Source organism: Archocentrus centrarchus, chromosome 3, assembly GCF_007364275.1.
Source record: "Archocentrus centrarchus isolate MPI-CPG fArcCen1 chromosome 3, fArcCen1, whole genome shotgun sequence".
NCBI classification, from domain to species: Eukaryota; Metazoa; Chordata; class Actinopteri; order Cichliformes; family Cichlidae; genus Archocentrus; species Archocentrus centrarchus.
The window spans coordinates 24025452-24169630 of NC_044348.1; the positions used below are offsets into that span (position 1 = coordinate 24025452).

At 40.1% G+C, this 144179-nt stretch overlaps 7 protein-coding genes and 1 pseudogene across 9 annotated transcripts in view; 5 read left to right on the top strand and 3 right to left on the bottom strand.

The window, feature by feature from the left end:
• The first annotated feature begins 39444 nt into the window (after positions 1-39444).
• On the top strand, positions 39445-52394 carry styx (serine/threonine/tyrosine interacting protein). The gene is made up of 8 exons (XM_030757842.1): positions 39445-39652; positions 40004-40036; positions 50339-50392; positions 50491-50588; positions 50696-50756; positions 50840-50876; positions 50954-50993; positions 52340-52394. Exons 1-8 carry the CDS (start codon positions 39581-39583, stop codon positions 52383-52385), a joined length of 441 nt encoding a protein of 146 aa, XP_030613702.1. The 5' UTR covers positions 39445-39580; the 3' UTR covers positions 52386-52394.
• A 307-nt stretch (positions 52395-52701) lies between these two features.
• On the top strand, positions 52702-54177 carry LOC115800471 (serine/threonine/tyrosine-interacting protein B-like). The gene is made up of 3 exons (XM_030757855.1): positions 52702-52772; positions 53136-53229; positions 53568-54177. Exons 1-3 carry the CDS (start codon positions 52713-52715, stop codon positions 53639-53641), a joined length of 228 nt encoding a protein of 75 aa, XP_030613715.1. The 5' UTR covers positions 52702-52712; the 3' UTR covers positions 53642-54177.
• A 1964-nt stretch (positions 54178-56141) lies between these two features.
• On the bottom strand, positions 56142-59521 carry gnpnat1 (glucosamine-phosphate N-acetyltransferase 1). Its single transcript, XM_030724185.1, has 6 exons — positions 59352-59521; positions 58260-58423; positions 58060-58122; positions 57671-57798; positions 57390-57451; positions 56142-57200 (listed from the first exon to the last, which is right to left on the bottom strand). Exons 2-6 carry the CDS (start codon positions 58411-58413, stop codon positions 57053-57055), a joined length of 555 nt encoding a protein of 184 aa, XP_030580045.1. The 5' UTR covers positions 58414-58423; positions 59352-59521; the 3' UTR covers positions 56142-57052.
• A 2744-nt stretch (positions 59522-62265) lies between these two features.
• On the bottom strand, positions 62266-72075 carry LOC115775228 (E3 ubiquitin-protein ligase AMFR). Of its 2 annotated transcripts, XM_030722803.1 has the most exons (14): positions 71921-72075; positions 71132-71440; positions 70955-71047; positions 70665-70829; positions 68266-68418; positions 67406-67446; positions 66706-66838; positions 66457-66590; positions 66230-66340; positions 65396-65592; positions 65195-65298; positions 64749-64883; positions 64396-64586; positions 62266-63565 (listed from the first exon to the last, which is right to left on the bottom strand). In XM_030722803.1, the coding sequence occupies exons 2-14, from the start codon at positions 71384-71386 to the stop codon at positions 63409-63411; spliced, it is 1869 nt and encodes a 622-aa protein (XP_030578663.1). In that variant the 5' UTR covers positions 71387-71440; positions 71921-72075; the 3' UTR covers positions 62266-63408. The 2 variants fall into 2 exon arrangements, with proteins under 2 accessions (XP_030578663.1, XP_030578670.1); XM_030722810.1 differs by lacking the exon at positions 70955-71047.
• LOC115778229 (leukotriene B4 receptor 1-like) lies at positions 71422-78990 on the top strand (annotated as a pseudogene).
• Positions 78991-80315: 1325 nt separating this feature from the next.
• Positions 80316-81587, top strand: LOC115778113 (leukotriene B4 receptor 1). Its single transcript, XM_030726150.1, has one exon. It carries the CDS (start codon positions 80338-80340, stop codon positions 81421-81423), a length of 1086 nt encoding a protein of 361 aa, XP_030582010.1. The 5' UTR covers positions 80316-80337; the 3' UTR covers positions 81424-81587.
• Positions 81588-84791: 3204 nt separating this feature from the next.
• On the top strand, positions 84792-109549 carry esrp2 (epithelial splicing regulatory protein 2). 2 transcript variants are annotated; one of them, XM_030726407.1, is made up of 17 exons: positions 84794-84970; positions 85137-85289; positions 85778-85906; positions 95564-95677; positions 96189-96303; positions 96486-96581; positions 97570-97624; positions 98217-98327; positions 98912-99044; positions 99314-99356; positions 101473-101774; positions 102345-102578; positions 102878-103076; positions 105316-105520; positions 105677-105869; positions 106977-107077; positions 108571-108708. In XM_030726407.1, the coding sequence occupies exons 2-16, from the start codon at positions 85158-85160 to the stop codon at positions 107061-107063; spliced, it is 2148 nt and encodes a 715-aa protein (XP_030582267.1). In that variant the 5' UTR covers positions 84794-84970; positions 85137-85157; the 3' UTR covers positions 107064-107077; positions 108571-108708. The 2 variants fall into 2 exon arrangements, with proteins under 2 accessions (XP_030582266.1, XP_030582267.1); XM_030726406.1 differs by lacking the exon at positions 106977-107077 and having other exon boundaries at positions 84792-84970; positions 108571-109549.
• A 4371-nt stretch (positions 109550-113920) lies between these two features.
• nfatc3a (nuclear factor of activated T cells 3a) overlaps positions 113921-144179 on the bottom strand; it is a 62115-nt gene continuing 31856 nt past the window's right edge. Inside the window, exons 4-10 of the mRNA XM_030721505.1 lie at positions 135801-136000; positions 135141-135313; positions 134561-134701; positions 130458-130513; positions 130208-130334; positions 126484-127560; positions 113921-116738 (exon numbers count right to left, since the gene is read on the bottom strand). Of these exons, the coding sequence (XP_030577365.1) occupies positions 116689-116738; positions 126484-127560; positions 130208-130334; positions 130458-130513; positions 134561-134701; positions 135141-135313; positions 135801-136000 (1824 nt within the window). The 3' untranslated portion in view covers positions 113921-116688. The remainder of the gene's footprint in view (positions 116739-126483; positions 127561-130207; positions 130335-130457; positions 130514-134560; positions 134702-135140; positions 135314-135800; positions 136001-144179) is intronic.

Below are 144179 nucleotides of genomic sequence, written 5' to 3' on the forward strand. Positions count from 1 at the left end.
ATAGCACCCTCAGAACAAATGTTGATAGTTTATCACTATCACTTGTCTTTGTGTGCACAAGTGATATTTGAAGCAGTGCAATACTTGGGGAAAATTAGTCAAATTTAAACTATTAAGACAACAACGTAGGAAGGCTATCCTTATTTTGATCCAAAAACTACAACAGCATGCTCAAAAGTACAGTTAGGGTAATAACTTGTTGGACAAAGACACATATTTTGGAGTTTTGCCTCTGTACACCATCGCAGTGAAATTTAAATCAAACAATCAATATGTGATTGAAGTTCGGACTTAATTCAGTTTTAATTCAGGAGGATTTACAATTAAGAGTGTAGGAATTACAGATCTTTTTATAAACAGTCTCCCATTTTCAGAGTCTCAAAATTAATTAGACAGTTGACTGACAATCAGTTCCATGGCTCTCTTGTTATTTCATGACAAATGAAGTAGTCATAATATCTTGAAGTTGAATGTGAGTGTTGAAATTGTATTTTATAGCTTTTTATTGTATTTTTAAGTATGAGGCCCAAAGAGATGTCAGTACAAGTGAGGGAGTGCATTGTTAGGCTGATTAAAACAAAATAAACATATCAGAGATACAGTAAAAACTTAAGATGTGGCCAAATCAACAATCATTGCATTGTTAAAAAAAAATAATAATAATAATTCACTGACCAGCTCAGCAACACTGAAAGGCTGAAAGACCACAGAAGACAACTGAAGTGCACAATGACCGAATTATTTAATCTAGTTAAGAAAAACAACTTCACAAGTTCTAACCAAGTTGAGAACACTCTTAAGGGTGTAGACATATCATTGTCAAGGTTTTCAATCAAGAGATACTTTCATGAATGTAAATACAGAGGGTTTACAACAAGGTGCAAACCACCGGTTGCACTCAAGAACAAGAAGGCCAGATTAGACTTTGCCAGAAAATGTGTAAAAGAGCCTGCATAGTTCTGAATTTAAAAAAACAAACAAACATACATTTGAAACCAAGACTAACTTGTAGCAGAATGATGGGAAGAGAAACGTATGGAGAAGGAGAGAAACAGCTCATGATGCAGAGCTTACCACACTATTTGTGAAACATGATGGAGGCGATGTTATGGCATGGGTATGTATGCCCACCAGTGGAACCAGGTGACTGGTGTTTATTGATTATGCGACTACTGATAAAAGTAGCAGGATGAATTCTGAACTGTGCAGGGCTATACTCTCTGCTCAGATTCAGCAAATACTACAAAACTGATCGGACAGCACTTCACTGGAAATGGAGAATGACCCAAAGCATACTGGGCTTTGGGTCTTCTCTGCTCTGCCATATAAAAAAAAAAAAAAGGGTTTTCTAGATAAATTAAATATTGGCAATCCTCTAAACTATTGTCAGTGCTAATGTGGGACCACGTGAATACATCAAGAAATTAGTAGATCAACTGGTTTCTTGATTAATATGGAAGAATAGCATGATAAAAATATAATTATACTTACTCAAACAGTGTCTTCAGGAGTAACCAGATATGAGTAGCAGTGTCAGTAACGCTCATTAACTTTCTCTCACTAAGAATGCAACTTTTAGCATGTGTACAGTATGTGTACCCTTTGTGTCTGCTGTTTTCAATAGTGAGCAGTAAATAGATTGTTGCCTTTAGCTGTTTCTGCTTTCCGTCTTTCTTCTGTTTGTGCTTTTTTTCTATCTACCAGTCCAGACAGAACAGTGGTTATTACTGCTAAAAAAAAAAAAAAAAAATCCATTTGCAATAATTGCAACTGCCAAAAGCCAGTTGACCTACAAATCTCTCAAAAGCTGCCTGTAAAAGGCACAGACAAAGGCTGTTTATATGAGATAGCAGTTCTCTCAAAGAAATTGGGGGTCCTAGTTTAATCTTTCTGTGGCCTACCTTTTATTTTGATATAATCTCTGAGAAATATGGTTTTGACAACAACATTTACAGTATATCACACAGAAAGCTTTTAAATAAGGACTGCAGCACTGAAAAGAGACAATATTGCTTATTTATTGTAGAAATTCTGTTTCAGAGCTGCAGGGTGGTTCGACAGACTATAATAACTTCCCATGGAAACCCAGTAAGTCTATTAGACTACTGCTCCTATTTAAAAACATCCACACAGGCAGTTTTTGGCAGTAATTCCGTACCATCCAAGCTGATCTATTAAGATGTATTACACCCACTAGAGACCTATGGGGGATGGAGAGGTCAGATAAAAGTGAAGGCCTCACCTCAAGCTGATGCCCGACATCCAAATCAGCATTTCAAAATCACTCAGCAAGATTAAAAAGGCAGGGAATGGAGGGGATGAGTGGGATAGAGAGGCAGGGAGCTGTAGGATAAGAGAAGCAATCTAGGTGCTCCTGCTTAACTGTTGGCACGATTAGATACATCTTGTTCCATTATGCATTTTCTATTTTCTGCTGCATTTTCTCCAAGGAGATTTGAAACATTTCTAATAGCTTTTCAAATGACTTGCTGTCTATATCACTTACTGTAAGGCCACTCATAGTCACCAAGACTGATGTGCATACAGAGGAAAGTATTCTCTGTCTCCCTCTATTTGTGTTTTGATTTTTTTTTCCCATCACAGTTTTTTTCTGTCCTTTTTAATTTATATCATTCTTTTCAACTTCCACTTAATTGGCATTCTTACTACATGGTTAGCTGTTTTTATATTGCCAAGTTATGTAATTACTGCAGATTTAAAATAAACACAACACCAAGTAAAAGAGGAAGGAGTGAACATGCATAAATCTGCAAACCCACTGACACACGATGAAGAGCAGCTCTCTGTGACGCTCTACCTGACACGTTATCACACTCTGCTGTTCTGAAGACACTGCAAACTGTTACAGGATGAGTGATAGAGAAAAAGACTGATGGTAAGGTATTGGAGTCCAAGTTAGATAGTATCTCACTGTTGTGAAAGATTTTATCAATCACTCATATTGCTTATTTATAATGTGTTTTTGTAGGCGTTATAAACCCAGGCATAACATGGGTTAAATTTTTTAATCAAAACACTGTAAAGTAGAAATTGATTTATTATATCAGATAGCAATTTTAAAATATTTAAGGGGAAAGCAACACTATTATGAGTAACTATGGCAGGCAGAAAACATGTTTTGAAGAAACAGTAACACATCTGGATTCAACAGAGTACCACAGTAAAAGTGCATCTCTGTGCAACCCTGAGAAATGCACAGGGTGGATAAACAAACTCAGCCAGCTTTTTAAAACACACACACACAAGCACACACACACATCAAGCCAAACAAGGAAGTATAGTACTATGTGCATCTGAGTAAATTCCCTAATGAATAACAGTTAAAATGTGGAGGATATACATAATGCTAGCTGGGCATAGAAGGCTATAATAGGTACTTTCAGACTGCAGGAACTTTTCATTGTTGTAGTAACCACGAGAGATAGAAGTCCCTTTTTTCTGTAAGAGCACTGCAGCACAAGAGAGCTCTCACCTGACTCCAGTGCCTCTCAGTTCTAGGTAAGCTTTTAGCATCTTTCGGGTGGATGCTTTGATTTCATGGCCACAGCATGGAATTTCAATTTTCCTGTCATGGTTTGCCCTCACCGCCACCAACGTAATAATTGCAGCATGAAAATAAATTTCTTTATCATATTTGTTATTTTTAATTTAGATCCAGGATTTGATTTTATATAATGTTTAGCTTTATTTTATTTTAACACTAACTACCATTTAGCTTTTCATGGAAGTTTTGGCACCTGCTCCAATGTTGTTGTGTTAAACTTTTTTTTAATCTTGGTTATTTCTTCATGTTCCCCTCAATGTTTTCCTGCATGTTCCACCGTCTGTCTCATCCGTCTGTTAGTGCCTGCTCCCCCCTCTCTCTCTTGTTTAGAGTGAGTTTTCTTGTCTTTGTTTTTTTAGTAACTGCCTTTTGGTTATTTCCTGTTTCCTCTTGTGTCTTGTTTCAATTTTTACTTCTTGTCTATCTGATTGTCTCACTTGTACTGATTACGTGCACCTGTCCCCTTCTTTTTCTAACCATCAGTCAGCCCTCCGCGTATATACTGTGTAGTCCTGTTTTCCCTTTGTTTTTTGTCAAGATCTTTCTTTCTGTGCTCCAGAGTTTCTCTAAGTTTAACTTTATGCTTCTTGTGCCAGTTTGGATTTTGTGTTTCTTTTGAACTCAGTTCATCTTTTGATATTTTTGCCAACAGCCAGTAAATATTTACTTTGTGTTATTTTGTCTGCTAGTGTCCTGTGTTTGGTTCCCTTCTACACCCCAAGGTGACAGAAGCATTTTCAGACCTGTAACTAACACAAAGCAAGTTACAACACAGTGTTGCAGCTAAGTTAATCATACTGTATAAGGATAATGTAATAATTATAACAACTGTTTTTGTTATGATTGACACACAGTATCTTGTCAGTATTTTGATTTGCAAATCTTGAATCTAGGAGCATGGACTAGTAGGGACCAGTGGATAAATTCTGTCCATCCATGATACACATGCAGGGGCACATACATGTGTAGATACATCCAGACTGATGGACATATCCATACATATATATACATCAATCTGTCATATAAGGAAAGAGATTTATAAATAAATCAATACATATCATTCCATTTGTGTATAGATCTCTCATGATGTTTTGTTAGTTTGAGGATGGATGGATATATGGATATAGACCAATCACAGATCTATGCAAAGTATCCACTGGTCATATATTCCTAGAGCTGTGTTAATTAATTGCATTTAAACAACTCATCTATGGAGTAATGTTGTGATTTCTCTACTTTCGGTGTAATGGTACGAAAACCAGTTGGTCCTAGAAACAAATTTTAAGTGTATTGTTATGGCTGAAAAGTAATTTTTAAAAAATCTAGCTGATTTTTATTTTTGCAAAAAAAAAACTACATCAGATCGTGGCCTGCTCTCCACATGTTCATATACAGATGCCTAAAAATATGAAAATGCTACCAATCAAACACACACACACACACACACACACACACAAACGCAGCAATATGCTAGACGGGAGGTAACATAACACATCCCAGTTTCTCCCTACAGTGATGGATGAGTCCAGGCATCCCAAAGCGAGTCGAGGCGTTCCACAACATTGACAGAGAGAGACAGAGATGGGCATTCTCTGTGTGAGAGAGAGCGAGAGTGACTGCAAGAGAAGGAGAATGATTTTTGTGCATACATGTGAATACGAGAAAGACAGTGGGCATTCTCATGAATGTGTGTGTGCGCACGCATGAGTGCGTGCGCATGTGGGTGTTGATGGTTGTTGCTGAGCGAAGTAGAGCAGAGGGTGACAGTGATAGAGAGGTTCAAGGGAGGGGAGAGGGAGATGACTGGAGAAAGAGAAGAGCGGTGAGGAGGACAAGTTACTGCCATCTGTGGTTGATGACTTGAGGAAAAAAGGGAGAGAAGAGAGAGACATCATCAGACAACAGGGAGGGGAAAAGTGAGAGAGGGGTCATGGCTGAAAGAGAGGGAGATTCCATTACTAGAGAGAAGAAGTTGGTTGTCTTCGTATCCTTGAGGAACGCTTCAGAGCGTAAGTGAAGTCACAAGCTCACAGCCTGAAAAATGTGTGTCCTGCTTGAAATAAGTTGGATTTCAAAGAGAGAGTATGATCCAGACATGGACAATATGTCGAGACTGTGCAGAAAGGCTATTTTGATCAGCAAATGTCACTTTCGCCATCACATCCATCTAAGCCACTGATGCTCATCTGGCCTAAAAGCACATTTTAGATTTACACTTTTCACCAAAGTCTAACTAAAAAATATTATTTTGTTGCAGCAACAGTATCCTTCTGAGATTGTTCAGGTGGGTAGCATGTCTCACAGTTGTGACTGTGACCAAGGAATGATTATGTAATTATTAAATTATAATGCAAAATAATCAGGTGTCAGACAAGCAATGCAAATTATAATATAAGATGCAATCAAGAGGAAGAAGTGATTTCCTGCCGTTACTGAAAGGAGAAGACAGACTAATAGTCAGCTGGGCGTCCGTGCTTTAGATCATCTCCTAGATTTCTAACAAGAACATTGATATTGGAGAGTTTTGCAAAGCGAATATCTTTGTTGTGATAATTTAATGCCACTCTAGTTCTGCTATCTTTAAAGTTATTTATTCCCGCAGTGCAGGGCTAAGCTTTTCATCCCATCACTGAAGGCTGAGAGTGTTTGTTGTTTTGACTAAAGCACAGAGAAGGACTGATACAGGAATGAAAAGGTTGATGCTATCCTATCTACTCACCACAAGGTAGGATGCTGAATAGAGCACGGAGGCAAAGTGCATCGTGGGTGACAGGTACTTTAGCAGGAAAGTGACAGGAAATATGAAAGGCAAAACAAGCCTTGTTTTCATCTTGGAGCACAATAAGGCAGCAGCAGTTTTTGTGAAATGATGGGTAAAAACATAAAGTGGTTTGGATGCTTTTTTTATATCTTTATAAATTACCAGTCGCTTTCAGATTAATCGCATGCAGCTAACATCTCACTGTGCATCAAAAAGTCACGGCTAAAAAAAACTGATTCAAATCCACTTTCAATCCAAATCAAAGGTTTACATAATGAGGTTAAATATTCACTCTCTGTAGGAAAACAATGACTTGCACTGTTGCAAAGGGATTCTGATGCCAATCATTTGTCTGATGCCTAAACCAGTAGTGGGCAGCATTTTGTCCACAGCCTAAACTGAAGGTATGAGGAAAAGATTTAAATGATTAAATCCATTGGATGAAGAGAGAAAAAAGATGTTAGCATGATCTATAACTCGTGTAAGAAAAAAAACGTATAAAAGCGTTCCACTTCATCTTTAGCTCAAAATTGCTACAGGATTATATATGTTCACAACAACAGTGTATTCATTTGTAAACCAACCAGAACGTTTATCCAGTATCATAAAGAGCCTTGAACATATGGGAGCATTATGCTGCTTTTCCACAGGACTTCTAGGAACAGGTATTCCTTGAATGAATAGCAGCCCTAATGTGTAATATCTGGGTTTAGGATACACACACATTTACATATTATCACTTTTGGCAATTTTACAGGTCTGTGCAAAAGTCTTCTTCATATTTTGCTAGGGAAATTGGAAATAGGTGTAGCAGTTTATTAAAGCTCATACAAATATACATGGAAATACAGTATATAAGGTAAAGTTTGTACAGTTCTTATGAGGTTGAAAGTCAATATTTGGTATGACCACCTTTATTCTTCAACTCAGCCTGAATTCTCTGAGGCAAGCTTTCTTGTAATTTCTTTAAGTAGTCTTCAGGAATATTTCTCTGGGTTTCCTGAAGGACATTCCAAAGATCTTCTTTGGAAATTGGCTGCCTTTTGTTCTGTTCTCTGTCAAGATGATCCCACACTGCTTCAACTGTTTTGAATTCTGGGCTTTGGAGAGACCAGTCCGTAACTGATAGTGTTCCACTGTGTGTTTTTCCATCCAGGTATGCCTTTACTGTGCTGGCAGTATGCTTGGGATCAGAAATTACCATTTTTCATTGCCGATCAGATGCTTTCCAGATGGTATCATGGATCAATATCTGATGGTACTTTTCTGTGTTCATAAGTTCATCAAGTTTGACAAGATCTCCAACACCACTGACTGAAATGCAGCCCCAAACCATGACAGAGCCTCCACTGTGTTTTACAGATGACTGTAGATACTTCCTGTTGTAACTATCTCTTGGCTTCCTCCCTAAATATTGATGACAGTTTGAACCAAAAATTTCAAAATCAGATTCATTCCTTCTTAAGCCCTGTTGCCACTGATTTTCAGTCCAGTTATTGTGTAATTTAGTATACGTTAGCCTTTTCTCCCTGTTCCCTTCCTTACAAATGGCTTCTTGACAGACCATTTCAGATGAGGGTTTGGCAAACAACAGAGGGATCAACTGAAGGGTCAGATACACGTTTCAGGTCTCTTTTCTGGCCTTTTTCCTGTTTCTCAAAGATATGACTTTAAGATATTGTTCATCTGCTGTAGAGTTTTTTACACTGATAAAAATATCCTGCCCTATCTACATAATAAAATTAAGGCAACTATTTGCATCATTTATTTATGTTGATCAAGCAAGACTGTTCTGTGTTTAAAGTACTTACTTATTTCTTTACATGAAATATAAAATCCAAGTAAAGTGAACTTAATTTTGTCAAGTAGATTAAGCAAAACTAAATTTTGTATAAATTACTTAATTTTGTTAAATGTATTTAATGATTTTTCTTAAGCAGAATTAACTTGATTTTTGCAGGTACATGTAAAGCAAAACTATTTGGTAAATGGACTAGTTCTTATATTGCGCTTTTCTACTCTGTCTGAGCACTTATACAACACGTTTACATTTACCAATTCACACAAGCACTTCCATGACATTCACACTCCAATGCTTGCGTCGGAGAGCAACTTGGGGTTCAGTATCTTGCCCAAGGATACTTTGGCATGCAGCCCAGAGCAGCCAGGAATCGAACCACTGACCTTCCGATCAGTAGGTGACCTGCTCTACCTCCTGAGCTACAGCTAATTTCATTTGTAGTCATATATATTTTTTTAGATATCTAAAATTATTTCTGAAAGTGAAATTTATTGAATTTATAACAGATTGAGCACAAATACATATTCTATTCACTATTTCACTATTCCTAACAAAATGAGAGTTTTTATTTTAAAGAAGCATTTCATATTGAACATGTATTCAATCTTATCTGAATTGCATGCCTGATAATGACAAAAACTTCATAACCAAAGGAGTGATATTGGAGGGAAAAAAAAGCATTTCTCATGTCAGAAATTATCACTTTTTTGAGCCACTTGTTTTATTTTGAATATGCAAATATCATGTGAACAAATACCAAAAAAACAGAAATTTTGTCTCCCCTAGAAGTCAGACCAATTGACAATGATGTGTAGTATGAAAGCAAAAAGAGGGGTAACAAACAAAAGGAGGAAAGGCTTACAAGCCATCAGGATCTTTTTTCCGTATCAGATTAGAAACACATACTAAAGCAAATCAAAACAGCACATATAAAAAAAGATGCTTTTTCCCCAAACTTTCTCCTATCAAAGGAGAATGAATCATTTGAATCTTCTAGAAACATCTGACGAGTAAAACAGGCAACAGAGTAAAGAACTGTCGACTCATGTGTTCAGTTCTGCTCCCTGGCTTCAACAGGAGTTCCATGAATCAAGTAGCTAGCTCAAGCTATTATACAAAATACAAGCTAAATAAAAGCACTGAGATTAAAGTGGCTTCCACGGATAGAACAGAGGAAACATAAAATACAACCAACCAGGCTCAAAAACAACTGTGAGCAGAAACAAGGTCTGTGGCAGTTTATTTCAAACATTTAATAATTCTATTAAACACTGTACATGGAGCAATGATTGTTTAAAAAAAAGAAAAAAAAATTTTTGTGTGTGTGAGTGTGTGTGTGTGTGTGAAGTACATACACAATTTAAGTCAATTTTGCATTGGCAGAGAAAATGTATTTATGAAAGGCATATCAATTGCATTTCAATATTAACCTACATTCCTCAGGGTTTACAACTTAAGAAGACATCCATGTAGATGTCATGATAGAAACGATCAAGTCTCTGTCTCATTGAGAGGATAAGCTCCTCATCCCCTTCAAGTCCATGCAGCAACTTGCAAATCCCTGGTAGTGGACATGTTTTTCCCTGCTGGCCATGATGTGAGGATCTGGAAGAGGACCTGCAAAGTGAGACACGTCAATTTCAACATAGACTTCATTATGTCATGTGACCTTTCATACTATGACAGTCACACTAATCACCTCCCTGTACATGTTTGTAATGCAAAATAACTCTTTTAATAGTTAGTTTAAGCTGCTGAAAATTTTACTATTAAAATTTTATCATAAATTGGCAAAGATAATATACAAGGCATATATGGAAAGCAATACCTACTCTACTCTTATGTTTATATATTTTATATATATATAAAATGTTGCAACCATGTGGCAACCCTGGTCTATACTATAAGGACCTAATCAAGATCAGAGCCTAAAGACGTTCTATTTGCAAAGCAGAAAGGTCACGTAATGTTAGCTAGCTAACAAATTGACTAATGCTATCCTAGCATATTAATTAATAGGTAGAAAAAGACAAAAATACGTACCTCCATGACGTTCAATGAAGAATTTGTAGCCTTTGTCCAGTTTTGAACGTGTTTTCTGCATGTCATAGTATATCCTAAAACCGTATTTGTGGCAAATGTATTAGACTGTGTAAACTCCATCCACAGGAAGTAAAGATCCCCAGCATCGAGGCCAAACGGAAGTTGTGTAACGTCATGTGAAAAGGGTCTATATCAAATGAACAACGCAGATGAAACGCAATAAAGATAACAAGATTATTTTTTGTTGTGTGGATGAACTTAAAAAGATTGGCTCCTATTATTTGAACAATTTATTTTCTGAAAAAACTTATAGTGTCTTGTATCTTGAACAAATGTTTTTGACCTCATTACTATGTATATTTGTGTAAAGATACTAACTTGATTTTTTATTGTTGATTTCACAGATTCAGTTATGTTAGATTTACTTCACCGCAGAATCATTTTATCAGTGTAGGCCTGACACTTTTGTCCTCCACTTGTCCAGTTTCCTCATATTTTTTAAGGACATACTGCACACATGCTGAGATATGGGCTGTGTTCTGCCAATACTTCTTTGGGAATCACCTTGTTGATGTCAAACCTGTCAAACTGTTTGATTTTGGCATTTTTCTTAGATTTAACTAAAGAAATGGGAACAAATTCCATGCTTTATGACAGGCTGCTAGTAACAAAGTGCCTGAAGATACAATTTAAAATTGCTTTTTTGCCAAGTTGTCTGTTATGTGTAGACAGAACACTGGTTCATCCCTTGAGTTAGGTACCTTTTTTATGCTTGAATGATTCACAGATCAGTGTTAAGTGGCTTAAAAAAACAGTCCTCTGAAAATGGTCAGCAATAAGGACTGGACTGAAAATGAGTAAAAAAAAAAAGAAAAAGCCACCTGTGTCCAAATAAAAATTTTGAAAGGGTTTCAGAAAGCCTGGAAAACTATTGTTCATGACCACCTGGAAATTAAAAAAAACTTGCAAGAAATTCTGGCTCCTTGGAAGCAAAATAAAAAGAAATGAGGAATGGCTCAAGATTTTTGCACAGTATTGTATGTCATAATGCAACAGTCAATCTCATAGTGTACATTTTAAAGATCAGATCTCAATGCAGCCAATACCTCAAAGACGGGTGTACAATCTTTGAAAATGCATCAAAAAAATGTTGCAATACTCAGTAAAGAAAGACTAACATAGCAAATTGTTGCATTGGAATACACTGCGTAGGTGTAGCAAATAAACTGGTAATATAGTATAAATCATATTGCTGAACCAAATGTGGTCTCTGATTTAGTCCACTTAAGCCTTTGTCATCAGCAGGAAAAAAAAATCCCCTCCCTTGATGTCGAAGCTTCAATGTAATACAAAATAATGAACACACAGCATCCTCGGCTTGCCTCCATCTCTCATAGTTGAGCAATTAACAATGCATTACATGTGTTAGGGTTTTATTTATGACTAACGAGCAGTTAACAAATCATAATTTCCTCCATGACTGAGTGTAATGTCAGGTCTCAGTGGAAATTCAGCTGAGTTACAGCAACTTGACAGCTGTATTTCATAACGACCCGGCCACGCAAGGCTCAGTAGCGCTGATTTAAAGTCCCTGTCTGTGCCAGCCAGCGCACACACCAAAGAGCTGTATCACTTATCACACCGGTATCCATCTCCCACAACAAAACAAGCTGCAGAATAAGCACAATACGAGTTAAGTGGTGCTAAAGTTAAAGAGATGTTGATTTGTTGCCTTGCTGGCAGTTTGTGTCAGGGAGGTAATAATGAATGAAAACAGCAAGAATGAGAAGGTTAGGGGAGAGAGAGGACAAACAGAGAGACACAGGGAATAAAGTTTTATGAAAAGTACAGTGAACCACAAAGGCAAAATAGTAAAGAAAAAGTAAAGAGCAGAAAGACACACAGCCAAAAGAGAAGAGGCAAGCAGAGAATGCAAATGAGAGGGGAGAATATCACGGAAATGATTGCCTCTATTACAATTATCATTAGCATGTGTTGTTGGCAGTAAGTCTTCTCATTATGGTGGATCCTATCATCAGGCTAATTGTGGAGGATGCCGTGTTTCAGCATGCAGGGGTTTCTCTCCGGTATGAGGGGGAAGGTTACTACAAGAAATTCTCATGATGAGCTTAACTAAATGGCTGATTCTCTTTGCTTGCAGTTACATGTTTCAAATGGAGCTGAATACATCCGGTCATTTACGACTCATCTCCTGTGGCCTCATTTATAAAATAGAGCTATAATTAATTTTCCTTTTGAGTATGTCTGAAAGGGGATCCATTATTTTCTGTCATAAATCACTGATGTCAGTTTGAGTGTTTATCCTTATATGGTAATCTCAGACGCACATCTTTGCCTGTGAGCACATCAGCCCCACCCACCTGCTGTTCAAACCTTCTGTTTGGGGCAGCCAATCGGGAGAAACTTTCCTTAAAGGAACTAAAGAAACAAATAAGGTTGTTGAACTGAATGGGTGCACCAAACATCTAGTGTAAGATAAAAGAGATATATATTTTTTAGCTGGATTATCCTATTCTTGTCATGTAACTCGTTGTGTGTGAGCCCAATGCATGACTCAAAAACAGGACAGGACTTGACTTTTCATCAGCATTTTTTGCTGGAAAACTCTAAACAGAACTGGACTGAGCCAGCGAACAAAATACAAACTCACTTAGAACAGGACTCGGACAGAAGGGGCCACACAGCAGGAGGAAAACAACAAGGATGCAACAGAGAACATAGGAAAATGTAGACATATATACACAGGGAATGATGAGGGACAATATGAGAGAGCTGGAGAGAACAGGTGGACAGAACACTAATGAAACACGGGAAGTGAAGGTCAACACGACACACCAGGAACAGGAAGCTAGGAAAATGAAACAGGAAGTGAAAACTAAACGGGGAAGGAACAGACATGACTAAAATACAGAGGACTTGACATGAGGGAGGCAGGCACACTGAGGGAGAAATAAACAGGTACTGGAAACACGGGATGCAGGGAAACGAGGAGAGCAAAGGAAACAGAATACTGACAATAACTATAACTATAAACAGGACTCAAACCCATAGGAAAAAAATTAATGATAACAAAACTTAAAAACAACACACAAAACACTGGGCACAAGACCCAGGACATGACAATTCTAAGATACAATACTTGAGTCAAAGAATAAAAAATCTGCAATGCAGCACTGATTCCTATGTTATTTGCCTAAGAATTAGCCCCTGCCACTTGCAACTCATTTTGCCAGATCGGGTCATATTTGTGCTGACTTACAGTGTATTCTGAATCACTTTGGAGCAGTTCTCACAGCAGGAATGTCATTCTCACCACTCTTAATGCAGTTCTCAAAACAGTTAAGGCATTTTTCATATCACAGACTCACTTGTGCAAAAGACACTACAACAATCAAAGCCTTTTTCATATATGCCACAACATGAAAAGTCAGTCAATCACTTCAACTCTGAGATGAATGAATAAAAACCTTTCACCACCATTTTAAAACTTAGACATTAAATTTTTTTTTTTTTTTAAACTTTCATCAAAACCTTACTGACTTTGGAAAGAGTACTGTGGGCCTAATGCAGAGTAAAATGTGTTCAGATGCAAAAATGAAATGTGAAGGGTTCATTTGAAACTTTACAAAATTGCTGAAATAGAGAAAAGCAAAATGATGCTCATGAAACTATACACAAAAATATTTACAATCTGAGAACATAGCATCAACTACAGTATAGTCTAGTAAAGTTATCCTACATGCATTCGGCAGCCACTTTATTAGGTATGCCTGTTCAGCTGCTCATTAATGCAAATATCTAATCACCAAGTAATAGGTCAGCAGTTCAAAGATTTTGCCATGTAGACATGGACAAAACAGCCTGCTGCTGTTCAACCTAAGCATCAGTAAGAAAGGTGAGTGAAAGTGGCATGTTTATTGGTCTGAGTGTTTCAGAAACTGTTGAGCTACTGGGATTTTCCCACACAACCATCTTTAGGGTTTACAGAGAATGGTTTGAGAAAATATCCAGTCAGCATCAGTTTTCTGGGTGAAAATGTCTTATGGATATCAGAGAGAGTGACCAGACTACTTCAAGCTGATAAGAAGGTAACAGTAACTATTCAACCACTCTTACAAACAAGGGCTGCAGAAGCACAACACATTGGACCTTGAAGCAGATGGCCTACAGTAACAGAAGACCACACTCTGGGCCACTCCTATTAGCTAAAAACAAGAAACTGAGGATTCATTTCACATAGACTCACCAAAATTGGACAATAGAAGATTGAAAAAACATGGTATGCCACAGATACCAGATCTCAGTCCAGTAGAGCATCCTTGGTATGCAGTTGAAAGGGAAATTTTATATAGTGGAGCAATACTGGAAGAGCATATGGGAGAAGGATGTAGCACATAACAATCATGCTCAGTGGCCAGTGGATCTAAGAGCAGATCACAGCAACTTCCCTGAACAGGATACAGTAACTGTCACAGTGGCAGACATCCAGGAAAGAGTCTCAAAAATGAAGAACTGGACCCTGAAATGATTCATACCTACTGGCTATTGGTTTGTTTAACCCCTTAACTGGCAAGGGCCCGGTGGTGTGATTTGATGGCCGTTTGTAGTCCCCTTTATATGGCAGGCTAGACCCTCCCATTTTATTGACACGTCATTCGGCCAATCATGTAATGGCTGCACCAAATCACTGACAAAGCTACGTGACGCCCCTGAGTATATTGGCTCTGGGAAACCCATTCTTAACATGATTGGCCGAATGAGGTGTCAGTCAAAATGGGCGGGTCTAGCCTGCCATATAAATGCACTTCATTCGGCCCGCGGACCAGACCAGCGATTAATCGGCTATGGAATGGGTTGTTCAGAGCCAATAATGACCAGAAGGCGTTATGTTTTTTGTCAGGTGATTTTTTTGCTGCCAGTTAAGGGGTTAAATGAATGAACACCTGCTAATCACATGGAGTGTCAGAATCCTCAAAGCACAGGTCGAGGAGGAGGAGTAGCAGCAATCTTCCACTCTAGCTTATTAATTGACCATAGATCCAGATAAAGTTTTAATTCATTTGAAAGCCTGACTCTTAGCCTGAAACACCCTAACTGGAAAACTCAAAAACCAGTTTTATTTGTTATAATCTGTCATCCACCGGGGTCCTTACTCAGTTTTTATCTGATTTAGTGCTCAGTTCAGATAAATAATAGTGATGATTTTTAACATCCATGTAGATGTTGAAAATGACTACTGCTTAGCAATATATACAACATGGTTGCACTATGTTTTGCGCACAGTTGCCTTATGATAGTAGTGATACTATAGCATTGATGTCGGTAGATTATGAAGGGGTTTCTATTATGAAATGGGGCTGTAATGTTATCCTGACCTCTATATTTATTTTCATTAATCACGGGAAGATATCCCCATCAGTGATGGGTCTTGTTAAGTAATGGTTTAATTACTGCCACCTTAAAGGCCTGTGGAGCATAGCCCATTAACAGAGATAGATTAATCATATTTAAGATCAAAGCATTAATTAATGGTAGGACTTTTTGAGCAGTCTTGTAGGAATGGCATCTAATCACATTGATGGATGTAACAACTGAAGTTAACTTAGAACGGCCAATCAGAGAGAAAGAATCTAAATAAACATCCACAAAATTGAAAGTAGTCATACACAGTGATATGTTTGTGAGATGGTTATGAATAATTTTTCTCTAATGGTTAAAATTTTATTTGTGAAGAAATTCATGAAGTCATTACTTGTTAAGGATAAAGGAATACTCAGATCAACAGATCTCTGACTCCTTGTCAGCCTGGCTACAGTGCTGATAAGAATAATAAGATTTCCTAGCTTTACGGAGAGAAACTATTTTTTCAGGCTAAATGACGATCTTTGAAATTAATGAGACACCATATCGTCTCCAGCTTATGGGTTATCTGCTTTAAGGTGCACGTTTGTGAGTTAAACCAGGGAGTCAAACATGTCTGATTTGAGGCTACTGACTAGATACCTCATCTCTGGAAAGTAGAGTTTTGGAAGCTGCTCTGCACTGTGGTGACACATGGCATTGAAGAAGCTAATAGTGGAGGAGTTATATCCTTAAACTTAGTTGCAGCACTTTCAGAAAGACATCTACTGTAATGAAATTTATTCCCCACTGCTGTAAATTTCAATGTTATTAAGAAATGATCAGACAAAAAGAGGGTTTTCAGGGAATGCTGTTAAATGCTCAGTTTCTATGCTATATGTCAGAACAAGAAATCATTCAGATATAATTAAGAAAAGCAGTGCTGAAGCTATCATTTTTCAGCATCTACATGGATGATAAAATCACCCACTAAATTTTTTAATCTGAATTAAGTACTAAATGAGATCCAAAAAAAAATAAAAATCCAAGAAATCAGATAGAATTCTGAATAAGGACCAGGTGGACTACAGATAACAACAAATAAAAATGTTTTGTCCATTTAGGAAGTTTTTAATTAGGGTGTTTGAGGCTAAGAGTCAGACTTTCAAATGATTTAAAACTCTGTCTAGGTCTATGGTTGATTAATAATATAGAGTAGAAGATTGCTGCTACTCCTCCTCCTGTGGTTGTGGTTTAAGAATTCTGACAGATAGTATAACTTGGGGTGCTGATTCATTTAAACTAACATATTCATGCTGCTGTAACCAGGTTTCTGTAAAGCAGAATAAATCGATCAAAGTCATTTAGACACTTAAATGTAGGTTCTAGGGTCCACTTGCTGTAGTATGCAAGAGCTGCTTGGAAACTTACTAATTTAAACATTCTTGTTTAAGGCCTGAAAGTTCAGAAAGTAATTTGCCAAGCACAGTCTCCCCAAGGGAATAGCAGTAAAAAATTTCCAGTAGAATACAGAAGTAACTCACCACTGAGGGAGTTCTATATTTTACATCCTGATGATTCTTAGCTCTTTAGCCTCTGGCTTTGGCTGAAAGTTGTTCTTGTTCATTAATATTAATTGGACAAATGTTGACCAAAGGAGTAACACAAATTCTTAAAAGTAGTGCTACTTTCTGAACTTAAATCACTGCAGATTAGTACTGTTGCCACTCTATATGCTAAATATATGGTTTTATTTAATTACTCATGCTGGAGCACGCTATTTTTTTAACATGTAGACTGGAGATATGGAGAAATCCTGACTGTCCAAAGGCAAAATGTGCCTACCAGCACTAAACCTCACTGTCATGCTCTCCATTCTCTCCATTTTTCCCTCCCCTGTTTCCCTGCACTCTCTCTCTCTCTCCTCTCTCTCCTCTCTCCTCTCTCTCTCTCTCTCTCTCTCTCTCCACCCCCCCCCCCTCTCTCTCTCTTTCTCTCTCCTCTCATATGTTATTGTGTGCCTGATTGTGGACTTGAAGAGAGGTGTCCCAGAACCTGAACAGATCTCCACCAGCTGCAGCCACTTCAACAATCAAGTTTCCTTCAAATGCAATACTTTGCCACCTCCTCGTAGCTGTAGTTTAGCCTCGACTCTAGCAGTTTGTGATCAACTTTATTGTTCTGTCTTTATCCTGCTCAGTTTATGTTTTCCTATGCCTGTAGTCACTTTCTCATCTGCTGTGCCTCTTTAGCTCCCAGTATCTGTCTCTGCTTGGCTTCACTCTGCATTCCCCTCAAGCCACAGCCTCAAACTATAGTTAACTGCCAGGTTATACTTTCCATATCAAGCTTCCAACCACAGCAGCCAGGCCTCAACCCCAGGTTCCCAGCTTCCAGCTCAAGGTCATATTGCCTGTGTTATCCTGTTATCCTGTTGGGGTAGCTGTGGCTCATGAGGTAGAGCAGGTCAAATATTAAGGTTGGTGGTTCAATCCCAGGTCACTCCAGTCTGCATGCCATAGTATCCTTGGGCAAGATACTGGGCCCAGAGTTGCTCCAGATGTGCTCATGGGAGTGTGAATGTGTGCACATCTTACAGTAGATAGCACTTTGATGAATAAGTACAGTAAAAAGTGCTTCTGTGAATGAATGAATGAATGAATGAGTGAATGAATGAATGAAGACATGTTGTATAAAGTGCTTTGAGTGCTCAAGTAGAGTAAAAAACACTTTTTAAGAACCAGACTGTTTAACAGCCTGGCTCTTCTTCAGCCATTTCACTCATCCACTTGATACTCCAGCTTTCTTCTCTGTTTTTAAACTGCCTGTTACCGGTCCTACAGTACTTGCTCTTTCTGTCTGTGCAACTAAAGAAAGAACGGGATTATTTTATCCAGTAGTTAACTGTATCATTTCCTGGGTAACTGTGAAAATGCCACTTGGCCAAAGAACCAAATTTAAACATTTTTATTTTGACATATTTTTTTGTATGGTTTCTTTTTTTGTTTGTTTGCTAACACCAGAAAATAATTGCTTTCCACTGACTGTCTGCATTTTTTCTCTATTTTTTACCCCCCCTTTTTCTTGTCTCTTTCATGCTCTTGCCTGCGACAAAGAAATCCACCCGTGCACATCAACTTAAAAGGTGTCTCAATGCTTAAAAATGCATCTGTAGGAGAGAAGACTGACAAGAGAGAAGGACTGATGGAAAAACTATGTGCGAGGAGGAATAAGTGCATTGTTTATAGCAGCCATAAAATGAGGCATGACACACAGCTGGAATGAGATCAGCAACTGTTCCATTTGAAAAATGTGCAATAGCCATATATTTTAGCCACATCTTACTATTTAGTAAATTAATTTAAACTGTCACTCTTAAAAAAATTGATTATTGACATTAGTTTGATATATTTAGTGTGTCCCAATTTTTAAAAAAAAGAAAAAAGTTCATGCAGCTGTGTGGGCTGCCAGAGCACAGTACTGTACCTCAATATGTGAGAGTGAAATACAACTTCAGTAAATATTATGTGCATCTTAAACAGCAAACAGCAACTATGTTTAAAAACACACCACAGAAAAGACAACCATGTAGAGCATGCACAAAATAATATTGCTTTCAAGAGACCAGTTGAAACCTTTTTTTTCCCTCCAGTGGGCATGAGTTTCAGAGAATTGGTCCTGATATGTAGTACTTTATAGCTTTGAGGTATTTTCAGCTGAAACTTGAGAGACAAATTGTAGAAACATGTGAGACCCTCATTGGCTTAATATAATATTGGACTTCATATTTTGAAAACTGAATGCATAATTTCACTTGCTCAACTTAACGTATTGAGTTTTTCAATTTTTTCATTCAAACCTCAGTGACAGCAGTTCCAGAAACGAGTTCAAGCTTTACAAAGAGTTCATCCACAAATTACAAGTGCATCAATGTGTAGACACATTAAATGAGATGCTAAGCTTTCTCGTTGGTGTCTTTTTTTTTTTTTTTTTTTTTAAGATCCTTCACCAGCATATCAGTTTTCTCTGACTCTCAAAAATCCCATCTGGTACAATCCCTCAATCAAGCTAATGGCGCCTTTAATTTTAGTTCAAGAAATAAATGTCAGAATCTTAAAGTTAACTGGGAAGGACTAAAATTAATGATAAATAAGAATAAAAACCTAAATACCAAACAAACCAAAGACCTCCTAACAATAAACAAGAATTTGAACTCCAGAAACCCTGTCTCCAAACAAAAACAGCATGAAGAAACACTAAAAGTATAATGTGTACTTTAAAAAAAAAAACACAAGGATCTGGATCCGTGGATAAGCTGAGTTAGCTTTTCAGACCTGATTAAAAAAAATTATATTTAGAAATGTACGAGCTTCCATTTCTTGGCAATGTCAGCAATTAACCTTGAAACTGACAATAAATATTTTATTCTTGTCTTTACCACAAAGACAGCACTTTCCCTGATTGATGATCAGTCTTTTTACATTAATGATAATAATTTATCTGCAAACAATTATGCCAGTGCCAGTAAAACCTCAGTGCTGTGACTCCTCAGTAATAACTGAGTGTGACTGAGAGGTATATTTCAGCAATTTGATAAACTCATAACTTTTCTCTACTTTTCTGTTGGGGTTAATTTCCTTTGGGTGTTTCCTCCCAACTGACTTGTCGAGTTTCCATTAGATCTCAAATTATTTGTCAGTGACCTCTCTACAAGGATAGGTTTTAGCCCCCAGAGATCCTCAAGAGGGTATCACTGGTAGATGGAAAAAATGGTCATTCTCCAAGACTATCACAGTGTCAGCTGTTTATAATATTCTATTACTGAATAACTCATAAGTATAATTTCAAATGTTAACATGCCTTTGACACAGAAATTAAAATAACCAAGTGTCATATCCACAGAAATGTGGGAACTTGTAGTAGTTATAAAGATATACAGAACACAAACCTACATACCTACAGAAGTGGAAGTGGGCAACCAATACTCCAAAACCCCCACCTCTCCAGGAGAAACAGTCCCGTAGCCACGCTGATGAGAAAAATGCGAAATACCAGATTGTGTAATCTGTGACACATCTATTAATACACACACGCATTCAGATACAGCACACAAACACACCTGTAGACACAAATAGGGATGCAAAATGTAATGACACAGATGCTTTGTGTGATGTGAATGTGCACCAGTAAATGCACACAGATGCACATTTGCCACAAAAATCACTTACCTGGAAGGAAGGTTGAAATCAGATAAAGCTCGTGTTTGCCAAAGGCTGGGGTCTCAGTAATTAGCTGTGTTACATGCTTGAAACACGCACATAATAAACTGTGTGTGTTTTTTTGTCTTTTTTTTTTCTGTTTTGAGCATGTTTGATGTGTTTCTGCTGCACGTAGGTGCTTATCCTGTATGTGTGTGTGGTCCAAAGTCCCCCTGTACATTTAAGACCCTTCATCAGTCTCAAACTAATTTTCAAGTGTGTAAAATGTGTGCTTCCTCATTGTGTGTATGAACATGTACGTGCACATGCCTAGTTGAGGATTATTAAAGTCTTCATTGATGTTAGTGACTATAAATTTGGGCCCCAGGGTAGTGCAGATGCGACCAAGATATGTCCTCATATAACAACACTGGACTAATGAAAGCCAGGAAGTAATTGTGGGACTGAAGCCCTGACTCACCCACCCCGCCACCCATTTCTCATTTTCTTCTCCAATCTAACTGCAATCAAACTCAATCTCAGGTGGCAGTAGACCGGTGGGCGCTTGTATATATGGCACCCATGTAATTAAGTTTTCAGGTTCCCTGACTTTATTGTGCTGCTTGGAAAGCGCAATGCCAGCAGTAGTAATTAAAGCTGAGCCCTCTTCTATGAATGTGTTTTACTTCCTGATTTAATTACCTTTATTAATCAGATAAAAATGGAGAATAAAATCTTGAAGAGAGTGGATCTGGGTGTACTTTACCTGTTTGTTTTGATGCTATTGCATTGTGATTTTGTAGCAAACAATCAGACGTAATAATGGTAAACTATGAAATAACCTATGAAGGTGCTGGGATAGCTATACATCACAGCAAGAATACAGACAATTTGCTAAAGTTGCCGTTGTTAGAAGGGTGGTGCTGGTGTTGTTGTGAGGAATTTCTCAGTGGCTTTTTACCATCAATTACTTTTATTCCCTTTAAGGAAAAACGTAACAACAACAAACAAGTCAACAATACCTGCAAAAGAACAGATAAGCCATAATGGTGGACTGTGTTTGAACAGGCTCAGAGACTGGAAGGAGACTTGCGGCTTTAAATATGTTCTTTCTCGTCATGAGGCGAACGGGACCACACAGCTCACATCCAAGTAAGTCTTTTAGGGTTTAGACCTCTGTGTGTCATCTTTTCATGCCTGTCCAACTACCAGCCAATTTCAGAGAGTACAGGGAACAGCGAAGCAAGTGAGAGACAAGAAAGAAAAGGCAGAGCCAACACAAGTCTGACCCTCACACTCCACTTGTCAGTCAAACATCTGGAGTGAACGCTTGGAGGAAGCAGCCTGTCAAATCCTGTTAATTATTCCCTACATCTCTACTTCTCCTTCCCTTCTGACAGGCTGACAGTTGCCCAGACCATGAAAAAAATGTCTTGAAAAATAATAAGGAGCATGTAGTCTATTAATATTAAAGTCATACTTAAATAAACTCTTTCATCCTGTCAGTCAATTTACTGTGCTATAAACTCCCCTAGTATGTTTAATGTTGTGTATATTTAATGATGTGATGCCAAGAAAAGGCAAAGGACAAAATACTTTTCTGATTCTTAAGAATGTTTGGAGAGGATTGAGGATATTTAAGATCAGTGTGAAAACTATACTCCTCTATGGTTCTGAAAGAAACAATACTATACTCCTCTATGGTACCATAGAGGACACTCTGCAAGCTACAGGTATTCATCAAGAAGCTGCCCGCTCAAAATCCTCAGAAGAACTGTGAACAAAAGCAAATCAGTAACCAATAGAAGATTTTTTAATGCTCTATTAAGCCATATTTTATGTTAAATTCAATCATTTCCTATATTATATTATAATATATTAATTAATATATTAAATTATATTAATTATAATTACCACTGATAATACCAGCACAGCACTTTTAACATTCTTAGTCCACTGTGTGGCCTCTCACTGACTAAAATTGTGTTTTGAGTTTATAATTCCTTCCAAAATATCTGGGTGAAGAAAATAAGAGGCAGATGAACAAAACTGAACTTTTAGAAAAGAAAGACAGGATTTCTGTGCAGATAGACAACCAAAGAAGGGCTAAAAAGCCAGACAGAAACACAAACTGCGTACAACAGTGACATAACTACTGTGTCATCACCCACTGGTTTTGGACTCCATATTTTGAAACCTCAAGGTTAGCATTTCAGCCACCACCATGTCAGTTTTGAAGCCAGAATTGATCATATTTGTACAATTTTGTACAAATATTTGAACCTCAGCAGCAGTTGTTTCCAGAACTGTATGGGTGCAACGCACATATACAAATATCTGTATCATATGTTGGCACGCTCAAAAAGGCTCCAACAACACAGTGGAGAGGTCCAGTTCAGTGGAAGTGAGCCCCCGGAGACACCAATCTGCTACACATGCCACTTTAGGACACCCATCAATGAAAGAGTCCCTCTTACTCCACAGTTCAGATCAGAACCTTTGTTTATGCCTGACTCACCCCTGTGAGGCCATTGGGAAAACATAAGTAGTTTATCCCATTTCAGCCACCAAACACTCTTTGATCAAGTCCCCATAAGAGAATCACGTACTACTTTTTGCAATTTTTGTGAGAAATCACAATATAACTTTGTTGCTTTTATTTTGAAGGCAATTGTTTGTTTGTTTAAATTTACATACGTACATGTGTGAAAGCAAATACACTTTCACTGTAAATGCATTGGAACCAGTCTTTATTAGACATAGGTGTTTGCTAGCTCCGAAAGACGTCCATCCACCCATCCATCCATCCATCTTGTTCCAAAACAGATTATTGTCATTAAGATTACACTTTGAATTGTTATTACAATAATAGATAAATAAATAGAATAAATAGATTGCAAAGCTGCAAAAGCAACAAGGACTTTTTACCAAGTTCAGTTACTCATTTTTGTATGTGGGATACAAAGAGGTTGAGATCACAAAGGACCTGGCAGCAATGTGCTCAGTGAAAGAGATGACAGGGAATAATTGTTCAACTGCATGCTTAGATAGGCTGGGACTGAAATGGGACAAAATGGGAATGTTTATAAAATAGTAATAAAATGATCGTATTTCACATTTTAGTTGCCTAATTGCAACATCTACTCTTAGCAGTAGCAGTTTTTGAACAGATAAAATTAAAATTGAACAAAACTGTGTTCACCTTATTGGTACAGCCCAGTTTCTCATGTGGCCCCTTAAGAAAATTAATTGCCCACCCTTGAGCTAGGTCAACAGCTTACAAAAGAAAATCCCACCTCCACCCCAACCCAGGTTGTGAAGGGGTAAAGAAACTATAGAGGCCCAAACCTTGTTTAATGCTGTAACGCTGGGCATTTTACCATGTGATTTATTTGCTTTTAGAGCCATCTTCAAGTGGACACTGCAGTTTTTAGCACTTCAGCATTGGCTTCATTTTTCAGCCCCAGAGGTTACCGCTTGGACAGAATAGGATAATTCTATGCTCCCAACTCTGCCTATGCTTTCAACACTGCCAACACATAATTTGTGAAACATAGTTTTAACTAATGACATTACCACAAATAATGGGGCCAATTAAATTCATAGTTCAATATTTCGGGAAGTATGCTGATTCACTTTTTTGCCAAGAGTTATATACCCATACCACTGTCAGATGATGTGAAACTGGAACCCAGAGGCTTGCTTAGCATAGCACAGAAACAATAAACAAAGAGCATATCTGTGTCCAAATCATCTTACTAGAACCTCTAAAACTCATCACTTAGCACACCATATTTCATTATATTAATTGTATTGTGTATTTTTCTTGGTTATTAAGAATTTTGTGGGGGTGTGTGTTTTGATTGCAAAATACAGACAAGCATTTAAAACAAAAGGGCTGTGTTCCATTTAGCTGTGCTGTGGTCTAATTACCAACTAGCAACAAACAATTAGCAACTAGCATCAGAGGCAGGTAGGCCTGGATGCTTCTTAATTCCACAACAACCAGGGAACATAAACAATCTGATGAAAACACGTGTAAATCTGCACTCTATACACAGAGAAGCCAATTAGTAAATGAGGAGCAGCTGTGCAGGCGAGTGGCTGATAACAAGGGCAGTCGACACAGTGAGTTCTCAGTCCCGTCACCATTTTTTCACGAATGAGGACATTTAGTGAACACACACACTCAGAAATGTTCGACTTTCCCTTATCCACTGGATCTCTGTGTGAATCGCCAGCTTTAATTATTGATAAGGAGTCGCACGTGGCTTTTCCTTACCATCAGTGCTCAGGATTAAGATGTACACTGAAATGATGAAACACTCTTTAGACACACTAAAGCCTCGATACAAATATAATTCACATTACAGGTTTGCATATGAACAATTATTACCGTTTAACTTAAATAGTGATTATAAAATATGCAATTACAATCTGCTGCTGTAACAGAGCTGTGTTTGAAGTAAAAAATAATAATAGTAATAAAAATTAGATGAGATCAACTGACGAATGGCCTTATTTTAAAGTGAACCGTAGTGACCACTTCATAAATGTATGACCTACAAATGTCCAATATCAAAACCTTTGGGGGTGAAAAAGGAGGCAGAAAGAAAGAAGAAAAAGAAGGCAGCCAAATTTCTTCAGCCTGCAGGTCTCTTGTCATCATGTCACCCAAAGGGACTAGAAGGATGTGTGACAGTCTAAGAGGCTAGCTGCTACCCGAGAGAGCTGAGATGCACTCAACATCGAATACATCATGTAAGACAAATGCGTGAACGTGAAATGCACACCAGCCTGAATAATATTAGTTTGCTTATTTCCGTATATTCGTACTTGCTTTTGGTGCATATGTAAGAAAATGTGCACATGTAAGTGTGTGTTTGTACATGTGTGTCTGTTTGCAAATTACATTTGTAGATATAACTATAGGCCACAATAAAAGTAAAAAAAAAAAAATCCCATGTTGAATCTGTAAAGACACCAGAATCAGGGCAAACCAGCATGAACTGATGGCTTATTAATGCACAGGGACCTGGTACCCAACACATTCAGATTGTGCATTTAGCTTTTTGCCCCATTACGGGCGATATTAAGCCGAAGAGTGCAGGGCCCATTTCCAAAGAGTCAGCCTGTAATGAGAGATCAGAGGCGAGGTTTTATCATAGGCAATAAAACATGAGAACTGCGTGTCTGTTAATAAGACCCCGAGAGGATTGGAGGGGGGGGGGGGGGGGGGGGGGGGGGGGTGAAAGGCGTGGGATCCTAGGATCAAAGAAGTGTCTGCCTGGTGAGGAGAGGAGAGAGAGAGGAGAGGAGAGGAGAGGAGAGGAGAGAATGGGTCAGAATTTGTACAGAATCATAAAAAGAATGGACAAAAAAATGGGATTAATTGTAGCTCGAACCAAAAGAAAACCAAAAAAGTGATGATAGATTGTAAAAAATAATGTTCTTTTTCCACTCATTCTTACATTTATGTGTTTTATTCTGTCAGCTTTTCTGTTAAAGCAGCCATGCTCTTTGTTCAGATTAATAGGAGTGCTGCTTCTGTTAGATGATTGCCAGTTCTTTGTTATTCCTACAACGTCCACTGACATGTCTTTTTCATACTGATGTTTCTCCTCCAGAAATGTAGCTTTAGCTGCAATTACAACAATTAAAAATAATGAGTTGATGTGATTTTTCAACACTGCCTTTACACCTTGGACTTGGATCTGGATTGATTATATTTACACTTGAACATAATACTGATTTAGTTTTCTTTATTTTTAATGCTATACTATGTTGCAAATGTACCTCTTTGAATCAAGTGGGTTGTAATATGTGTTACAACAGCATGTAAGCACTATATTGAGCTGTAGTTTTCCTTATGACAACCTATTTTATCTCATATGTTGTTGGTAATAGTAAATGGAAATGCCTTCTATTTTATAAGGTGATACTAAGTTTAGTATGGTATATCCTAAATAGTCACTATAGCTTCAAAAAAATCTGTATCAAATATTGCACGAACACATAAATTGCCAAAAAGGTGCAGTGCCACTTTAGTGAGTGGAGGCCCTGCATACAGTCCTTTTTTATAAGTCTTGAGGGAGGTCAGAAATGAAAACATGACTTTGGAGCAGCTGCACTTGATGTGACAGGAGCCTTCCCAATTTATTTTGATTGGCCTTGCTTTATGCAAGCCTCGGGTAGATTTCCCATGGGCAACTATGTGTTCTCACTAAGACTAGGAAATTCAAAATGTCTATGCCTACAAGCTGAAACTACAAATGAAAGCAAAAGTATCATCCAAACAGACGTGTCTATTAGTTTAAGCCAAGACATGTTTTGAAAGGCTAACAGTGTTGTGTTTGTATTAAATACTGATAGCAAGAACGTTACATCATCTTTACATTTTAATATTTACTGTGTCAATACTGACTGTGTACATGTACTTGGAAAATGGAAAATAATCTCCATGGCAACCATATTTATGCATCTACCCAGAGTGTCAATTAATGCTTTTCTCACCAGCTGATTGATTTTAGCACTTGTTTTAAAATGGAGGGCAATTAGCCTGGTGAGAACTTAATTAAAGATCTTTAAAAATTATTCAGCAGAAGCTAATTCCAAGTGTAAGATGGGCTAATCAGTCTGACTGGATTTATAATTGACTTCAGCCCACATGGTATACATTGTGCGGAGGTGTGGACCTCAGTTTGATCCTCATTTGCAGCTTCACTGCCACCCTGCTGTCTTTATCAAGCATCCCAGTTCTTCTTGCACAGAATCCACATAAAAAAGAACAAACCATCTGATCAGTGTGAACTCTGCATAGATGCAGATGTATAATTAACTGCCAGTAAAACTGTGGTTTCCCTAAAACTGCCAGATCACTTTCAAGAAAAATACACTGTGACAGTTTATGATTTCTCAGCAGTGTCTCTGATCAAATACCCGACTGCAGATATATATAAGCAATTAATGTTGAACATTCAAAGAGCATATGGTTCTGTGCTGTTTTTAGATAGACTGTTTAGTCTTGATTTCCTTAGAGCAAGCATGCTGAATGAAACAAATCTTTGAGAGGCAACCTACAGGAATGTCCATAGTGGCCCTGTGATTAGAGAAACCATCCTATTGCCAGAATGTGGCTTCATTGCTAATGCCTAGCCCTTTTTACAGAACTGGGCCTCAGATACACAGGATTTCTTCCACCCACCGTGACCATGAATCACACAAACAAATCTAAGTACAGAGAATCAGCTTGCTTTCTTATAAGCTTAGACTCACATTAAAAAAAAAAATGAATAAGAAGAATTAAAACTTTAGTGGGGTCATTAGTCTCTGCAGTAACACTTAATTGTGTTGCTGCATGGGCATTGTACGGCCCTTGTGGGCCACATCCGGCCCTTTGGTTCTCCCAGGCCGGCCTGTGTGAGATCAATGGAAAATTGGGATTTGAAATTACCAAGAAACTGGCAGCAATGTGCTCAATGAAGCGGGCATATATTACAACCCATGGCTGTCCAAATCTGACATGGAAAAATGTCGGACTTCTGAAGCGGATGCGAGATAAAGTGACTGAAATGAACCCAGAACTGAAATTGGAATTTTTGCATTGTATTATACACCAGAAGGTCTTGTGTAAGTCAGTGCTAAAAAATTAACCATGTTGTTGATGTTGCAGCTAAAATATTTAACTTCATCAGGGCAAGAGCACTGAATCACAGACAGTTTGTTGCCCTTCTTGGAGGAGCATGAGATGAACATAATGATATGACATAGGATACAACACAGCTGTCAGGCGGCTCAGCCAGGCTAAAGTGCTCAAAAGAACATGGGACCTGAGAGCAGAAATTCAAGAGTTTTGTAAGAAGAAAGGCGAGGGCATTCCAGAGCTCTTAGCTGCAGAATGGGAGGAAAATCTTATTTTTTTTTTTTTGGTTGTTGGTGATGTGACTGCACCAACGAATGAAATAAACACAAAACTGCAAGCCAAGGGCCTATTTACACATGAAATGTACAGCCTGGTGAAGGCTTTCGTGAGAAAGTTGCAGTTTTTTTCAAGCCAGCTGACGAGCAACATTTGTATTCACATCCCAACAGTGAAGATGTTGGTTCTCTTTGGATCTACCTTCGTATGTGATGAAGATTCTCAGTGATGAAGTTCAGAAAATACAGATACAGATCCGCTTTCATTACCAATCACCTGTCCGCTGTCCTTAACATTTCCACCTCATACATTAAACCTGACTTTAATGCACTTGTTCAAACCCAAAGAGACGAGAATTCTCTCACTGAACAAGAAAAAAATAACTGAAAAACTGTAGATGAAGTAATTAAACTACAAGCAAAATAGCATCATCACTTTGTGTAAAGTTAAAAGTCTTTGAAAATTTTCAAAAACACGCATATTATGTTCACAATTGTTTTTATGAATGTTGATTAAACAGTGATAAGATGTTGGTATTTTTTTACTATGCCTGTTTCACATTTCCATTGCTCGATTGTGACATCTACTTCTGCCTAGTAGCAGTTTATAAATTAATATGGAGCAGAACTGAGTTCAGCTCAATGGTGTGGCTCTCCCAGTTTCTCAACTGCCCACCCCCGTGTCAGATAGAAGTCAGAATCCATGTCATTGGTCTGAATAAAGAACCATGGTTTCTTCAGTAGATAATGTGTTTTATTTCCCCAAGCTGTTTCAGTTGGGGAGATCCTGTAAATAAGAGTCTGTAGATTGATGAGACAAACATCCTTGACTGTCTGCATTTTTTTTTTTCAATTTTTTGCTATAGGCCATACAGCCATCCATTCTGGGCGGGTCAAGGTGATACAAAGAAGTCCATAGCCTTCACTCTGAATGTTTAATATATTGAATAGATTGAATATATTATTCCATTTTAGAGATCTGTAGTCCTGATTTTCCCCTCCAGTTAAGTAAATATAGTTGAGAGAACTGGCAGACTCTTTTAGGACTAAAGTTATTGAATTAAAATGTTTCCTTTTGGAATATTACACATATAAAACAAGGTTGAAGTTTAACCGTGTCCTTCTGCTGATATTTACACTTGCACTGACACACACAAAAGCATACATGCATGACGCATTAACATTTTCATTAACAATAAATGTGGTCACTTTACTTAAATCACCTCCCTCATTTCCTTATTTAGTACCTTAATTTAGTATTTAACTTTAAAAAGCTTTGAATCAGCTAATTTAAAGTCTTTTTTTATGATTTGCTTTTCTACATGGACTTTCCTTCAGAGGGAATTTGAAATTCATAAACAGGGCTGACTCGTCTGCCCACATCAGTCTGGAAGGCATATTCTGTGCTGTTTTCACTTCCTATCCTGCATGTCCTTAATGAAGCAGGATTGATAGCATGCCAGCGGAAAGAGAGCTCACCTCATCAGCGACCAGCCAGGGGAGGGACGCCCTCCAATAAATAGTGCAGTAAACACACAATTAAGGGCCCACATATCACTGCTCCGTTATTACATCCTACCAATTAAGCGTCAGGGGCAACCTCCTCATTTGTATCGCTTTAAGCCTGTAATCAGTAATTTAGTAATGATGTGCTGAGTCTCAGCTGTAGGCTCAATAACCAGTCAGAGGTTGAAAGTGGGTGGTGGTGGTGATGGTGGAACATTTGTCTGTTTAAAGTGCAGCAACATTAAGGTGAAGAGTTTAGGCTGTTGTGGATTAGGTCTTCCCTCTGGCTTTTTTAAGACAAAATGAAAGTTTCTATATGCTAAAATGTATGAAATGCAATCACTTCTGTCTAAATTATCCACAGCCTCATTATTAATTCTGAACAGCCATGGGGTATTAATACATTTAACTGATGCGCTGCTATATAGGCCAGCAAAAGCACACTCACTTTAATATTGATCACGTTTCGCGCTACGGGCCTGTTTTTTAATCAAGCCGAGCTCCAGGGTTGAACGCAGTGTCAAAATAAAAGGTGGACTGGAGGGGATGAGCATGTATTCATAATCTGCTTTTTAAGCAACATGGCTGGCACAAAAGACATGTTGCCTTTTCACAACAAGCAGTTCCCATCAACGGATTTGAGCAAGCCCAGCATCAGCTGCTGTCTGTGCACAGTAGCTTTTAAATGTTTATGTTTGTCTGCCATCTAGTGCAGGAGATTGGCAAGTGGGTGGCTGAGATGTGTGAGATTTGAGGAAAACGCTTGAAGGTGGAAACATCTTTAGGAATAAACTTGGCTCTATATGTCAAAGTGTGATATGCTCAATAATCCCTCAATTTGTCATTATCTGAGGTGTGTATATGTGTGTTCTGTTCAGTTTTTGCCTGTTAGTCACTGTTTCACCTTATGTTCCTCCTAGTTTACCTAGCTCGTGCAAACATTCATAAATACTGAAGAAACATTCTCCAGTCTGTTATCAGAATAAACTAACTCAGCTGATAAGCTTTGTTTGTGGAGCCTTGATATAAAACAATGCAATCTGATAGCTATTACAGAAGTTCCTCAGCAAACCTTTTAAGTGATCTCTTGTAACATGAGAAAATACTGGATATGTGCTCTTGTGGGTGGGTAAAATTGCAAAAAGCTAAAGCATAATGTTACAGTCCTTGACAGATTTGAAAATCATTCAGATAGTGTTGATGATTTGCACAGTCTCCTGGTCTCAGTCCTGCTTAATGCCACAAGAACATCCAAAAGAACACCCACCCATACACCCTCAGTAGTTACACTGATAAATGCATGAGAAGATTTAACACTGACGCAACAGTTTCCCAAGTAGTTTCTTTTTACCAGTGCTGATGGCATTTAATAATCAAAAGTGTAGAAGCTTTCGTAGGCAGCAGGGGGGTTTTATTATTCTCTAGGGATTAGAATTTTTCTCCCAGAGAAATATTATCACCCATGAATATGAGTTATGAAAGATAATGCCACTCTGTACAGACCCCTGTGGGTGCGCTGTGCAAAGTTAGATATTTAGGTTGCCTTCTGTGCGCTCACCACATTGCTGTAATGTTTCCTCTGCCTGTGCTGGTTCTATTTATCATGTACCGCAGATGCAGTATTGCAGTCAAAGTATTAGTGATGGTTAAAGCATGATTCAGTAGGTCTGCCTTTGTAGATATGGTGTATTCCTGTTTGTATTACAGGAAAAAGGCTATCAGTTGTCCTGCAGTAAGCTGCCAACCAGTCCAAGGTAAACTCTGCCTCTCACCGTATGACAGCTGGATAAGGTCCAGCTTCCCTGCAACCCTGAATTGGATAAGCAGTTAAGAAAATGGATGGACGGATGGACGGATTTTATCAGCTTCCCAAAATCTAATATAAAGAAACTTATTTTACACTCCTTAGTAATATTGGAATAGTTCTGTATTAGTTGTTATTCTATGTAATCCTCTAAGTCAAAGTCATAAATTACTGGGAAAAAAGTTCTAGGGGGCAAATGTCTTTTGTTTTATTAAAAAATCCAAGGTTGAAATTATTATTGCTGGTCCTCGATCATAGTCTGATCTCCACACAGTAATAATTCAAATATCACAAGTCTCTCTGCCAAATTTGATAAGTCTGGATGCAGCCGCCTTTAATGCAGCTGTCTTTGAAACAAAACAAAAACGATTACAATGTGTTGAATTTGTGGCTTGAATTAACTATAACTGGTGCTCATCCATATAATTTTGTATACATTCACCACTACATTCTAGAAAAAGGTTTTATTGCTGTTACACAGATTGGGTTGTGCTGCTCGGCTGTAGTCTCATTGTCTCACTCTCAGCTTTCCTTTGACTCTGTCTACTGTCTCATCTATATGTTAATGCAGGACTTTTAAAAAGAGAGTAAACAGAAAGACACAGCCAAGTAATATTTTGCTGCTGTATTATTTAAAGTTCCTTTAAGTTTGTTTTTTTTTAAGTTAAGTAAAAAAATGTATTTTGATTATTAGAAGGTGGCACCTCTGTGATATTATGTTGGCTTTTCTATCAGTTTGTGTGTTTGCAGAAATTATGAAAAAACTACAAGACTGATTATCATAAATTTTGATGCACATACAGCCCATTTTAGGACATCCAGATATCTATCACAGATTTCCATAACATAGAGGAATGGACTGTATTTTATAAAGAGGTATATGAGCTATAGGACCCATTTTTTCAGTGCACAGTATTACTGCTAGAATTTGAAAAAAAAAAAAGTTATAAAAACATAGTTTAAGTGGCTAACTTTGCCATCCATTCTGTTGCTGACAGTGCTCATGGGAATACAAACACAGTGACTGTCATCAGGTTCATGGATGAATAAACTGACGAGAATGAAACCTCTGTACATCAGTAAAGAGGCAGAATGACAGCTCCAGCTAACAATTAACTGAGCAAATGTAGACCTCAGAGTAATAGAGGAATATAGATAAATCCATGAATAATATAACAGAGTCATCTGCCCTTAATAACATTTTAAAATCAAAAGTATTTTATCCCAGTGATGGTGTCAGTGTTAATTGGATTGATGGATGGTGTCTGATATTTCAGGTAATTGAATAACCATATTTCAATTTGCCCACAGATTTTATATATATATATATATATATATATATATATATATATATATATATATATATATATTATATATATACATCAGCCTCTCTTGTCATTTTATTCTACTACTTAATTTAACCTCATATGTCACTACAAAATACTCTTCCACAAGAAAAAAAAAAAAATCCCAGCCTCAGAGGAGGCATAGAAAACCATTAGAGCAGCCGTGTGGGGGGGATCGCTATAGAAATGACCCTTCAGATGTGCATGTGTGGGTTTTAGATACACAGCGTTACAAATGGATGTAATTTTCAAATCATTCTATTCTTATCTGGTTGCTCCTTTAGCAGCCATCATTGCAGGTAAAATGATGTAGCCCTCTGAAGTGCAGGAGCCTGTCAAAAGTGGGATGTTTTGCTGTCATGAATGTCAATCTCTTTGAGGCAACGGCACTGGGTGATGTCTGTGTTAAAGGCTGGAGTGGTTGCAGTTTGTTGAAAAACGTATTTATATATATATATATATATATATATATATATATATATATATATATATATATATATGCAATTAACTGAAATGAAGGAGAACTTGAACTTTTAATTAATTTGTGTTACATTTGTTACTTGTTATTTTTGTGAGTGTGTTGCTTAACATTACTAGATGCCCTTCTAACTGCTGAGGATGCTCTTTGGCATAGACTGCTTTTCAGACAAATTTATTTCATAATTTCCTGTTCTCTAGAACCAAGGCATAGATGATAGAGAGGGAAGAGGGGAAAAATATTAAAAGACCAGAAGACAGGACAGAGATTTGAGGAAGGAGGCTGGAAGGAAGAAGGAAAGAAAACATTAATTGAATGTTGTGGGTTGATATTGTGGTTTGATCTGAGTTTTCTAGCTCTGATTATGCACCAATTAATTCAGACTCATTTGCAGCTACAGCATTGTCTTAAAATATAAACATTTTTAAGTAACATTAAATCTAAAATATGTATGATAGCTGAGATAGGTTCAAACAGTCATCAAGGAAGTTTGGGTTATTCCAGACTGTTTTTAGTGGCACGTTCTTCCATGCCCCATCTCTGAACACACCTTTCCCTCATCCTCTCCTGCTTCAGAGTCATACTTTTGAATGGCAGACCAGCACATGCAGTGTCTAAGGTCAAACTTTTATCTTTTTATATATAAATATAAGCTGTCAAATCAGTGTAGTCTGCTGCAGTGATCACATAATTCCCTTTGCTGGGATGAAGTACAGTAGGAGCTACTTTTGGTGCAGACCCTATTAAAAATAAGGGTTTTGTTTATATTATTAAAAATGATCTGATAAGAAATTTGTGTGATTCTTTGAAGTTTCTCACATCCTTTCACCTTTTTACTTTGGAGTCGTACTTTTAAATGACTCACAAACACATGCGCTGGCTAATGTCAGCTGATCCACCCACCCATCCACCCACAGTTCTTGAGTGTTCTTATAGTCACACATCCAATAAAATGTTCTGATGATGAAAAGCAATATCCAGCTTCTTAACCATTAATGAATTTACTTCAACATGGAATCATTTCAGACAAAATTTACAGCACATTTATTGTTTTCTTTTTCTTTATGCAAATATAGGGATTCTCAGCTGTCATAGGTTTGGGTGCAACTTTTAATCTAAGCCAACAGAATGACATTGGAATCTCTTTAAGATCCCAATGTCATTCTGTTGTATTAAAAAACAAGCTAATTTTTAATATATTTGTTGTTTGTTGAATTCTCTCTCATTGGCTTGCAACTTATGTTAGCATCATTAGGATCTGCAATGACATACAGATGGCTGCTAATGGTCTCCACTGAAATGACTGTGGTGATTTATTCCAGATGACTATGACCTGAAAGGGAGTTTTAAAAGTCATAAGACAGGACATATTGTGGTCTTAATATTGCCCCATAACTCTGGGGAGGGGGCAGAGGTAATACTTAGTCAGCTGACTGTATATAGCAATAAACTTTTGCTAGCTTTTACCAGTGTGGATGTAAAACTGTGCTCTTTTAATTGTGTATTATAAATAATGACTTCCAATACAAATACAAATACATACAGTCCTCTCACTGAATTTATGTGCAGCCCAGTGGGTGAGACGCGTTGGTTTAGAAAGCAAAATATACTGTATAGCAAGTACTGTGTTTGCACAACACAAGTAATTTATTTATACTCTTTTTGGAGCAGCTGTTCTTGGACAATACAGCAGATTTTTGTGTGTGAAATATTTGGGCATAATTTTTGCACGTCCCCTTTGCAACAGTGTGGTCTCACACGTGACTAGAAGTGCCAGCACAATCTTCTGAACTTCATGTTTAAGCTTAACTTTGACTTACACTCACCAGCCACTTCATTAGGTACACCTGTTGAACTACTAGTTAGCACAATATCTAATCACCCAATTATATGGCAGTAAATCAAAGCACTTACACATATAGACATGATCAAGATGACCCGCTGAAGTTCACACCAAGGTGATTTAAGTGACTGTGAATGTGGTGCCAGACAGGCTGACCTTGTTGATGTCAGAGGATAATGGTTGGACTGTGGTTGGAAAAGTATCTCTGAACACACATCACATTGAACCTTGAAGCAGATGAGTTACAGCAGTAGAAGTAACTGGAAACTGAGACTCTAATTCACACAGGCTCACCCAAATTGGACAAAGGTAGATTAGAAAAACATTGCCTAGCCTGATGAATCTTGATTTCTGCTGTGACATTCAGATGGTAGGGTCAGAATTCCTGTCTCATAAGATGGTTTAATAGTGTGGGGGATATTTTCCTGGCAAAATTTGGGCCCCTTAGTACCAACTGAGTATCATTTAAACACCACAACCTACCTGAGTAGTGTTGCTGACCATTCATTTATGATCACAGTATACCCATCTTTTGATGACTTCTTCCAGCAGGATAATGCACCACGTCACAAAGCTTAGATCATCTCAAACTGGTTTCTTGAACATGACAGTGAGTTCCTCACACTCAAATGGCCTTGACAGTCACCAGATCTCATTCCAGTTAAGCATCTTTGGGATGTGGTGGAATGGGAAAACAGTTAATTGACCTTGTTGAATCAGTGCAATGAAGAATTAAGGTAGTTATGAATGCAAAAGGGATCCAACTCTGTACTAGCAAGGTGTAGTTAATGAAGTGGTCAGTGAGTGTATGTCTGATTCAAGAGGACCAGTGAGATGAATCTGTCTACACACCATAAAAGAATTAAGGTTAGAATCATGACCTTTTCAGTTTATAATCATGGGTTGATTCACTATGACTCAAAAAATGCATATGGTTTATAATGTCATTAATTAATCATTAATACAAAAAGGACCCATTAAATTTGTTCACGAAATCAATTAAGTGACTTCCGACTGATTACCTTTAAATACTCGCTGAGAACTTTAAAGAACAGCGTTTCACTTGTAAATTTAATTTAATTTAATTTGATTTAATTAAACTAAAATTAAATTTATCAAAGCAGAACACATCAAAGACCACCAGGAATTAAGATATTCTATTTTAAAAACATCAGTTCAATAACCATACTTTTGTACTCCTTTTGTAATGTGCAACAGTTTCTTCATTATGTTAAACACTGGCAGTGTAGTTCATTTGCCATAGATTAGAAACGAGTACATCAGAGGAACAGCTCCGGATGAGTGAAGACAAAGTTAGCGAGGCAAGGCTGAGATGGTCTGAACATGTGCACAGGAGGGACTGTGGACATATTGGAAAAAGGTTCCTGCCAGGGAGGACGAAAAGAGGAAGACCACAGAGAAGATTTGTGGATGTAGTGAAGTAGGACGTCCAGAGGGTTGGTGTGACAGAGGAGGATGCTAGGGATAGGGTGGAGGCAGATGATCCGCTATGGCAAAGAACAATATTGCACATATACTGACCTATTATCACAAAACACTCCGTATTGTAAATCATCTGAGGCTAAATATAGTCCCCATTAAATGCGCAACTATAATTATTAACATTTTAAAAAACAGAAAGAATTATACCACTATCCTCATTCTGTGAGGTAGATTTCATGTTAAAGGAAATTATTCATTTCTCTCTCGCACTCCTGCTCTGTTTCCACCCACTGCATGTCTTGCCACAACATTTCGGCAGAAGGAATCTGGCAAGGCGGCTAATTTCTGATTTGACCTGGAACAACCAAATATCAAAGCGCCCCTGTCACCAGGATGCCTGCACCACAGGGAAACCATCACACAGGGAGATACTGGTGCTAGCTGTTTATTTTTATTAAATGCTGATAAAGATGTGTTGAGCAGAAGCTGAGAGAAGATGATGCACGTGCATGGAAAATGTTTTAGCTGGAAGTGCATGTAACAGATATTCTTCAAAGAAATCTTCTTCAAGGTGAATGTTGTGACTGTGAAGGAGCAGCAGTGGTGGGGGGTGCCCTTGCACCTGATAAGAAATAACTTTTGGTGACACCTTCCATGCTGACCAGCGGTGCTGCAAAGCTAGGATGCATTATTCAGGCACACAAACATATGCACTTATAGAAAACACACACACACACACACGCACACACACAAGCCTTTGTTGACTGGTGAGATCTCATCTCCCTCTGATCTGTGAAGAAAGTGTTGTCCCCACCCACGGACCAGACGGTAAACAAAAATCACCAAATGCTGCGATTTCTGACAACAACAAACAGATGCCACATCTGAGACAGCAGACAAACATCTACAGATTATCCACACTCTTTGTTTTTGATCAGATCTCATTATTATCAGTTATGTCACTATTAACAAGGGACACATGGTAGAGGAGGAAGAGGGTGAAAATAATAAAATGGTGGAGGACTGGACAGAGATTTTAAGGAAGGGGAGACAGCTATGATAAAAAGAAAGAAAAGGTTGAAGGAAAGTTTGTGGGTTGATAATGAATGGAATCAGCTTTGTTGTCTGATGTGAGCCTATAGCTTACTAATTAAAGGCAGAACTCGGTACTGAGCAGGCCAAGAACATTCAGTAACCATTTGACCATTCCAGGCACATTTGAAGCTTTGCTGTTGTTTTAAAATGTCGCATTATTTTTTCATTTATAGTCAGTTGAAATTATGTGTAAACTATACAAAAGTTAACATTTTTCAGAGACTACATCTGGTGAGCATCAAATAAGTAAGTAAGTGTCTGCCCTGTTACAAACTAGTGAATAAAACTGTGTTTCTGCACACTTCACATGAGAATGTCCAGCATCTGAAGTATTTCATTATTTTTTTTTTTGTTTGTTTGCTAGTTGTTCGTTTGTTTGTTCTTTAATCTGATTTGGTCTGTAAAAGTGACTGAAGCAGTGTGGGATCATCTTGACACACAAAGAGAGAACAGAACAAAAGCGGCCACATTCAGAGAAACGCTTTAAATGTCTTTCAAGAAGCCTGGAGCACTATTTCTGAAGACAACTTAAAGAACTGGCAAGAAATCTGCCTAAGAGAGTTCGGGCTGTCCTGAAGAATAAAGGTGGTCATACCAAATATTGACGTTAAAGCTCTGTAGAGTTGTACACACTAAAGAAATGAAGGGTAACTCAAGACTTTTGCACAATACTGTATTTATTGTTTCTATCTCTATAGGGTAATTAGAAAATGTTTTAATTTTCAGCATGTTCAAAACTTTCGTGCCATAAATGTAAGAAACTAACATCTGATACATTTCAGTAATACTGACAATGTTACCCATTTATCTGAGGTAGAATGAAGGTTATGTCATAGTCCAAGGAGCCATGACCTTTAGTTCTTTTTTAGTAATATTTGTGTGACTCTGACAGGACCTTTGGGGTTGGGACAGCACCATTTATTGTTTTTTCTGGAGCTGCATCTGCTTTCAAATGCACGTCAGCAGTCAGTGAACTCATCACTGTCCGTGCATTCAGGCGTTATTACTTCTTGTGTTTACACTTAAAATGCAGGTTTTTCGGTTTGTTATGTGGATTCCAGTCTGTTAATATTCTTCGTAACTTATGTTGTAGGGCAGCTCCTTGACTGTGTGCAAAGTCTACATCTCATCTCTTTAACTTCCAAAGTTCAAATATTTCCTTTACAGTCCACTGGGGGAGCTCCTCCGTGGTGTGTGTTGTGCACTTCTCAAAGTGACCGCGAGGCGTCGCTGTTGACTCTTTTTCCGCCGCTCCACTCATTTGTCCGCCAGCTGCTGCGGGGTCACGTGATGCATAAGAGTGGAGCAGCATGGCGGACATGCATGTGGAGCTTCAAAACAAATTTCACCGTTTGTTCAGCTAACCCCGCCGCCAGGAAACATCGATACCACGCGTGAAGCTGGGTCGGCGGTGCCCGAATGGACAGCAGGATGGACGAGGAGAATAAACTTCAGTTTCCGTCTCTGCCTGCGACCAAGGAGGACCTTCTGGTGAGAACCTGTATTAGCCGACATGTCCACTGTGTTTGACCAGCTAATATGAGCTAGCCTCCATTCCAGCCTTACTTTTTGGCAGCGAAAATATGCTGCGGGATATATATGGGATATGTATATACGTGTGTGGGGGTTTTGGGAGCATGATATGTGGATGTGTGATCTCATGATTATCGCTGAACGACTATTTCGCTGTTTGTGCACTGAGTAGCTTCCTACTAGCATTAGCAATCAATGTGTACAAAGTAAAGTAGCATTTACTTTTAGTTTTTTGGTAGGAATGCCTACAATAGTTTTTAACCTTGGTTTAACTCACACACACACACTTTTTTTTTTCTTTTTTTTCAGGACTGGGCGTATCCGATGAGACGAGAAATGCAGGTGTGTAGGGATAAGTCTGTAGTAGCAAGTTTAAGCTTAACAATTGAATGTCTTTATTCTAGTTCAAATGCTGAATTTGGCTTTAAAGTTTGAGAAACATCTATTTGGACATACAAGAATGCAATTAATTGTATTTTAAATAATTGTAGCTGCTGTTTCAACTTGAATACAATTTTGTCTTGCTTGTGGACGTGGCTGTCGTGGTGCTGCTTTAATGCTGTGTATAGTTGTGGTCACAAGTTTCCATGCACTCATCATGGGCATGAATGTCATGGTAATTTGGGGTTTTTAATGATTTGAAGTGCCCCTTTTTCCTGGGTGGAATGATTGTACAACATACATCTTTAATGGCTTTAAAAAGGATGAATTGGGTGTACACGTTTGAATTACTTTTGATTTTTAACTAATCCACACAGCGTCAAAAGTATCAGAATTTTTGTCATTGTACAAAAGTGTGAAATTGTATGCAGTCCTATTCAGTGCAAGGAGATCAATCTCTTAGTAAACATTTTTTCAGTGTGTGTATAAAAATGTGCATGCTTGTACATTATTTATTGCACAGTTCACAGCTGAAAATTATTGATTGTACAGGGTGGATATTGTGCAGGTTAGTGAAATGAGGCATACCCTTCATTTATTATTTATTATTGCAACAGCCCTAGGATGTGTGCTGTTTTTCAATTTTTGTTTTGGCTTTTATTGTCTTGTACTGCCTCCATGAGCGTAATAGAACAGGTGATGTGCTGGGTGGGATGTGTCCTTCAGGATGCTGCGGACTTGATTGTGGCAGTGAGACCTGTGGAGTTCCTCTCAGGAGAGGAGAGCAAAGCCAGTGATCTTCTGTGCTGTGTGGATGACCTTCTGGAGCGCTGTCTTTTCCTGAGCAGTGCACCTGCCAAACCACATGGGGATGCAGGACGCCAGTACACGTTAAACAGAGCACCTATAGGAGGATATGAGCAGCTCCTCGGCTAGGGCATAGTTTTTCAGGACCCTCAAGAAGTGGAGTCACTGTGTGTGCCTTCTTGCAGTGGTGTTGGTGTTTCAGATTAAATCATCATTCAGGTGCAGGCCCACAAACTTGAACTTGGAGACCTTCTTCACACAGTCCCCGTTGGTGTATTTTATCATTTCCTTTCATTTTCATTTCCTTAGTTTTTATAATGTGGGGGACCAGGTTTGGTTTATTGCTGCACCATGATGGCAGTCCCCCCCCCCCCCCCCCCCCCCCCCTTTATGCAGACTCACCCCCCCCACCCCCCGTGATGAGCCTGACCACTGTTGTGCCAGCCACGAACTTCACAATGGAGTTGCTTTGGTGAATGGGGGTGCAGTTGTGTGTGGAGCCTGTATAGTAGGTGACTCAGCACACATGAAAATCAGAGCTGTGGCTATGGCATCCTCTGATCTGTTATCCCTGACGCAAACTGGTGGGGCTCAAATGTGGGTGGAAGTCCTTGAATGATGTGGCTTCTGAGCAGTTTCTCAAACCACTTTATAATGACTGGAGTATGAGCCACTGGCCGGATTGCATTTAGGTTGCTGGTGGTGTGTGTGTGTGTTTTTTGTTTTGTTTTGCCCCAGGGTGGGGCAATGGCCTGTGCTAAGGACAAGTTCAGTATTTTAGAAAAGACCCCTATACGCTGGTCTGCCAGTGATGCCTTCAGGTCCTGCTGCATTTCTAGGGTTTACCGTCCCTAAGATGTGCCTCGTGTTGTGTGTCTGGTGTTGGCCAGTGGATGTGATGTGGCTGTTCATGGTGTTTAGGGAGGGTTTGGAGTTTTTTTGTTCAAAACCATGCAAAGAAGCAGTTCAACTCCTCCACCAGCACAGCATTGCCATCTGCAGCATTGAGTTTGGGTTTGCAGTTTGTGAAGTTATTGGATTAGATGACTGAAGTCTGAATAAACAACTGGAAGTTTAACAATTTATTCATTGAACAAACAGGGGCCTCAGTAGCACCTCCTCCTCATGCTGCTCACCAGCTTGGTCACACACTGCTGTGTGTGATTGAATCACCAATCCAACAACACCAAACAAGAGTCAATAGCAGAATGAGCTTTTTGGCATTGGCAGAGATGATTTGGCAAATTCTTGAACTTCACCTCAAATCAACAGTTGGAACTTGGACGTAATTGGATGTTCCAGCAGCACAGTGATCCCAGACACACATCAAAACTGGTTTTGGAATAATAGTGCATTAGGACTTATATAGCGCTTTTCAAGGTACTCAAAGACGCTTAACAATTTCATTCACACCTCAATCATACTTGATGGTAGTAAGCTACTAATGTGGCCACAGCTGCCCTGGGGCAGTCTGACAGAAGCATGGCTGCCAATTCACGCCTATGGCCCCTCCGACCACCACCAAACATCAAACACCAACCACATTCGCACTTGGGCAGTGTGGGTTCTCTTTCATAGCATTCGTTTCGTGTCTCACTATGGGAACGCCTCCTGCGTGACCTCATCAGAAGCTCAAATGTCATTACACCAGCCCTTACAGGCTGGCTCAGCGACGCTCATGTCAGGGAGGGGCCAGAGCCTCCCTATATAATAGGCCGACATAGCGTCAGATGTCATTCAAAAACCTCTTCTCGCTTCTCACAGAAGCCTGTTGACAACTGTGCTATTGGGTGCTAAGCTAAACTGTCCACAGATTCGAGTGCACAACTCGGTCACCGGGCGCTTTGTTCCCAACTTTTCAGTTGTTCGCTAGTTTGCAAGCAGTAGCAATACTGTCCTGTAGCTAGTGCCGGTGTTCAGTAGCAATACTTTCACCCTGGGAAGTAGCAATACTATCCCAAAGCAAAGTAGCAACACTTTGCTAATAAAGTACCACTAGCTTCACCCTTTGGTAGCAATATCCATTGGCGCTAGCGGTTTTCTCACATTAGGTAGCATTACCTGTAGAGAAGTAGAACTACTTTTCTCCTCACGCTAGCCGAGGAATAGCAATATTCTCCGCACTTCAATCAGGTGTCAGGCTCGCTAGCGTTCATAGTCCTCTAGCTCAGTGGTCCCCAACCTTTTTTGAGCCGCGGACCGGTTTAGTGTTAGAAAATATTTCCACGGACCGGCTTTTAAGGTGTGGCGAATAAATACGTCAAAAAACGTAAAAAACGGGAATCCACTTTGTATTCGTATGCAACTCTATCAGCAGCGTTCTCGTAACATCCCGCCTCAACATGAATAACAGGCTCTCTGCCCACAGCGCTCCCTGGTCAGCTGTTAGAGCCATGGTAAAACATGCCTTCAAAATAAGATACACCGCAAAAACAAATACAGTAGAAATCACCTCAGTCGGATTCAAATGGCCCAGTTTGGGGTCTATTATCGAATTTCGCTGCAATGGCTTCTGCTTCATCTATGAATTTGCTTCTGCAAATTTTATAATCTGAAATTTTACTCGTAAGTGCAAGTTTGTAGCTTACACTTGCCACGATTGTCCCCGGTGAAATGAACTGATATAAACACTAAAACAATTTCCAGGCGTTGTTAGTGTGTGTGTGTAGTTGTGCATGAACGAGCCGATGCATGGAAGTGGGCGGACAGGAGCTGAGGAGGGTTTTAGCGCAAAACTCATCCAGTTTATGCGATCACATTTAACTGGAAATTTATTACAATGGGACCAGATTTTTCATCCGAGGTAGGTCAATATCCGACGGATTTATGTGATGATTTTATTGGAATTAATGTTAGGAAAAATCAGGACCTGCAGATGCCATCCAACTAGAGCGAAAACCCGATTTGTGCGACTTCGACTTAGGTGATTTTTACTGTATAAAGCGCATGAAAAATACAACTCACCATAACACTGAATCAGTGTAAGCCCCCTGAGCTTGTTTCTCTGATACTCATTTTTGCTGGCTTCTGGTTTGACTGGGTTCGGCCGATTTCACATGGAGCGTGGCTGCAGAGCCGCGGTGTCAAGCGCTGGAGAGTCAGTTTGATGGCTGGGTCTACCTCACTGCTATCCCCGGTGTTGATAAATAAAAATGGTAAATAGACTAGTTCTTACATAGCGCTTTTCTACTCTTGTTGAGCACTCAAAAATTTAAAGAAGCGTTATGTAGGTCAACCAACCGATTTCGTTAGACAGGCCTGAAGCTTCTGGGTTTAATTTTAGCGGTGACGTATCATGTGAGCAGAAACGTCTTGACACGTCAAGAGGAAGTCATGGAGGGAAGTAACGGAGCGAATCCGCCCATTTTTCAAAATAAAATATAGTTTAGGCGCAGAATAATTAAAACGGAAATAATTTTTATTTATTCTTTATGTGCGGCCCGGTACCAAATGTCCCACGGCCCGGTACCGGTCCACGGCCCGGGGGTTGGGGACCTCTGCTCTAGCTAACCATGGCTACGACTAACAACCCAAACGAAGTTGGGAAATTTTGTCCTTGCGGCAACAAGATTTCTTCCTGGGATACACACCCCGTGTGTGCGGCATGCCTGGGATTATCCCACGCTCAGGCTGCCCTAACGTCTACTCACGACTGTATCCACTGTGCGGCCTTTCCACGCAAACTGCTCCGCCACAGGTTAGCTCGCCAAGCTAATCTATCGGGCAGCGACCCTTTGCTAGGTGAGGCTGCTGCACCGCAGGCAGAAATGGAAATGCCCGGGGACCTGGCGGCAACGCCTGGCCCCAGCTGGGCAGAGGCAGACCCTCTGCCCATCGCCACCGCTTTCCCGTTGCTCGAGGCTGACAAAGGATGTGAGGGCTTCTCCGCTGCTGGGATCATCTTAGGAGAAGATGCTAACGAGGGTGGAGACGAGTCGGCCGACTCGGAGCTCCTGTTGTCAGATGACGACGAGGAGGAAGACTCCAACTCCATGGCTAGCATCAGCTGGGCTGCGAAGCCCACGGCTACCGGCGAGGTTGATAAACCTGCGGCGCCGTCTCCCCTGGATCTCGATATGCAGGACATGTGCAAGCGCGCAGCCGCTAGGCTCAACATCCCGTGGCCCGCCGTGCAAAACGAGGTTGTAAAATCGCGTTTTGATGGTAAGAAATTGCCTAAGGCGAAAAAGACGGGTAAGCAGATGTTGCCTGTGTTACCGGAGCTACTCGACGAGATAGCGGTGACATTGAAAGCAAAACCATACAGCGAGAAGCACCCCATCGTGGGAAGCTTCCTGTTGGATTGTGAGGGGATGGAATCCCTCGGTCTCCGCCAGATGCCACAAGTGGAGCCGTTGGTAGCGAGCCATCTTCACCCGAAGACCTCCCTGTCTTCGTCGGCCCCGTCCCTTCCCTCCAAGGCAGACCGCTTCCAGTCCAGCCTCACGGATAAGTGCTACAAGGCAGCGGCTCTGTCGGCGAGAGCCCTAAATGCCTCTTCCATCTTAACGGCATACCAAGCTGAGCTAGAAGAGGACATGACGGCTAAACCAGATACCACTGTGTGGGAAGAAATCTGTGTTATAACTGACCACGTCCTCCGCCTCCACAAAGTAGCGATACAGGCTACTGGGAGAGCCATGGGTCTCATGGTTCTCCAGGAGCGGGCACGCTGGCTTGGGCTTACCAACCTGACGACTAAGGAAAAAGAGGAGCTCCTCGACACACCTGTCGTCCCTCAAGGTCTCTTCGGTGCAGCTGTTACCTCCATGCAGAAGAGATGTGAGGAGAAAAAGAGAGATGATGAGGCTTTGAAAGTCTGCCTGCCGAGGAGGGCTCAGCACGCCACCCCAGCGGCGCCACGCCAGTCATACGCGCAGGCAGCGTCTCACCCGGCCCCCGGCTTTAGAATCCCTAAGGTGCCTAAGGCGCAGGCAGCCCCCCAAGCTGCGGGGACTCCCAAGAATCCATGGGCTAGGAAGCAGTCTCCCCAGGCCAGACCTCAAGCAGCTCCTCCTCCTCTCCCCGCTGCCGCGACCGGGAGGAAAAAGAAGCGGTCGGCCTGACAGCCTCCCCTCTAGGGAAGAGCGAGCCCAGCTTGTCCCTTTGGGCCGCTCTGCCCCCACCCAGCTCCGTTCCAGAGCAAGTTCAATGGGACATGTTCCACACAGAGTGCAGTGTTCGGGTCGCGTTCCTCTCACCGGACCCACCGTGCAGAAACAGCGTCGAAGTTTGCAAAGTTGTTGCACAAACACTTCTCTCATGCATTCTGTATTAAAAAAGTCCCGACATGCGCATCCAGGCAGTTTGCCGAGGGCGCTGTCAGGTGTTGTAAAACACTTGAAAAAAATAATAAAGATAAACATGCTGAAAAACAGATCAGTACTGTCTGCCATAACGCAGCCCGTGGAGATTCGCACTCCCACGGCTGTGACAAGTCAGACGGTCCCGCCACCTTCACCGAAGGTGAGCGAGGTGACAGGCCACCGGGGCGACGTATGTTACGCGCCCCAGCCACAAGGGGGCGCCAATATACCGTCTCTGACAAAGTGGCCAGTGAGCCCGCTGTCTCTTCACATGGAGAGCTGGGCCACATGCACTCAGTCAGCATGGGTGTTGAGGACAATAGAAAAGGGCTACAGGCTTCAATTCAATGTGCTCCACCACAATTCAAAGGAATTATTTACTCTCATGCCCAGGGCGAGTCTGCCGGTTTTCTCTTGGAGGAAATTGCCACCTTAATAAACAAAGGGGCTATAAGAGTTGTCCCCCCCAAGGAAGCCCACAGCGGTTTCTATTCAAGGTACTTCCTTGTCCCAAAGAAGGGGGGGAAGGGGATGAGAGCCATTCTGGATCTCCGTGCTCTAAATCAGCACTTAAGAAAATACAAGTTCAGGATGCTGACCCACGCCTCGCTGCTACGGTTTGTAAGAGCAGGCGACTGGTTCACATCAATCGACCTGAGGGATGCCTATTTCCACATCCCCATATATCCCCCACACCGGAAGTATCTAAGATTTGCTTTCCAGGGGATAGCATACGAATTTGTGGTTCTGCCATTCGGCCTGTCACTGAGCCCAAGGGTCTTTGTAAAATGCACCGAGGCAGCAGTGACCCCACTCAGGGAAAGGGGCATTCGAGTAGCCACATACATCGACGACTGGCTGGTGGCAGCCCCCTCCTGTCAGGAGGTGGTTTGTCACACAGATGCTCTTATACACCATCTGGAGAATTTGGGTTTCCAGATAAATGTGGAAAAGAGCATATTGAGACCAACTCAATGCATAACATTTATAGGGCTCAGTCTAGACTCCCTCCAGGTGAGAGCGTTTCTCACCTCAGAGAGAATAGTGACCATTCAGTCATCCCTGCACTGTTTCGCAGAGGCAACACAGTTACCCTCAAACAGTGCAGAGACTGCTGGGCCTGATGGCTTCCGCTGTAGTGGCGATACCACTGGGACGCCTGCACATGAGAAGTTTTCAAGCGTTGGGTGGGCTCGCAGGGACTGGAACCCCACTACAACGGCCACTGTCGCGTGGAGGGGTCTCTTCAGATTGTTCACTTGCTCTTCGCCAGTGGAAGAAGCAGGCTTCCTGTCTCAAGGCGTTATCCTGGGACAGTTTTAACCAGAAGGTGGTCTCCACAGATGCCTCCCTTGTAGGCTGGGGTGCCACTCACGAGGGGAGAGCAGGTGAATGGAGGTGGGGGCCCTCACATGCGCCACTACCCACATAAACTGTCTGGAATTGCTGGCAGTTCATCTGTCGCTAAAACATTTTCCTCCCGTGGCTGAGAGGCCATCATGTTTTAGTGAGGTCAGACAACTCACTGTGGTGGCCTACATCAACAGACAAGGGGGCCTGAGGTCCCCCAGGTTACACACACTGGCACACAGACTGATAGTCTGGAGCAGCATCCACCTGCTGTCACTGAGAGCAACTCATGTGCCAGGAATCCTGAACTTTGGGCAGATCTTTTATCCAGGGGCAGTCCACTCTATGCAGACTGGGAAACTTCACACCCCGAGGTGGTGAAGCAGATCTGGATGCGGTTCGGGTCAGGCGACTGTGGACGTTTTTGCATCAGCGGAGAATGCTCAGTGCCCCCTGTTTTCTCCCTGCACGATCAGAGAGCACCACTGGGGGTGGATGCACTGGCTCACGAGTGGCCAAGGACCCTCCTTTATGCTTTTCCCCAGTGGCCCTCATTTCCCCAACTCTGGCCAGAGTGAGGGAGAGAGGTCACTCTGTGATCCTGATAGCCCCACGCTGGCCAGGAAAGCACTGGCTAGCGGAGATTCTTTCAGCTGCTGTGCAGCCCACCATGGCCATTGCCATTACGCAGAGATCTGCTGTCTCAGGCACGGGGGGAAAATATTCCACCCCCCACGCCGGAGAGGTTAGCTCTGTGGGCTTGGCCCGTGAGTGGTTTAACCTGAACACAGCCGGCTCCCTCGTAGTGTTATTGACACTATTCAGTTGCTAGAGCATCATCTACTAGGACGCTGTATGAGCATAAGTGGCGTGTGTTGAAAACTGGTGCTTAGAATCACAGGCCATCCCTTTTCAGTGCTCTGTGGCTGTGATTCTGTCATTTCTCAGGCCCTGATTGACAAGGGTAAAGCCTTCTCCACCATCAAGGTGTATTGGCAGCCATTCAGCTTGCCATATCGGTTTTGAGGGGGCAGACGGTAGGTCAGCATCACCTACATCCAAGCCCTGGCTCCATTGTGGGATCTTCCCACAGTGTTAACTGCACTCTCCTGTCCCCCGTTTGAACCCCTGGAACAGGTTGAGTTAAAATTGCTGTTCCTTGAAGACAGCTCTACTGATCGCTTTAGCTTCGGGCTAAGCGTGTGGGGGAGATGCATGCTCTTTCAGTGAACCAGTCGTGCATTCAGTTCTCCCCAGGTGATACAAAGGTCAGTATGCGGCTTAAACCCCGCTTTTATTCCAAAGGTTATGGGCACGTGTTCCCCTATAGAACTGCTTGCCTTTAATCCGCCAACCTTTCACTTCTGAGGAGCAAGAGCGGCTGCATACCCTGTGTCCAGTCCGGGCTCTTCGGATTTATATGAACAGAACCCAGGACTTTAGGCAAAGCGACCAGCTGTTTGTGTCTTGGGCTAAACCACATAGGGGGAGGCCAGTGTCTAAAACAGCGCCTTTCCCATTGGATAGTAGGAGCAATCGCCCTGGCCTATGCCAGCAGGGATCTTCAGCCTCCTGCTGGGTTGCGGGCGCACTCCACCAGAGGTCTGGCAACCTCATGGGCGCTCTTTAAGGGGGTCTCCATTCAGGAGGTGTGTGCAGCTGCGTGCTGGACTTCACCTCACACATTTGCTAGGTTTTACAAGCTAGATGTTACAGCACCTAGCCTGGCGCATTCGGTCCTCAGTGCAGGTTCTTCCTAGTGGGGGCTGTGCCCCTGTGAGTGCTATTGGGGACAGTTGTCTTCTTAACAGGCATGTCTGGCAATCCGGGAGTCAGTATTTCTCCCCATAGTGAGACACGAAACCGAATGCTATGAAAGAGAACTTAAGGTTATGTATATAACCCCGGTTCTCTGAGTAGCATGAGTGAGTGTCTCACCAGACCACCCTCCTTGCAATGGAAGCGAGGAAGAGGTGGGCTTGTTTGAATGACATCTGACGCTATGTCGGCCTATTATATAGGGAGGCTCTGGCCCCTCCCTGACATGAGCGTCGCTGAGCCAGCCTGTAAGGGCTGGTGTAATGACATTTGAGCTTCTGATGAGGTCACGCAGGAGGCGTTCCCATAGTGAGACACTCACTCATGCTACTCAGAGAACCGGGGTTTATACATAACCTTAAGTTAAGTGTCTTGCCCAGGGACACAATGACAGAATGCACTCAGACGGGGACTCAAACCAGCGACCCTCCAGTTGCGAAGTGAGCACCTACCCACTGCTCCCCTGCCATCCACATGGGGTGGATAAAGCAGGCTAACATTAAGCTGCTGGAATGGCCTTCCCAAAGCACTGACGTCAGTCATATTGAAAATGTGTGTACTATGCTTAAAAAACTGGGTCCGTGCCAGGAAACCAACCAATTTAAATGAACAAATATTCAGGCAGAATTATGCCAGAAGCTTGTTAATGGCTACCAAAAGCATCTGGTCAAGCTGCAACTTCTCAAGAGACATTTAACCAAATATTAGTGGGGCTGTGTGTATATTCTTGAGCCTGTAGGTATAATTCTGATAAAAATCCAAATAAATTCAAACTTGTGCACCCAGTTCTTGTTTTGTTTATTTAATCATTAAAGATGTCTTCTGTACCATATTTCCCACCCTGGAAAAACAAACGGTTCGAGTGGATGTAAACTTCCGACCACAACAGTAAAATGTCAGCGTCCAGATTTAAAAGCCTCTATTAAAGATGAAGCGATGCTCCTGCCTGTGCTGTTAATGTTTGCTGTATTTCTCTATTCAGGAGATTTTACCAGGACTGTTTTTAGGTCCCTACTCTGCTGCAATGAAAAGCAAGGTAGTTGCTGCAGGGATTTAACTAACTGCTCTTGGATATGTGGAAATAAATAAAATAGATGCAGTGAGGCCTCATTGTACTTCTTTCTCTCTGTTTAGCTGCCAATTCTTGAAGGACACGGCATAACGCATATCGTGTGCGTCCGCCAAGACATTGAAGCCAATTTTATCAAACCTAATTTTCCTCACATGTTTAGGTAGTAAGCGCTTCTGTGATCCTGTGTGCAGCATTGGTATGTTTCTGACAAAAATTTAGTTTTATTTCATTTTTTTTTTTTTTTTTTTTTTTTTTTTTTTTAAACAGGTATCTTGTGTTAGATCTTGCTGACAATCCAGTGGAAAATATAATCCGCTTTTTTCCTATGGTGAGTTACAAAGCATCTCTTTGGCTGAAAGGTGTGGCATTTACAATGCACGTCATAGGCTATTTTATTTTTCCGTCTTACAGACTAAAGAATTCATTGATGGCTGCTTAGCGACAGAAGGTAAGGATCCATGTTGTTCCCATTTGTCTTGCTCAGAATGTAAAGTGTGTTATTAATGATCTCCAATGCTCTTTCAGGAAAGGTACTGGTGCATGGTAACGCAGGGATATCAAGAAGGTGAGGCTTCTTTTGTTATTATGGTGTAATTTCACCCATCATTCATTGAAACCATTATGTACTTATGTACTCGAGCATTAGTTCTCCAGACTTTAAGGTCTTTTGGTGGTTCTTTGGTCATTGGCTGCTTTTTGACTCATTTTCAGTCCAGACCTTGTACTTGACCATTTTCAGAGAATGTTTTTTTGTTAAGCCACTTGACACTGACCCTATGAATCATTCAGGCATAAAAAGTTAGACAACTTAGCAAAGAATCAATTTTAAATTGGATCTTCAGATGCTTTTGCTAGCTCACAATTAGTACTAGCTTACTAATTGTTCCAATTTCATTAGTTGAATATATAAAAAAAAAAAAAAAAAAAAAAGCCACAGGGACACTCAAGACCTGAGAGATGCACCTGATCCTTCATTGATCCATCTATGGTTCACTGAAGCCTCATGGAAAATGGTCTCAGTGGAAGGGTGGATGTCAAGCTCTTCTGAAGAAAGGAAAACTGGGAGAAAAGGCTGAGGTATACCAAATTACACAAGAACTGGACTGAAAATCAGGTCTTAGGGAGTGATGAATCCAAATTTGACACTTTTGGTTCAAATCATCATTATGTACGCAGGAGGTCAGATGAGAGGTACAATAGTGTGAACAAAGAAAAGTACAGTCAGATTTTACAAGAGTTTGCCTAAGAGAGTTCAGGTTGTTGAAGAATAAAGGTGGGTCACACCAAATACTGACTTTCAAGCTTATTAGAGTTGTACAGATTCAGTTTTTGCCTTATATACTGTTTCCATGCATGTTTGTAGATGTTTCAATAGATTTCTGCAGTTTTCCCCATTTTCCTATCAAAATATAAAGGAATAAGGGAAGACTTGAGACTTCTCATAGTATTATACATCTTTGTAGGCTTAACATCGCGAAAAATAATACCTTTTTAAAAGTTCATTATTGCTTGTGCTCAGGTCTGTACATCCATTTTCTTGACCACTTTTGGCCATGCCTCGTGATTGACTAGTGACCATTCCCTGATTTTACCCTGCACCCTCGCCCACAGTTAGCTGGTGTAGGCTCCAGCTTTCCCACAATGCTGATTTGTATTTTATTTTTTGAAACACCATTAAATCTCTCAGACTTAGGGCCTACTTGTAGTATTTGGGCGAATTAACTCTCAGACCAAAAAGACTATTTCTTTCTTTTTCTTTTATTTCTCTTAAACTTAATAGCAAAACCAGCGTCGAATCTGCATTCATGTGCATGTCAAAGACTGTCGACTGAGAAATGACAGCAAAGGAGGCGGCTTAAAAGGAAAGATAAATGGCTAACGGCAACCCAAGTTTAGTTTCTGTTTTTGCAGTGCTGCCTTAGTATTGCATATCCTTTATGGAAACGTTTGGCCATGAAAAGACAGGTGAGTATTTGTTATCCGTCACAACAAACATTGCTTACTATTTGTAGCACATTAGAAAACACTAGCCTCACTTACTATTAGAGAGCCGTGTGCTGTGAAAATACAGAATAATTGTTACATTAGAATAGAATATTTTAATACATAGAAGGGCACAGAAAGCACTTGCTGGTAGAGTTTACAATTGCAGTGGTTTACAGTTGTTCAGAGGCTGTCCTCCTCACCCCCCCCCCTCCCCCACCCCCCCCCCCTCCTCCCCCCCCCCCCCACCCCCCCCCCCCCCCCCCCCCCCCCAATTCATTCTGTAGGGAAGCATTCAGCCATGTTCAGGAGAGGAGGTTTTGCATCAACCCCCAACGTGGGTTTTGTTCATCAGCTACAGGTAAGAGATGTTTTCACCTTTCAGTGTACCCTAGTTAATACTCTCTCTCAGCATGACCTTAATTGGTCTGTGTTAACAATATTGTTACTACAGCAAATTCAGTGCACCCCCCCTTGCTTTTACAAAAAAGGCAACGTGTGATGTGAGGGTTTTTGACAGGTAGAGAAAAGATAGAGGATCACTACACGCTGTGTTGTAAAACCGGCTTACTCTGCTCACGTTTTATCTTCTCTCATTCTGGCTGGTCCGATTTTTGGTGCGAAACTGCAGAAATGGTTTTCCTATCTTTATTATCCATATACTATCTCTGTTGTCATTCCTGTGATTTTTACAGCTGGATTTTTTTTTAATCTGCTTTTATAGGAATATGAAGCAATCTATCTAGCCAAGCTGACCATTAAAATGATGTCACCGGTGCAGTTGGGCAGGCCGTTCTCCCTACAAGCTGGGATGCCAGGTTTGTATCTGTATCCTCTTTTTCGTATTACTGATCCAGTGCAGGTAAAGCATATGGTTATAGCTTCAGCACAGTGAAAATAATAAGAAATTCTTCTAAACTCTTGAAATTTTATGTTTGATCTGAACAGTTAAAGATTTGATCAAATAAAATTTTTGTTACATCAATTAATTTTTTTTTTGTTTTAATTGAACATTTTTATAGGCAATGTTTGAAAAAGAAAACAGCTTGGAAAAAAGATTACATCTAAATGAGAACCTAGCAGCTGGCATTATGGGGGGTGGGTGAGGGGCTTTGAGTCGATGATTTGTTGATCGTTCGTTTCTTTTCTCTAACAGGGAGCCGCAAACGCAGCCTGGAGGAAGATGAAGATTTTGGAGGAATGCAGGTCACAGCAGCGCAGAATGGATAAGCTTTGCTCAAAGTGTTAGCTGCGTGGCACAGTGCACTCATTTTTTCTTTTCTTTTTTTTCCTCCTCCTTTCTTTTTAATGGGATTAAAAACTGTAAATATTTGAACTTTTTCTAAGGGGAAGGGATCAGGGCAGGAGGGTGACCACTCATGTCTGAGACATTGAGTACTCTTGGGGATTGGGAACAATTTGATAAGTCATTTCTTTTTGTTTCTTTTGCTGTATGCACTGATGGGAGATTTTCTTTTTTTTTTTTTTTTTTTTTTGGCAGTTTTATAGTATTTAAAGCATTTTGCATTAGCAGCGGGACAGTATTGCAATAATGCACTTTCGATACTTGAATTTGTGTAAACGACCTGGAGGGGAAAGTTGGCAAAAGGGAAAGTAGCAAAGATCTCTCCCTGTGGAGGTCTTGAAGAGGAATTGCTACGCCTTTTACTTTGGGAGTAATACAATAATGGACTAATGTCAGACAGAATGTGGGATAGTAAGGAATGGAAAAACTCACTGCTTAATAAAGTCCTGAGTCTTGTTCAGCTGTGTCTTCATATCTGCTGTGCTTCACTGCTTTATATAGATTGCTTTTAATTATTAGTCATATTTTACAGTCACATTGAACAAAAAACAAAAAAAGCTATTCAAAATCCTGTACTAATAGTTACTACTGCAGTTCATGTTCCAAACATTGTTTGGTAATCAAACTTATTGTAATTACTTTTGATGATGACTTAATGCTGCAAAATTCCTATTTTACTATCTCATTTCCACTTATAGAATAGACCTGAAGTTCTTCTCACTTGATTTTAATGTTTGGACTATTTCCTCATGCTAAATAATCCATTTTAACTGAGAACATTTTTATGACTAGCAGACAAACTGACCTCATAGTTTTCCCAGCTGGCTTTGGCTGCCAGTCCATCATACAACTAACAAACCACACACTCCCTGTATGAGAATTGAAAAGCCTGGGTACAGATGATTTTTTTTTTTTTTTTTTTTTTTTTTGTATTTCTGTTTTAAAACAGAGGAGTTTTCCGGTACTGATATTCTTTATAAAGTGGGTAATCAGAGTTGTTCAGAAGTGCTTCTGATTCCATTAGTGTCTATTTTTCCACCATCTCTCCCATGTGTCCATTCTGGCTCCGATTACAGAGCCAGCTTTCCTCACTGGTTTGTCCAGTCTGCTTCCATCCTTGTTTCCTTCCTCCCTAGTTTTCTTAACAAAGAGACTGCTCTGCCTCTTTTTGTATAGTTCATCTGTATTCAGGGACCAGTCTAGTTTGTTACCTAGGTGTAACCCTAGATATTTATATTTTGTTACCTCTGTGTCCAACCTTTCACGGGTTGGAGAGTGAGCCTTAATCTTCAGAAATTTATCATTCCCTTCGTTTCAGAGGTGTGTGTGTGGTGGTTTTTGTGACCACAGTTGCTGAAGGCTTTAACAAGATCTCTATATTCAGATTCCTGTCCATTCCTGATACACGCCACAAGGGCAGTGTCATGCGAGTACCCTTGGACACACGCTATCAGGGCCAGCAGCCCTCCCAGACCATAGTTTGCCTAGCTCCAGTCTGACCTCTTTCTCTGTGACAGACGAGGGTGGAGAACGGGTGAGGAGCAGCTGCCTCATTGGAGATGCAAGAAGACGGAGTAGCTGTGGAGGAGAAGACTGAGTTGCAGTGAAGATGCCCACATGTTGAGGATAAGGAGAAGATTAAAGAGCAGCAGTGAAAGTGGGTGTGATGGCAGAGTCAAATCTATTGAACAGATTGGGTCTATCAGCTCTTTCCACATCACCCATAAGTGGTTGTTTTTGTTGTAGCCAGAGATGGTTTTGATTCCACTCCACACACCACAAACGTTGCTGTTATAGATTCCGTTACATTTTCTTTTTGTATTCCACGTTTGCCATTTTCAGTCTCTTCAGCTCATGTTGCACCTGTTTGAGCAGTTCTTTGTCACCGTCCCTGAAAACTACATTTTCTGGTTGAGCATTGCCTTTACGTCAATTGTGATCCAGGGTTTGTTACTGTGGAAACACACAATTTCTCCTGGAATTATGAAGAATGCCTGTGGATGTTTAGTCTGTTGCAATGTATACAAGTATTACGATATGACCAAATTCTCTTGATACATAATATGGTCGCATACCAACTGCCAATAATTCAATATCAGGACAACAGTGATGTGTGCAGGATTACAACATCTCCGGTTCACAAAGAAAGCCAAAGTGGAGCAGTCAGGGATCAAGCCACCGACCTTCCGATTGGTAGACAACCCACTCCACATGAGCCACAGCTGCCCGAGGTTCTGTTGAGACAATGCTACCCACTGCACCACGGTGCTGAGCTCCAAAAAAAAAAAAGAATTCAAATATTTCAAATGACAACTTTAGTTAAAACATGGATCTGCTTCTTTTTTTTTTTTTTTTAAAAATATACATACAAAAAGTAATTTAAACCATAAAAGATTTTATTTGACTAAACATTTTTAAAATAAATTACATTAAATACACCACCCTTTTCCCCAGAATAAAAGTATAATTATAAAACGGAACTACAAAAGCTTAAATAAGAGTTAATTTAGAAAAATCGTTTTTATCCATTTCCCATTACAAAACCTTTAAATACTAATTCCAGTTGGCAACTGAAGTCAAAACGTAACCTTACATTTTACCAGTACCTCACAAAATATGCTTTTCCTCACTTAAAGTGAAACTTCATAACAGTCTTTATCTTCATATTTTGTAGTAATTAAAACTTTGTTATCCAGCTACACAACTGTATGATATGAAGCACATTGTACCAAGCAGGTTAAAAAAAAAAAAGTTAAACTCAAATATTTTGTTCTAAGCATCTGTAAGTAAAATTTAAAAAATAATCATTTTTTTCCTGTCAGATACAACTGAATCACAATCTCCAAAAAATTCTGAAAACATATTTGGTTTTGAAGTGACCTTCCAGAGTTGCCTGTTGCTTGCAGATTATTTTAATTACATAGTAATATAACTTCATTTGGTATCATCCTCCTCTCTCACATAGCTGTGATTACTTAAAGCTGCATGTCTGTCAGTAAACAACACAAAAACCTTTTACCAGTTTAACAAAGTACAACCATTTTTTTTTTCTTTTCTGGATGATTAGATGACAGGTCCACCCTAGTGAGGTAGCCACGGTTACCAAAAGGGCAGAGGATTGTGTTACACTGAGCTTCAAAATACAGAAATGTTTATTCAAGAGTGCCGAAATCAGGATGAGTGTTCAGGGATGATTCAGCTGTGCCACAACTGCAAGCTCATCCACGGGAAGCTCACCGAATTCTTAAGACATTCATTGCAAGTTCTGATATCACGGGGCGTGAGAAGATACAGTCAGTACTCCAAAAACAGTTTGTTCTTTTAAGCTTCTGTCATCAGTCAAAGAATCGACACTGCATGTAGGTCTCGTCTGAAGCAGAGTAGCCAAATTTTTGGTAAAAGGCCACATTCTTGGGTGCACATTCAAGAGTGATTTTATAGCAATTCAGTTTTTTGCTCAGAAGAGTGAGAGTTGAGACTAACCTGTGGGAACGAAGAAGAGCAGGGGGGGAAAAAAAAAAAAAAACAGCTTTAAAACAGAAATCATAGGATAGTTCTATTATGAATATTTTTTCATGTCTTTTTGGATATATTGGGCATTATAATGTCTTACATATTAAAGATAAGCTAAAACAAAGGGTCTTTATGTCTGACTGGCACCGGCCTACTCACAGTTTGCCTAGCTGCTTCCCTCGGCACACATCGCTGACGACCACCTCCTCCACCCGGCCTCTCTACAAAAAAAAAAAGTCCTTATTTTACTTTCCTAGTTAAAGAAGAGGGAATTTTCATTTGATAAATTTTATAATTATTAACCCATTTATGACCATAAACTGGGTAAACAATTAGCCTTTTAATAACCATTACATTTAATAAGTAACTTCTTTATTCTTCAATTGGTGATAAGGAAACTGTAAAGAGAAAATACAGTTGTGTACTTAAATATAATTTACTTTAGCACAGGCGTGGATGAATTTGTGTTCAGTAATCAGTGTTGCCGTGGCAACGATCTGATTCAGATTTGTGTCCTCCACCACGATGACATAGTAATCCCCAGTCTTCTTCATGTGCTCAAAATTCTCTGTCAACCAAAAAAACAACAATGCGTATTTATAAATCATCACTGATACTTTAATTGGTTTGTTTTCCAGGATGTGGTTTGCTTTTTTTGTTTTGTTTTTTTTTTTTTTTCTTATGCATGTGATCTGATGTTTATGGGGCGATATTGGTGTTGTATTAAAAATAAACTCATGCTTGGATTCAAGATTAAACTTAGTTTATATTCTAAATTAAATTAGAATCTCACTTTAACTGTATTTACAAGAAGTTGAGTACGACTTACTGGCAAACTGCTCTGGTGTGACATCTCCTGTCTTGGTGAGCTGAGATAAAACCTTGAAAAATCCTGGAATTAAAAAAAAAAAAAAAAAACATTAGTGAAACTGACTGGATTTCACTCCATTTCTTGGGAATTCCTGAGATGTTTCATCCTGTATACCAAGGAAAAAACATTCTGGTGTGGGTTATGCTGTACAGTCTCACCTCTGTTGAAATCTGCCATTTGGAGCGGCCTCAGCACCAAGCCTTCCCCTGGACTGGATGGTGAGATCGGTGGAGAGAATGAGGCAGTGTTGCCGCTCCAGTCTAGCTCCTGAAGCAGACAGGGCTCAAAAAGTGGAGTCTCATCCAGCAGCATTCCACAATCGCTGAATGGGAAACATACACAGAGATGAGTCCACAGACACACACCTGAAAAAGCGTGTGCATAAAGAAGTATACAATTTCTTTGGCTGCCACAGTTGATATACGTCATAAAAGCCTGGATTGAAAGAGTGTTTGTTCTAGTCATAGAGAACTTTGACCTGACAGATACAGTTTCACTCATAGCATAGTCATTGCCTAACTCAGTTTTCGGCAATAATATGCAATAAGACAGGGTGAATCTACAGTGTTAGCAAAGTAGAGTCAGACAGATATCTCAATTTGGCCAAAATATGTCTTAGGCAAATACGCTATGAGGCTAAAGACTTGTTAAACCGTTTCCTCAGGGTTCACAACTATGCTTCAGAAGTTGGCAAACCAGCTGACACACCCGCATCCTGATTATGATACATTTCCTTAGCATTCATTCATGATTTACTCTCCAGGATGGGACCCAGGCTCTGACCAGGATATGTAATATGAGAAAGGCACTTTTATAGGGCAAAGCCAGCAGGCCACAGTATCGTTGCTGTTGCTGGTGTTGTCATACTGGGAGTTTTTGCGACAGGCGTCCTAAATCTTGTTTCCATGGCAGCAGCAAAAAACTTACAATTTCATTACCGTAATCGTTTCCCGGTTGGGCACGCCACGGAAATAAAAGCAAATATACCAACCACAGTGTTTCAGCCAACTAATGTGAAATTAGTGAGCCAAACGAAACTTGATGGTTAAACCTAGTTTGCTAACTAACCCCGCAAAACAGTGGCATATTGTAAACCTACTTTCCCCTATGCTGTCAGACGTCTACATGAGGCTACCCTCATGTAAGCAAACCCATACAGCCCAGCTAACGTCGGAGCTGTAGCATCACACTTCATACAAAACGAAACATTTAGCGTTAGCTAAGCAGTTAGCCACATAGTAACTACTTACCAAATAAAAACCCACACAGCTAAAGACGGTCCAGAGTCGGGTAACTGCAATGACAGCCGGGCTACTCTACGATAGTTTTGAATGAGGCTGAACTACATCATTGTGGGTGTCTTCAGCAGACGTTTCCGCTTGACACAAGCCCTTCTGTATGACGTGGCAAAGATGCAGAATTGCAAGAGGCGCAACCCAATGACGTCAATTGATTAAAAGAAATCCAGATGCTAACAGTTTTCCACCACCCAGGAATAATTCGGGACTTCTATACTCTTATGAGGATTTTGTACAGAAACACAGTTGTTTCTCATAGTATAAATCCTCTGTTAACTGGCATTACATGTTAATCACGCTGTAGTTCAGATTTATGTGACTCCATGCTCTTCAAGTAGCCTGCAAATCTAGAATCTGGATCGGATTAGTTTCACTTTTAAACCAAATTTACAAATGAAAAGATGCTTTCAGTGACTGAACAAAAAAACTACTGTCAGCCACCAGTGCTGCCTCTCAGCGTCCAGGCAGTAGAATCTTTTGGTGGCACAAATCCCCTGGATGTACAAGTTCAAGAACACATAATTACAGGTCTCAGTAGATCTTAATGGGGTGCATATAAGCCTTTGTGACTTGTGAATAGCTAAGAAAGAACCAGAAATGCTAAAATCATAATAAATATAAACCGCTGAGAATGCCGTCACCTTCTCTGATTGGCATTATTATAACTAAGTGATCCAAACTTTTTAGTAGATCTTTGGTGACATTGTTCTCGGGTTATCTCATTCACAAGATTTTCAGAAAACTTGACCTTTGACCTTCACCTTGAGGTTAAGGTCACTGAGATTTGAATTGTCTGAGCTTTTTAGTCGATGTATCTATGGTGTGAATTTGAACATCCCATCCTACCTCACATCGTTCTTGAGTCATCACAAGATTTTCAGAAAAACTTGACCACTGAGCTCTAACCTTGACCAAATTATTGCAGAATTTTAATCAGGTGATCTAGGGGGTCACTGGCCATCTTGTGCAAATTTGGTATGAATCGGACTGATAGTTTTGCTGTTATTTTGTTAACAAATGGACAAACATACCAAAAACAATACCTGTCCCCCCCCCCTCCAGAGGGCGGGGGAAAATGATTTGTCAGGCTAGTCCATTTTGCCAAAATTTCATTCTAGCGACTCAAAATGGTACTCAGTAGTTTGTATGCCTAACCAATTTCTTCTCATCTGAGGGTTTGGATGTTCTTCCAGACCTTGGCAAAGTGGTGACACATCCAAATAACTTGCACTTACGTACAGTTGTTTGAAGTGATTATCATGGAATCTCCAAATGTTTAGAAATGGCTCCAAAAGACTTTCCCAACTTGTGTAAATCTGCAGTTCTCTCTTAGAGCTTCATTGAGTTCCCTGGACATTCCCATTGCTCCAAGTATTGGGCAAACCAATGAATGCTGTCAAAAAAATCCTTTTATACTGGTAAGGAGAAACAAACAGCTGTAATCAATCATAATTACCAACAAGACATCCATAGGCCTTGGCCTTCTCAAGTTGGAAGACACTGTAGAAACTTCAGCACCAATTATTAAAAGATTTAAGAGAGGGTACGTATATATTTTATGCAAATGCCCCCCTGTGTATTAGAGAAGATCCAAAATCAATTCAAACTTGTGCATCCAATTCTTGTTCTTTTAAAGTCATTAAAGATGCTGTTCAATCATTCCACCCTGGAAAAAGAACAATTCAAAGAAACCATTAAAAGTCAAAAAGTAACCTGACATTCAAGGACATGAATGTCAGGTTACTTTTGACCACTGTACTTGTGACCACAACTGTACTTACAACACATTTTATCCCTCAATTGTAATTTTTACTGTGTTTACAGAAACATATTGTAAAGATTAATAAGGCAAAATTGTAAAAGTTGCATGATCTATGTAAACCTTTTCTTTTTAATATCAGTAGCAATCTGAGTCTAATCAGAAACTGAAATGAGGGTACTAACTTAAGCTAAGCAAAACATTGCTATCTTGCACAATCAAGCTTATTTTGTTGAACTAATGAATTCAAAGGTTAGACAGGCTTCAGCATCAGTACTGCAGGTTTACATTTACAAGGTAAAGCCAGAAAGTCATGTTGCCTCAATAATAAAAAAAAAAAAAAAAAAAAAAAAATTAACTCTAGCAAGCAAAGGATACAAACCATCATTTGTTAAAAAGCTGTAGAAGCTCTGTTTATTGAGTCTTTTATATTAACATATTTTACAAAAACTAGATTTACAGAAATTATCCATAACTGAACCAGTCTTGATTTAGGCACAAAAATACCAGAAAGCTCAGTCCAAAAGAGTATTTAAATTTTAATTTTATAATTAATGATTATGAAAGGTAACCCATGCATAGGAAAATAGATCATGGATTTTAAAAGTTCCTAAGTAACTCAATGAAAAATGAAAACTGTCCAGTTTCGGGGGTTTTTTTTTGTTTCTTTTTTGTTTATACACTTGGGTGTGTGTGTGTGTGTGTGGGGGGGGGGGGGGGGGGGGGGGGGGGGGGGGGGGGGGTGAGCAATAAAATTAGCACACAGTAAAGATAACACTTCAGCTGTAGAGGAAGTTTGTGGGCTGTTCTTTGGGATAAAGTTAAAGTAAACAAAAATCGCTTGTCTAAAATCATGCATATCTCACCCCAAACTGCCTTTTGCACTGTAATGACAGAATTCAAAACACACTCCACCTTTATATCCTGTATGCAGCAACCAGCTGCAGAGCCAATGAAATTTACCAATACCCAAAAAGCTTTGAGGGCCAAGTCCAGTTTGCACATAGTTGTACATTTTCGAAATCTCCAACCAGCAGTTGATTATGTTCCGCTGCTGGTATAATTTTTCGACTAGCACTCAATGTGAGTAGACAAAGGCTGCTCAAATAAATCCAATAAATTTTATTCATAAAAATTCTCAGTCATTTGGGTTGTTGAATATCTAAACAAAGAAAGTTAGTGCACCAAGAAAACTGAAAGCCTCTTGAATTAATGGCAAAGTCAAAATTTGATGCAGAAGGTCAAACCACTTCTCCCATTTCAATGGATACAGATGACTGAGACACAATAATCAATAGAATTAGAAATATTTTTACCACTCATCAGTAGAGGTTCCTTTAGGAAAGACACTGCACATAACACCCATTGAACAAAATGTAATACATCCCTCTTTGCTGCCACGTATGCATGTTAAAGGACCAGTTTTGGAAAAAGATTTAGAGGAGCACTTCCCCATTTTGTTAAATAAAAAATGAAAACAGTCCGCAATGGGTGATATTACACACTAAATACAGAACAACCCATGTGGGTTTAAAAAAAAACACTGTTTGCAGCATTTTTTCTGAAACATTCATATTTGACAGAAAGGCTGAACAATACTAAAGTGACATTCTCTTACACCAAGGTAAGAAATAAAAAAAAATGTGTTATTTTGCCTACACTTAATTCACAGTTGAAACTCATAAAATAACACACAGACACATCAGATGAGTTCCTCCATCCAGAATACAGAATTTTCTGTCATGGGTATAATGTGATAAAAGGGAAACTAAGACCCATACAGTAGTTTTATCTAGCAATGACACGTTCAAACCCTTCTCATAAACATCTTCTTGTAATAGTCTTCTGAATGTAAAGCATGCTCATTTTTGGACAGCCAGTCCAAATCATGACAGCTGGTGGCTGTCTACTGAAGCTGGTGGTTGCAATGTGTGGCACGTGCAACCTTGCGTTTTATGACTTGCACCAATAAATTTATATCATATTCCAAATACTTAGGCTGGAATCAGTGATGCAGAGGCTATTTACAATAGTCTCACCTTCTTAGGCAGCCCCAAAACAGCGCCATGGCCATGTTATCAATGTTTCTTAATTATGTTGTTTTTTTTGGTTTGGTTTGTTTGTGTTTTTTGTTTTGTTTTTTTGTTTTTTAAATAGGTGATGACCATTGACTACACCAAATGGGGAAAGGTTGAAATAGCTCTCTCAGTGCCTCTTAGAGTGCCTCTTCTGCTAAAGCCAGTTTGTGAATCAGGGTGCGGGATCTTGTAGGTTTTGCATACGTCTCTCAGCAGCTGCTGCCATGGTTATACGTCTTAGCACAGTTGAGTCCAATTCTGGGACAACATCTTCCTCCAGTCCAGGCAAATCCTCATCCTGATCATCTGAATTTTTGTTCAGATATCTCCTGCAGGGAAGCAGAAACCATGCAAGGATATAATCACTGGAACTGAAAATCCAAGACATGGGAGAGAAAAAAACAAAACAAAAACAAAACCAGGAATCTAACCATTTATGATCACAATGTTTATCCATTTGTGGTAAACGAATTAGTAAATAGGACTAAATATAAAATGCTCTACTCCAAATATATAATTGTCTTAGTTTGTTACACAGAAATAAGGGAATGCTACATTTCCAGTGATTCTCTTGCCCCCACAAACTTATCCAAACTCGACAATCTTCGACTGCAACTTGCAATGGTAGCCCTTGCTCTTCTTTGTGAGCTAATCAAAAGTGAGCTGAAGGTCCATTTCCAGAAGTACTTGCAGGACACTTGCTACACTGAGCTAACTAAAACTGCAGAGGAGAACAAGGCCACAATAAAATACACCTGTGATGAGACAGCCAACTACAATTGCCATCTGCAGTTAAAGACAGTTGTTTAAGAGCCTGCCCACAGCACAATAGACACGCTGGGGAGGCAGGTGAATGACACTGATAATCACCACAACAACAAAATGGCTCCTACTGAGCTCAAGCAACCTTCTATTACCCTCACATACAGGCTCTCAGAAATATCTGTCTTCTGGACTGTGAATAAAGAAATTGCATAATCATTTCTGCAATAGCAAGAACAGAACTGATAACATGTAAGGGCAGGAACATGAGCCATCTGTTGAAACATATAGCTCGAGTGTGGCACATACCAGAGGAGAGATGCACAGTTTGCTTAACTTGGAGCCCACACACACAGTTTACTAAATCATAACGCGAGTTAATTTGTAAAGTAACAACCTGCGTGCTTGCTGAAGCAGCTCTTCTTTCCTCTGCTTTAACATCTTCTGACGCTCCTCTGCAGACTTAGAGAAGCGGCCTCCTCTAACCTCCATGTTGTCAGATTCACTGAGGCCCTGCTCAGCTGCTCCACTGGGCCCTGGCTGCTCATCTGTTCCAGGATTCACCTGTATAGGGGCACGCTCAATGGCCTAAAAAAGGAAGAAAACCGTAGATTGTGACAGATTTTTGCATTATGAATTTCAAGAAACACACAAACCAAACTAACAAGGAAAACTAAAAGCAAGGGATATTTACAGGGATCCGATGAAAAATAAAAACTGCACTTAACATTCAACCCCAAGCTGACTGACCTGTGTAGGGAAAGGGACCTGGATGCGTCCCTCCAGGATGTTGTCAGTAGTGACTTCCACAGAACGGGTCAACTGTAGGTCTTGTAGTACCAGGTAGGAGGGCACCTGAGGGAACATCTCTTGAATCTGATGGGCCTGACAACCAAGAGTACAGAAAAAGCAAAGCAAGATGGAGAAGGAAGAGCAGAGCATAATTAGGATAAGTTACAGTGTAAGTTACACTGTTTTTGTTTTGTTTTAAAAGCCCAGGCAATTCTTGAAGGTAAAAACACTGGTTGAGAATGATGACTGGAATAATAAGATGGCAGCAGTGACATTATGCAAGTTTCAATGTAATCAACTGTCTAAAAGGATCTAACAAGATTACATATTTGCCTCAAATTGCAGTCCTTGTATTCTCTCTCAAAGCCAACAAGAATTTCATTAGACAGTAAAAATGAACTCACCATGGCCATGAGCTGGGAGTTGTTGGCCTGAGCAATACCCAAGATATTAGTAGTGTGCATTACTTCTACTGAGAAACTGGGAAGCCAACTGGCAATGCGAGATCCTGTAAGACGAATGCATGGATTTTATACTTTCTGTCACACAGAGCAGTTTCAGGTCACAACCAGAACCATCACTGTGCACGTGTCTGGCACACTTACCGTCAAAGTGGAAGAAGTGATTGTGTTGGTTGATATGTGGTCTAGCATCTGGGGCAGCGCCAACTGGGCCAATGTTGTCCTCCAAACCCCCACCCTGCTGCTGGCTTCTTGCTTGGCCCCCATCCCCATTAATGTTCAGGGATTTTCGACACGTGGGACATGATGTGTCCTGCTCGAGCCATGAGCGCAAACAAGAGCTGGAGAAACAAACACGCACACAAAAATCACATTATGTATGTATATATGCAGTCTAGTTTACACCTAAATTTATAAAATCTATATAATTTTAAGCAGAACCTTAACAATAGCTAGCACATTTAAATCCTGGTAAATACAGAAGCCTGCTATTCTCTTAGTCACTCCACTCCTTTTCTTTATTCAGGTATGTAAAACAAACTTCCTCCTAGGGCAGGGATGCAAAACAAATTTTAGGTCATGTGCTAGACAAGTAAAATCATTGCATAGTATCTTCATGTTTGTTAAAATAACACACCTCCAAAGATTTCCCTTTCTTTAAGCGTAAAGAAGTGCATTCTGAAGATGCACCGTGTCTAGATCTAGAAACACTTTCAACTTTCCATACATTTTCACTGCTGTGTAGTAATTTGGCACTACCTTATTAAGAACAGCAATGAATTATATCAAAACATTTGAGTAATTACTGACTTCACTGCAATATTCACACTTTGCAAAGCCAAACTGGACCCTTTGTCAATCTGGTTCTGGCACACAGGCCACACACTGACACATCTGCAGGGTATATGGCACCTCATGTCAGAGGCAAAATAATTCAACCATGGACTGTAAAATGAATACATGCAATTTCGTATTTACTTGTGGAAGAGGTGACCGCAGGGTAGTTTGCGTGCTGTCAGCATGGCATCCCAGCAGATGGCACAATCATCATTATTGGCTGCCAGCTCCTCGGCGGTAGCAACAGCAAATCTGCACAGAGTTCACAGTATATGCTACTATTAAGTAAAGAATAGAACCACATTAATGTGGTTTAAAAAAAAAAAAAAAAAAGAGAGAGAGAGACAATCAAATTAAGACATTATGACCTGGTCTCCATGTTATTAATGACACGCAGGTAGTTCTTGTGTCGGCGGACACGGCGCTGGACCTCATGGAAGAGATACCGCAGCTGCATGAAGATAACCAAGCTTGCCATGGACAGCCAGATGTTACCAAACAGCTAATAAGTGAAATATACACACAAAGGTGGAAGATTAGGGGGGGGTAGAAAAACACACTGGGACAGGAACTGTTCGGAATATAACAGGCCTACCCTCACTCATACTGTGTCTTACCAGCATATGGATATGGTGCATGAGGTCTAGAAACAGCATAGCCAGCTCCATTATGAAGTCTGTGTAGTAGACATATGTCCCCTTACTCTCCCAAGTTCCTGGATGATTCAAATCCCAGAGATGAATAGAGTATCTGAAAGGATAAGACACAGCTCTTTCGGGTCATGAAATACTGGTGACTTTTAGGTGGTGTGTGGAGACAAAATACATTAAAAAAAAAAAAAAAAAAATCACGGAAAAAAAGATTGCCATCCACAGAGATAGAAATGTTTGAGTAACAAAGAAAGGAAAGCTGCGATAAATTCATGACATCAACATAATATATGCTTATTTAAGAGAAGTTAGTGAAAATCATCAAAAGCTGCAAAGCTACAAAATTATTAAGGAACATCTTTTAAGGGAAGTCACCACAAACATTTTGCCATGTACCTCGCAATTGCACAGCAACAGACAAATATCAGCCAAGGCAGTCAGTACTATATTCAGTACTGATCATGGACCTTAGCTGATAAGTGTTGGTAGGCATTGTACAATGTGAAGCAACCTCTCTGGGACAAAGAAGCCTTTCATATTAGCATTAATGGAACTAGATGAAAACAAATAGTGTTGCTAAGATCATCCCTGATCCCAAATTCAAACAGACTGTCATCCATGCTGCAGCATGTGTGTATGCATGAGCAACAGCCGTACAGAGACTTACCGCATGATGACATGCCCAGTGCGTACAGTCACCAGCAGACACTGAAGGAAAAAGTAAATGTGAAAATGTTGCAATACTTGTGGCCTGCTTTCCATGCAGACCAATGACAAATATGGCATGACAGTTATGGTCATAAACACACAATCTAAGAAAACTAGTTTAAAATCAATACACTGAATTCTAAACTTTATTTTAATTATGGTTTTGTTTATTATTATAACACACTCTTATAATCACTTCTGGAGATTGCTTCTAGATCAAAGAGGATTTTTTTTCCTTAACAAAAAGTGCAGCTGCAAAACGCACACAATGATTATGCTTCCAGTTCTTCGGTAAACAATCATGAGCCAAAATGCACTGCACCAGGGAGAAGACACACACACACACACACACACACACACACACACACACACACACACACACACACACACACACACCTAAATTAAATGCAACAATTATTAATATTCTTGTAATTCTGTGGTGGCGGATCAGAGAACTTAAAGTGTGACAAAATTCCACAAAGGACTGCACTAATACTGAAAAATATGACAACTGTGTGAAATTAATTTTGTCCTCTGGGGGAACTTAAAGCATGCACAGCCTCTATTTTACTGATCAATTACATAAAAATTAAGATATTTTTTTTTGGAAACTTGTTCCAATTATATTCAAATGATCTTGGATTAAACAAGAATAGAAAGTGAACTTGTACTGAGAATTAACAATAGGTAGATAAATATATATACCTGTACCTAAACAAAAAATTAAATGGCATAAAAAATAAAATAAAAAAAAAAAATTCACAATCATATGCGCACAGCATGGCCAAAATACCCCACAGCTTGGCTCCAGGTTCTTACCTCTGCTGCCATGAAGGAGAGGGTGTGCATGCCATGAGAGGCTCCCAGGAGGCCACAGACCACAGCCAGGCCACAGCAGTCCAGAAGCAGGGAGACCAGCAGACAAAGCACTCGCACATGGCTGTTCATAGGAGTGGATGGTGAGAAAGACAGCTGTAGAGAAGAAAATCCAAAGTGAATCAGTATGTTTAGTTCTTTCTTCTCATATCCTAGGAGTTGGAGAGTGTGTGCCGGCTTGAGATTATTTGCTCAGGTTGGCCTTTGAATCCTGCTGATATACTTTTTTGCGCCACTTTGTTACAAGAAGGACCAAACTATAAATGAATTGTCAGTAGACAAAGGATGTAATAATCATTTGTCAAACATGAAATATGCAGATGTTAATTTTTTGGGGGGGAGCAATGTATTTAAATAATCTCTTTCCTAAATCAAAAAAAAAAAAAAAAAAAATTTATCATCATTTAAAACAAAGAGCATAAGCGCTCACTCACATTGTACACCACTGGCTACAGACAAGTAGGGTTTTATGAGGCTCAGTAACAAACTGAAAGGGCCTTTTTACTGTGACATACTGAGAGTGAAAACCTGCATGTACTTCTCTTTTCAAAAGATTACACAACCCCTTTCTATCAATAAAAACACCTCTCACACAACCACAGCGTATCTATGCACTACCACAGCTAAACTACGTATCAGCGAACATCCTGTTTAAGACATCATTATGGATTACAACTGAGGTGAAAAATATAAAACAGGTTCCATATCAGCAGCTCAGTACCACAAGGTTACCATAAGGTCTCCAGGCTAATCCCTCCCCTTTAGCACTACAACCGGCACTTGTTATCGTCACCCCAAAGCAAGAACCCACAGCGACAGGAAAACAAAAAGGGAAACAGCTGGGCAAACAACTGACTAACCTAAATCGACAATGAAAGTTGAGAGACAAAAACAAAGCAAGAGGAGCACAATCACATCCACACAGAAAAAAATGGTAAATTTTTTATGGCATGGTGCTCTGAAATAATCTTTTAGTATACTAAGGCAGCCGGCATTACATTGTAGCTAACATACAACTTAAGTTTGGTTTTAAATGTCCATACTTATAAGAAGGTAATTAAATCTGATATTCCGTTTTCCGCACCTTAAAGAGCACAATCTGATACAGAGACATGTCAATGTAGTAACTGAAACTGTATCAGTATCACAGTCAACATCTCAGTATGAGAAGCTATAAATAGATCCCAAGCTTAAAAAGAGTACAGTCACACTTAGCCTACTGAGACATTTAGCAAACTTTTTAAATACACATCTACAGAAAGTGTGCAGAATGATTGACCAGGTAGTCTATTTTATTTATTATTATTATTTTTTTTAATCTCAGTCCTCATGGGTAATAAGGCAGCCACAAATAATACTGGTTAGGTCCTGTCAGGTTTAGTGTTTGCTGTGCCAGAAGATGATTTGTTTTTAGAGCCAGTACATACAGAAACGTACAGCATTACACAATATACACAGCATACGGCTATTATACATACACACTGACAGAGAGACATTGCTACCTATATCACAGGGCAGACTTATTGACCTCACACAGAAAAATGTTGATTTAAATAAAGAGTAGTAGACAGAACAAACCCCCTTCAGAAGTACACACTTTATTTTTTTTTAAGCTCTGTTGCTTCAAAGCATAAAAACAAAAGACAAAAACCTGCTGTGACTGTACACTTTTGCAATTAAGCTCACGAGCCACATACATGCCTAAATTCCACACTGATCATTTCCTGTGATTGCAATAGGAATGGTAATGTGGTAAGAACATTGGTTTACTGTTTCTAACTGGCATTTCTTAAGTAACAAATGGCTTCATTGGTAACAAGCAAGAGTTCAAAGATCTTGGTAGATAGAGAAAGTAAAGCACATCACCAATGACTACAGTTCCACTCTATGAAATGAGAGTCTATTTCAGAGGCTTTTAAGCCCCATCTCTAGACAAAATTACACACAAATGAAAGAAAAAAAAAATTGGGGGCTATCAGTAAATAAATTGCTTATTTCTTTTTCTCATAAAAACTACACATCTAGTACAATACTGTTAGCTGATGTAGCTATTGTAATCAAGATTTACATTCTTTTTTTTTTTTTTTTTTTTTTTTAAACGGAAAACTGATTAGAGTAAATGCTGAGAAAGTCAATAATTGCAGCGGGTTTAGCACAGCTCTAGCAAAGGTGACTGAAATGAAGGAAAAAAAAAGCAATTCAGCTTTTTTTGGTAACAGCTTGGTTCAAGGAAGTCCAACGACAAAACAAACAACCACAAACAACAAATGCATGATGAGCACAGCCATGTTAAATAATCAATATTTACAAAAGTAATCATGATTATATTTTTTAATACTCACATATTCAAAGCGGTCCTTGCAGAGCTGCACCATGAGGTGGAGAAAGACGAGAGCAGAAAACCACAAACACCACATAACCACCTCCTCCACAGTCTGAACGTTCAGTACTCCAAAAATGAAAATGAACTTGTAGAAAATGAAGTTCCAGAATTTATCTTTCAGGTGCTGATTAAAAAAAAAAAAAAAAAAAAAAAAAAGACAGCATATGAGATGAACAAGTATTTGCTTCTTGTTTTGAAAAAAAAAAAAAAAAAAAAAAAAGTAAAATAGCTGCAATAACACAGACTTACCTGCTTCTCACTGACTCTGAGGGGGCCAAATACCACATACTGAATCATTTTAGCAATTAACATCAAAGAGCAGCAGAATGTGTTCACCAACACCTGTGAGTGCGCAGCGAGTGAAGTCACCATTAGTTTTTGCATGAACTTCATCATCACATCACAATATACAATAAAGTGACTCACCCATACAAAGAGACTGTCTGTGACAAGATACCACAGGACAGTTGTTGCCAGTTCTGTGCTACTAATATCATTCTTTAGATGTTCACGATCCACCTCAGGGGGAGGCTGTGCTTCATCTGTTTCCAAGGCCCCAAACCCCGGGTCAGTTACTGTGGTGTAGGCACTGAAGATGCTACCAGCAAGCAAAGCCACACTCAGTGCTGTGTAGGTCTGCAGGCTGGGCCAAGGAAACCTCTCCAAAAACAGCAGAGGCATTGCAATGGTTACAGTCCACCTCTCAGCTTGTTAAAATGGTGTCAGTCCAACAACCTGTGAAGACAGAAGGGAGTTTACGTTCGCCAAACTTTACGAGACTAAGAGTAAACATTGCCTAAATAGAGCAAAGCCTGCGATGGCAGCCATTTCGGGCACGCATGGGTTTTGTGCTTTAGCAATTGCGACACGCAGAGTGAAAAAAATTCTTTCTAATTTCCAAAAAGTTAAAAGACAAACGCCTACCGGACATGTTGGCTAACGTACTTTCAGCTGCCAGGTAGTGCTAACTTCCCTTTAGCGTTAAATACTACCGTGTTTAACTTGAAGTAAAACATTGGTTAAATTAGCCAAAGTAAGTAAAAATGGCTTAACATCGTCACAGAGCAACACCTTTATAGAACCAACGGGAGTTCACTCCCCTAACATGAGTTATTTATCTGGCTAACGTTACCTAACACTTAGCCCACTGGTTAGCTACTGCTAGACACCATTAGCAAGCAACAAACACCAGGTTTGTATTAAATTGTCACTTACAGTTTGTCACAGATTTAATTAAACACAATATCCAGCTTCCCTTATTCCAGTCAGTGCTGAACTTTTAGTCCTGCAGCACTGGGAACATGACACTTGACAACATCGTCATGTTTATTTCACCGAGCAGACAGCTGGCTGACACTGAAGAAAGGCTTTCTGTCTGCGCAGCGTAACCGCGTCATCACGACAACTTTAAAGCCACGGCGATTACAAAAATAAATATTTCCACTTCGACGGATTCATTTAAATCTCAATTTTTGCCCCCCTGATCAGGAAGAAAAAAACAAACAAAAAATATATTCATTTTATATATCTCGATTTAATTCCAGATATATACTAGAACAGGCAAGAAATGACGCTCTTTCTTGGATTAGGTTTATTTTTGGTGCAAAATATAAAAATAGAAACGACTTTACCTCGAGGCTAGTCTTGATAGTACATTTATTTTTAAACTTCATCCTGCAAGATACAGGAATAAACTGCACATTTGTGCTTTAAATGTAGTGCTTACACACACCAAGTCACTTAATTGCGCTACACTGTTCACTGAACTTCACACTGTTATACTGAGCCGGAATAAATATGGTATTTCTTACCTTTGCTTTCTGTGTTGTGTAGATCAACAAATGAACTTCATTCACAGTTTGAATTTTTTTCAAACATTTTGTGCAATGTCGATAAATTTGAAAAAATAAATATTCAAAAGTTTTTAGAATACTTTTCATTTAAATTGGAACATATGCTTAGATCTGTTTATTTGAATGTAATATAAGATGGTAACATTCTCAGGAATTTGATTTCGTATATGTAAAATATGAATAAAATAATGAGCAAATTAATTACATATTACATTGCTGGAGAAATTAGGACTGAATTGCAAAAGAGATTTTTTTATGTATCGGAAATGATTGTTTGTTTTAAAATATATATATAAAAAATTAAAGGGAAACCTTTATGTCCGATGACTAAAAATGCTATAAAAAAAAACATTTCTTTGACAACCCCCCCCCCCCCCCCGCCGCCCCTTAAATCGCTACCAAATAGCGGTGGTGCCCCAGTAATTGTCCAGGGCCTTTTGCCCCATGGCCATGGTAGAGTCTCCCAAGGCAAACTGGTCCTGGATGAGGGGCCAGACAATAGCCATTCCAATGACACTTGTGGCAGAGACACCAAGGAAGTAGTTTACCCTGCTCGTGATAAGGTTACCGGGCCCCCCCCCTGGAACCAGGCCTGGAGAGGGTGTTCAAGGGAGAGCACCTTCCCCACATGTCTCCTCTTCAGACTGTAATTGGCCAGGCCCCACAGGCTAAGGCCTGGCCAGGCACAGCCTGAAGAGGAGACATGTAGGCATGTCTGACATGTCTGTAGGCCGACCACCTGCATCAGGCGCCCAGGGCAGATGTCCTGGTGGAACAATCCCTGGCTATCGAGGCTGGCCATTGGGACATGGAATATCACTTCTCTGTTTGTGAAGGAGCATGAGCTGGTGCGTGAAGTTGAGAGATACTGGCTAGATATAGTCAGGCACACCTCAATGCACAGTCTGGGCTCTAGAACCAGTCTCCTATAGAGAGGGGCTGGACTCTGTTCCAGTCTGGCGTTACCCTAGGTGAAAGGTGGTGGGCTGGGGTGGATAGCCTTGTATTCCCTCTGACTGTTGTTTGCACTTGCATGCCACATGACAGTCCAGAGTACCCAGCCTTCTTGGAATCACTGGGCAGGGTTCTTGAGGGTGCTCTATCCGGTGACTCCGTTGTCCTACTGGGATACTTCAACACTCAGTGTTGAAGTGTTGAAGGGCATGATTGGGATGAATGGCCTGCCTGATCTGAACCCAAGCAGTTTCTTTTTATTGGACTCCTGTGCAAAAGACAGTTTGTCCATAAGGAACATCATGTCTGAACATAATGATATCCACAAGTGCACATGGCACCAGGACACCATAGTTTGCAGGTTGATGATCTATTTTGTTATCATATCATCATATCATCAGATCTGCAGCTGTATGTTATGGACACTCAGGTGAAGACAGGATCTGAGCTGTCAACTGATTACCCCCTGGCGGCGATCAGGTGGTGGAGGAGGATTCTGGAAAGTCCTGGCACACCTAAACGTATTGTGAGGCTGCACTGGGAATGCCTGGGAGAGGCCCCAATCCACAAGATCTTCAACTTCCACTACCAGCAGAACTTTGACAATGAGTCAGAATGGACCGTGTTCTGCACCTCAGCTGTTGAGGCTACTTCATGGAGCTGTGGCTGCAAGGTGGTTAATGCAAATTGTGGTGTTAATCCCCAAACAAGATGATGGACATCAGAGTTGAAGGGAGCCAACAAGCTGAAGAAGGAGTCCTAGCTGTCTTGATTGACACAACTCTGCAATGTTGTGCGGAGATCTAGGGTGGTTCCACTGGATTGACAGACTGGGGTGGTGGTGCCCATCGTCAAGAAATGGGACCAAAGGATGTGCTCCAACTTTCAGGAGGATCACAGTGCTCAGCCTCCCCAGGAAAGTCTATGCCAGCGTGCTGGAAAGGAGAGTTCATCCATTACTCGAACCTCAGATTCAAGAGGAGCAATGTGGTTTTCATCCTGGACACAGAACGCTGGACCAGCTCTTTATCCTCTCAAGGTTATTTGAGTGCGCATGGGAGTTTGCCTAGCCAGTCTACATATGTTTTGTGGACTTGGAGAAGGCATTCAGCTGCGTCTCTTGGGGCTTCCTGTGGGGGGTGCTGCGGGAGTGTCTGGCTTTTTATTACGGGCCATTCAGTCCCTGTACAACTGTAGCAAGAGTTTGGTCCACATTGCCAGCAATAAATCGGACTCATTTCTGGTGAGTGTTGGACTCCGCCAGGGCTGTGAAGGAAGGCTTCTGCCTTGGTGGCCTCAGAATCTCATCTCTGCTTTTTGAGGATGATGTAGTCCGGTTGGCTTCATCAGGTGGTGGCCTCTAGCTTGCACTGGAGCGGTTCACAGTAAGTCAGCAGGTGTGAAAATTAGCACCTCTAAGTCTGAGGCCATGGTCCTCAGCTGGAAAAAGGTGGAGCGGCCACTCCTGCTCGGGGACGAGTTTCTGCCCCAAGTGGAGGAATTTAAGTATTTCATGGTCTTGTTCACGAGTGAAGGGAGAGGGGAGCAGAGGAGTGACAGATGGATTGGGGCTGCAGCTGTGGCTGCAGTGATGTGGACGCTGCACCAATCTGTCGTAGTTTAGAGAGAGCTGAGTATTGATTAACCAGTAAATCTAAGGCCCTACGCTCACCTTTGAAAGAACAAGATCACAGATACAAGTGGCAGAAATGAGTTTCCTCCAAAGGGTGGCTGGCCTCTCCCTTAGAGATAGGGTGAGGAGTGCAACCATTTGGAATGGGCTCAGAGTAGAGCCGCTGTTCCTCCACATTGAAAGAAGCCAGTTGAAGTGATTCAGGCATCTGACTATGCCTCCTGGATGTCTATTGGGTAAGGTGTTCTGGGCATGTTCTAGACCCAGGACACAATGGAGAGATTATATCTCTCACCTGGCCTGGGAACGCCTCAGTGTTCCCCCAGATAAGCTCGAGGAGGTGGCTGGAGAGAGGGAGATCTGGGTTTCTCTGCTTATGCTGCTGCCCCCATGACTGGCCCTGAATAAGCAGAAAAAATGGATGGATGGAGGTTTCTTTGATTTTGTCTGCACCATCTCAGCACATTGCAAGTGCCACCTGAAGTCCACTGGAGGTCACAGTTTCTTTATTGTGTTAAAAGTTAAACCTGTAGCTACAGACGTATAAAGTTAGATAATGCCATTATTAATTTCAGTAATTTACCATATATGTTCTTTTACATAAATTATGTAACTACAATTAAAGTTTTCTCAAATCATTTGGATGAAAAAACCAGGGTTACTGATTATATTTATTACTTTTATTTATTATAAATTTAATATATATTTATTATATTTATTACTGTCCACTCCACTGTCCGCTCCACCACAGTTTTATACCACATAGGCCAAAAAGAAGGAAGAGGCAAGTCTGGTATGCCATAATATTATGTAATCAGCTGTTGAACTATGACAGCATAGTACAGGAGAGATAATTCAACAGTTAACATGGTCCAGTTGGGGAATTAGTTTCATTATGATTGTCATAAATCTTTCACTTGTGCAACAGCATAACTCAACACTTACAGTAAACCTGTGGTGGGAACTGATCTGACCTTAGACTTCTTGTTATTTGTTTCTTTGAGTTCACTTGCTCATATCAACTATTTGTTAAATAATGAATTACTGTTTTTGTCATTACAAATTGAGGAAGAAGTGCTACCTTGATGTTTAATTTTATAATTATATATCTAAAAGTTTTAAGCATTGCCTTCAGAAGACCATGCATGATAAAAGTTGATAGAGTCTCTTTAGCGATATTCTGTGTATTTATATATAAATGTAAGTTGAATGATTCTGTTCACGTAGTAAATGCTGTGGACCTTAAGTTAAACATTGGAAACAGTGACAACAGTGAAATTTCCACAGTTTAAATGTGGTTTATATACAGTTTCTGAGGGGATCAAGTAATGTTGTTGTGTGGACTTGACAGATTTGAAAAATTCAAAACTTTTAACCACATATGAGTTAATGAAAAGGCTCTGATTAGTTTTTCCACCTTAACACTTAGAGATTTTAGTAGTGATGAATCCTAATATATGATTCAACATATGAGGATCTGTAATTGACTTTTACTCTTAATAATTTACCGTTTGCATTTCCAAGGAAATTATAGTTCAGTTTATGTGTCATCAACCCTCATCATAAATTCCTAGCAGGCTGATAAATATGGTTCTTGATTCACTAAAATTAACACTTACAATCTCCCCTCCTTCCTTACACTTTAGGTCACTCCTTTCTTAAGAATGCTCTATCACATGACATATTTGAAATGCAACTCACATCTGCTCTGATGTTTCTGGTATGGCCACAGACTGAACAGATATCTAAAATTGTCAAATGTCAACTCTGTAACAATCAGTGTTAATTTTCTTTGAAACTTACATTCAAATTACATTTAAATCAAATAAAATTGTTGTTCACACAGCCAGCATGGAATTTGAAGGGAAAATGACATAACAAATGATAAACTCCCCACTTATATTACAGTGGAACAGAAACTACTTTATCTAAAGAGCTTTATTTGTCACATACATGCAGTGAGATTCATTCTCTGCATTTAACCCATCACACACATGGAGTATGTAGTACACACAGCACAGCATGGAGCAGGGGGCAGCCAAGGGGCGCCCGGGGAGCAACCTGGGGGGGTGGGCTTGCTCAGGGACCCACAGTGATGCCAGCCCAAGGATTTGAACCAGGGTCCTCTCAGTGATGAACCCTCTTCTTCTCCCCTAGGCCACCACTCCCCTATCTGAAAGTATACTTGAAACCACTGGGGAAGTAAACAGAGCTGGTATTCAAATTCGAACAAGCAAGATTAACGTGCAACCTAAAGACAGTAGATGACAGTGGGGGTTTTATGGTTAACATGATACAGTTTTTTGGGCTCAGGAGTAAATGTGACTATAGCAGTGAGAAATAACAATAATAAATATCTGTTGAAATGATACCAACTGTTCAGCAGATAGAGTTGGCAATCAGTCCAAAGTTGAAGTGTGTGGGTGTGGGTGTGTTAAAGAGGTGAAAAGAGGTAGCAAATGTAAGGAATAAGCAAAACAGAACTCCATGTTAAGACCTCTAATTTTTGTGTTTTCATGTATATGTATTTGCACGTGTTTTTAACAAAATTCTAAAATATTTGTGCTTTCTTGTTTTTATGACAGGTGATCTAATACATTTTTTAAGCACTGAAAGAAAGAATTTTCTCCGAGGTTGTCCTTCCTGATGGGAGGGAATTGTGGGAAGCAAAATGATGTTTTGTTCAAAGGGCATGCTAGACTTTTAGTTTCTGTTCAGTTTGACTATAAAGGGAAGTGAATTGTTGCTTATACAGCACTTATTTTGTTCTTGAAACAGACAATACTTCGAGCACATAAACTTGCAGTATGGTCCACTCAGCTGAGCTGTCTCTTTCAGAGGAGTTTGATGGAGGGAAAGCAGTAGCGTGTGTGATCCTCGGTTTGTCCTTCCTGGTTGGCACTCCTGGGAATCTGCTGGTTATCTGGACCATCCTGAGACATGTCAAGCAACACTCTCACACTGTGGTGCTCATTCTGCACCTGGCTATTGCAGACCTGCTAGTTCTTATCACCCTGCCTCTGTGGATCTACTCTCTGGCTCACACTTGGGTGTTTGGTGAAGTATTCTGCAAGACCTTAGTGTACATTATAAATGTGTGCATGTTCAGTAGCATCTTCTTGATCACCCTTCTGAGTGTGGAGCGATTTCTTGCTATCTGTCATCCATTTGTGATGATGCGATGGAAGACAAAATGCAACATAAACACATGTCTTGTACTTTTGTGGATGCTTGCTTTCCTTCTAGGAGTGCCTGCCTTAACACAGACTTTGGATGAAACTGATGAAGAAAAGCAATGTTTTTCCATTGACTTAAGCTCTGACACTAACGCAATCATCCTCCTATGTCTAAATACCTTAATGGGCTTTGTAGTTCCTTTCATTATTCTTAGTATCTGCTACTGTCTAGTAGCTGCACGGATCAAGAAAATGCGTTTCAATTCAAAACAGAAATCCATGGTTCTCATCCAGACTGTGGTGATTGCATTCATACTGTGCTGGTTGCCTTACCACATTATCAACATTATCGATCTGATTTGCATCTTAAGCTGGCCAGACCCAGGACATGACTGTGTACCACAGGGTGTCATCTTTGCATTTGGTGCCCTGGTTTTCATCAGCAGTTCGGTAAATCCTGTGTTATACGTCTTCTTCGCAAGGAACTTGCAAGGGAGTCTGGAGGAGTCCCGACTAGTGAGGCTATTTAAAGAAGTGGCCACTTACACAAACAAACTGAGGGAGCTGGCAGTACAACAGAAGACTGGCCAGAGGGCAGCAAGTACACAAGAAGAGCCGCTATCTGACTCTGTGTGTGAACAAAATACTCTTGAATCCCTGAAACTTTGATGATGGTAAAATGTGACATTTGTCATCTGCTGTTTATTATGGAGGACTGCGTGTACTTTAATAAAGCTAACAATGAAAATGTAGTCAAATTGTTACCATGTGTTGTTCTCATTCATTGTTTGTTTGTTTGTTTCGGATTCACCCAACGCAGCCAAAAATACACAACTGTGATCTTCTGTTTTGTGGAATGTGCATTATCAGTAATGATTTTATTGTTTGTTTGTTTTTGTTTTTTAATGTTCAAAATCTGTTCAAAATGTCCAAAAGCTGATTATTAAAATGTGACTAGTGTATCATTCTATCAAACTTAAATGTAATGCACAATTTCTTTAATATTTCGGCAAAATAATGAAATGAAACAATTATTTCCTTTCAACCGTATAATTCCTGTCACCAGATAATCTTTTAAAACAAATGTACATGTTGGAGCATGTTTCACACACATCACGCATCATCATTTCCTGGCAGGCTGATAAACACTTCTCAATTCACTAAAACGAAAGCTTTACAATCACCCCACATTCTTTACATTTTATATCACTCCTTTCCTGCTCTATCACATGAAAAGATCTGCAGTACTTGTGTAAGTGAACTAAAACAGTAACAGCATGGGATCCTTTTTCATTTTACAGTTCCTTAGTTACAAAGATAGGATGTTTTTGTAAATAATTAAAAATGTGTTATGTTTTTGCATGTGTTGTTTACGTCTAACTCAGGGGTTCTCAAACTGTGGGATGTGGATCCACTGCAGGTGGGGCAAGGACAACCAGGTTAAAACAGATGAAGTGAAGCTAAGATTTAAAAAAAAAAAATTGATAATAATAATAAGGGAAAATAAAAAGAAGAAGAGCCTCTGTGGTGCTTTGAATGACTTTTAATCCAGTGAATTTCTTTTTTATTGTTGAGGTTTTAAAGAAATTGTATGGTGTGGAGTGTGAACTTTTTCTTGCTTATGACCTAGCACATATCAGAAAAAAACCTGACTATTTGAAGAGAAATTTCAGGAAAGTTTTACAAGCTAAAACAGTTAGTGTGTCCAGAGTTGCTCTCTTGATACAGTAAGGTCATTCATTCATTCATTCATTCATTCATTCATATTATTTCAGTTTGTTTACAAGTATTTCACAAACACATTTTTAACAATATTTTAATTTTAAAATATTGTTAAAAATGACCAGAGGTGATGGACTTCTGGCACATGCATGAGTCATCTCTGCATGTCTTAAGAAGCCCTGTTAGGAAACTCTGTTCCTGTGCTTTGCACACAGTTTAAAGGGGAAGTGGAGACTCAGAGTGATGTGTTTTTCTTTTCATGCAGACACCACAGTCAGCACATCGACTTGCAGCATGAACCACACACACAGTCTGTCTCCTCAAGAGGAAATGGCCCCTGAAGAGTTTGATGGTGGGACAGCGGTGGCATGTGTGATCCTCGGTTTGTCCTTCCTGGTTGGAGCTCCTGGAAACCTGCTGGTGATCTGGACCATCCTGAGACATGTTAAGAAACGCTCTCACACAGTGGTGATCATTCTGCATCTGGCTGTTGCAGACCTGCTTGTCCTCATCACCCTGCCTCTGTGGATATATTCTCTGGCCCACTCCTGGATATTTGGGGAGGCATCCTGCAAAGCCATGGTGTTCATGATCAATGCCTGTATGTACAGCAGCGTTTTCCTCATCACACTCATGAGCGTGGAGCGTTTTGTGGCTGTGCGATATCCCTTTGCCTCAGCTCACTGGAAGAGAAAACAGGCTTTGAATAAAGTACTGCTGGCTTTGTGGACTGCAGCATTCTTGTTCAGCATACCTGTCATCCCAACTCAGGTTGTTGGGGAGCATTTGGGTGAGGAGCACTGTCTGTACCGCCTGTATACTTCTATGGCCCAGGAGCTGGTGTGTGTGTTGTTAGAGACACTGGTGGGCTACATAATACCCTTCTCCATTCTTGTGATCTGCTATGGCTGTCTCTGCAGCAGGATTACTCGGATGACTCTCAAGTCCAAACGGAAGTCCACTATCCTGATTGCCAGTGTAGTGGTTGCATTTGGCATTTGTTGGACACCTCATCACATAGGGAATATCCTCTCACTGATCATCCTGGCAATTGATAACTCCTTCAAGGAGGTGGCAGAACATCTGGAAAATGTGAGAAGCACTATGGCTTTTATCGCTGGAGCCTTGGTCTTTATCAGCAGCACAGTTAACCCCATTCTCTACATGTTTGCAGCTCGCTCCTTCAGGAGCTCCTTGCGTGACACGGGCATCCAGAAGCTCTTCCGCCACATCTCAAGCACCTCCCCAGGTGAGGGCAACAGAGAGGTGTCCTATGTGTCCAAGAGAGTCAGCAATCAGACCAATACCTCTCAGGCACTGTCTGAGCCAAAAGATCAAATAGGCATATTAATGAAAATGTGTGAAAACAATCCATCCTGACATTGAAATTGTACAGTGTCTGTGCGCTCTGTGTAGATAGTCCTGTGTATACAGTATTCTTTTTCTAAATAAATGGTAAAAAATACCTAACTGATTTTTATTTGTATGATGTTACAAAAACTTAACAAGTTTATCTGTGCTATACTTGCCTAACTTAATAAATTACCAACTTTACATGTTTTTATTGTGAATATATATATTTATAGAAATAAGTTATGTCCTTTATGTCCTTAATGATATGTACTATGTGACCAATAAAAATTATATATAAATAATGTCTCAGTATGAAATTTTGTAAAATACAGTTTGTTTCAGTTACTTTGTTATTCCATCAAAGAGAAAATGAATCTATAAAGTTGCTGATTCTGAGCTATCTGTAAGGATCGTGATTAGACAAAACACAACAGGTTTTTATAGTTTTCATTTCCTGTTATTGCCTCTGTCATTTGTTCATTTATTTGGCCACAGAGCAAGATTTCAGTGACCGATCAGTCTACTCAAACATAAGCATTCAAGCATTTTTAACCTCATTGTGGTTTTCTGTAAAATTTCTGAAAAAAATCTTTAATTTCAGAATCAAACATTTATTATTTCATAAAGGTGTTTTTTCACTTCAGACAATAGTCATGCTTTCAACTTCCTCTCAATGAAAAGATTGCTAAATGAAGATCTGTGTGTTTCCTTTGCTAAGCAACAAAAAGCGGAATCGTGCCCTGATGTTTGTCACACACATGTTGGGAGTGACAAAATTCCGAGTCCAATTATTTATTGATATTTTTAAAGGCACATGTTTGTCAATTTGTCATTTTAATCTTAGCATTTTACATTTATCTGTTCCCACAACTACAGAATAATAGCTTTGACTAATTGTTCAGCCAGTAGATGGCAGTGATTGCTGTGCCTGACTGCATTTGTAATTTTACTTTAAAAAAAAAAAAAAAAGACAGTCAGCTGCAAAGTAATGTACTATATTTATTTAATGCCTGCTCAAGATATGAATCTCTATCAGTTTTAGGAACATGAACCAAGCTTTTCCGCTCTTTCACTGTTTTACAAATATGTATTTATTAAGAGTTTGTCCATGACTTAGCCCCTGTAAGTCTTTTAATTTCAAGCATATACAGTGAATTAAGTCACTGTAAATGGAAATATTTTGTCAAAGTTCTGACTGTGACAGGAACCCATAAAAACATGATGGTTTAGCAAAGTCATTGTACAAATTCACCACAAACATTCTTCAGTTATAGGTGTGATTTCATAGTTTTAAGCCTGATGCAACACTTTTTGAGAGTTAGAAGCCCAAGCATCTAGAAGAACTGACATTCCAGTCTAATCAGTTTCATGTCAGTTTAAATATGAGGTGAGAAAATGATCTGAACTAAGGATGAATGTGACAGCACTTGTCATTCACTGAATCCTTTGAATATAAGCAAGACAGAATTATTTTAAATGTGACAGTGGAAAATTACAGGGCTCAAAGGGTGTGACAAAGCTGAGCTCACACAAGAAAGCACAGTTGATTTGCTTGACATTTTCTCACAGAATGAGGAAGCCGCATATATATTATCATCAGCTATTTTTGGTATGTGCCTGCTCTGCCCATTGCCTTTCATAAGAAATATTACTACATGACTGACATGTTTTAGTTGGGCTTCGGCCTTTGCTGTACAATATTATTGTACAGCAAAGGCCGAAGCCGAATATTGTAACATAACAGTTTTTCCAAGAAAACCTGCTTTATAGTAATGAAGCTGTGTGAGCACGCACATATTTTTTTGCAATTCTTTTAACTCATACTTAACCTACAGGACAAGACTTGCCACCTGGTACATCAGAGCTGCCAATCTCTTCCAAAAGTGTACACAGAAGTGTTAAAGTTTTTAACCCTGGCTCTCTGGAAGGCCTTCCACTTCACAGCCTACAATAAAAGCTACGTTATTTGGGGGAGTATTTGGGGAGTGGGTGCCACATGTTGTCTTTCTCAACTTTTTCACCAATTACACTTACTGAAAGGAGTTAGCTTGTCACTTTATTGTCCTAGACTTCTACATGCATAAGCATGTCCTCAGTATGATGTAATGAAGATAAATGTTCTTTGCTGTTGTGCTGAAATATCATTATGTGTCTCAGATTTCAGCATTTTCCAACATATCCCTTAAGTCGTCAGACTGGTTCAGCTAGAAATAGTGATTCGACATAAGGAAGGAGACACAAGGAATTATTCTTGAGATGGGGGATTTATTTTGAGTGAAAGGACATGAAAAGACAGAAAGCCTTGCATTCAGTGTGGTCTGCTGGCCCATAGCGAGCAGAGAAGGGAGTGTCAGTAGCAACAAAACCTTGCATTTCTGGGAACTGGGCTGACTGGAGAAAACTTCACTGCTCTTTTGAAGTACCATGTTTTCTGGTGACAAATGCTTTCTACTGACATTTACATACTGTCAATATAATAATAATACAGTGTGGTTTTAGATAGGGGGAACAAAGGTCACAAGCTGGAAACATGAAGTGCAGTGCTAATTCGACTGTTCTTTTTTTTTGTTGTTGTAGAAGTGTCTCCCTGGATGTGTTCTGTTGTTTGGTCTTAATTTTCCAATCTGCTCTTCATTCATCCTTGCATTTACTGCTACCTGTTATTTAAAACTACTTCGCAATGAAGAAGCCTATAACTATAATAACTTTTCCTTTTGCTGGAAGTAAATGCATGTTGTTTGGTACATAGATCTTCGCCGTGATCTCCATGTTTACAGGGTTTGGTCTGCAAGTGAAGGATCATTATCTAAATAAAGTCAATGAGGCAAAGAAAAATTCATTAAATCATAAGTGTGAATTTGTGTGCAGAAACACTTTCTCTTTTCTGGGAGTATAAATGTTCTATGTTGGCATAACATGCACTGTCTAAACTCCTGTTCAGAGAATAAACAGGTTATTTCCATTCTGTCGCTCTGCCCTCTGGCAGGGCACTGACTAACAGTTGGATTATAAGTTCCTTACTAAACTCAGTTGATGCAGATCAAGAACATTTAGGATAAAAATGTTTAAATGTTTAATGTGTAAAAACTGTTTTTTTGGGGGGGGGGGGGGGGGGGGGGTTGTCAGATTCAAGTAGGACAAAACTAGTTGTAGTGGAAAACCATAAAGTCTGTTGAGTTTCTCTTTGATGTACCTTTTTGCGTTTACTATCTGCAGATTACCTGGATATGCACACTAACGGCACAGTTTACGGATATACCTCATGGAGGTATTGTCGCCGTTGTCTTCCTCATACTTCCGGATTCAACAGAACCAACCAGCCAATAAGATCACAGTACTCACCTAACCCTCCCGCCCTCACCTTTGCATACTAGCCAATAGACGACGCCCCCGGGGATCCGCTCGAGCAGAGGCCGAGCCACACAGGTAACTCGAGGGAAAAAAATAGAAAGGAGAGGGGGAAAAAAACTCCGAGCCTTGTTATGGAGTTCGTGTGAAGGAAACACGGATTTCCACCCTTCTTTTCCAGTTAAACCAGTATCTCTGGATAGAACACACTCAAGTACTACAACAGGTAGAGTCTCCGCAAACTCTTCCGTAGCTCCTCTGAAAATAATCTCCCCCTTTTTTCTCTCTTCGTTTATCTCAATTGAGTTTCCAGCCTTTTTGTTCGCTCTTCTTATCACTTGGAAAGGTGAACCCTCGTGTTATTTTTATTTTAATCTTTGCTTTAATTGTAGTTTTTACCATTGTGGTCCCTGATGGCTTCGCACAGTGATACTCTGGTGGTGTTCTTTGGGGCAACAGCTGGTGCAAATGGGGGTAAACTGGGTTCGGATGAGAGGGAAATAATTCTCTTGGTGTGGCAAATTGTGGATCTACATGAGAAAAAGGTACGGACCTTTCTGACCCCCCCCCCTTCGTTCGTTGTACGGTTTCTTATGTACCCAGAGTGTTTGTGGCATAGTGTCAACCTGTAGAGTTTGGCATTTAAATCAACATGGTGTGCTCTCTGAAACCGTGTGGAGCCTGCTTGTCTTCTCATGCTAGCTAACGCTACATCTGTCCGTCGTTAGCGCACCTTTTTTTAACAGGTGTGCGACTAAATTTGAGCAAGCAGGCGAGAAGGGGGAACAAACACACCTTCTTGGTTTAGCATGTCAGCTTCTGGATGTAAATAACGCTTTATTGACAATTAAGTGCTTTTTGCAACTACATTGTCAATTGTTTGACTTTTTAAATAATTCATTTCCTGTATGTGGGGGCCTTTAATTTGCTGTAAATTAGCTTTCTCTCTCTCTCTCTCTCTCTCTGTGTCTCTCTCTCTCTGTGTCTCTCCACGCTGTATTCCTACGCCATGAAACACTAAATCCTTTCACAGGTCGGGAAGCTTCATAAATGTTTTGTCAAGCCGGACACTTTAGAGCTGACAGACCAATGTAAAGAGGAGACAGGGCTGGCTCTGGACGACATCGTCAAAGCTGAGCCATTGGACAAAGTTCTGCAACAGGTGAGTGTCACTGGTCCTTACAGATGTGAGGGTCATTTCAGATGCACTGGGAAACTTTAAAGTTCTGTGTCTCTTCTTATTACACACAGTATGAAAACCACAGCAACCGCTTATGTTGTGGAAAATCCAGAAGCTTATTAAACCCAGAAATCTTTGACAGGTTTTGCTCACAGTGAGATGTGACATGACAAGCCTGACTGGGTATTAAGCTGCAAGATAGAGTGGGGAGTGTCAAATTTCCCACATGACCTTTTTTTTTTTTCTTTTTTCTTTTTTTTTCTTTTTCTTTTAATGTCTCCACCTGGTTTAGATGTGTCATTGGTGTGGCCCTGACAGTGAAACTCTGCTGTCAGTTTGTAGGAGTTCAGGAGCTGGGATGGGGCAGAGCCTCAGAGCCTGGGGCGTCTGGAGATAAAGAGGAGGAGTCGCAGGTCTAGTCTTGCCCTGGCCTGATGTATGCTGCTGACATCTGGAAGGCAGAATTGTTTACCTGGGACCGCACCTCTGTTTTAGGCTGCAGCACAGACAGGAGAGGAGAAGCTTTCAGACTGTGGGCTTCATCTTTAGCACCTGGTTACAACACTTTATGTCCCCACTGTCTAGAGGTGTGTTTTGGCAAAAGTGCTTATGTTGCCAAACATGTATTTTCAACCACCTTTCAGGAGTGTGTGTGTTTGCACTGCTTGCTCCATTCCTGCCCCTCCAGTAGTTTATAGTTTAAAAACCTCTCATTATCGTGCTGAAGCAATATGTTGGTGTTGATGCTAGTGCTGTTGTGGGCTGATTGCAGGTTTGAGTTATCAGTGTTCTTGTTTCTATTGCAATTCCTCCTGAAGCTTTAAACCAGCGATGCTCCTGGGATTATTATACTCAGCATGTGACGTTCAACAGTTTTCATCTAGATGCTGATGTACGTACAGATTGCTTAAAACCTCAGCTTCAGCCGCTCTAGCTTAGATTGTATGCCGAACCTTCAAATATTAACCCAAGCAATCAGGTTGTTCTTTTCATACCTTTGTCTCAATGGTTACTCTCACTCTGCTGGTGACTCTAAGATAAGCGTTACCCATGTTGATAAAGGGAAGAGAAAAAAATGGATATTTTTCCAGAGAGTCGGAAGCATTGCAGGGATTTGAAGTGTAGAAGCTGGTGGCTCATATATTTTTAATTTAGAAGTGGTGTCTTGCTCCAACCTATTTAACAATAGGGGAAAACAAGGCAGCTGTTTAAGTGGTAGACTTGTTGTATTGACCTGTGTGGTCAGAGCTCCCAAGGACATCTGTTGCTTTTCTTTGCTGAAAGATTGATTAAGGTAGAGGAGGCTGGAGAGATTAGCAGGACTGTTCAAAACTTTGCTTCCATGCATTTTGCCACAGCTTTAAATTTTGATGCCATCAGCAAAAAAACCAAAAAGATTTTCTGTTTAATCGGTCACTGTATGACAGTTGACAAACTGACATATTTTGCATGATACTTTAGCCTTTCATACTAAATGCAACACAGTAAAACTGACAAGATTAAACACTGCATCTACTCTATTTCATCATCCTATTTCAAGTTGTAGAATAGACATAGGCATGTGAAGGCATATTCCAACCATGTGTTGCAGATCAGTTTGATAGTTAGATTCTACTTTATACTAAATTCAACAGATATCAGAACCACTGCAGCTGTTAATTCAGTTAACATCAGTCACTACATTTTTGTTCCTTTTTTTGTTTGTAAAAATCACTGTTACTCCAGATTATTTTCAAGTCCTTCTATTAATGAATTTACTGCTGTAGTTGGTGAGCTTTCAGTTCCCAGTAAGAAAGGTGCACCTGGGTATAGAAAAAACAAGAAATGTCACATTTGTATTTTTGTTTTGTTTTTTTCATAAGTTAGTTTGGATTACTAAACTCATGAATCAGGCTGCTGTCAGAAAAGGTTCATGAGAAGTGTGTGTTACTGTAGCTGTGACACTTATTACAATATAGTGTGCATATCCCACCTGCAGTCCATTGATGTTTGTCAGATTAAATTCATGGTTAGTTTAGCTGTAATGAGGCTGTTTCTGGCTGTACAGGTGTGGGTTTAGTCTGGGACTGCATTTTGCAGCCTGTAAAGTGTCACGTGATGTCAGACTTGAACTACATCACTGCAAAGCTGAAATATTACGTGCATGTGGTCACGATATGTAAAAATATTTCAACTGTTTCAGAAATGTATCTAAAAGTTTGTGTTTTGATTTAGATAAGATTTTGTACTCACTTACAAAGGCAGCCATGTTGTGACATTCTTATTATGAGGAGTCACATGAAAGAGTGTTACATGGATTTGATTTTTTTTTTTAGGCTTCATAAAGACGATTCACATATCAGATCTGTACTAACACAAACCTTTGACAAAGTTATGGGAACGCATCATCGAGCTTCTCTTACTCCTCTTGAGTGTGTCTAAGCATGTGTGTCGTAAAACCAAACATGCAGTTCATTTATATAATTAAATAATTATATAATAGAGTTTTGTGCTGTTTCCAGAAGAATGTAAGATACTAGGAGGAAATGGGTGTAAGACATGGCATTGGAAGTCCTGTTTTGAGCCTTTGATATTTAGTATCGTGACCACTGCACAACACAGTAGAGGGCTAATTTATCACCTAATTCTAGCAGTCTTGATTAGCAAGCCGTTGTATGGTTAAAGATGTAGATGCCTGCTAATTGGTGCCAAGTAGGACATTAGTTTTAACATGTTTTAATATTAGAGCACAAACATCTAGGACTGACTTTACCACACAGAAAGCCTTCTTAAGATCTTAACAAAAATTGCATCAAAAGCCAACACCATCACAAACACAATCAAGACGTTCTGTGACTCGATTTAGCTGAGGTGAGGCCTGGCAGACTGCTAACAATGCATCTACCTGTGATGGTATCCACTTGTCAGTCCAAGTGGCCACTAATAATTAACATGTTTTAACCATATTGGAAATTGAACCGGTGAGGTAAATAAAATTCAATACTGTATCATTGTCACAAAGGGGGAAACTAGCCGTAGAGACAAAAAAAAAAAAAAAAAAAAAATCATATGCAAGGCAGTGATTATTTAAAGTTAACAAAAAGTATGGAGACGGATTTGTCTTCAGAGCAAGCCTTAAGAGGTCATTTAAGAAATTACACAAGTTGCTACCATGCTATGGCACTGGCTTCATTTGTCAGCCAGTTGTTTCCAACTGCAGAAAAAAAACAGAAGCGACAGCTAGTAGTCAAGGTCATCTAAACTCTTTCCAATTTATCAAGCGGGTTGCATCAGGAAGAGAAAAATCTGCCAACTCACATATGCGGAGCTACCCGCTGTGGCCACCTCTTGTGAAAGTGGAGCAGCCAAAAGTAGCTTTATAGTAATGCGTAAACTGCAGTCATTGTAGTAAAATATTTCCCTTATGATATATATATATATATATATATATATATATATATATATATATATATATATAATATAATATAATATATATAATATATATATATATATATATATATATATATATATATATATATATATATATATATATATATATATATATATATAATTTTTTTTTTTTGTTTGTTTTTTTTTGTTTTGGAAGCCTGTAGTTGCAAACAGCACAAAGCCTGTGTCACATGTGCCGTGGTGTAGGTGTGTTCAAAGTTTCCCAAAGAGACTGCCCGGACACTCCCAGCCACTCTTATCAGTTTGTTTCAGTCACCACCACCTGAACATACCTCTACATACAAACAGTTCAGCTACAGTAGAGAGCAAACTCTGATAGGACTGTGTTCAAAGGCCACTTCCTCCCACTTACCCATGAAAATAGCTTTCAGAGGGAGTGAGACAGAGAGCTTCACCAGTAATATGCAAGATTATTACAGTTGATTAAAGTAAACTTTAAAACTAAAACTTTGTGAAAAAACACTTCAGTTAACTAATATCAACAGTTTCATTTTATTTTTAATTAAAATATTTTTATTTTAGTTAAGTTCTTTTAAAATATTTTTATTTTGATACAAACAGAAATGATGTTGTACGCTTGGGAAACTAAAATAAAATGCATATACAGAGGAAATATCCTTAGTTTTAGTTTTAATTTGGTAAAATATTTTAGCGCAGGTGTTCATTGAGACTTCGGATGTCTACAAGACTGAGAGTCAGCTGCTTTCAAAATTTCTTACCTCCAAACATCTGTCATCCATACAATAATAATTAAAGACTGAAACTAATAAAAACTCGACTAAAACTAAACAGTTTCAAACACAAAAAATCTAAACTGAAATGGAGAAACCTACTCTGGAAACTAACTGAAACTAAACTCAATTAAAAGCTGAATTAAATTTAAACTAAGAGAAATCCTATTTCCTGGGACATGGGTAATCACCTCATGATACGGTGATAAACAGCCATTTTTGACAGCAGAGCCAAATGTGGCAGTGAGCCATGATTATATTGTTTGCATCACTGAATTAACACCATTGATTCAGAGCTGCAGCATGTTGGAGTGGACTTACTTTAACACATGACTTGGCGCTTTACAGGTGATAGGCAAAACACATGAAAACCCAACTTTACTATTCGCTGTTCATCAAGATGAAAACCCTCCTCAGTCAAAAGGTTAGTCATCCAGCTCATAATAAACTGCAACTATAATAGAAAAAGGTTCTTTCTTTCAAGGAAAGGACTTTAGCTAAATAATAAAATGTAACCAGAAGCACCAATATAGAAGCACTTACCCTTTTTCAGTGTTCACTTTGAGGTTGGCGCGTATCTGTGCTATCAGTGTTTGATTTATTTTCTGTGCTTCTTGTTTGCTCTATTTAAATGTGGTTTAACACTGAGGAGAAACAGAGGGTGTGTCTCTACATTTTCTATAACATTTGCTTTTCTCTCAGTAATATGACTTTTGTCAAAAGACAAGGTAGAGCCGCACAAATGGCTGTGAACAAATATTAGTCCTGTTATCGCTGTAAACACAAAATAGTGCAGTATGACTGGGCTTAAAATGTGCTTCCCTATTACTTTTTGTTCCTTGTTTTTTTTTTTTTTTTAAATTGTGACAAGTATCGGCAGGCCAAGCGGAATGCAGCTCGGGCAGTGGCCGAAGCAAAAACTCGGGTGTGGGAGGAGTTCGGTGAGGCTATGGAAAAAGACTTTCGGACGGCACCGAAGCGATTCTGGCAAACCGTCAGGCGACTCAGGAGGGGAAAGCAGTGCTCCACTCACACGGTTTATAGTGCGGGTGGGGTGCTGCTGACTTCAACTGAGGCTATAGTCGGACGGTGGAAGGAATATTTCGAGGTCCTCCTGAATCCCACTGACACGCCTTTTGTAGTGGAAGCAGAGTCTGGGGACGAGGGAGATGACTTGACCATCACTGGGAGTGAGGTCACTGAGGTAGTTAAACAACTCCTTGGTGGCAGGGCCCCTGGGGTGGACGAGATTCGCCCCGATTTCCTGAAGGCTCTGGATGTTGTAGGGCTGTCTTGGTTGACACGCCTCTGCAACATCGCGTGGAGATCTGGGGCAGTGCCAATGGATTGGCAGACCGGGGTGGTGGTCCCCATCTTTAAGAAGGGAGACCGGAGGGTGTGCTCCAACTTTCGGGGGATCACACTCCTCAGCCTCCCCGGTAAGGTCTATGCCAGGGTGCTGGAAAGGAGGGTCCGTCCGTTAGTCGAACCTCGGATCCAGGAGGAACAATGCGGTTTTCGACCTGGTCGCGGAACGCTGGACCAGCTCTTTATCCTTACAAGGATATTCGAGTGTGCGTGGGAGTTTGCCCAACCAGTCTACATGTGCTTTGTGGACTTGGAGAAGGCATTCGACCGCGTCCCTCGGGGTGTCCTTTGGGAGGTCCTGCGGGAGTATGGGGTGTCTGGCCCGTTGTTGCGGGCCATTCAGTCTTTGTACAACCGCAGTGAGAGCTTGGTCCGTATAGCCGGTAATAAGTCGGATTCATTTCCTGTGGGTGTTGGACTCCGTCAGGGCTGCCCTTTGTCACCGATTCTGTTCATAATTTTTATGGACAGAATTTCTAGGCGTAGCCAGGTGGCGGAAGGCTTCTTCCTCGGTGGCCTCAGAGTCTCATCTCTGCTTTTTGCGGATGATGCGGTTCTGTTGGCTTCATCAGGGGGTGGCCTCCAGCTCGCAGTGGAACGGTTCGCAGCCGAGTGTGAGAATCAGCACCTCTAAGTCTGAGGCCATGGTCCTCAGCCGGAAAAAGTTGGAGTGCTCTCTCTGGCTCAGGAACGAGTTCTTACCCCATGTGGAGGAGTTCAAATATCTCGGGGTCTTGTTCACGAGTGATGGGAGAAGGGAGCGGGAGATCGACAGACGGATCGGGGCTGCCTCTGCAGTGATGCGGACGCTGCACCGGTCTGTCGTGGTGAAGAGAGAGCTTAGTGTAAAAGCAAAGCTCTCGATTTACTGGTCGATCTACGTTCCTACCCTCACCTATGGCCACGAGCTTTGGGTAGTGACCGAAAGAATATCGCGAATACAAGCGGCAGAAATGAGTTTCCTTCGAAGGGTGGCTGGCCTCTCCCTTAGAGATAAGGTGAGGAGTGCGGCCATCCGGGAGGGGCTCAGAGTAGAGCTGCTGCTCCTCCACATCGAAAGGAGCCAGTTGAGGTGGCTCAGGCATCTGCTTAGGATGCCTCCTGGCCGCCTCTTAGGTGAGGTGTTCCGGGCATGTCCCACCGGGAAGAGGCCCCGTGGTAGACCCAGGACACGCTGGAGGGATTATATCTGTCGGCTGGCCTGGGAACGCCTTGGGGTCCCTCCGGATGAGCTGGAGGAGGTGGCTGGGGAGAGGGAAGCCTGGGCTTCTTTGCTTAGGCTCCTGCCCCCGCGACCCGGCCCCGGATAAGCGAAAGAGAATGGATGGATGGATGGATGGATGGAAATTGTGACAAGCACTCGCAAACTTCTGAGCTGAAAAAATGACCTCCTGTACATACACAAATTATGAGTCAGATCTTTGATTGAGGGAGTCCTGGATTTAAGCTGAAGAACCGTCCTTTTCCTATCATATTTGCAGTTTATTATGAGCTGGGTGACTAACCCTTTGACTGAGGAGGGTTTTCATCTTGATGAGCAGTGAATAGTAGAGTGGGGTTTCATGTATTTTGCCTATCATCTGTAAAGCGCCAAGTCATGTGTTAAAGTAAGTCTGTGGAAATTGTTGCATAAATTGTTTCTGTATTTATTTACTAATTAAGTCATGTAGTTGTTTCATACATAGCTGAGCATGTGGTTTCTCCTGTAGTCAGTTTTTACACTTCAGCATGAAAACTTGTTCTTATGTTCCCTTTATTGGGAAGACGATGACCGTGTCAGTTACATAATCCCTTTATTGAGGTCAGCCCAGAAATTCTGCTGTTTCACTAATTCATTACCTCTTAGACTTGGTTTGCTTCCTCTAGTACTGAATCTGTGTTATTAGAAGTCATTCCTGCTCCAAGTTTTCAGATAACAGTTGGTTGCCAACTATTATGTTGAAGCATTCACAGTGTAATAACTCACTTACCATTTAATTTTGGTTTTGTTCTTTGTTTTGTTTTAGTTTTTTTTTTTTTTTTTTTTTTTTTTTTTGCATGAAATGAGGATTGTATTTTTTTTTTTTCGTTTTCTTCGTGTTAAGACTCTTTCTGTCCAGCCATTATAAATCCCCCTTAATCTAACCCTGAAGCATTTCTTTCCTTGTTAGTAGATGTTGGTGCTGCCAAATAACCCCCATATTTCTGTTTGACTTTTAAGGAGCAGGCCCCAGCATGCACCTCTAATGCTCTTGACTGTCTAAAGATTTGTCATACACAGCCAGTGGCCATCAGAAACTAGTCAGTCACTGAGATCCAGGTGGTCTAACTGGTATGGTTCAAAGATGATTTTGAGTGTTTTGGCGTTTTTTTTTTTTTTGGTTTTTCACTGAGAAGCTGAGAAATTACTTAATAATTATGTGTTCTGTTTTGCTTGTTTGCTAGTAATATGATGGTACTGTGTGGAGCTACAGGTCCCTGGGAATTGGTTGCAGCCTGTTTCAAGTTTGGGCATGAGTTGAAGCAGAGGGTCCCAAGAAAACTCGACATTACCTTGACTTTGCATTCATTCCTGTGAGACTCGAAAGCTGCAAAGTCAGCTTGACTACTGACTGACTACTTAATTTATTTGTATCAGTAGGGATTGCCTCTAATTCATCAGCCAACCTCTTGTCCCCAGTATACTTCAAACACAGTATAAGAATAACTGGCTTAAATCGATTCATCTGTTATTGTATGTAAAACAACATAAAGTTGGGAAGCTGTCTTTTAAATCTGGGTCACAATGAAAAACAAGTAAGAAGAAGGTTCATTTTTCTTAGGTTTAAGAATAAGTTTAAGACACCTAATTCTACCAACAGGGCTTGCTATAAATCAAACACTGTACCAACAATAAGTGAACACCCAGCTTTATGTGAAAGTGTAATTAGTATTGCTGATCTTGCTGAGATTAAACAGCTTTCACTTGCTTTACCTTCACCTTTATGTGTGTTTACCTCCCAGTAGCTCTTGATTAATGATGATAAAATGTTAACCAAGTGGATTTTATAGCACATGCCCAGCATGAAATGGTTTGGTGAAAGCTTTGGTGAAACTTTTAGATGCTTTTCTTGTAATTTGGTGGCCAAAACACTGTGAAAACCTGACAGAAAGTTATGCTTGATTTCACCAAAGGACTTCAGTGGTGTCCCCATACCGCTCAGAGTATCCTGGGTATGAAAACTGGCAACTGTTCTGCAGCTGCTTCAAACAGTTTTACATTATTTATTTATTTGAAGATTTAGGTTTTGATGGCCTGATTTTTGGCTTTCTTGAAGATGATTTATGTGAACCCATGAAAGGGTTACCCTTATAATGCAGATGTCTGAATTGTCTGAGGTTCAGTGTATGGTCATGGAGCTTTGTATTCTGCTAAAGAGATGGCCTTTATTGGCAGTTAACTGCTACTCAAACAGGTTGACAAAACACAAGGAAGGGGGTTCAGTGAATGTGGTAGTTATAAATAAACGTGCATATGTGGGAGGTGATGGTATTTAGAACTGGGTGGTGAGGCCATCAGAGTTTATGCAAAATGGAGACCAGCAGGTTTGACTCGTATGGGTTGGGCTTCATCCTGCCTGGCTGCGTCTGTTAGCTGTGCAAAGATAAAACTGATGCTGGTGATTGGTGTTGTGATCATTCCTCTCCTTTGTCTGCTCACTCCCTCACAAGGCAAACACTAAAACCTGTCAGACAAGCCTCATTCGTAATGAGAAACAGCAAAATGTCAAACATGATACCACCTTCACTTTTCTGGTTTTAAATCTCCAATGTAAAAACCGATTATCACTTGTACACAATGGGTGACACAATCTGAATTATTTTAAGGCACCAGGTTATTGAATCACAGAATTTTTGCAAATTTACTTTGGATTACTTCCTAATATCTTTTCTTCTCTCTTGCTCTTTAAGAGATACCAAATATGTCTAAGAGATTGCTCTTATAGACATTTTAAATATGGTGACATGCCATATACACAGTTCTGCTTTTTTTTTTTTTTGTGAAGAATAAAAATATTACGATCAGTCTCAAAGTTTCTTTTCTCCTCCTTCTCGTTTTCTAACTGTGCAGTTCCAGCAGTCAGTGTCGTCAGAAGTAAAATGTCTTGGCAGGAGCACATACACACTTTGTGTGAACAGTCCCCTTGTCATTCGTCAGGCCCTCCACCCCGAAGCTTCCAAAAAGGTGATTATTTCCCTCTGTTGTTCCATAAACTGGAGATGCATAGAGAGCAAACTATAAAAATATAGGATTTTATAAATATTTCCAGTAGCTTTTGTTTTTGATTTAATTTTGTTTGTTGTTGTGAAGCTTTTAAAACATGACTCAATAATAGAAAATACTGGCTTTGCTAAAATTGTGTTTGCAATTTTTCTTTTTTGTTGTCATTCTTTACCCATAATTCCACAAAAACAAACCAACTAGATTTTTTTTTTTTTTTCCATTTGTATGATGGTTTGTAATACACTGATGTGTGCGCATTGATTTTAAATTATGAAGTAACTACATTGTTTTGAACTATACTTATCTCCTATAGCACAGGATGACACCAGTGTGCACATACCCCATCCAACTAAATTCTCTCTTTTTCAGCTGCTTGTTTATTAGCATCCTCCTGTATCCAGTTTCCATATCAGATTTCCAAACTGTCATTTTGCTGTACCCAGTAACTTTCTTTTTATTCGTTTCTGTCCAGAATCTGGTCCTACCTGAGTGTTTCTTTTCATTTGTGGATGTGAAAAAGGAGTTTCACAAATGCTGCCCAAATGCTGGCCTTGTGCAGAAGCTCACACTCACCTCAATGCTGGAATGTATCCTTTGCTAGCCTGTCCACTAAAATTGGAAATTTTATGATCCTTTGATAAACAGTATTTGTACTTTTCTTATATACTCTAAGTTTAATAATGTAAAAGGATGTAAGCACTTTATCATTAAAAAATATTAACATGTAGTCAAAATAAAAACTGTGAAGCAGCCTGAACTGTGTGTACAGACGTTGGTCTTCCTGCTGTGTCAGAGGAGTTGATAGGGGTGAGAGAAGTGAGGAGCATGGTGCAGCTGACACTCTGCATACTGGCTGAGCCCTACAGTAAGTAACCCCAGGCTTTGCATCTCAAATAACCTAATGCTGAACAAGATGCTTAATACCTAGTAGATTATACTAAACTAGAAAAACTGTCCCGTAGGTAGTGACATGCCCTGTTATCAAGAAGATCTTACCATGTGTTAACGTGCTCTGACTACCTTTGATCTAATCAGCACTGTCTCTTCCATTGTCCCACAACTAGAAGAATATAGAAACTGGAAGCCCTCATGTTTGTGCAATGAACGCTTGACAACATTAATGTACATTGTGGAATTTTGTCATTTAATTTATAACACTTGGAAACACACATTAGTACAATAGTCAAAGGGTGATGCTGCAGTTAAGGTTTTAACATCCTGACTTTATCCTTTTTCACAAAGACACGTCAGCATTATTAATAAAAAACCGCTTATTAGCCAAATTGACTCAAAGAAAGAAATACTGAAAACAAAAAAAATCAGATTTTTAAATGCTGTATGGGGAGAAATGTAGCTCCATGATCACATCATCTAAGCTGAAGGTGTTATGATTAACAAGCCTCTGTTCTTTTCTTTGGTAGTAGTTTAGATAATTAAAACATACCACACACAGGGGCCGGAAGTAAAAGGGCAACTGTGGTAGTTAATTATTGAACAGTGTCTTGATTATATTATTTAAGGAGCAAGTACTCCTTTTTTTTAATATTGTAAACCAGTGTGTGTTTAAAAAGTAGCTGACACTTATTTGTCATGAGTTTTGTACATAGAGCTGTACGCACAAAAGTAAGATCACACCACAAATGTAACAGTGCAAATATGTCAGACTTTAAAATTCACCTTCTTGACTGTAGCAGAGCCCTTTGGCTATATCACCGTAATTAGAGCTAAGTATGTCTTGGGGTATGATATGTTTGTAGCATGTAGAGTGCTCCTCGCTACACGACAGGAACATTGTTTTGGAACTCAGTAATCCAGACGCACATCCCATAATATTATTTTGTTTTGTTTTTTAGATCACAAATTCTCCTGTGTTGAAACAGTGAACTACAAGTTTGACTCAGGCACATGGTATGTACTGACCTTCAGCACAAATATTATTTAAGTCCATATCTGTGTGGTTTCTTACCACACCTGTTAGACAGCAGTGCTGTTTACATACTGACAACCCCCTCGACCGTATTCAGATCTCAGACCTCTCCAGCTTTTAGCATTGATTACAGCAACAAGGAAACCACAAGTGTGTTATTAAAGCTGTCCAACTTTGCCATCAAGTGCTTACCAGGATATCTAGTAGCAGAGCACCAAATCCTGCTGTTCTCAGAAAGCCAAAAGCCTCTCACCTTGACAACCTTCTGACATTTAATCATTGGAGTGTGCTACTGTGTTTAGCACTTACTGAGTGGCCTCTTGTCTACTCAATCTGTGGACAATTTGTTCAAACTCAAGAATCAAGGTGCTGCTGTTTTTTGTTTCTGTTTTGTTTGTTTTACTGTTTTTTTTCCTAAATCCCATTCATTTGGAAAAGTGCTTTTAATGATCTGCACAGTTATTGTTTCCTCTCTTGTTAGTGTCAGCATATAACAAATGTCTAAATTGTTGGTTTGTTTGTCTGTTGGTTGGTTTGGTTTTTGTAACATTCACCACATGGTATTTTGTGCAGCAGTAAGACTGAGCCAGTGGACAGTGAGACTGTGATCAGAGCGCGAGGGCTTCCATGGCAGTCCTCAGACCAAGACATTGCTCGCTTCTTTAAAGGCCTCAATATCTCCAAGTACGTTGAATTTTATGGGGGTTGTTCTGCTAATGTGGCTAAAAAGTGCTCCAATACCTGCAAAACCAATAACATTTTCATCAGTCTCAACTGTAATTAAGTGCTAATTAACATCTTAAAACTAAACTAAGATGCACCTTAAACAATAACTTGTTAGCATTGTGAATCTGTTAACATGTAATTGAAAACATCGCTGTGCCCAAGTACAACCTTTTCTATTCTCTTTGCTGGTCATATTATGAACATCACAGCAACTTTAATCTTGTTAAAATGTTAGATAATGCTTAATGCTTTTATTGGCTGAGAAAATGCTATGCTTTTACTGGCAGTAGTTGGCCTGTTCACACATAACAAAAATACTGGAAGTATAACAGTTTGCCAAATGTTTTTATTTTGGACATAAGCGGACCAGCTGTTTGCCCATTTTGACCCTTGTTATGGCTGTCAAACAGATTTTTGATGGCAATAATATCAAAAGACAGTTGCAATAGTAGACGTGTAAAATTTTAAATGGTGAAGTTATTATTTATAGTAAAACCAGTCGGATGTAGATAATTGTCCCTCACATTAAGTTGTTGTTTCAGGGGTGGTGTGGCCCTGTGTCTCAATGCTCAGGGCAGGAGGAACGGCGAGGCCTTAGTTCGCTTCATCAACTCAGAACACAGAGACCTGGCATTGGAGCGCCACAAACATCACATGGGCAGCCGCTACATTGAGGTGAGATTCAGCTTTTACCTCTAGTTCAGTTGTAATGTGGCTCTGTTTTGTGTTTTTCTTAGATGAACATCAGTCCTTTTTTTTAAAGTAATTAAGAAGTCACGCTGATTGACAAATTTAATCAATGCCGTCAGGTTTATGAAGTAGTTGCCGTTGTTTGCTTCTGTCTTTTCTTAAAAATTGTGCATAAGACTAGCCTCCCTTAATTTTATTTCTGTGTGAAATTACTGTTGCATATTCATATTGAGTTTTCCTCTCATCTTTTTCAGGTGTACAAGGCCACAGGAGAGGAATTCCTCAAGATTGCTGGAGGTCAGATTTCAGATTTTTTTTCCCCCTCTCTTTCTCCTCTCATCTGACCATGACTGCATGGTCATAGTCAAAGACTTTCTTAGTGTGAGGTAGCGTTCTGTTTCATGGCTTTCCTGCACTTTTGGAAAAACACATCCCCTCTCACATCTGTAAAAGTGCACCACTTTGCTCCCGTAAAAGAAGGGATCTCCTCTGTGCTCTAACTCTCTCCTGTTACCTGTGTGTTTGCCTCATCCCAGTGACTCTCTTATCTCAGACTAATGAAAGGCGCTTTGTGAGGAGCATCCCCCACAGCCCCCATCCCTTCCTAATCTCCCCTTCCCTAGGCCAACCCCTCTGGGGCCACTTGGAAAGAAATTTCATTCTGAGCTAACAGCAGTTCACCTGTTCAGTTCAGTTCAGCGTCCAGCTCCATTCCCCTGAGGGAGAGAGGGCTGTCGCCCGGTGAAAGGACAAACTCAGTACTGATACAAAGGAGGTGTGAAGAGACAATGGCATGGCCTGGGGTCTCTGAATCACAGGCAGCCAGTAGTAACACAAGGATAGAGATAGCTGTCAATGAAGCACAGTCACTTGCAGCAGATAACTTACACTGGCTGGTCATTAGACCCTGGACTTTAATCAGTGAGTTAAGAATCAATACATATTGATAGCACACTGAACTTTAAGTAAACAGTAAAGCAAACAATACAAGAGAAATGAAAGCAGTAAACATGTAAATAAATACATAGTTTAAATTATTTAGTTGTTTTGGAAGTAAAATTTGAAATATCAGACATTTTTCCATTCTCTGCAAAGAATAAATGTGGGCTCTAAATCGATTGGCTAGAGGTAGAAGGAACAGGGACGATTAAAAAAGGAACATAAAAGCTACAAGCCACTAAACCACAAAGTTTTTTTTAACCTGATAACAAAATGTGTATCTGGAGATGAGTCATTAAAATTCTTGATCTGGCTGGACATGCATTTCAGTTTTTCTATGTGCTTTATGCTTTCTACATTTGTCACTGAGCAATTAAAGAAGACCCGATACTCTTTGGTGGAACAAGACCATTTGTGTTTGTATGCTGCCATTTTAAAGGGTTATGCAAGTAAATATATCCTCTTATTGTAGTTTTTGTCTCACCCCAAACCAATCTTGCTTCAAAGCAGACTAAAGAGGAACGTCTAAAGAAACAAACTGGAAACCAAGGAGCTGTGTGAAAAATCAAACATGGTTGTGCTAAATGTTGCCTGTGCACATCGCTGGTCAAGTGTCAGACTGGCCAACTTCCTTCTTAGTTAATCACACTTAATGAGATGTATATAGGCAGCAATTATAACCATCTTTTTGACTATAGTGATGTTTTATTCACCAGTGTCACGATTTAAAGCAACTCAAGGGTTGTTTGTTAATGATATTCATATTCCACTAAAATTAAACTGATAGCTTAAATTCCTAAATAATAATAACTTTACACAGTATAAATAGTTAAATGCTTGTTGATGACGTTGATGTAAAGCTTCTTGCATGCCTGTGAGATCACACTTTTGGACTCAAGAGATTAAAAATGTACAACATTTCATCAACAAGTCAACTTTATAGTTTCAAAAATTATTTTTGTGCTCTTGTTTTCTAGAAAAGTATTTCAGCTGTTGAGTATTCACAACATCCTCAATGTATCTAAGCTCCACGGTCATCCGTCAGCTGTTTGATAAATTCCTTACTTCTCAGTCACTTAAATTTGAAATCTTCTGAAAAAGCTAAAATTTGATAGTTTGCAATTCACCTTTCCCACTTGTTGAATCCTACAGTTTTCAAGTTTTCTTTAGGTCACTGGGGTTGAGTGAATCACACTTCCTGTGCTGTGGTTACATTGTGACATTACCAGGTCAAAATTTTGAGTTGATTCAATTTTGTGTTGCTAATATGCAGACTGCTAAACTATCAGAAATGCATATACTCTATATAAAATCTGATATATGGGGAATTGTAACAAGATCATTTACTTTCAGGGTGGCTGGTAAAAACAACTTAGTCATCAGAAAATGAATGAGTCCTGTTTGAGAAATAAAAGGTGACTTTTGGAGGTCCTACAGTGCAGCATGTTTTCATTGCTATCATTTTTGACTCTAGGTACATCTAATGAGGTGTCCCAGTTCCTGTCCAAGGAGAATCAAGTAATTATCCGTATGCGGGGATTACCGTTCACTGCCACACCGCAGGAAGTGTTGGCCTTCCTTGGTCCTGAGAGCCCAGTTACAGATGGTACAGAGGGTCTCCTGTTTGTCAAGTACCCTGATGGGCGGCCCACTGGTGACGCCTTTGTGCTGTTTTCATGTGAAGAGTATGCCCAGAATGCTCTGAAGAAACACAAGCAGATCCTGGGGAAGCGTTATATCGAGTTGTTTCGGAGCACTGCAGCAGAGGTGCAACAGGTAAATTCTTCCAGCTGTGTGGTCTGAAAGTTATTCTCACTGTAGGTTTTGTTGTAACAAAAAGAAAACATGTCACTACTAGTAAATTGTTCCAAGACACTTGTTTAAAACAGATGTAATGCCAGAAACAGGTCACTGGTGGCATTTGTGAAACCGCACTGTGTAAGATGCTTAATAGAAGGGTGTGTGTTGTGTAATATTCTTGTAATTGATGCTTTTAGCCTCTCAGAATAGAAATGAGTCCCTTTTTTGTGTGTGATGCCAATCACCATGGACTGAGGGCCACAACAGCTGCTTCCTCTGGTTTCCAAAGAGCTAATGTTATGGCAAGATAGAGAAGTGAGAAAACATAGTATCCAAAGTGCGAGACATAAATAAATCAGATGGTGGTGGAATTTGTGCAATACTATAAATGTGTGTATGTATGTATGTCACAAATCACCATGACAAACTGCCTCTGTTTATGTATGTTTGAGTTTCTGTTTTACTTCTTCCTTTTTTAATCTTTTTTTAATCTTTTTTTTTTTTTTGCATATGCAGTCAAGCCTCTTTTTTTTGGTTGTTTTCTAGGTTCTGAACCGCTACATGTCCACACCTCTGATCTCCACGCTGCCCCCTTCACCAATCATGCCTGTCCCAGTCCTCACCACGCCTCCATTCCTTCCAGCAGCCAGCAGCACTCGTGACTGCATACGCCTCCGTGGTCTGCCCTACACGGCTGGCATTGAAGATATCCTGGAGTTCATGGGAGAGCACACTGTTGACATCAAACCCCACGGAGTCCACATGGTCCTCAACCAGCAGGTCAGACTGGTGGAGACTCATGGGCTCATACATAATATTAAAGCTCCATATCTTAAGTTAAAAGCAACACTCGCATACCATTTCAAGTGTATCCTCATCATAAATCCATAAATAAGAAAAAATAAATGTAAATTCTGAAAGTATCTACAACAAAACTTGGAGTGGAAACATTTCTGAGTGCAGAGTGGCTCTCTGTACTGTTGTATAATTATCATTTGCGCCACAGATTTGCTTATACTCCACACAAACACACACAGTGCAGTCATTTGTTTATTCCATCTCTTCCTCTCTCCATGCAGGGACGGCCCTCTGGTGACGCCTTCATCCAAATGAAGTCACCTGATAAGGCGTTCATGGTAGCCCAAAAGTGCCATAAAAAGACAATGAAGGACCGTTATGTTGAGGTCTTCCAGTGCTCCACAGAGGAGATGAGCATTGTCCTGATGGGAGGAACTCTGAACCGCAGTGGCCTCTCCCCTCCACCCTGCAAACTTCCTTGTAAGTTAAAGCCACTAAATAAGGTGCATGTAAGCAGGAATTACAATGACGGCTATTTGACTTTAGTGATATTTTATTTACCGGTATCAGGATTTATAATCACACTAGTAGCAGTGTTTTGAGTTTAGTGATGAAGATATTAAATAGTTGGCAAAAAGCTGCTTGTATTTGTGTTTGATCAGACTCTTGACCTCTGTAAATAAAACAGAAAAGTTGTAGTTCATAGTTCTAATAAAAGGTGATGACAGTGCCTTAAATCTGCACTCTTTTTTTTTAGCACAGGCTGACTGCTCTGGTTGCAAAAAGACATCCGGTTGCATAGAAGTCTGTGGATAAACAGACCTCAGTTCCCTTGCTACACACTTTCCTGATTACTTTATGGGCTCTGCTAGTTTCAGTTCATAAAACATGAAGCCTATTTTGCAAATTATGGTCATTTTTACAGTCATAATGGAGGATATCCAGTGCATGGCTGACAACTTGTCAATCACGGGTTATTTCTGTGGCATCTTCGACAATGTTGCATGTAACACATTCCAAAGTAACAAGTTACTGTAATCACATTACATTTTTCGGTAACACAGTAATGTAACACATTACTGTACGAAATTCACTAATCACATTACAGTTACAATTATGTTGTTGTTTGTATTACAAAGGTTCTTTGGTTATCTGCACGTCGAGCAGCTAGAAAGAGGGACCAAAAAAAAAGATAACGAGCACATCTTTTTCTTCCTGAGAACTTGTGCTACAGTCAGCTGATTTTGGGTTTGTGTGTACAGACGACAATGGTGGAGTGAGCTACAACTTTTGAGGAATGGAGATATTAACATTACTTCTGTTTTTATCATGAGAAAGAACAAGAGTGTGATAAAGTGAATTGCACCAACATCGGGAACAACTGTATTCTGCCGCTAACACATCGGTTCTTACAAGCATCTGCACAGACAGCATGCTGACAGAGAGCAGGCAAAAAACCCAGAGTGATGTTAAAACTGAGTGTATGCCGACTCCAGCCCATCAGCCAAATTCTGAATTTGACCAGCTTTAAAAAAAAAAAAAGAGGGGGAAAAAAAAGTGATGAGCAGTCAGGCTTGTAATGTTGTTGCCTCCATTTCTACCTGTTTTTAGCTTTAACCTTTCAGCTGGTTTTCAACTGTTCTTTGTGTTGTCGGCTCTGTGCCCATACATAAACACTACAAGAAAGATCGTATATGATCGTATATCGTATATAGGATAGAGATGTGTGTCTGTGTGTGGGACTATAGCCTAAGTTATGTTATATTGTTAACTGGTAATAATGTGATCGTACATGTCAGGTCATGTTATGGAATAACATGAATGTAATATGAGAAGTGTAACAAGTTACTTTCTCTGGGGAGTAATCAAGTAATGTATTACCATTAAGAAAAGTAATGAGTAATGTGTAATAATTACCTTCAATCAAAGACCAACACTGGGCTTTGATTTCAGAGTTAAGCCTACCCATGGTTGTCGTTCAGATCTCAAAACATAAAGATGGCAATGGAGGCTTCATAACTGCTGCTAGAGATTAAATTAATGTGAAAGAGCAACATCTTTTTATATTTTTTTTAATCATCAAAGTTGGACACTTTTGTTAAATATACCAAATACCTGGTTGATAAAAGAATTTTGCTTTTTAACTATATTCTAACTAGAATTATAATTTGAGGTCATTTTATTTCGTACATAATTTTATCTGAACTGACCCAAAAATGCTCAAACTGCCAGAAGGCCAGCAGTGTTGATACCATGTTGTGTGGCCGACACTGAGGGACACTGCAGCTGCCCACAGCTTCACAGGTAGTAGCTGTTTGTCTGTAAATAGATTTATGCTGTCATTTGTATGTGTTTTATATTGAAAGTATAGCAGCCTGAAGGACACCGCAATATGTAGAATACTGTACACAAAAATGACATTGTTTCATTATTGCGTGCAGCAGCTGCTGGAACAACTTTGGCCTACATTTTGTTTCTTAGCCTGACTCATTTTAAATTTCTTCTACACGTGGTCATCAGAGCCGTTTGAACCCTGAGGTCCTCCACAAGTTTTTCAAGGTTGGGAATATGTTTCAACATGTTTATGGCAGACACGTCGTTTCTGCACAGTTTATCCTGATGCAGTGTGCTCCGTTGATTCATATACTTCACAGCACTCCACTTCTGGCAGGATTGTACATGCACTCTACACATGCCATACCTTTGTCTCTTTCTGTAGGTCTGTCTCCCCCCACAGCCTATGCTGCATTCCCCACGCCACCTGCCATTCTCTCTGAGGCTGCCCTCTACCAGCCTCCCCTGCTGGCTGCTCCCAGACCACCTCAGACCACTGCACATAGCCCTGCTCACACTCTGGCATACTACCCCCCTCAGCCACATCTCTATATGAACATGAACATGAACTACACTGCTTACTATCCCAGGTAAGTACATTTTCAGCTAAAGCACACACAAATAAGATTAAATAATAAAGGTCTAAGGTTAAGTCTCGATGTAAACTGCAACTCACAATTGCGAGGCAGCAATTTTAGTATTTCTCATAACTTTTCTCCTCCTCCTTATTCTCATTTGCCCTCCAGCCCCCCAGTGTCTCCCTCCGCAGTGAGCTACTTTGCAGCTTCACCAGCAGTGGCAGCAGCAGTTGCAGCTCAACCCCACCCTGCTGCAGCTGCCTCTCCTGTGCTGCCCCAACCTGGTGCCCTGGTCAGGATGCAGGGTCTGCCCTACAATACTGGAGTCAAGGACATCCTCAGCTTTTTCCAGGGATACCAGGTCAGTACAGTAGCTCTGAAATGAAGGTATATTTTGTTTTACAGGAAATGTGGAGCCACATACTTGAAAAGTTTCTTTGTTTAGAGGTTTCAGATATATAACTGATGTTTAGCTGTAGCTTTTATAGCAGCAGCTTGATAGTGATAAATGCTGACCAGGATAACGATTATTAGCCTCTTGCAATGATTTGGTAGTTACTTTTCCTACAGTTGGCAGCGCAACATGATAGTTTCTAGCTGTTGAACCACTGAGTGCATTTCTTCTGGTGCTTTTTATTGCAAAATCACACTACAGTACTTCTGAATTAAGGGACATGTGTACACTTGTGCTCTTCCCCCTCCTGTTTGCTTCCCACGTTTAATGCTGCCGACCCAAGTTAGGTGGAGTCCTCTGAAGCAGGTATGAACCCTGAGAGGTGTGGCATCAGACATTTCCCAAGATGGGAAGGGAGAGGGGTGAGGCTGAGGTGGCATTGATGTTGGGCCAAAGATCTGGGGTCTGCTTTTGGTCTTCGTGGTTCATACCAAATAGTTGTGGCAAAAACCTGTATGTTAAGCTGTGTGTATGCATGAATATCAGGTTTAGAGAAATAAAAACTTCTTTTTAGTTGCACACTGAAGAGATTTAGATGTGACAGAGAAATGGAAGCTTGTGTGTGTGTGTGTGTGTGTGTGTGTGTGTGTGTGTGTGTGTGTGTGTGTGTGTGTGTGTGTGTGTGTGTGTGTCTCCAATTCTGACTGTTGGCTGAACTACTGCAATTGTATCCGTTTGTGTGTTTCTGGCTGCAATAGCATCTCTCACCCTGGTCCTGGGTGAGAAAACTGTTCCCACACCAACACTGGTGTCCTTTGATACACACTCCTATGACAGTCTACACTGTCACATGTAGTTACACTTTGTGTAATTAAAATGAAACCTGCTCAGTCAGTGAGTCTGTGCATATGAGAGAGGGAGAGAGTGTGTGGATGTGTCTCCCTGGTTTGCTCTGTTTTTCCTCCTTCAAATAACATGTAACATTTTTACCTAAAAACTGTGTACTGCCATGTATGAAACGATGTGAAGGCCTCCCACCCTGACTGTCTGTCCGTCATTATGCTGTATCTGTAGTACGCCCCTGACGAGTACAGCGGCGTGGTTCAGATGAGCGAACAGGCCAGGAGTCTGATTCAGCCCAAAGAATGGCTCTGTCTTTAGGGACTCACCCCAAGGTAAGAAGAGCCTCCAGACTAGAGAAGCAGTGGAGGGGAAGGGTGCATGTCCTAGACTTAACTAACATCTTCATATAAGCCTACTAGCTTTAAAATGGCCACTAAGTACTAACGAGGTGATTTGCTGCTCCTGGGGATATGCTACGGTAGATAGCATCATTTAAATAAGTTTTATTCTTCAAATCTCCAACTGAGTATTCATCTGGCTTGAAAGAATCACAACTTAAATGTAGTTAGTATAAAATTTAAAGGCAACATTAGTCAAACTGAAGCTGCTGTACTTGTGACAACAAAACACTTTACAATAATATCAGCCATGCAATAATTAGACAGCACTCATCTGAGCCTACCATCAAAGATTGAAACTCCTGAGCTGGCACATCTGCCTCCTGCTGCTTAAACAAATGTGCCTCATAGCTGAAGTGTTTCCTGCTGCTGAGTATCAGATAATTGGCATCATGTGAAGCATCCAGTGTGGTACTGCCAGTACCAGGTTTTAAGTTTGCCTCAGGAATATAAAAAGGCAATCCATTAATCAAATTGACAGGAAGGCAAGTGCCACTCTCACTGCACTTCTCCTTCATCTCCTTTTTAGACTTACTAATAGGTTTTTGAACAATATCTAAAAGATTTTGTATTTTCTGCACATGTTTTCACAACAGAGAAAGAGAAATGTCCTGTACAGTCAAGGGCTTTTCTAAACAAAGCAACCTGAACCTGAGAAGACAAACTAAATCCGTAAATCAGGTTTCATGTGTTGGATTAACAGCCTGCAGACTTTTGTGTGCATGCGGGGCATCACCTGCAGCGACAACCCACTGAGCTTTTCACTGGTGAAAAACTGAGTGGCATTCTACTCCTTGTTTTGCCAGCTAAAGTATTTAGTTAGTAGGTTCCATCCATCTTGACTTTCAAAAAAACTGCAGTTAAAAAAGCCAAACATGTTTCCATGAAATTCACCAAGAAAAAAGAAAATGCAGTCCATTTCCAAGACAGTATTCAGATCTTGGATCACGGATGTATAAACTATAGTAGAAGGAGACTGTAGTCAACTGTCTCCCTTTGTGATGCTGTGACGTGTGATTCATAAAGACTTTAATGGATTTTGCTGGTGTGACTGCTGATATGATCAGTGAATTGTTTCATATCTGCATGCCTGAGTTCTTTTGTTGCATTGAGCTGATTTTGGTGCAGGATGTCAACGCATGCAAACTAACCAATGATTAAAATGTTGCATCTAAATGTGCCCTGTGGGTTTTAGGTCTCTAAGGACAGCATGTGCTCTGCTTATCCTCTTCGAGCTCTTCCCGTTAATCTTTGCTGTTTTGCTTTCTAATTGGACCGGTTTGATGAGACCATCTTTCCCAGTGCATTCTTCTTCCTCTGCTTTGTGGGCTCCCCCTGGTGTTTCCATACTGCAATTACATTAAAATAAACTCACCTTGTTTATCAGTTTTTTTTTTGTTTGTTTGTTTGTTTTTGTTTTTCTGCAGCTTCAGCCAGACGCCGTTCTTATCTTGTATAACTTCAGTGGCCAATGCAGCGGCGAGGCCTTGATCACCTTCCCCAGTGAGGAGATTGCCAGACGGGCTGTAGCTGAGCGCTCCAACAACCCCTTCTACGGCCAGCAGGTCCACTTGGCCTTCTGTAACTGACCACTAGCCTACCATCTCCTTCCACCTCGCTCAATTTAGCATCCCACAGAAGAGCACTCTTTGCACTCTCCTGAAAACACCTCTTCAACATTGACGTCAACCTCCAGTTATTCCAGTACTCTGTCAAACAGCTATTGCTCCTCTCGCTTTTCCATGATCTGCTATTCACACCTGACACTACTGGTCCTGACACTCCTGAAGCTGCTGTTGAAGTTTGAGCATTCACAGATGCTCAGATTTTCAGGTTCATGTTGGGAGAACAACTTTCTGAATGTCACGTATAGCATTTCTGTGCATTTGCACCTACTGTAATAGCTGGTTGTGGAGAAGAGATGGCGTGGAGTGTGGACAGATATCAGTGGCTTTCCAAAGCCAAACATGGATGTTTATTTAAATACTCAGTGTGCGTGTCCCCCGTAAAACTGTACAGATGTTCATCCTGGAATGCTTGAGGCTGTATAAAAAACAAAAAAAAACAAAACTACACACAATCTTTTGTGTATATTTCAAAATTTTCACTTTATAGCCGTATGGGATTTTCTGTGTTAACTCTGTGCAAACACAGCTGTGTGCACATGTCAGCTTTATGTTTATTATTTGATGGCCTCCCACAGTATATTTGTGGCATTGAAAAGAGAAAATAAAGCCATAAAGAGTGACTTGGACTACTGAAAGAGTATAACTGTACACTTATAAACTGTCATGAAATAACTTTAAGCTTCAGGGACTACTAGTTTATACACTACAATACAGCTGTGTGAGAGGACCAACTAATACACAATTTTTCTGTTAAAAAAAAAAAAAAAAAAATGTAATGTACAACATATAGCATGTCATCCTATTTAGATTTTTCCAAGCACTACAGATTTCTTTTTGCTTCAGAGACTTGAAGAACTGAGTGCCTTTAACAGAGTAGCACAAGAAATTAATTCTATTTTTATTAATGTAATTTCTTTACAAAAACTAAGATTCTGTTATCAAATGTAAAAGAACGTGTTTCCTAACGTTGTTTATAACTAGCTACTGTGTTTATTTTGTTCTTGTCTCCAGAATATTTGTGTGTGTGTCTATAGCATGCTTTAATTCCTACCAGAGTACTGTTTAGAGCTGCATGAGTTTTTCCTGTGGCAGGCCCTCTGACAGCTCACTTAGTTTTTCACCTTTACTGCGCCTACATCACCCAGAGTGCAATACTGGCCTGAATGAGGCTCGTTCGACCTCTGGTGGCAGAGGAGATATTTCTTTTTGTAGCAAGTTTGAGACTTGCGTGAATTGAGATTTGTGTATAAACTGTAAACAATAAAAAAGTGTTGACAACGACCTGTGTTGGTTCTTTAGACACAAATACAAAATATCAATTTAGACTTCACTAGAAGTTGATGTAATCCCAGGGTTTCTTTCAAAATGTCTGAAATATTAACCTAATCTAAACCCTACGAGGTTTTCTTCCAAATGTCACTTAAAGTCATCAGCCGCTTTAAGTAAACCTGTTCAAATGCCCATTAATGCAAATATCTAATCAGCCAATCACATGGTAGAAACTCAGTGCATTTAGGTATGTAGACATGGTCAAGATGACTTGCTGAAGTTCAAACAATGTCAGAATGGGGAAGAAAGGTGATGTGACTGAATGTGGTGCGGTTCAAACTAGACGGGCTGTTGAGTATTTCAGAGATTCTACTTCAGGACAAAAGGCCACATGAAAGGATGGGGCAAGGTCTCAGTGGTTTTACCCAAAACCCATGGTGGTAATGGCCCATGCTTTTTTTTTTTTTCCTTTTTCACACCTTGGCTCACGTGATGTCACACATGATCAATAGTGGGTCAAAGACCATCTCCAAAAGGGAAAGTCCCCACTAGAGTTTAAATGCCTGGGACTGTACACTTTTTGGTTTTAGAGCTGAAGAAGCCTCGTGGATAAGAGGTGAAACGTTTCAAGCTCTGGAGACTATTTCATAAACTGCTGATCATCTCGGGTTTTCCTGCACAACATCTCTAGGGTTTACAGAGAATGGTCCAAAAAAGAGAAAATATCCAGTGAGTGGCCGTCCTCCGGGTGAAAACGCCTTGTTGATGCCAGAGAATGGGCAGACTACTTTGAGCTGATGTGAAGGCAACAGTAACCCAGATAACCACTTGCTACAACCAAGGTATGCATAGGAGCAACATGTCAAACCTTGAAGCAGTTGGGCTACAGCAGCAGAAGACCACACCAGGTGCCTCTCCTCTCAGCTATGAACAGGAAACTGAGGCTAAAGTTCACACAGACTCACCACAATATAGATAATAGACAATAGAAGATTGGAAAAGCATTGCTTGAACTGGTGAGTCTCAATTTCTGCTGAGATATTCAGATGGAAGGGTCAGTAAATAATATGAAAGCACGGATCCACTTTGCCCTGTATCAAAGGTTCAAGGTGGTGGTGGCAGTGGTTTAATGGTGTGGGGAATATTTTTATGGCACACTTTGGACCCAGTAGGATCAACTGAGCATAGCTTCAATTCTACAGCCTACCTGAGTATTGTTTCTGATGGCTGCTTCCAACAGGATAACATGACATGTCACGAAGCTCAAATTGACCAAAATCTCTGAGGAATGTTTCCAGCACCAACTGATGGCAAAAAGGGGCACAACCTGGTTATAGAAAGGTCTACCTAATAAAGTGGCCAGTGAGTTTATTTGAGACACCCAAATAAAAGAGCATGCCAAAAAGTGGTGCATAAGACTTCATGTGAACATCTTCTGTTCTTCTCAGGGGCAGTACAGTGGAGGGTGGCACAAGGTGCAGTGGGTTAGCACTGTTGCCTCATAGCAAGAAGGTCCTGGGTTCGAATCCTGCCCAGGGACTTTCTGTGTGGAGTTTATGTTCTCCCCTTGTCTGCAACAATATGCATGGGGTTACATTAATTGGTTATTCTAAATTGTCATAGGTATCAATGTAAGTTTGAATGGTTGTCTGTCTCTGTGTTAGCCCTGCAATGGCAGCCTGTCCAGAGTGTACTCTGCTTCTCAACCAATCACGACCCAAGACTGTGAATCAGATAAGCAGAAGAAAATGGAATAGATGTTCTATTCTTTGAAAATTTGCCAAATCCAGCTATACCCCTAACACTAGATGGGTTACTGGTGACCTGGTGGATCTTAAGTGACTACTTATTTATATAAATTCTTTTAGTCAAGCAACACAACTACTGTTGGTTTGTAGAGCAACCCAGCTGATAACAGTGTGGACATGCCAGACCTTCTCCACTTTCAGAAACGCTGATGGATATAGGATCACCAAAGTAAACTATTCCAGATTCAAAGAAGATTTTACTACAAAAATATAGAAATTATATCTGCTGCCAGCTGCAAGCTCTTGAAGTACCAGTGGAGGGCGCCAAAGAAGCACAGTTTTATTGTTTTCACATAAGCGCAAGAGACCGAAAGTCAGCGGTTCAACTGTCTCGGAGTAAAGGGACACGTTTGCGTGACCATAAATTACGCGTAAAACACGTTGCCACCTTGTGTTTCATCTTTGGACATCTATGGCACAGAATAAGTGGGAAAGCTGTATAAAACCAGAGACATGAGACTCAAAGAAGCAGCCTCTACCACAGAAAAAGTTATCAAAGTTTAACTTCAGTGGGAGGTGCGAGACTGGTGGCTGTACCTGCAGTTTTTCTGGTGACCACTGAAATTAAAGGCGACTCAGAAAACACTGAAAAATAACTACCAAAGTGGCCGAGTGGCGAGATTTATTTACAGAAGGGCTTTAAATTTAAAAAATAATAAACTGTTATAGCTACAGATAAACTCCGAGACTCCACGGACTATAAAACATGAGGTTAGTTTTTTTTCCTTCAATCAGACCCAGAAAACTGAGTTATTGCTTTATTGTTCCCTCGCAGAATGAGCGCGCAGAGCTCTCAGCTCCACAGACACGGGAAATTAGTTTATGACCGAATATAAACGACAGCCTATAATTTAAAACTGTTAAAGCCTTCTTATTTCTTTTCCTGATTGCAGCGATATTGGGTTGATGTATTTGAATTTTCCCGTGAACCACTTCATGAACAGGCAACAAGTGTGAGCATTTCTAAAAATGCGTGTTCCACATTTTGATTGACTCAAGTCATCAAATGAGTGTCACAAGAAATGAAAGAAGTGGTTGGCTATGAAAGAGATGCGCTGATCTGCATTCTGCTGAAAAGCAGAGGATTACCAGACAACTGCTTTATGAGCAGATCTGGTTAAAAAGGCATGTATGTTCATATGTGTTCCCTTCTAGTTGTACGGGATACGTGTTGAGCTACTCCTCATTTCTTTATATTTTGCTTCCAAGGAGTCAGACTTCCTCCTCCTGTCTTAAAGTGTTCTCTACCAAGTTTTCCAGGCTTTCTGAAGGTGTGGCTGTGCTTTTCCACTCATTTTCAGTCCAGTCCTTGTACCTGAACTTTTTCAGATGAATGTTTTGTTTGTTAAGCCACTTAACACTCACCTATGACTCATTCAAATAGTGTTGTGTCTACACATAACATACAACTTAGCAAAGAACCTGTTTTATATGGTTATCATTGAGCTTTTAGCAGAAAACTTTGCATACTATGCTGAGATATGCCGTGTGTTCATAAACAAAGCCTAAGCCTTGCATTTCAGCCAGTGGTGTTGGAGATCTTATCAAAATTATAAATGCAGAAAAATACCATCACATTTCCATCACCACATGTTGTGGTCATACCAAATCTTGACTTTCAAGCTCGTTAGCTGTGCTTTTACCTTACATACTGTACCTCCTGTTTCCATATTTGCACCCATCTCCCATTTTCTTAGCAAAGTATAAAGAAAAGACATTTTGCAAAATAAAAGAATACAGTGTGTCTCAGAGAGATTGGGGGGGGGGGGGGGGGGGGGGGGGGGGGGGACACAAAGCCATGGCTGAGTTTTTGGTTTTATTGACATACACTACTTTAGAGCCTACAGTATGATGCAAGGTATTATTCCCTTTGAATAATTTCAAAAAGCACTGCAGTCTTAAAAATTACAAAATTTTAAACATACAAAATATACAAGAAATGACAATACAAGGCTTGGTAAACATAAGCTAAACCTGTATTTCCCTTTTATTTTACAAAACAATCATATTACACACACAATTTATATATATATATATATATATATATATATATATATATATATATATGACGCTCGTGTCCCCAGTTTTAGGAATGACATCCATTTCAAAGTATCAAAAATAGAGTTGTACAGTCTCTGTTGCTTTACTATTACGTAAAGTGGGAACATATTGTTCGGTCTTTGGTTATGACAGATAAGGGCGGCTGCCAGAGTTTACTGTCAATGCTGGGTTTTGCTTCTTTTTTTTTTTTTTTTTGTAGTCTTGCTTCTTTTTATCTGCAGAACCAACTTTATATGCAAAACGCCCATCGTCTTCCTCCCACCCAACCCTTAAAGTCCACACTTCCCCCTAAAAACAAACAAAAATAACAAAAATAACCGACTTGCGTCTTACTCATTAAAAAAAAAAAAAAACAGAACAGCATATAGACACACTGAAAAACTGGTTTTCAAACGAGTTAAGGCATCCTAATAGTTTACATAGTGACGTGATACTCTCACTATCTGAAGGTTCAGTCATTTTTCTCTGTGAAGTTCATAAGCAACTTTACAACTACTTTATAATCTCATTTCTCATATATAACATCATATCTCACATTTGCTGCTGTTACAGTTTGCATAGCCTAAATACATGTGTGTGCTTCTGTTGTTGAAAATAGGACTCTTACGATTCCTGTCTTCTGTACAGCGTATTTGGTACAAACATCAACCACTCATCCACACACTCACTCAGAACTGAACCTATTACGGTGCTTGCAACTGTGTCCTCGGCAAGGCAGATTGGCTGATGGACAAATCCAGGATGCTAACGGAATCAATCAAGCATCTAAAAAAAAGTCTACAGTCTACTTCTATAGGCATCAAGGTCTTTTTTTTTTTTTTTTTTGTCTTTTTTTTCCCCATTTGTAAAGGCATTAGGCAGAATATGAATGCATAGCATAATAATTTTCACCTGGAAACTCACTTCAAACCATCATTTAAAACAAAAAAATAAAAACACTCCTGAGCTCTCCTCATCCTTGTCAAACATAAGGCAGACATGCCAGTGGAAGCCAGAATCGGTATCTGTCTGTTCACGTGTGTTCACATCTGGTACGTCAAAGCTGACTAAAAACGTGCCTGAAGGTGCTCTTTGCTCAGGTTTGTTATTGCTGCCACACAGGCACTGCATATCTGTCAGGAGAGCAAGAATGGGAACAAATACATCCTGGAAACAATGGAGGAGTCGTCATGGATCGTTATCAGCAAAGATTGATTGTTTCAAACAGTGGGATGTGGGATACTCCATTACATCCAATTCCTGTTCTGTGGGTTTTCACCTTTCATTGCTAAAGGGGCGCAACACATAAATGCAACATATAAACATTTTTATGTGTAAGTACTTTATCATAATATGCCTGCCTTAGCTATCATACCATTAGAGGTATGACTGCTGTTAGGAAACTGAAGGCCACACTAAGGGCCCTGGGAGATTCAGAAATGCATGGATGGAAATTTGAGAGGCAGAGACTTCTGTGTGTGTGGACCAATGAAAAACACTTCTAACACCAAACTAATCGCCATCTTCATGCATCTTCAACTGTCCCTCATCGGGACTCCTGAAATCACATCCACACGATCCGAGCTGCACATCTGTTTCTGAAAAAATATATCGTTAAACTTAAAGCCTGCTGTGGAAAAGCAACAACAAGAAAAAGCTTTTGCCACCAATGAAAGCTCCTAATTGTTAATAAGGCCTTTGTTCAATGTGAAGAGGGTGGAGAAACACAGGAAAGGAAAGGATGAAGAGGAAACACAGGAGACAGGAGAAGAAAAGGAGACGGGTGTGATGGTGATGGTGTAAGGGAGTTAATGTACAGATATCTACACGGCTGCAAGGTTACAAAAAGTTGTGGAATGTTGCAGATCTGAACGAGATTGGCGCCACAGCAACTCGTTCTACCTGCCAGGGCCCCGCCCCTCCAGACCTGAATATTTTTATAATTTACAAGGGGCGTGGACATCGTCACCACAACAAATTTTGCTCACTCAGTCTGACAGCAAAGCTTGGCAAGAAAATTTCCTGAAATATTGATAGGAATTCCAATCATTAATTCAATTTCATGGTTTAACTGTTCTGCCATACTTTTGCTGATGTTCAATTAACCCTGAATATTTGTAGCATCCTGATGTGTTGCCTGAGAAACTGGCTACACTCAGTGCACTGTAACAGCCTTCTGGCTCCTCGTGACTGCGCACTACTGAGCATCTCTTATTCTCGTGTGTCACAAGACGTCTTCATTCTTGAAGGTCAATGCTGGTGAGAGGGCGACAACAGCGCATTCTGTTGTCTCTTGTAGATAATGCATTCAAAAAAAGCGAGCGCTCCAGACTCACAGACGTGAGTACTGATTGGTCAGGAAGACTGGGTGCTTTAAAGGGTCAGATGTACACCTAACAAAGGGTCACTGCCTGAACAGTGAAGAGCTGAAAAGAAAGAAGGTTTTTGTAACGGTTTCTCATTGTTCTCCAAGAGTTTCACCCTGGCTCCAACTTGGCATTGCTACAACATCCTCCTGCTCACATTTTCTTTCTAATCTATTTGAAGTTCTGTATCAAGATCTCTACGTAGGAGAAACAGCTTTAAAATAAATGGGAGGAGTTTCTTCTTCAGGCTGGTGAACTTGCAAATCATTGTGATTTTAATAGAATCTCCGATCGTATTCAGTCACTGACCACAATCCTCTCTTTTCAGCCCTCTTCTTCCCGCAGGACCAGCACCCGGACTGGGACTTGGGCCTGTTATGGAGCTGAAGAGGTGCCGAGATTAAGGAGATGCCACGGTTGACGTGAAGGCCAAGCTATGACTGGTTGGGGGACTGGGACATGTCTCTACCGATGATCTCGTTCACTGTGGAGGGAAAGGCAAACAGAGAAAACAGATATTTTAAACTTTAAATGTATTATTTTGTCAGAATATATGCATTTATTTCCAGCAGAGGTCAGTGTAGTTCCACGCTGAGTTCCTCAGAAGATGAAAATGGCAAACTCAAACTGCCAAAAGCTTAAAATGGAAAAACTCTTAAAAAAAAAAACTGGTAAACCCATAGGTTACAAAGTCATTGCTCTGACATGAGATATGATCGCTTCTGACATAACAAATGAGAGAAACTATTCCATTCACTAAATGTGCCAATTCTAAGCTTTGTTTGAGTCCAAGAAATGTTAGCAGTTAGCACAGCACATTTACTCCTATAAACACACACTCCTGAACAGCTGGCCAACCAGCGGGGCTGTCCATTACTTCATTAGAGCTTTAATGGTGGTTCAGTACATTTCCTCAGGCCTGTTCATGAGGTTTGCAAGCATGGCAAAAGGGCTGTGTAAAACCAATCTATTGTTAAACACGCTGTTGAGCCCAGAGAGGCACTCAGGCACAGCGAGGTTAATTACTCCACAGACTCAGTTAGAGCCTGATTTTAAATAAATAACAAGTAAGCCTTTCTCTGTGCTGCAGCCTGTTTTCCAGCCAGCCTGAATGGTTGTTTTACATCTGCTGCTTCCATTCATAACTCACACTGGGACCACGAGAAAAACAGCAGGGAGCCAGTAAAAACTGCAGCCGTGAAGTAAATCAGCTTCACTTTGACTTGTGAGGAAGACATGAGGACAGAAAGAGTAAAAGAAAGCTTAAGATTTATTTTAAATTTATGGAAAATATGATGTGAAGGTTCCTTTTTTTTTTTTTGCCACTCTTACAACATGTATGAGTTCACCTTTTTGTCCTCTGACTTCTTCATGTGGTCAAAAACAAAAATCAGGCTCAGCAAACTGGTTTGGGTGGGTGTAGCAGAGACCTCTGGCCCAGTGTGACACCACCACCAATGAGCACGATCTGTCTGTACATGCCCGTCAAAACGCAGCCCTCTCCACCCCTCTGTGACCACATATGCAGCTTTAATGTAAAATAAAGCCCCCCCCAAAAAAGATTTCAACCAAATGTTTTACTGTAACTCAGTTAAAAAAAATAAAAAAATGTGGCAGGGAGCAACTTAGTCATAGATGAGCAAATGAACCAGCCAAATGCATTTCTTCAGAAAAAAGAAACCATATTCAAATCTAACACAGGTACACCTAAAAGCTGTAAAGTAATACGAGTAATAAAGCAACACAATCTTAATAAATCCGGTAAACTATAAAAGTCTTTACATTTGTTTTGTTAACCTTTATATCCGTTTCACAGTTTCATCACCTCCTCTTAAAACTAAAGAGCACTTCAAGTTCATTTTTTCATACTGAACACATGACTGATTTTACAGTCTCTGTCATGGGACCAGCAGCACAATTTAGTGCCTTGGTGTACTTTATTTGTGTTTTCTGCTGCTTGCTTTTGTGTCTGGCCACCATCACTCACATCATCCTGTTAGCGTGGGAGGCTCTTCCTTTCCCATGTCAACCATGTTCACACACCACACACACACACACACACACACACACACACACACACACACACACACACACACACACACACACACACACACACACACACACACACACACACGCTGTCATACTCACAGCACCACCACGCACTTATGAGACTACTGTGTGATTATCAAAGCAAACATTTACCTTTAAGCATACAGTCTAACCTTGATGTACAACATGCAACAAGTGGACTGGCTCACTGCGTTGTCACACAATTCCTTGTGTGAAATAAAACTGATAGAGAACCACAGATCTCCTTTAAAGGCTGTGACCTTTTGAAAGACAAGTGCTGCAGCTGGGCTCAAAACAAACTGCATCTTACAGCTGTTAATGGACCATCAGAGCAGAAGTTATATTGATAAAATGAAAAGGCTATAAGCTGGGTTTCTTTTCATTTCTGTAACACAAGTTTAATGAAGTTCAGTGAAGTTTTATATTTGACTTCTTACACTTTTAATCTCAAACAAATTTAGAAAATATCTTAATAGCAGTTATCTACACTGAACATAAGTTACATTGGTTTGAAAGGAAAAGCTTGATTCTGAGCACTAACAGATTAAATTAGAGGTACACATTATGCGGCGGTGCTTACAGGCCTGTCAGAAACCTTCCGCACAGCTTAAGTTTTATGTGGTAAGCTCTGCTTATTCAAGGGAGTGAATCTGCCTTAATACCACAGGAATATGAGCAACATAGTGTGAAGTGCGACAGACCGACATTAAGTGGGCGTCTGCAAAAACTCATCACTTTCCGCTGTACTGATTAGATTGTTGCATAGGCAAACATTAACTTATCGACCGATAAATAAGTGAGTAGAGCCAAAAAAAAGGCAGTCGTGTACAACTTCAGACTAATTCCTCTCGTTTCAATTACATTTGTTTTCTTATAAAACGAGCTGAGGCTGAAATGGTTTCCCACAACGAACTGTCAGAAATATTTTCACGAGACTTCACTCTCGATATAACATCTGCGCCCAATGTAAATTTGGACGATTTGAAATGAGTAGAACTTGTTTTGCAAGTCAGTTTCCATCTTAAAAGGGGCATACAGTGGAAAGGAGGTTATTCCATCTCTGCCCTTTTACAATTCTTTTGTTTCCCTTCTCATTCAATTCAACAAACTACTTGGAACAGCATCAGTTTCATAATAAAAGTTAGAATCTGTGGACTTAAAACGGGACAAACTAAACTAAAGTTCATTTAACTAAAAACGTTTTTATCTAAGAAAAGAGAAAAAGACTAGAGCTAACACTGAGCAGCTGAGCAATCATTGTAATTTGTAAAAATAAAACAATGTTTCCCTCATCGGTGAGCAAAAGATAATCTATGCTTCAATTTAACATGGAGCTCCACACATCAATAACCAGAAGTGAAAGAGAGGTTTTAGTTGAGCACAAGCTGTGACTAGTTTCATATGCCATAGTATTTTCTCAGGTTTACTGGTATTGTTCATGACAGTGCAACAGAAAACCAGTGATTCAGCGCTGGCTGTTGTAGTAACTGTGGCTCTGAATGTCTCAGCCGGAGGGAGATCCTCTGCAGATGACTGGGAGGGGGGCTCCCTAGCCAAAATATACATCAGCCTACTGCCACTACTACAGTTACTACTGCTAGTAAAGGATGTAATCAGAATGCTCCTTCCTCATGAGATAAAGAGATAATCCTTTAACTGACTGAAATAAACAAAGCCAACCCTTTCTGCTGCCTCCACTTTCAGTCATCGTTTGTGCTACACAACCAAAGATGTTAGTTTAGAGGGAAGGCAGTTTTTCCAATCACCATCCATGCAGACATTTTATCTCATCCAAAATTAAGCATTACAATCTTGCGTACTTTACAGCATAATGAAGAAAGACGTGTGTTGTAGTGCAGGAGAAAGAGATAACAGTCAGTTAAACACCAGAACTGACTGCCAGTAGGATCGGTAAGAGTCAGAACAAGCAAGAGGGTCCAGAATATTAAAAATATAACCCCTCAAACACCCCCAAAAAAGTGTGGCTACAAAATGTCAGGCAGAATTTAAAGCTTAGACATAAAGTGCTAAGTGAGAAACGAATTTGTTGTCAAATCTGCATACTGCGATTGAAGCGGTAACAGTTGCTTTGTTAAATTTCCCTGAAAGGAGGTTTCACATCTAGCAGGAGACCACTGTGACTGGGTTAGCTCACGTTTCAATTTCTAAAGTGCATGTCAAAGGAGGCATATTGAAAAGATTTCCAAAATGCAAAACAGAAGTGAAACAGGCAGATGGTCATTCAGTACGATAAACATGTCTTCTGTCGAAATGGAAAGTGGGTAATTATCAAAACCCTTTATGACACACTGAAAAAAGTTCCCTGACCCAGGCATTAAAAACATTACCCTGGCAGAGCGGCTTAAGCAAATAGCTCAAAGTTTGACTGATTCTTCAGTCCAGCAAATGAAGACAACACGCCACAATGGAAAATGTTGGCGCAAAGGGAACAGAGAGAAGCAAGACTCAGTTTGCCTGCAACAGGGAATATCAAAGCACACAGTTTCCACTTGGAGGGCCCTGTAATGACATGCACACATCCTCACAAAGCCTCAGCTATGAGACCAAACGTTAAGTAAAAGAGCCACTGACTGATCACACACATCGGAAATAGACGGTCAGTTGATGGAACTTGTATTGAAATCTTCCAGCTCTGCTCCGGAAAGCCTCCCCCCCCCCCCCATTTACTCTTCATCTCAGCTGCTTCTCTGTAATCCCTTTCTGCTTCATTTTAATTTGACTTTTGTAGTGAGTGAGTAGGTGAGGGCACAGATCACACCGGAGAAACTCGTTACAAAGTCTCAGTTTCTCAAAGTCACTCATCTCTCTGAATCATCTGTGGATTTCCCATTTGATCTAACGGTAAGTGATTCACAAGACTCTCGCCTTTGAACGACAACACGGAATAGTGACTCCACTGAGCAGATGACCAGAAGATCGAGTTTTAGGACAGAAACCACTGGAGCTTAAATAGCCACTTGGGGGCATTGACAAAGCCCACTCCAATAAATAAAAGTACATACTATAAGACTTAAAAGCTGAAGTCTTTCTGGAGTTAATCTTCATCTTTTTTTTTTTTACCTTTTTCTCTCCCAATGATTTAATGCGTCACTGTCAATTAGGAGCTAGAAACCCAACTTTTTTCCCCCACTTGAGAAAAGACTTTAGATGGTGTTTTATAAAATGTCAGAGCACAGAAAAAAATGTCAACTGAAATTTCCAAAAAGGTAACATCTTAAAATACTTTGTTTTGTAAGTCTAGCATCAAAAGTTATTTAAGGAGACACGAGAACATGTACAAGAAAAATTAAAACACTTTTTGCATTTTCTTGTAATATTTTGCCTACCAAGCAGGAGGCAGTGGCAAGGTAACATCAACATGCTAAGGTGACTCACCAAAAGCTCACAGACATACAGGTACATGTACAAAAGCTTGCATACACACATTTCAGCAGCTCCACATTTACAAGGGGGAGTGAAATTTGCTTCACCACAATCTGTCAAGTCCTTACTTGCGTGCCATGAAAATGTGGTGACTAGTATTAATTTTCCAGTTGAGCACCAGTGCTTCATACCTGGCTTAAGTGCACAAAAAACAGCCAGTCAGCAATGCAACAGAGGAAAAAACTCTGCAAAAACATCACCATAAAAGCAGCACTGCTATTTTCCAAAATAATATATGCACATATTCAAAAAACCACAACAAAATAAGAGTTAATAAACCACTCTTATCCTCACAGAGGGATTTCCAGGCTTTCCCTCCTTCTAAAGAAAAATGCAGCAGCTGGCACTGTCTCCATACCACATTCCTGCCTTTGCCAAGACCTCTGCATTACACTCTTTAAAACCTTAATTGTGTGGAAAGATGACACACAAAGTCCTTTTCCACTTGTTTGGGGGGAAAAGACCAGCAAAGGTTTGCCATTGTTTTTAAAGAGCAGCAGCAGCATTTAATGGAAATGTATTTTCCTTCCACTGTTGTTTTTTTATGCCAGCAAATCAGGAGTTTGGGGTTATTAGTTGTTCTTCTGGTCAATGGCAGCATTAAGGCTACCTCCGATACACAAAACAACTCATTTATTTCTGCTTATTTCATGAAAAAAAAAAAAATCTTTTGTTGATGGTGAAAACTACAAATTTCATTCATTTTTCAAGGAAAAATGTCAATTAAATATAATTTAAAAAGGGACCAAAGACAAAAAGACATTTCCAAGTCTAATTTCATGTTTAATTTCATTTCAGATAAAGCCGGTGTCACATTTCTCACCACCTGCCAAAGGTAAATCCAATATTCACTGCCCCCCCCCCCCCTCCGGAGGGCCAACTGCTGAGAAAAATGTCTTTTTGGATTAGTTGGTTATTGACCAGTTCACCACTTTCTTGTTTTACTCATTTTCTAGCTCTCAACTATTTTGCAGCATTCAGGAAGCACACATCATATGCAGGGTGCATGTGATAAACTTACTTTATCATATAAAGCTAAGCAAGTTGTTGGTTGCAGTGGTGTTAACGTGCCTGTCAGTACATGGTACACACCAAATTATTTCTGTCTGCTATTGTGAAACTACAGCAGCTGGTGAATTCACAAAGACTAGAAATGGGAAAATACATCTTTCTGTTCTCTGCGAAGGTAATGCACCTGCTAGCACCTTTACACATGACTAAACAACACATTATCGTTCTGTTAAAGAAACAAGCATCACTTTGGGTATTAAGTGTAGGCTTCAAGAAGTGGTCCAGTACATAAACACTGCAAGCATGTGTCAATCCACACTATTGAGCTGGTAGGTGGATTATACTGAACATAAAGATGAGACTGATAATGATCTTTTCAATTAAAGAGCACAGCTTCAAAACGAGTAAGTAGATTTGGTGGTTCAAAATGTTGCTTAATGGATAATGCTGTGTGAAACTTTCCAAGCATATGGAGTAACATAGATGGAGCAAAGGGGGGTGCCTCCAAGATGAAGATTTTTCATGCACTACAAAATGCTTCTAGCGTTTCTATCAACAGCTGGTGAAACTTTTTCACTTCTACGCAGTGCCTTGCCTTGTAAACACAGAAAAACAGGACAATAAAAACATATATTTAAAGATGTGTTCATAGACACTGCCTGGTATATTTGATTACATCTACAGGATGATGTGTGTCGCTCCATGTGCATGTTTCTGTGTCATTACTGTGCCAGTGTCTCTGCTCTGAGGAGTGCAGGCAGTAGGGCTCTGCCTATTATTAACCCTCAAAGCCAAAGCTCGCAGTTTGGTGCGGCTATGAATTTGGGCAGGGCAGCGCCGACAAAAGACCGGCTTTTGTTGTGGACACACGTTGCGGACACTGCCAACACTACAGCAACTGCTCACATGCAAACAAAGCCAATAACACACATGCTATTCTTTCCCAGCCGTGCTCTGCAAACATAAAGACAGTCACGTGCAGATTAATTAGTTAAGTGCACGGGTCGGCAGCAAAACAGCTTCAGACTCTGTCACCATGACCACTATGGAGGGCCCACATTCTTCAAGCCACTGCTATGTTCATATGGCGTAGCCAAAAGCATGCACATGCATATTATATTTATATTTTGTTATGAAAAAGGGTGCATTTGATCATTTTCCATTAAGGCACCACCTGATCACACTCAGTTCTGTTTTGATTCAGACATCAAAGCAATAGAAAAACAGCACATTTTAGTGACAGTCAGTTAAATCTTGGGCTGCTTTTATTGAGAATTTCCTTCTTTGCTTTTGTGGTTTATGGTCTTTTGCTTTTCTTTGATTGCAAAGTGTAATAAAAGTAACGCACAACTGCCCATGCATTACAAAGCAACAATTATGTATTCTTTGTTATTTTTCTATACACATTAAGTGCCATTTCTCCATAAATGCACTTCTTTATTTAGACAACAATGAAAACTTTAAATGTTCAATTATTGTTCAATTATTCAGTATACACTTCAGTTTAATTTCAGATTCCTAGTGCACTTCAGATTGAATGTCTCCCTGCAGTGGCTTTGGATCCAGGACTTGTCTGTCCATCTGTCTGTCAGTCTGTCTTCTCACCTCCTGTGTCTCCTGCTCTGTACGGGTGCACGCACATGCACACACACACACACCCTTCCAAAACATCAAGATGATACACACAAACACAGTATACAATCTCTCACTAAAACACACACACACACACACACACACACACACCAAGACACATATCCCAAGCATGCTATGGTGTGCGTCACAAGTGCCATCTGTTTGCTAATCAGAGCAGTTTTCTACACACATTTGTATTCCCCTCATATCACTGACTTATATCTGTGACACTACAGCAAAAGTTAATCTCATGTGTGATGACATACATGCAAAAATAGAGTCTATATAAAATTGGTTTGAGGGCAAACTTTTCTAAACATAATGTGTTTATCAGAAAACAAATGTTAATTATGTATAAATTGCTCAGAAGTATTAATTCTAGATGTTTTAAAAAAAAAAAATCAGAATACAGGTTTGCAATATGCAATATGAATTCACACATCCTTATGGTACTATGACAGACAGATCAGGAAGGACACAAATTTCAAACTGGGGTGCATGTGGTCTATTTAAGAGAGCGTGCTGCGACCTCCTAAAACTCAGAGCTGGGTGAAACGCCACGTCGCTACTTCAAAACATGGCCTACAGAGCTGGGCTGGCACAGAAAGCTATTTTTAGCCACAGGCTCAAAGGGAGAGCTTACATTCCCGTCTGAACTGTGTCACTCACAAACTTTTCTCACACTTTTTTTTAAATGAGATTGAGTACAGGCAGCTACTTTCAAAATGACTGTGTCTACATGAGTAGATGCTGAATAAAATTGAACTTAAATTTCCTGCAGAATTAAAAAAAAAAAAAAAATGGATGCATACGAATGAGGCTGTGAAAAGAGAGACACTGTGTATTCTTAAGTTTTATGCACTATTGAACCCGAGCAGCTGTTCACACGACTTATTGACAGCAACACTGTGTTAATAAGGTTGACCCTTTCTAACACACAGCATCACACTTCCCTTACATAGCCTTGCCAGGCTACTTATTAACTTTAAATCTTCAGAACCCTCATTTGAATATGTCAGCAGTGGTAACACAACCTACAGATAAGGAGGTAGGTGACTTAGAACAGTGTAGATTAACATATTTTAGGTAGAGAAGTTCACGGATGAGAGAAAAAAAAAAAGGTGCTAAATGCATGTGCTGACTTCACGGTCAATTGTTAAGTCAACAAGTTCTCCTGGGCATGCTAATTAGAGTTGTTAGCACAGGTACACACATGCTCATGTACACACAAATACACACAGGATGTAATTACTGCAGCAGCACACAAATGTAGTCTCCGTGTTCCAGCCACAGTCTTTGCAAGATGCAAAAATTTATGCAGTCCTCTCCCTGTCCTCAGCTCCAAGAAGCCAAAACATTCAAAGTGTAATTAATCTCCAAATCGCTGCCAGAGACACAGAAGCTTTGCAGTCCACAATTAGACCCTTTAATATGATACTACACCTATCAGTCTTATTATGTCTATGTTACCCAATACTAAGTCACAAGACCCCTCGGTAATGAACCTGTGTACACAACTGTGCACTGCAGTGACAGATGAAACACTATCACTGTTATCAGGCATCAAGGTTTCAGCCTCTTGAAAATACGACAACTGGTGCTGTGTATTGTTTTACATCATCAGGTACAAATTTATCTTGTGCGTCACGTATTGTAGGGTAAATTTAATCCCTGAACAGTCCCTTGTTTCAGACTGAAAATGAGATTGATCACAGATGGTTGTGCTCTAAATATCTTGTGTAAAAGGACAGGAAAATGTGATAATGAGAGCTGAAGCCCGGACTGACAGAAAACTGAAGAGTGAGAGTCAAAGATGCATAGTTCCCCACAGAACACCACAGGCTTACAGAGGTAAAGAAGCACTGTAAAAAAGTCAAAAGCTGATGGAGTAACTACTTCTAATTGTCTTGTCTGGTCTGTGGGACTTCTGGTTCTGAACATTTCACTGTTGCTCCCAGTGGTTCAAAGTGTATTATTGTTTCTTAAAGACACAAGGTAACTACTGAGCATTGGCATTAAACAGGCTAAACCCATAAGATGTTTTGAAATAAATTTAAGCTCATATTTCTCACCGTCATCCAGTGTGATGTCCTGCAAGCCAATGGAGCGGAAGGTGGGCTCCCCATCCTCTGGCTCTTGTTTAATGTTCAGCCTCTCCCCATCTGATGGGAAGGGCCCCTGAGGGCTTAAAGGATGAACCAGAGGCCCCACTCCTGCTGGAGACAGGCTTGTCATGACTGGGCTTGTAGCCTGGGGAGAAGGCTGCTGCTGGAGGGCCCCCAGAGGACTGCCACCTGAGGTGGGTGAAGATGAGGTGGGAGACTGGTACGGCAGTGAGTGGAGCTGAGGGGAAGAAGGCCCAGAGTGGGGAGAGGGGACCATCCGTGGAGGAGGGGCGCTGGACGCTGTAGGACAGGATGCTGATCTTTGACTTACTGGATGGTAGCCCATGGCCCTCTGCAGCTGTGCAGAGTGCTGCCCTGTCAGGGGGTGTCCACTAGGAGAGGGTACCTGTGTGGGATTTGGGGAGCAATGATAGCTTCCCAGTGTTTGAAGGTGTGAGCATGAGGGGGTAAATAAGGGTTGCTGGCTGTGGGGGGATCCAGCAATGGGGTTGGCTGTTGAAGAGGAGGGAGCAGTTGGCGAGGAGCAAGGGGAGGAGGGGTATACCATTCCCATGCCCATTGGGTGCGATGTTGTACTGGGGCTATGCTGAAAAGGCATCCTCTCATAGCCCTGAGGAGGAAGGTTGGGCTGGCCATTGAAGGGCAGACTGTGACCATGACTGTGCTGCATGGGCTCGTAGGGGGACCGGGGAGGAGCAGAAAGGGGAGCAGGAGAAGAGTTCGGATGGAACGTCATTTGGCAGTCTGCAGGAGGGTGATGCAAAATGCGACCCTGGAGGTGAGGCAGGTGCTGGAAAGATGGGGAGCCCAGGGAGGGGCAGGGGGCCTGTACGGGTAGCAGGCCAGGTCCGGAGCCCGTGGCCAGGCTGTGAGGGGAGCTGGACAGAAGGCTGTCCGATGGGTGGCCCAGCTCAGGAGAAGGCAGCTGGGTGCGCACCAGACTACCAGCATGTGCCAGGGGCATGGAAATAGGAGGTCCTGCAGCAAGGTCCAGCTCATCTCTGTGCTCCTGTTTAACCATGACTAAAGATACAGAGGAGGAAGGGAGATGGGACAGGATGAAAGAGAGAGAGAGAGAGAAAAAAAAAACACACACATTGTCAGTGTGCCAATCAAATACTACAAGAAAATAGATAAAAGCAATCTATAAATTTGTCAAGCCACTGTGTTGCAGTATTTACAGTATTGCTGCCATTTTTGCTTCAGGTATAGTAGTCCAAAGACGGGGGGGGGGCTTGAAACAGCCCCCCCCCCCCCCCCCACCCCACCTCCCCCACCCCCATTAGTCTCCCCAATCTTGTAAATTTAAGGCTAAATTATGTTCAGTAAAAGCAGAAGTAGAGCAAAAGACCCTTAAAGCAGTAAACAGATTTTCTGAAAAGCATGTATTTTGAATTTGATCTCCTTTTAGAGATAAAAAAAAAAAAAACTCCCAAAATTTTGACACTAAATGGGGCCATTCCCTTTTACTGTGGCAGCTTAGAGCACTGCTACACCAATCAGTAACCTATTTCCCAATCTGGTGCCTTGTGACAGTGAGTTTTATTTTTATCCAGCTCTGAATCAGAGAGAGAGCATATGTTGTCAGTCTGGGTGCCATCATGTGAAGTGTTGTGTGGGAAGAAGAGCTGAATGCCCCCTAGCCCAGATCAAACCAACAGAACAAACGAGTTCACTGAGTGTGCCTTTACTCACTTTCTGGGATTGAAAGGCAAGGCGCACAGTAATGGTGCTTCTAAAGGGGGTTTAATCAGGCTTGAAATGAAGCCAGGAGATATAAGTATAAAAAGTATAAGTTAATGGACTTTTAATCTTTTATTACCCAAAAATGAATAAAAAATTTAGGCCATTTATGTGAGGTTTATCAAACACTGTTACCTGAATGACACTGCAGCAATTTCAAAAACCAAAACAGAAACAAAGGTTATTTGTTCGCCAGTTTAAACGTGTTGGTTTTTCTCTAAATTTTCTCAGAACACATTGTTAAATTGGGCCAGGGCCTCTGCAACAGCCCACGATGAAACATGAAACCTAACTGATTAGCTGATTTCTTTTTTCTTTTTTTGCCACAATAAAGGAGGCGGTGTCCGTGGTGACACTAGCGGTGTCAGCGACCCATCTTGACTGACAGAGCAGGGTTATTCTACTCTGCTGTAATTGGCTGAACTAATCTGTCAACGGGGAAAACAGGAACTGCCTGTGCAGAGTGGGCGTGCTTGCAAACAGAAAGGCTGGGTGGGTGGATGGGCAAGGCTGCTTATACACATAGACACTCACACAAAAATACACAATTATACACACTATTGCGGTGAAAGTCAGGGTTTGGATGTGTTGCACAAAATGCTCACATGTCAATATATTCCGCCAACTATGTTTTCAGTTTGACTGGCTTTATGGGGTGGGGGACAATAACAATATCTAACAAGACAAATTTGATTCAAGTTAAAAATATTGAAAAAACTTTGACATTAAAACATTAAGATGGAGTTAGTTGATGCTTTGATAAATTATATACTTTACTATATAACTCACAATCAATGTATAATAAAAGTTTCCTGGATAGCAAAAGATTTGTAACATAAAACCCTATGCAAATGCAGTGCATGTCAGAAAAAAACAGAAAGGCTTGGCTCTGGTTTGAGGAGACTTTACAAAATAAACAGTTGGCAGGTGTTAATGTTATTGTTAGTGGAAGAGTCCTCTCTAAACCACAGCAATGCTTTCTTTGGAGAGAGCAAGAAAGAAACGAGGTTAGCAAAGCCCCTGTGGAGAAGCGTGCAACATGATAAACAAAGTGTGTCAAACTTTCTGTCATTAACTTGGAAGCGTCACACAATACCAATACCAAATAATACTTACGTTACTATCTCTTTTTCTAAAAATATTAAGTGTAATAATTGTGTATTTTCTTAACTTAGAAGAAAAAAAAAATCCATCTAGACTCTAGACTCTGAAACAGCCTGTCTACGTGTACCAAGAAAGAACACTCTCCACGTGTTAATTAATGTGAAATGTGGAAAAAAATACAAAAACATCTTTGGTGTGTTACATGACATTTTGTATTCCAACACTATCTGCAATCTACAAAAAGCTCAAGTGCTTTTACTTTCACTACGTAATGCCAAATGTGGAGCACTGGTCTGAGATAGTATCAAATCAATTTTAATAATATCCAATTAAAATAAGTAACCAATTAAGTAATTAAATAACTAGAATAATATAGTTTTTTGGGTAAATAAATAAAAGCCATAATAATTCCAGCAGACTGTGCCACAGTACTTCTTTTTAAATCATCACCGATTCATAATAGCAGCTTGATTTCTGTCTTGACTAATCAAGAACTGAATTTCAATTGTAGGTCTACTTCAGTGATTACTGCAACAATTTTCAATTGAAATGTTGGGAAAACAGACATTTTGAAGTGAGCTAAAATCATCACCATCCTCTAACATTTGTTTGTTTGTTTTCTACTTTCTGGATTGGGCTGTGGATCAGAGTTTAGTCTGCTCCAACAATACCATGGCTTTAAAAATGCTGATAGAGTGTCTGATCTTAATTTGCAGAAACACTCAAACCATGGGTATGGTCACTATACTAAAAACATTAAAAATGCCTCTAAACTAAATTTGAGATGATATTATTTTAAAACAACAAGAACGTTTCAACTCACCTGAAAGGTAAGTAAAGCGTTGTGATTGGCTCCTTTTCCGCTTGCCATTGCAGACATAGAACTGCACCTGCACAGCTGAGTTCACAGTCTTACTGTGGTAGGGAGGGACTTCCACCACAATGCATGACTACAAAAACATTATTAAGACTTTTTGTCAAGAAACTTATCACATAGTCAAAAGCACTATGGGGAAAATGCCATAATATAACTACACAGCTGACTTAAAAAACCAAAAATAAACACTACTTACACCTTGAGATTTCTCACGGATTATTTTTGCCTCAACTTCCCACTGTGGTCGTCCATCTAGAAAGCATTGTTTAGAAAAACAGAAAAGGCTCAATGAACAAGCCAGTGACTACTGTTGTGCCATAAAATTTAAATTTTTGAATGCACATATAAACAGACTCCCAAATTTTATTCAAAATGTTCTTAATCAACCAAAATCATGAGGAAACAGAAAATACACACATTAGTTTAGAATAATAAACCAGGAATGTTTTTTAACTGCTCCTGAGTGTCGGCCTGGCCAAAAACAAAGTAATGCTGAGTTGCGGTGAAGAATTGACTGAAATCTTTGTGGGTGAATCATAACAACAAACTTGTAATGAACCAGAAGACAGCATCACTTTATCGCATCACTGCAATTCAGCTTTAGGCCAAATACAACTTAAATATTGCAACTTTGAAATTTACTAAAACAGTTATAAATACAGCAAGAAAATGACCAACTAACTAAAACAGAAACACTAATGAAAACAGGCCATACATCATTACTACTGACTAAAGCACTTAAATTGATATTCTTGTAAGTATTTTTTTTTTTAACTTGCTTTGGGAAATCTTTCTCTATTTTCACAAAAACAACATCAGTGTGTAGTGCCTCCTCAAAAAGAACCAGCAGAGAAGTAAAAGTCTACTCGGAAGTAGCAAGAGACGTAAAAATAATGTTTTAAAACCCCAAAAGCCCAATGAAGAAAGTTAGCCTTCTGGGCTCTGTCCAAATATCATGCTGTTTGTCTTGCTTGGTTAAAATTATGGTGAACACAGTAGAATAATTGTATTTATTTTAAAATACCTTTAAAGTGCCAGGTTTCTGGCTAGAAAAACTCTTTTCCAGTTTTCCTATGAGGAATCTAATTATTTGGCCAGACACCTTAGAGGCAGCAGCGGCCTGAAGGGAAGCAGCTGGGGTGAAAACACCGACAAACTTGGAGTCTGGCTGGAAGAAATCAGTCACTGCACCATTGAGAAGAATATAAACTCTGACAAATAAACTACTCAATAACTTCTCGGCTGAAGTTCATTTGCAGCTACCTTTTTCAGGATGCCTACATGGTGCAAGTAAAACCTGCACCTGCATAGCCTCTTCCACAAAAACCAAAGGATTCCCCCAAATACCACTGTCAGGCATCTGCAGCATGTCTGCAGAGGGGCCTAACAAAGTAAGATTCCAGCAAAGTAAGCACTCAGCTGTAAGGCAAGTTACACTCACTGTAGGCTATTCAGCATTCTACCAAAATCAACTCTGGTATGAGTTTAAGTGGGTACTCTGATCAGACCAGAACATTAGCCTTAGTTGTAGTAATCCACCTGCACATTAGACAAATTCTCTTGATTGTAAAGAAAGAGCTTACTACTACTTGGCAAAGTATTTTTTTTCCCCCCTCAGTGAAGAAAATGACCTTGAATGCCTTTGAAGCCGACAGCAGTGCATTATAGCAGCGCAGCATGTTGACATTCAACAGGCAGGAGCAAGGGCCCCACATGCTCTGTCAGACAACAAGCTCTGACAAGAGCCTCATACCACGCTAAGACAATGACTCGGATCATCGAGACACCCTGCACACTCCAGTCAGAGGGGAAGAATGTGCTCTCGCTGTGCTGGGAGACTGAACAAAAATATAGAAGGTGATTACTGTTTATGCTGCAACTGTGGGCTTTTACATCATTTTAAAAAGCTACAGCTGTAACACTAGAGTAACTATGCTGTATTTGAAACAATTCAAGGTCGCCTTTGAAGTCAAATCTTTTGTATAAACAGTCATGCTTGTAAAAACTGGCTCATACCAATTATAGACTTATTTTAACTTCAGTGTTTGATGAAGTGTAAAAATTGTGTTTCTATGCCAAAGTATCAAATGTTACATTAAGGTAGCAAAACACAAGATTCACACTAAAATGATGCATAAAAAAAGATAGCAAACTTAGGCCCTCACTTCAACTCCTTGGATCTGTTTCTGTATATAGTAAAGTTACTTAGTACCATCTTGCAGCACGAGTAAGAGTGACAGTAGGCTCTGTAGTTTTTCATGAATCTGTTGTCCCTCAATTATGACAAACTATGGAAAAATATCTGTCACTGCCTCTCTTTTTTCCATTCCTATACTTACTCCAATCAGTGTCTTTCTGTACTAAAAGCAGGTGGATTAGTCATAATGAGGTAGATCGTTTACACAAACCCAATCAACATTATGGCCCTCTCCCCTTTCATATTCTCTTTCCACAGTCCACTGCTTTTATGCACCAGCTTTTCTCCCTAGCCAAGATGTGCCTCTCAAAGGTTTCCACTTGCAATATTTCTGTCATGCTTCACCTGGTACACCTCAAAGAGTTAAATCCATTCCTAAAAGGTACTTTTTTTTTTGTCCATAAAACTTTTTACACAATGCTTCTCACTCACAAAAACATCACTCAAACTTTCTGCCATGTGTGAACTTGATTCTGTAGCTCTTCATCACAGAAGTGCTTTGGGCAAGCAGAGACTGGCTCAACAAAAGTCATGCATCTATAATTTCCATCCCAAGTAACAGCTATTACATTTGTTATTAAAGAGTGGTGTGCAAAAGAGAGAAAGGATGAGGCGGGGGTGGGGGTGGGGGCAACTTACACTATATCCACAACATGTTTTCACTGTAAAACGCTGTTTTACAATTCTAAAGCTCTCTGTCAAAATGTGGGGCAAAGTGTGTGCATGAGTAAACAGGAAGCAGAGGGTTGGTTGATATAATAATTACTACAGCAGAAAAACAATAATCACAAAAAGACTGGAGACTACTTGGACAGACACTGAGGTGAAAGTGAACTAATAGCAATTTAAAAAAAAAAAAAAAAAAAAAAGCAACATGAGTATCCATGTAATTGTTTGAAAATGTCTGTGTTTCTGGCTGCCCAGACTAAACCACAATCCTGGATTTCAGCAGCACTTTAAGTCAAAGTCTTTGAGGGGGGTCTTAAAACATCAGAGTAGTGAGTATACTAAGAGTAAGAGCAGTAAAAGTTGCAAGTTTTAAACTGAAAATATATTAATGCAGAGTAGTAGACTGGAGCCAGTAGTAATCTTTTCAGCCTAGGTATTTATTAAACTAATACATTCAGGTTTTAGGATGTTCATTTTATACTCTCAAACTCTCTACAGAGGGAGCAGAAGACACCAGTAGCAGCTGGTAGTGCAGCAAGCTTTTTACTTGCTTACAAAATACAAGCCCAGTTGATTGTGATTATTCTAGATGTTGTAGATGATGTGCCCATCTTCATTGTTCTTCATCTTTAGCAGTTGATGTTTGCTGGTAGATGCCAGACAAAACTTTGGTATGTATTTGTACTCATGTGTTGATGTTTTTCTGGACATCAAAGGCATGAAAAACGCCTTACCTATTTTCATCATAGATACTGGTCAATATTTACTTTTACATTTGCCCCATAAAATAAAACATTTTAATTTTCTTAATGTCAGCATTTAAGTAAATAAAGGATAGCTGATGAACAAAACAAACCTTTTTTCATATTTGTTGCGATATACAAAAGTCCTACTGGAGTGATTTAATCTTCATATTAAAAATATTATCAAATACTGACAGCATAACTGAACAATTAACATAATCTGTTTGGCCTGTGAGAAAAAGAGATTTGTTGATGGTAAGATAATGATAGCTGCCAATATAGCTGAGAAGTGATACACACATTTTAACAGCACTGTTAGAACAAGTCAGGAGTAGTTATATGCTTTTGTAAGAGAGACTGATTTTCTCCAGATTATTTGTCTTTTCTTGAGAAAATAGAGGTCATGCTCTAGTAACAGCATAGAAAATATGTGTAATACAAAAGCAGAAGACACACAAGACCTCTTGCAATAATGCGAACAACATGGGTTTATATGATCTCACCGGGAAGAATATTCCACTGTAATAAATGATAGAAAAATAGGTCTAGTCTGTGACTAACACTACACAGATTGAAATGACACATTTAATGTTTTACTCATGGTGGCTTCTGAAAAGGATGAAATATTTTTGCACACAATTATTCCACAGTGGTGGTTCAAGGCTAAACTGCTGTGCAAACAAAACTTACCAGGGCCTTTCTCAAGGAAGATGACCTTAGACTCTGGGAAAAAGTTGGCGCCAGTGATGACCATCTCTTCTCCCCCGCTGACCAGACAGCTGGTCAGGCTGGATTTCTCAACCTGGGGTAGTTCCTGAGCTGAACGCTGGGCTGGGAGAGAGACAGAAAGGGTTGAGGACAGGATGCTTATTTGTTGAGTTGTACTATAAGTGAGCACAGGATTGTAAAGTCATGTAATCCAATGTAACATATGGTTAGAAAAGACTTTAGATCCAAAACCTCCATACAAAAAACAGAATTATGTCAAATATATTCTTGTGTAGCTTTTCAGGTAACTGCTAGGCTAGAAGAACAGGAAAACTGAACACATTTACATTTTTAACAGTTATCAGACATTCTTATCTAAAGTGACTTTCAATGAGAGCAAACAGTAGATTAAATCAACATATTAAATTGCTGCAAGCTTGTAAATAAAGAAGTGTTGTGTGGGAAGGTCTGTGTGTTTCTATGCATGTCTCTTATCTGTTCATGGCTTTCTGGATTTATATTTTTATGTGCGTAATGCTCAGGTTAGGAAATAGATACTCACAACACTCCACAGGAATGGAGGCAGCCTGCAGCGACAGCACCTTCCCATTGGGTTGAGGGATGTGCACTCTGAACACCACGCGGACTCGTGTGTTCTTTCTTCCGATATCAGTCTCCCCCTTCCGTAGCTCAATGTCTGAGTTCCGCAGCTTAAGTATGCCAGCACAGTCGATACTGCAGGGTAAAGGGAAAATAAATTAGTTGGCCCAATACAGCACTAACAGGATGGCAAGCATTTAAGACATATTTAAGCAGTAAAGGCCTAAGAGTGATAAAACCCAACCACAAGCCCAGCAGGTGATTGGCAACAAGAACTTTTGAAATTAAAAATGCCTATGAATATGATTTATTACAAGTGTAAATGAGAAAATCCCTACCAAATCCCTTCCTATTAATTCCAATGTAAATGAAACCAGATCTTATATAAATTAATCATTCAGCTGTTACAAGGATCATAAATTTATTAATAAAATTAGGTGTGACCCTGACCCTCCTGTTGGTTTAAATTAAGAAAATCTATAAAAAAAAAAAAAATACCCTTTGGAAGATCTTACAACTATGTATAATCATAAAAGTGGTTATTTTTCATTGGAAAGGATTTCCTTCATGGTGGTAAACTCATAACTAAGTAATGGAACCGTGAAGTGCTTTTGACATTTACCTGGCTGACATGCTGTTTTCAGGGAGGAGAGGAATTTCAAGAACTTTGGTGCTTGAGACCATAATTTCTTGGCTGGCTGTGGCTACGGTTTTCCCAGTGATCCGATGCACCTGGTAGAAGGCGTGCGGCCTCAAGTAACGGTCATCTGCTGTTCCAATGAACATCTGCAGGTTGACGGGCTTCTCATTATAGCCAATTAGCTGAGACATGTCAGACAGAGACAGAAACACAGAATAAAAACAGATGTGGGTTCCAGATGAGAGGTGCTAACAAATGAATAATCTTCATTTCCACTGCCTTAAGAAGCAACCTTTTCTGGAATTAATCTTACTGACAGGTCCAAGATGTTGTGATATTTCTGGCAGGGCCACTGGAGATTTGTATGACGCTTTGGCCTCCCACCAGTTTGACACTGATGTTTTCAACTAATTGACTTCTAATTTTTCCCTATGCATGCCTGTTCTTAAGGGACAAGTAAACCTTGTCTACTCAGCTGTTTCCAAAAAAAAACCCAACATATTTCTACACTAGCGACCATATTAATATTTAATAATGTACAAATTACTGTCATTGCCAAAATGCTAAAGAGTCAAACAAAAATTAAACACTCCAAGAATCATGTTAAAAGCAGTGAGCTTCACCTTTGCAAGTTGTGAGAGAAAAACATAACCAAATAACATATGTGAAGGTTAATACAAATCAATGGCCTCTTTGAATGTAGTGGTTAATGCATGCCAGCTAAAGAACTAGAGCCCTCAAACAGGTGAGGTCTGATGAAGGAAAAGTGTTGAACGTTGGGTAAAGACAAGGGAAAGATGGAAAGGAGAGCAGGACCTTTCCTCCTCACAGGAACAGAAAAAAAAATACACGGACTACACAATCCCACTACTGTTGTAATGTTGTACTTGGCCCACTCTGTGACGGCAGGATGGCATACCCCCTTAAATGCACTCCCACCATACTGCCTCACAAGTCCACACCTTCAGCTCAGATGGAGGGCAGCCCGTTGAGGTTAACAGAAAAGAACAAGGCTACTCATTGCTGTTTCATCCCAGGACCTGCCAAGCCTCAATCCTACCACAGCTGGCTGTTGACCCCTTCCTCCCTGCAGGTTTGCGTCACACACCGCTGTGTCAATGTTTGGTACAAAGTGTTTGGTGCATAGAGAGACAGAAAGCGGGTGTAGCTTGGGATCTGTCATGTGCTGTTCCAAAACTAGCTCAAATAAAATGTTTGAAATTGGTCACCGTCAGGAAGCTGGAAACAAATGTACCTGAGAACAACAGTGAGCAGGCACTACTAAAGAAATGTCTTCATGCTTTTAAAATACTGACTTTCTCTAAAACCAATTTTTAAAGTACGCTGGCTCACAGAAGCACTACTAAATACAACTTATTCCCAGCATTGTGAAATGCTGGAAATAAAGGTGAACTGGAACCAGTGGTGACTTCTCTGTTATGGGAATTGCTATCATTAGATGTACCTTCCTCTCTTTTGCTCTCACTTGCTACTTCTGAGATGGTCCCCTTTGTGAAAGAAGTCAAGGTATGGTGGAACCTATATTAAAGTAAGCAGCGGAAAAACTGACAAACCCCAAGTGGCAGATATGAGCAAGACAAGCAGAGCAGTGGAGTTCTTAATAATTATTCACTTTTATGAGCTGAATGAAAAAAAAAATTCTAGAAAGAGTCAATAAGGGCTGCTGGTTCTCAAAGACAATTCAAATTTGTTATTATAGGACATACACAATTACCATAAACTTACCCTGATGAAAGCAGTATCTGAAGCTGGAAACACACTTTGCTGCAAAGCATTATGGTGTGCATCAAGTCCTGCCCCAAGCAGCAACAGGAAACTTAGCACCATCACAAAATGTCAAATTTTAAAATAAAAATATTTTTCAATAACTTGCTTACAATCATGTGTGGACACACTCGTGTGGAGGTATGCATGCAATTTTTTGCCACCGTTCTTGTAATAACGGGGTTGCTGTTTCATACATAGGTAAAATTGCAGCCCCGCAGTGTGTGACCTGTTCATTTGTTGTCGGCATATTTTCGGCCCAGCACGTGTCCCTATTTTGGTGTAAATGTGCATGTATTTTTCTAAAAAAAAGAAATTTCCCCCTCAAACTCTATTCTCTACCCACCCATTGTTCTAAATACACACGAGACACAGCAACAGCATGAGGTGATGTGGGAGAACTGACAGTTGAGATGAGCAGAGCTGCTACAGTTTCCTTTTTCTTTTTGAAACACAAACAAAGAACAAACTTAAGACATAGTGAGGCGGGAAATAACACACAGGGATACAGTGGCCAAGTTGCCACCAGCAGCAAGTTTTGGCCTTTCAGATGGAGAAGCCAAAGGCTACTGCATACACAAGGTGTACATGGAGAAGTGCAGGTCCCAGTCACACATGAACACTTGATATTTATGAACTTATATTATCTATGCATTCTAAATAAGCAACTTAAAAAATTTTAAATTGCAAAAGAAAAAAAAAAATTTAAACGACCATTGGCCCATTCTGCAGGAAACAAACCTAAACCTCAATTGGTGGTGAAATTTAACAAGATAGAAAAAAATAACTAATTTGCTGTTGGTAGGATCCTCAGAAAAATAAGTCAGTCAAATGTTGATCTGACGAAAAATCCTTTAAAAGCATACTTCTACTTTCAAAAAGAGCCTTGTGTTATAGTTATGTAGTATTATGAAGTTAAATGTTTGCTGATTGGTACCAGTAAAAATCAATGACTGCATTACAAATTGGCTTTCAAAAAATAGAATTTCCCCTAAACTTAGCTTGAGTTTTCAGAGCAAAAGCTTCCCGTCCAAAGGTATGTTGACACTCCTCCACCACATCCTGCAAATGTGTTTTATTACTCCTCAGTGATGGATTACTTTGGCTGAATGACTAAACAGAAAAGTGATTCACATTGCTTTTGGGTGTGTGTTTTTGTCTGTTCTTAAAGGGTAGACTGTGATGCAAGAAATAAAAATATAATCGCAGTGGTACTATTGACAGGGTTGATGACCACAGAGCTCAGCTTCCTCTTTTAAAAAAAAGTATCAATTTCCAGAGAGAGCATGCATTACAATTAAACCTCCTAATTTAAACTAACAGATACAGCATTTGCTTTCTCACCATAATCCATGTCAATCTGGATTCAACACAGAACATCTGGCACAAAAGATGTATTTGGAAAGAAACTGCACCAGTTCAGTTCATAAGCTGCAGCAAGGACCAACATTAGGCCCCTATAATAACCATTAATGGGTTCATCTTTAAAAACCACATTAGATCTTAAGAGCCACATGCAAGCATAAATCTTGCAAGTAACAAGCTAACAGGTAATTATGCCTGCCAACTTGATCCATGGCTATAAATGACACCATTTTTCTGCAGTCATGAAACGTACAGTCACAGGAATCAACAGTCTTGCGGGCTGTGTTGCTTGTTTTATGATCACGCCTGCAAAGTGTGGAAGTGATCATAGACAGTGCTTGCACATGTGTGCATGTGTCTGCATGTGTCGTTGTGCATGCAGTACACATTGTGTGTGTGTGTGTGTGTGTGTGTGTGTGTATAAATTAGGGTATTTTTATTTGCAGCACCATGTGTGTTCCAGACAGGATAATAAGAGTTAACAGTGTCTGAAGGATTGCATGTGTGACAGGATTTGGATTTTTTTTTTAAAGTAGAGTTGTGTTGTATTTTTAATATTAGTGCCAATAATACATGGAGCCACTTTGTTGAGACTGAACATATTTAAAATTCTGTTAAATAAAGTGAGAACTGTGAGATTTTTTTTTTCCAAACTGTCACCATGAAACTAAAAGTCCCTTTTTTCTTTCCAACCATTTAACCCATTCATCTTTGCCTCTTTCTCTCTCCTTGTGCACACATGAGGGATTCTGTGTGGAGCAGGAATGTTGACAAATATACACAGGCCAGGAGTTCTTTTCAAAATCAAATAATCAACCAGGAAAACCTGATTAGACAGCCCGAGAGAAAAGGTTCACTTCAGGAGTCCCAGTTAATCAACACTTCAGACAAAACAGAAACATGCTACACCAGCATGCCATGTCATTCTCTCTGCCGCAGTTAGTAAACCACAATTGCTTTTAGTTTGGCGTTTCCTTCATTCAATTTACTTTAGATAAACGGAAAAGACAGCAGCTTCAAACTGATCTACACACGTAAGCCCACGGGATGGGAACAGTCCACAAGTAGTGGAAGCTGCACAAGAAAAGAGGTCACAGCATTTTTGCAATATCTCAGTAACCTTTCAAATCATTGCACTGGACTGTGCAGCATTAATATGACTTCTGAAAAAGTATTCTAACTAGACATAAGCACACATGCCATGGTTGTGATTGTGCCATGGTCTTGGCACAAGACTGTTGATTCCTCTTCTCAATAGTGGATGCACACGACACACACCCTTGACTTTTTTCACATTCCTGAGTGCCCCATCCACCAACCCTGTATCTATGGTTGGGTGTGAAATACCACAGGAGGGTGGTCTCTGTACTTAACTCCTCAGCTTTCTGCCTGTTCAGAGTGCACTGAGACCAGCTGGTCAGTCAGACCTGATAGAGATCAGTTCTTATATTAAACCAAAGTGACATTAAAACCCATCACATGACCCCCGACCGATGTTCACTGAAGCATGTACCTAACTTCTGACTTCTATCTTCTGACCATGGATCGAGTTTGGGATGAACTCCCTCCCCTAAAATAAAACTGCTGGATACAGTTACATACTCGGCTCCTACTAAATAAAGTCCCCACTTATTTTTGGCCTTCATCTGTTCCACTGATCCAGTAATAAGGCTAGGAAGCTGAGGGGAAAAACATCAATTCATGCATACAGAAAGCTGACAAATTAAAGGGAAAACCTACACCTGATGAGATGCAATTGGATCTTGTGGCCCAGTAATGTCATGGAGGGGCATTTTGCTCACATGGTTTGGGTCTACTTGCACCACTAGAGGAATTAAGATATTTTGAGTGATTACCTTTATACTTTGATGAAACCTTTTAATCCTGGTGGGAGTGGTCTCTTCTGGGATGACAATAATACACTTCTATGGAGTGTCACTGAATGGTTTGCAAATCGTGTACTAGCTTTATTTGCAGTGATCAGACACCAACCCAGCTGAGCACCTATAGGAAATTCTGAACTGACAGGCTAAGGTCCCAGCAAGGTAGTGCATTTGTAGTCCACAGGTGCTACACAGAGCTTAGCCGACCTTGGTCTATGTGTTGTAGCTGTGTACTGTCACCAGGGGGCAATTTCAAAATCATGTGGAACAACCGGTAATGTGGTTTGTGCTGATTTCACTCTTCTTTTTCTTTGTTGCATACTCCACTGTTGTTCCCTTTCCTGTTCAGCACAATTAGATAAAAACAATAACGAGAACAATAATGTAGAGAAAAGGTAAGGTCCAAACACTAATCAATAAAGAGCACTTTCGAAATCAAGACAGAAAACATGTCTTTTCAAAATGGCAGATTTAAAAAAGACGAATTAGATAGGTTTGTGGAGTCTACCAAAACTCTACTAAGACACTTCATATTGTATTTTTCTTTAATTTACTGTTTATACACAAATAAGCACATTTTGTTTTAAATACAAAAACACAGTGAGATGCTGTTAAGAGTGGTTCTGGACATCAGGAGATCTGTTAATGGAACATCAGTGAACAGCACCTGCCCTCAGGAAAAAAACAAAAAGACTCTCTTCACACGTGCTTCAACAACCTGGCATTCATTACATGTATTTTTGTTTTGTGCTCTCTTTATTTTTTCTTTATCTTTCTTCTTCGCTCTCTCTTCAACTCCGACTTTCTTCTTTCATCTCTTCTTGTTCCCTTTGACACTCTTTCTTCTCTGTCCTCTTATATCCCCTACCTCTGATGTAGCCCTCTGCCGTAACACGACACTTTCTAACAGCTAGTGCCTGAGTCTGCTAAGTTGTTTCGCTGTGTTGCTCCATTGTTGCCATGGTGAGACTGTGTGTGTGTGTGTGTGTGTGTGTGTGTGTGTGTGTGTGTGTGTGTGTGTGTGTGTGTGTGTGTAGCTACGTAGACTCCACGTCGATGTAAACTACAGCCCTAGAGCTTATGCCGGCTGGTGTGTGTGTGTGTTTAAGTGCACAGAGTCTGGTGTAAACTGTGTTTCTTGTCATGTGTGAGATAGACAGAGAGAGTGTCTGTCTGTGTTACAGTGTGACCAGCATGTGTGCGCAACAGATGTAAAAACGGGAGAAATGGTGGTCAAGGTCACCAGAGGACCTGCTTTAACTGGCAGTGGTTTCCCCTAGTGTGACATGGTGGCACCATGGTTTGGGATCTATCCCCCCACACACACACACACACACACACACACACACATAGATCAGCTCACCCAGGCTTGCTGTTTGCCCAGCACACTAGGGAGGGCAGCAAGAGCCAGGGGGCCGCTTGACTGTTTGTTTAAACAAGGTCAATACATGCGCACACTCATGCACGCACACACACGCAAACAGAGAGAGAGAGTGAGAGAGTTTACTGTATACTGCATGAGGGCTGTATATGGCCTTGCTAGACTGGTCCAAGTGCAATTCCTCTTATTCCCCATTCTAGCACCCCCCGCCCTCCACACACACACTCTACTTTAGGCACATGCACACACCTCTCGGTCTCCCTTCTCCCACCTCGCAGCGACTGTTTTCGCACTGCGCTCTAAGGCTGATTACAACAAATGAGAGCCAAGCTTCCGACATGTTTACATCAAATACAACCCTGGGGCAGAGTAACACTAACTCCAGCCAACTCACACAGTGCAACCCGCATGTCGTTTGTGTGTCTACCCATTGTACCCCAGTCTATTCAGAGTGAGAGGGTTCAGGACCAACATGTCCAGGCATGGCAAGACTGTGAAATCTTAAAAAAGAGAGAGAGAGAGAGAGAGAGCGCAAAGAAACAGAGGTTGCTAAAATAAGAGAAGGGGGTTAGAGACACTGAAAATGTGAGAGTGACGGAGACAGACAGTAATGGGGTCATGGCTGTGCATTCAAGCACCGTGATCAAAATCAATTAATGCATCCAAGCTGGTGGAAATATGAGGTTGTCTTGGACAGCTTCTGTCATAATCTGTTTCTAATCCTTGTCACCAGACACCATAGCTTCATTTAGATTTATTAACTGTGGTAACAGGTTTAAAGATGGACATAACATTTTCTTACTGATATTTTTTCATATGTACTAAAAATACAACAAAGTCCTCTGTTGTATTTATGCACACTTATTTTTTGGCATGCTTTACACTGCATATGATATTGATTATTTCCTCAGTTGTTCCTCATCTGTTGTGTCTGCCTGCATCTATCTGTAGCCTAGTCAGTAATACCAGAGGGGCTCCTTATATTTGTGTGGGTGCAGTAGCACTCAAATAAGCTGGTTAAATACGCACAAGGATACCTCAGCTTTCAGCCAGCCAGAGAGGCTTTGGACTTATATGTCTCCTAGCAACAGGTGTACTGATTAAGGTCTGCAGTTAGCCCCAGAGGAATGACTGAAACAGCCAGTCACAGATGTAGCCATATCCTGCAATGTAAAATTATATTAAGACAGCAAGATGGTCACTATTGAGAGCTTTTTTTTTTTTTGGATATCTTTTTAATACAACAATGTTACTTCAGTTCAGGACTACATTTATCAAAGTAATTTTTATTTCAAAATACAGAACCTTAACTTTTTTTTGGAAGGGATGGCTCTGTACTAGGACCTCCAAGCTCTTCCATGCATGTAAATAAAGTCTAAGTCACGACCTCCCACTAGCATACAAAACAAAACAGGCATCAATGGCAACATTTATAAGTCAGACAAAACATTAAAGGAAGAACATGGGGTGGAGGTGGGTTGTGGAACGGCTTGCAGGGGAAGCGGTGACAGAAGGCTGGTTAGAGCAGCTTAAACAGGACACTCTGTATGAAATTAATAGAAGAGAATTAGCTGAGTCTTCAGGTGATATGGACTGTTGTAGATCAACTGTTGGGAGTGTGGGCAGAGTGCAACTTTGTGGCCTGGCTAAATTAATTAAGAGGGTTTTTCCTGTATAGATACGCTTTTGGCACCCCACCAGAGCTTTAGCTAGGGGCAACAGAAAATTAGTTTTGCTATGTGATGCTTCTTTTACTCATGAATAATAATTTTAAAAAAGTATCAAATGATTTGAAATAACAGATACATTTCTGTCATATAAGGTAAATTCATTGGTTTTACTTTACATGGACAAATCTTGCTTTCATGTGTAGTCTCCCCATAAAAGGCCCATTCTAATCCAGGAAAACCTTGAATCCCTGAGGAATCCACCCTGCAGTTGAACTTA

What these genes read in the sequence shown, in the direction of transcription:
- styx (XM_030757842.1), top strand. Translation starts at nt 39,581, where the DNA reads ATGGACAGCAGGATGGACGAGGAGAATAAACTTCAGTTTCCGTCTCTG. An exon ending in CGATGAGACGAGAAATGCAG is followed by an intron (nt 40,037 to 50,338) that starts GTGTGTAGGGAT and finishes TTCTCTATTCAG; the next exon opens with GAGATTTTACCAGGACTGTT. An exon ending in CTGCTGCAATGAAAAGCAAG is followed by an intron (nt 50,393 to 50,490) that starts GTAGTTGCTGCA and finishes CTCTCTGTTTAG; the next exon opens with CTGCCAATTCTTGAAGGACA.
- LOC115800471 (XM_030757855.1), top strand. Translation starts at nt 52,713, where the DNA reads ATGTTCAGGAGAGGAGGTTTTGCATCAACCCCCAACGTGGGTTTTGTT. An exon ending in GTTTTGTTCATCAGCTACAG is followed by an intron (nt 52,773 to 53,135) that starts GTAAGAGATGTT and finishes CTGCTTTTATAG; the next exon opens with GAATATGAAGCAATCTATCT. An exon ending in CCTACAAGCTGGGATGCCAG is followed by an intron (nt 53,230 to 53,567) that starts GTTTGTATCTGT and finishes TTTCTCTAACAG; the next exon opens with GGAGCCGCAAACGCAGCCTG.
- gnpnat1 (XM_030724185.1), bottom strand. Translation starts at nt 58,413, where the DNA reads ATGCTGCTGGATGAGACTCCACTTTTTGAGCCCTGTCTGCTTCAGGAG. An exon ending in TCATCCACGCCTGTGCTAAA is followed by an intron (nt 57,452 to 57,670) that starts GTAAATTATATT and finishes TTTTTTTTGTAG; the next exon opens with AGAGGCCGGGTGGAGGAGGT. An exon ending in GGGAAGCAGCTAGGCAAACT is followed by an intron (nt 57,201 to 57,389) that starts GTGAGTAGGCCG and finishes TCGTTCCCACAG; the next exon opens with GTTAGTCTCAACTCTCACTC.
- LOC115775228 (XM_030722803.1), bottom strand. Translation starts at nt 71,386, where the DNA reads ATGCCTCTGCTGTTTTTGGAGAGGTTTCCTTGGCCCAGCCTGCAGACC. An exon ending in GCAAGGACCGCTTTGAATAT is followed by an intron (nt 68,419 to 70,664) that starts GTGAGTATTAAA and finishes TCTTCTCTACAG; the next exon opens with CTGTCTTTCTCACCATCCAC. An exon ending in CTGCTTCAGCAAGCACGCAG is followed by an intron (nt 63,566 to 64,395) that starts GTTGTTACTTTA and finishes GCTTCCCTGCAG; the next exon opens with GAGATATCTGAACAAAAATT.
- LOC115778113 (XM_030726150.1), top strand. Translation starts at nt 80,338, where the DNA reads ATGAACCACACACACAGTCTGTCTCCTCAAGAGGAAATGGCCCCTGAA.
- esrp2 (XM_030726406.1), top strand. Translation starts at nt 85,158, where the DNA reads ATGGCTTCGCACAGTGATACTCTGGTGGTGTTCTTTGGGGCAACAGCT. An exon ending in CATACTGGCTGAGCCCTACA is followed by an intron (nt 96,582 to 97,569) that starts GTAAGTAACCCC and finishes TTTGTTTTTTAG; the next exon opens with ATCACAAATTCTCCTGTGTT. An exon ending in TACACTGCTTACTATCCCAG is followed by an intron (nt 105,521 to 105,676) that starts GTAAGTACATTT and finishes TTTGCCCTCCAG; the next exon opens with CCCCCCAGTGTCTCCCTCCG.